The 142896-nt window shown below is 45.8% G+C and overlaps 4 protein-coding genes across 5 annotated transcripts in view; 2 read left to right on the forward strand and 2 right to left on the reverse strand.

The window, feature by feature from the left end:
* Positions 1–15540: 15540 nt before the first annotated feature.
* Positions 15541–75572, forward strand: STX18 (syntaxin 18). The gene is made up of 11 exons (XM_063310790.1): positions 15541–15725; positions 46307–46374; positions 54171–54286; positions 54372–54449; positions 56044–56110; positions 62230–62336; positions 68744–68832; positions 71758–71816; positions 72365–72434; positions 73519–73599; positions 75274–75572. The coding sequence occupies exons 1-11, from the start codon at positions 15555–15557 to the stop codon at positions 75367–75369; spliced, it is 1002 nt and encodes a 333-aa protein (XP_063166860.1). The 5' UTR covers positions 15541–15554; the 3' UTR covers positions 75370–75572.
* Positions 75573–76127: 555 nt separating this feature from the next.
* NSG1 (neuronal vesicle trafficking associated 1) lies at positions 76128–91619 on the reverse strand. The gene is made up of 4 exons (XM_063310792.1): positions 91473–91619; positions 87704–87820; positions 79771–79881; positions 76128–78203 (listed from the first exon to the last, which is right to left on the reverse strand). Exons 1-4 carry the CDS (start codon positions 91599–91601, stop codon positions 78003–78005), a joined length of 558 nt encoding a protein of 185 aa, XP_063166862.1. The 5' UTR covers positions 91602–91619; the 3' UTR covers positions 76128–78002.
* A 19471-nt stretch (positions 91620–111090) lies between these two features.
* ZBTB49 (zinc finger and BTB domain containing 49) lies at positions 111091–132337 on the reverse strand. The gene is made up of 8 exons (XM_063310781.1): positions 132165–132337; positions 126167–126339; positions 121238–122331; positions 120256–120302; positions 119050–119123; positions 117586–117668; positions 117048–117209; positions 111091–111829 (listed from the first exon to the last, which is right to left on the reverse strand). The coding sequence occupies exons 2-8, from the start codon at positions 126316–126318 to the stop codon at positions 111174–111176; spliced, it is 2268 nt and encodes a 755-aa protein (XP_063166851.1). The 5' UTR covers positions 126319–126339; positions 132165–132337; the 3' UTR covers positions 111091–111173.
* A 358-nt stretch (positions 132338–132695) lies between these two features.
* LYAR (Ly1 antibody reactive) overlaps positions 132696–142896 on the forward strand; it is a 16756-nt gene continuing 6555 nt past the window's right edge. Inside the window, exons 1-5 of one of the 2 annotated variants that reach the window (XM_063310788.1) lie at positions 132697–132992; positions 134475–134589; positions 134891–134998; positions 137272–137355; positions 142317–142680. In XM_063310788.1, the coding sequence (XP_063166858.1) occupies positions 132871–132992; positions 134475–134589; positions 134891–134998; positions 137272–137355; positions 142317–142680 (793 nt within the window). In that variant the 5' untranslated portion in view covers positions 132697–132870. Of the gene's footprint in view, positions 132993–134474; positions 134590–134890; positions 134999–137271; positions 137356–142316; positions 142681–142896 lie in introns of both variants that reach the window. The other variant, XM_063310789.1, reaches the window with a different exon arrangement.

Below are 142896 nucleotides of genomic sequence, written 5' to 3' on the forward strand. Positions count from 1 at the left end.
CTTTCGGGTTACTGTGGGTGCCTCCCCAGCCTCCTCTTCCAGGAATTCTTCTGGTCTCATTAATAGGAAAGCCGAAGGCCCCCCGCCCCACCCTTCTTGCGCCCGGCTCTTTTTCAGCTGTCAGATAATTACACAGTTGCCTCTCGAGTTTAAGTTGTCAAAGAAGTTTTCATTACTTTGTTCCTTTTGGGCAGCCTCCCCCATTGTGCTCCGCGAACACTCAACAGGACCTATATTAACTGTCAGTTAATTATACACCATTTTTCCTTTCAGCTTTGACCAATGCGAGGGGCAGGTAGGCCGCCGTCCTACCGGCTCCACCGCTGTCTCCCGGCGCAAAGGCATCAATAGAGATGCGTCACGTACTGTCACCGAGGGTCGGGCGCTCAAAGCCACCCATTCCTAATTGCCTTTGGAGAGGGGCGACAATGGGAGCTTTGAAGTGGTAATCAGGCTAACGAGTGCGCTTGCTGAGAGGGCCGGTCCAGGGTCAGCCGCTCCCCCAGAGACTTCCAGGCCCGCAAAGCCCCGCTCCTCCGCCCGGCGCGGCCTGGGCCTGGGCGAGCCGGGCGCCCAGAGGGAGCGCCGCGCAATGGCCGAGACTGGCCCGCAGCAGGACTCGGCGGCCCGCCGCTCTCCACCTCGCTCTTGGCCACCGGCCCGACATTTCGCTCGTTCCTCTTCGGCGGAGAAAGACGCCGGTTCGAGGGGGCAGCGGTTGGGAAGCCCGGCGAACCCGGCCGCCCTGAAATGCTGCCCCAGACGGGGGTGCCCCCGCCCCCCCCCCGAAGAAGCGGCAATGGAAGGTCGCTCAGGCAGCGGCGCAAACAAGGCGCCGCCGCAGAAACAAAGGCCGCGTTTGGTTTGCTTGTAAGAGGCTACGCGTGGAGGCTGCACCAGGTCGGCTGAATGTTTCTCGGGTTTATGACTGAAAGGGGGGGGGGAATTCTAATGGCTCGGAAGCTCTAATGCATAAATAAAACAAACATTAATGTGTTTTTATACACAGATTAGGAGTTCTTTTCCCTTCAGGTATTGTTACCTCCAGATGGTAAAAGGAAAATCTTGGCCCTGTTGGTTCAAGGGCAACCTCGAATTCCCTACTGGCATCATACCTTTCAGGAGTGAAAGGTGAAAGGTCCCCTGTGCCAGCACCGAGTCACATCTGACCCTCTGGGGGGATGCTGCTTTTGTGACGTTTTCTTGGCAGACTGTAGAGCGGGGAGGTTTGCCACTGCCTTCCCCAGCCGTCCCCTTCCCCAGCAAGCCGGGTGCTCCTTTTACCGACCTCGGAAGGATGGAGGGCTGAGTCAACCTGAGCCGGCCACCCGAGAGAGAATCCAGCTTCCGCTGGGATCGACTAGTCGTGGGGAGAGTTTCGGGTCCAATGCTGCCGCCTGCCACTCTGCGCCACACAACCAACCCCCAAATGCAACGTTCTCCAGGACATTTCATCAGGTTTAGCACCACAAAACAGTGGAAGTTAAGAAACGAGAAAGTCCAAAAGTCAGGCTAGCTGACGTGAGTCGGCTGCCTGCAATATCCAAACACAGGTGGTAGCCTGAAATGGGCAGCTCAGCCTGGCCGAGAGTGAAATAAGAAACATTACAGTTGGGGTTGATGCACTCAGGGTAAACTTAAACCATAGTGTTTCTTGAGGAGAATTAGATTGTCTTTGAGCAGACGGAGCAGGCCCTTGCAGCCTTTTGTTTTGGGAGCTGGGGAGGAACAAACATTAGCTTTGTCCCTGAAGATCTGGTATAATCTGATACCAACACAAACTAATATTTCCTCTGTATTCAGTCCATCATCTCTGTCTTGGAATTTTCTTTGAAGTGCAAATCTCATGGCTGTCCTATTGCTTAGAGTTTGCTGCTTTTTCCCCAGTACCTGTTTTTAGAACATTTTGACTGAGGCCTTCTAGACAAAGTGAAAGCTGGCATGGTTTCTTGTGCCATTTGGGTTGGTCCTAATCATAAAACCAGCAGTGGAGCTGAAGAAACGTCAGTACCGGATACCGAAGGAGAACTGGCCCACCACGAGAAGGATTCCTAGGTCCCATCAAGGGCAAGTAGACCCAATCCATGGACCCAAACCCATTCCGCTCTTGCAGAACCCATAGAGATTTAGACAGAATAAGGCCACCAGAGTTGATCTTCCCAAGCCCAGACCACCAGTAGATGGTGGTAATAAGATAGCGACGCCCCCCAAATTTTGCTTCCATCTAGTGGTGCTGTGAGCTTGGGAAAACTGGCTCTGGCAGTCCTAATTTAGAACTTATGCAGGGTAAGTTTCTAGGAGATCCCATTCCCAAGACTAATCAGGATCCACAATGTCAGTTAAAGTTCACTACTCATCTCTTACAGCAGGGCCTGACAACTCACGGGAGGGAATGGCATATATTATTTCTTAGGGTTTTCTGTACAGCCTTAAAGCTAATGACGCTGTAAGCACCACTGAATTTCCTCAGCTGTGGGTGATGAAACCAATGGTGTCATCGCCAGAAATCTGCTGGAAAAAGTCCACTTCAGTCATAATATCAATGTTAGACTGATGGGATTAATCAGTTCATGTTAACACGGAGATTATCCTAAAGCAAAGAAGGAACATTTCAAAAGAGTAATCCGGTCTGAGAAAGTCAGGCAAAACCATTTGGGCTTCCAGAGAGGTCATGGTTGAATTATCACAAAACTCTCTTTATTCAAAGCAGATGCTTATTATGATTAATTTAGTGTGAAAAGTGAACCAACATGCCTATAACCAAGACTGTCTCCTCAATTATGTAATAAGACACCTCCTCATTATATCCACCAAGGATGATTGTTATTTTCCTAGGGGCTGTATATCTACAGTTTGCCAAAATCCTCCTCGTCGTCTTCCAATATTTTAGATGGTATCATACTTCAGAGGGTGAGCCAAATGACCAGTAACAAAAGAATTCAAATAAACATCAATTTAAACGAAAAAAGACATTTCTTACTGTCTCTGTTATGCATACCACCTTCTCCTTCTCCTTCCTGTTCTCAAAAGAAACTGTAAGCTTATGCCCCATCTGCAGACATCTGTGTCTATCAGAAGCCACGAGTCTCAACGTTTCTCCTTACAAGCAATACTCTGCAAGCAAAAGCCTTGCGTTGGTACATATTTTACACAGGTGCTATGCAGGGCTAACAGCGCAATCTGCTTTTTGTGTAGGACTCCCAGGCCATTATGAGACGTCCGAAAGGGCACAGGGCTACCATGAAAATAGCACCTGTGGCTTAGGAAGGTGGAGCAGAAGACCTATGAGAGACAACTGCTCTGTGGGCTTCGTGGCCCCAGAGAGAGGGATCCAGGGCTCTGGAATGGGGGTGGTTCCCCTTATCCCGTTTGGCTGGGAAAGAAAGCAAGAGGAGGCTTCTCTCCGGGCCCAGGGGCAGGCAACGCACTTTTCCTGTACAGTAACATCAAGAGCCAGATTCCAGCAGCTATCCAAGTGGTAGAAAGTAAGGACCATCTTACGGTCCTCTGAGATGCACTTGGCTACGTTCATATTGCCATATCAGAGGACAAATGCTCAGGTTTTAGGGCTGGTACTAACTCTATCCAGGCTGTTACAAACATTCACTTTTTGGGGCTCACGTATTTTTTCTTTTAGCTCCCTCTAGTGACCTCGCAGACATACTGATTTTTTCCCAACTTTAATTCAAGGAAAAGCCGTTTGGAACACCCACCCTGCCATTAAAATTTGTGCCTGACTTGCAAACTTCTGAAGGAGTCCTGGGACTTTCATCTTTTATTTACAGAGGGTCAACGCCCAATCGAGCCCCAAATCCTGCTCCGGGAGGCGCAATCCCTGGCTGGGGGTTTCCCCTTCACAGGTAAGAGAGGGACCCTCTTCGGAGACAAGTCGTGGGGGGGGGGGAGGAGACGGTTCTTTGAGGCTTTAGGAGGGCCTGGAAGAATGGCTGCAGGGATGAACTTGCTGCTGCTGCTGCTGCTCTTCCACAAGGTAGACTTTCTTCCTATAAGTGACAACATTTGTATCATAATGATGCTGAGATTTCCAGGAAAGTCTGATAACATTAATTCTGATTGGATGTGTGTGTGTGTATGTATGTATGTATGTATATATTTCAATGAACTGAGTGTGTGTGTGTGTGTGAGAAAGACATAGATGATGGATGATCAAATTGATCAATAGACAGATAACTGAAGAAAGCTCCTGGTGATCACAGACCATAAATGCAAAATTTTTGAATGTATTGATTCATGAATACATGAAGCTTGGGAAAAACCTAAAGCAAAAGTTAAGGTTTTCCATATACTTGCATAACATTTATAACTGATTTATATAAATTATTTGATATTTGATTAGCAGGGAATTCAATGATTTCACCTGCTGAATCCAGCATAGGAACAAATATAAGACTTTGTGGCCTTAACTCAGGTCTGGGTTTTGTTTTTTTTTAATCGTATGGCACAGCAGTTTGGTGTTCATGCTGCTTTTTTTTCTTGTGAGCTCCAGCAGCCAGATGTGTAGAATATTTAGCCGTGACAAGTCATGTTGTCCGGGTTGCACCACGAGGAGGCTGGTCTACATTGCACCGAGTGGGGCTGAGAGAGACCGACTGGCCCAAGATCACCCAGTCGGCTTTCAGGCCTAAGGCGGGACTAGAACTCACAGACCCCTGGTCTCTAGCCCAGCACCTTAAGCACTACACCAAACAGGCACAGACCAAACTCAGGTCTGTGAAGTGCAGCCATATCCCCAATGATTCTACACAGATTTGGTGGCATTTACAGAACTGAGGAGCCTTATGATGAAGGTGAAAGAAGAAAGTGCAAAAGCTGGCTTGCAGCTAAACCTCAAAAAAACCAAGATTATGGCAACCAGCTTGATTGATAACTGGCAAATAGAGGGAGAAAATGTAGAAGCAGTGAAAAACTTTGTATTCCTAGGTGCAAAGATTACTGCAGATGCTGACTGCAGTCAGGAAATCAGAAGACGCTTAATCCTTGGGAGAAGAGCAATGACAAATCTTGATAAAATAGTTAAGAGCAGAGACATCACACTGACGACAAAGGTCCGCATAGTTAAAGCAATGGTGTTCCCTGTAGTAACATATGGCTGCGAGAGCTGGACCATAAGGAAGGCTGAGCGAAGGAAGATCGATGCTTTTGAACTGTGGTATTGGAGGAAAATTCTGAGAGTGCCTTGGACTGCAAGAAGATCCAACCAGTCCATCCTCCAGGAAATAAAGCCAGACTGCTCACTTGAGGGAACAATATTAAAGGCCAAACTGAAATACTTTGGCCACGTAATGAGAAGACAGGACACCCTGGAGAAGATGCTGATGCTGGGGAGAGTGGGGGGCAAAAGGAAGAGGGGCCGACCAAGGCCAAGGTGGATGGATGATATTCTAGAGGTGACGGACTCGTCCCTGGGGGAGCTGGGGGTGTTTACGACCGACAGGAAGCTCTGGCGTGGGCTGGTCCATGAAGTCACGAAGAGTCGGAAGCGACTAAACGAATAAACAACAACACAGAACTGAAAACAAAACTTGTCTAAAACCTAAAATGCTTGCCTCTTTTCCCCATTTCATTTTGCAAGTGGCAAAATGACTTCCAGGCTTCTTCTTCTCCATGAAAAATGTCTGTACTTAATCCTGGGATGTTTAACATATTTAAACATAGAGTAAACAGTTTTCTCTAGCTGCAGCTTTCCCTTCTTTCAACACCTTGTAGTTTTTCCCCCTTGGGTAAGCTAACTTTCCTCGGTCATATATGTGGAAATGCATCTCCCATAACTGGCCAAGTAAATTGGGAGGATGGGAGATGTAGTCCGACTAGAACCAGGGACGAACCCTATTGCGGAAGAGCCGGCTTGGCACTTCACAGAAACAGGATCTTCAGGCTACAGGAACGAAGAACATGTACCGCTACATCTGATCTTGAGTTTTCTGCCTGGAAGCACTGGTAAAGTCAGCAAAAGTTGCTTTCAGCTTCTTACACTTCAGAAAAATTTAGTATTCCAGCCTAGAAAAGTTCTTGATATGAGCCTTTCATTCTAGAAAATTGCACATTACCTAATGTGCTTTCTCCAGCTGAAAGCCCTCTTATACATTTAAAAGATGCAGAAGACCACAGAAGAGGCGAATTATGCTTCTGTCTAAGGGTCGAAAGTGCCAGTGCAAGTGATGGGGGAATCCTCCTCCCTTTTCTGCAGTGGCAGGGAAGTAAAGTGCCAGGTTTTTTTTTTGTGCACACAGTAATGCTCAACATCTACTGACTTAGGAGCATAAACATTTTCTTATGGAAATATTGCCTGCATTGCTCTGCGTGTGTACACATACACATGCATACACACATGGGCAATCTCACGGTTGAGTGGGAAACTATGAAAGCAGCCCCAAGAGGAGAACTGCCATGCCCCATATTGCTGCAAGGAAGAAGGTGGGAAAGCGAAGCCAGGTCATGCTTTGGGGCAGAACAGGGGATGGCTAAATGTTCAGCAGAATTTCTGCAAGTTTACCGCAAAGTAATTCCCAGAGTAATCACAGTTCTTACTTTCAGGAAAGGATGTGCAGGACTGCAACCCAAGAATCACCCTGTAAAATTTGTGGACAAGCAAGCGGAAGGAAGCCCATCATCCGCACACTACATTTTTGACCCAGTGCTTGGGTTGTCTTGTGCAGCTCCTGAGAGACAGATGGACAGGATTTGTCTGATCCAAATCCATGCATTGTGTATACAAATTCTACAAGCACAGCATTTTTTAAGTCATACTTTCCTTCAAAAATCTGTGCTTACTTAATTATACAGGACAGTACTATGCTCTAAAAGGAACTTGATTTTTTTGTCCTGTTTTCATTGGAGGAAATGATGCAAAATGTGTTAGCTCTGAATATTCCAGTTACCTTTTAGCCACATGATTAATCCCATTTTTGCCTGTCTTTTAATCTTTCCTTTCTGTTTCTTTCATCATCCTTTACAACGTAATGTGACGCGTGCACAGTTGGGCCCCTCCTCTCACGCAAAAGTCTCAGACAAAATATATGTTTTTGTTTTTTAGAAAGGGAAAGCACAACGAACCTGGCAATATACACACACACACACACACTTATCGTTAGAAATCATTTGGCAGACAACTCTTCCAATATTAAAGGAACCATAATTTTTCAAAAATCTCACATTTTCCCTCACCCAATGTGACTAAGGTTAGTAACACACCCCAAATGATAATACTGATAATTACATTTTTATTGAAGTTTAACCTATTACTTCAGATGCAAATTGTCATCTGTTTTTTTTCCCACCCAGAGATTTCTCTGAAGTCATTGAGATAACTGGCAAATAAATATTTGGCTTTTGTGCCCTTTTCTGCTTTAACATTGTTTATACTGGTACAGTTGATAACATGCTAGAGCAGAAGAGCAGGAATCACCTCCAGTGCAATGATAGGAAATAACCATTATTTCCTCTTTTAACCCAAAGCCAAGGGTATCACAACTTCTTCGCTCCCCACAGAATGTGCTCCAAGTTTCTGAAAAGAATTTTAAAAGTTATGAACTGAGTTATGTTCACACTTTTTCCCAAATGTTTTTCTACTGTAATTTTTTTCCTGTGATGGTGAGGAGGATGATGATATAATTTTATCATTACAGAATTTTAAGCCCTAAACAATGCATTTAATATCAGATGTTGTTATAGTTGGAAAAACTGAATGAATTTCAACAGCCCTAAAGCTTTCTTTGTTTCACACACCCTTGGGGTGTCTGCAGGGAGGGGACTCAAAAAAGTCAAGATGGCAGCCACAACCATGTGATCGAAGCCCCCACCCCTTTCTGACCCACTCCCTGCGGGCCCCAGCGCTGTCATTCTGGGAACTCAGCGGAGAAACCCAGCGGGGGTCTCCCCTCCCTCCATGGTGATCCACTGGCATCTGCTGCCGTCAGTGGGAGGAGAAAGGAGTCACGCCCTCCCTCCCTCCCTCCGGTGCAAATCTGGCTGTCCCCAGAGAAGGAAGCAAGGGGCCAATGAGGCCATCCAGTCCAGCCCTTGCTCAGCGCAGGAATCCAAATCTCAGCCTCTCCTTAGACACATCCTGCAAAGGGAAGCCCATCACCATTTTGGGTCACTAGTTTTTGAAGCATGGAGGGATTTTTTTTACTATTTATTGCTTTTAACCTTTCAGGGGTTGTCTGCATTTTCTATTTGTTGTTGTTGATCTTGGTTAGCCTCTGTGGGCCGGCACTGCCAGGAGATGGCAGTACACATTGTCCACATCTTATAATGTAACCTTCAACTGTACATTTTCTCTTTACTGAACACAGATTAAAAACAGTTTTGCCATCTGAAAGACCCAACATGAAAAGAAAAGGAAAAAAGAGGGCAGAAGGAAAAAGGAGACAAGCAAGCACATCCAGGCCTCTGTTTCTGCATGGCGCCTTCAAGGCTGGCATGCAGGGACAGTTTGGGTAGGAGGAGAAAACCCAAGAAATGTGAATGGAAGAGGCAGGTCTGGAAGCTATAAAGGCTGGCCTGGTCTTCATGCTGAGATGCCTGTATAAGACAGGATCTGGGCCTCCCCAATTTGCCTTAGTCTTTCAGGTCAGGTTTGGGTGGGGAAAGAAAAAGTCTAGGCAAGCATTCAACAGGCGCAGCTTCCCTCACCTACTTGATCAAATGCTCCTGAGGAACGTATGCATTTCTACAGCGGCAGCATCTCTACAAGGGCCAGGGAGGGCTCTCCCAAAATCCCAGCTGAGGCAGAGCTGCAAGGCAGCAAAACAGAGCGACACAGTCACTCGGCTGCCCCCTCAGAAATGGGGGGCCACGTTGCTTCCCTCCCCCTTTGGGGAAATGCTCTGCTCACGCCTCCATCGAAGCAGATTCCCACTCTGAAAGGCGCGCAGCCCTACTGACCAGCGGCCCGGCCCGGCCCTCCCCCCAGGTCACAGCCGAGGAGGGAGGGCCACGTCTCAGGCCCAGCGAGCCAGCGAATGAACCAGCAAGCAGCGGGTGCTTTTCGCCTACAAGTTTTGGAATGCAGGATTCTCCCCCGAGCCCCCTCATGGCTCCAGAAGGCGGCACAATGCTTTTGGCACAACAATTAACGTGACTTTCCCATGATGGTCTTTTAAGAAGTGCATTGCGTACCCGCCTAAGAGGAACCAGCCCTTTTTCTGCTGAGCAAATCACCCAGATTCTCTGCTGAGCAAACCCCCAACCCTCTCCTCCTCCTAAAAGCCACAATAGGCTAAAGGGGTGGTCCCCAGTGCCCTGTGGCAAGAAAAGTAGCTTTGCCACCACCACCAGCAGGCAGGCGGCCTCCCCTTCAGCCCCACCTGGGGGGTGTCTCTTGCCTCTGGGCAGCTTTTGGGGTTGCTGTGATGGGCGCTCCCACAAAAGGGAGGAACAAAGACAAGAGACTGCTCTATTTTTAACGCAGACCCCATTTTTAAATCGATTTATCTGAGCATCTAAATGCTTAAAACTTTATCCTGCCAATGGACAAAGGTAAAGCCTAAAAAAAAGGATACTCAGAGAGGCCCAGGCAGAATTACAAGTGCCCCCCCACCCTCTTTTTATGCCAATGGGAGGGCAAAGGGTTGCACGAGGGAACGTGAGGGTGCCTGTCTGTCAAACATCTGGCAAGCCTGCAAGACAGAAGGCAGGCCCGGGGCCGCGTCTGCCTGTCCAGGAACGAGTGCGCGTGCCCTGGGCTGCAGAGGACCCGAGGCTCTGGGCTGCTGCCTAGAGGGGAGGTCGAGGGCATTACGTCCTGAAGCCAATTTAGTGGCCTGCTAGAGCCACTGAAATGAAGCAGAGCTTATAACGCAGCTGAGAAGCTGGCACAGAGAAAGAAAATTATCTTAAAATAGCTTTAATGAGCACACCAGAGAAACACAGGTTGTTGATCTTACACACTCAGCCCTCCCAAGCGTAAAGAATCACACGCTTAGACATAGTAGGTTTAAAGGTAAGTAAAATAATTCTTACTGACATTATTCTTTGGTCCAGTTACATTCATCTTTGGTGGAAAATGAAGTTCCTTGTATCTTCTGTTCTTTCTAAATTTAATTCACCCTAAACTCTCAGCCCTACAGCTGCCAAGAGCTGCATGGAAGAAAGGGGCAGAATCCCTCATCAAGGCCCAGGCACATGGCCCTGACAAAGAGAGCAGCATCCATGCCATGCAAGATTGTGGGATGATGCCCGAAGGGATGATTACCACCCTGTAATGCACACCTTTCTCAGGGCCAGCCGGGCCTTTCCATGGTGATCGGCCACAGCACAGGCTGCTCCGTTAGGAAAACCACCAGCAGGAGCCTGGAAGGGCCTTTCCAGCAGCTTCCCTGGGCTGCAGCTCCCTTCCTCTGATGCGATGGGATGACTTGACAAAGGTAGGCTTTCAGCTAGAAGGAGGTGAGGCAGGATGGGATGGGATGGGATAGTTACTCAGGTGCAGGTTAATGCAGATAGATTATAAGCACTCCTAGCACTTCACAAGTCAAATGAGCTAAAACCGCACTGTGTTTGCTGACGCCTTTCAAGGCTGCTTGAAGTCTTGTGATGTAGGTGAGTTCAGCTGTCTCTTGCTCGACTGTGCTGGCAAAGTTTCCTTCTTCCAAGGTGGCGACTTCGAGGCCTGCGGTGGGATGTCCCAGAAGGTTGAAATGCTTTGGTACTGCTTCGTCCCTGTTTTGAGTCCTGATGTCAGACTGTGTCTATAATTTCTTTTGTGCAAAGTTTGGCCTGTTTGTCCTATGTGGAGTCCACAGGGGCATTTCTGGCAGATGTGGTGTCTGTCACAGTGGCGGACGAGCACACGAAGGGGCTTCTCATCCTGTGTGTGAAGTTGTTGTGGCCTGCAGCGGTGCCGTGGATGTAAATGTGGAGGCAGACGTCTGGGTTGGTTCCCGTTGGAGTGTGAGCACAGCATGGAAGCCTCACTGAAATGAATCTGAACTCTTGTGCTGCTCCCATCTATCTCAAGAAGAATCCATGGATTATGGCCCCAATGCTTACTCACAAAGCCACCAAAGGTCTTCTTGCATGCTCTGCACCTATTTCAGGGAGGTTGATTAGCAAAGTGTTTGCCAGCTTTCCTCAGAAGTAATTTGTTTTCACTTCCACAAAGTTAACTCAGCTTATTTTGAATGTAGGCCAACGATTAGGTCTGATATTACTAAGACAAGGAAAAAAAATCCTAACAATTTTCAAGTATTATTTCCTTTGCTGACATGCCCTGATTTCAAGGGAGCAGTGTAAGCTATCTGTCTCTAAAATAAAATTTAGCATTAAAATTAGGCACTGTGAGCTGCTGTTCTTCGCATGCCAGAAAACGTATGAAACAAGTCAAATGCAATTTTGTTACAGAATCAGGGAAAAATAACTTCATTCCAATAAGAAAGTGCAAAGGGAAACCTGCATCTGCTGATACAACTCCTGTCTGAACATTGGGGATCATCACTAAAAAAGTAGAGCATAATTTTCTGGGGTTACACAGGACAGTTGTACTTGAAAACTATGTAATTCTTTGTGCAAATTATACAGGCTAGAGAAATACAGTCCAAAGAGAAAACCTTAGCATTTTACAAAATCATTATAAAGAAGCTGTGGAGTATACTTCTTTTCTTAAAACTATGTGTCTCCAGTTGAAAACAAGTTTCCCGTGGAACACGTCTGTTGCAGGGAGGTCAAGAACCACAGAGTGGGAAGAGGCCCTCATGGCTTCCAGGCAGGAATCCAGCCCGAAGGTGCCCGGGCCGAAGGCCTTTGGCCTTGGCCTGAGCGCATCCGGGGGTGGGGGGCCACCCCCCATGGGTGCCCTGCTGCTTGGCCATGATCCGTCGGCACCAGGGGGCCCAGGGCCTGCAGCCAAAGGAGAGGTGGCAGCCAAAGCCCAGTGGAGTTTTTGCAGGGCTGCCTGTTCTTGGCCTTGAAGTCTTACTGGGGAGGGGATAAAAGTGGTTAATATGAAGACAAAAGAGATTGACTGGTTGACCTAACAGGGTCTGGACTTTTAGAAAAAAAATTAATAAATATCTGGAAGGAAAACGAACCACAAACAGTCGAGAAAGTTAATGTGTTTTCAAGCAATCAGCCAATGAGTGATTGATCTGAAAATATAAAAATGATACGTTTTGGCAAATCCTCCAGTTAATTCATTCAGATAAGATTGCCATCCCATGTTAATTCCTTCTCCTGATCAAAACCTAATCAAAAAAGGCAAATTCCAGTAAGGTTTAATAGAGAACATCAGGAACTACGTAAGGATCCCAAAAGTAGTAGGAGCAAATTAAACAGTGTTATAACGCTATTGGTTTACTGATCATAAAAGGGCTTTATTGATAGGTTTCAGTGAAAGAGAAACAGACTACTAAAATCACATACAAATTTTATTTTATTTATCAAACTTTATCACCACCCATCTCCGCCCCCCCACGGAGGGACTCTGGGCAGTTTACAAAAAGACAAAATTTAAAATTCAGTACGATTATAAAATAATAAATATATAAACAAACAATAAATATATAAAATGTGGTAAAATCCAGATGACTAAAAATTCTGTATCAGTCCGTGAGTATAAGGGCCATTCTAAGGTACTAGCCATCACCAAGAATGACTATTTCCCTTCCCGCTCCAGGCGAGCTGGCAAAACCAGGTTTTTAGTTTTTTACAGACGTCCAGGAGCGAGGGGGCCCGTCTCACCTCCGGGGGAAGAATGTTTTAGACGGCAGGTGCTGCTGCAGAGAAGGCCCGCCTCCTGGACCCTGCCAGACGGAATTCTCTGACAGGGCCCGCAGCATGCCGTCTCTGCTCGACCGGGTAGGATGGGTCGATGTTATGGGGATGAGGCGGTCCCTCAGGTAGCCTGGCCCCATGCCATGTAGGGCTTTAAAGATAATAACCAACACCTTGAATTGGACCTGGAAGCAGACCGGCACCCAGTGCAGCTTGCGCAGCAAAGGTGTTACATGTGCCGACCTTGGGGCACCTAAAATTGCCTGCGCGGCTGCATTTGGGACCAGGTGTAGCTTCTTAGAAAGTATATCACTGAGTGCTTATATAAAACAACTTTTAGGTACCTATACCTTCCCTTTTTTAATAAATGTAATTATTTCAAATAATATTAAAATTAATTAACAAGTACTAGCTGCAGAAAGAAAGATTCTATGCAGATTTTCTACACAGAGAGACAATGGGGGGCAAATGGGGCTCTGGAAGGAGGGTGGAGCCATGCGGGAGAAGACCCCCACCTACCCCCGTCCATCAGCATCTTCCGAAGGATTCTTCAGTCTCTTGCACAGGTTCATAAGGAATGGCAGACCTGCTGAGCCACTTGGGGTTCAAAGGGGAATGCCAAGACTCCGTTACAGATGTCCTTCAGCGATGGCATGATATGACATGGACCGAAGCCTGCACCTTCCTGGTTAGCAGCCTGCCTGCTGCTGTACTTTGCACCCGTTGCAACTTCCAGATGCTTTTCAAGGGTGGCCCTGGGTAGAAGGGATTGTGAGTCAGGATAGGCTATACCCAGGAACAGTTGTGGCTGGCATGTTGATGGCATTTATAGAAGCAAGCTAGCAAGCTCTTTGACCACCAGAGAGTACCCTTCCAGTGGTCTCAAACAACAGACCTGCTCTTTCAGGAGAAAGGCAATCCCCTTCAGGACAAGCTGCACCTCAATTCCCATGTCCAGTTTCCTACTGACCAATGGAAACTCTGCCTTGTTTTATTCTCATTTCAATAAGCTCATTGTTGACCCTAGGCAACATTTGAGGATGCCCAACTGCCTGCCTGCCTGGCACCGATAGAAGGCAAGGAGAGCCAAGTTCTACTCCCCATGCTGATTGAACCCCCACCCTCCAGTTTCAGGGTCCTTCTGATATGGGGAGCAGATGGAATCCGGGGGGGGGGGTCAGTCAACAACACTCCCACAGCCCCCCATCTTCTGGGTAGGGCCCATCAGGAAGGATCTAAGCCACTGCAAAACACTGCGCGTGCGCACACACACGCACACGCACACCAGTTGCCCCACAAAGAGCACATGGACCTCCTGGTTAATAGTACTGAAAGTAGCTACATGTCTATAGAAATACCCACAATGGAGGAATGGATCTTGAAGATGGCAAAGCTTGCAGAAATGGCTAAATTGACTTGTTTGACTAAGGGGGGAACCACAATCATAAAGTCCCTTTATGGACTTTTTGCTGAAAATGGATAAAAATGGATGATTTTGGAATTTATTGATTAAAAGGTTTGTTTATGGGAAGAATAGAACCATGATATGTAATTTGGGAGCGGGCAGAATTACTGTGTTTGTAACTGCTGGAAGTCACTTCTTTAGAGATCTTTTTTTCTCTTTTATTATGTTTCACCTTTTCTTTTATTCTTTTTTATTTCCTTCTTTTTTCTCCTTTTCCTTTTATGTTGCTATAGTTATTTAAGCTTATGTAAAATCTTCTTTTAATAAAAATTACATTAAGAAAGAAAGTCGCTGAAATATCCAGGAAAACTAGATGTAGTAGGGGGCCTTGAAGGACAGGATGAAGAGCTGCTACCTAGCCAGGCAATGGTCCGATGGAAGGGGCCTGAGCCGGGCCAGGAAAGAAAGCAATGTGAGTAGAAGTCTCAGACACTGATTTATTGGTTTATGAGATTTATCTACTGCCCCCACACAATTGGACCCTAGGCAGCTTACCGAGCTTCCATATAAAACCCACTACAAAATCAATGGAATAATTAATTCAAGTTAACAATTCCAAAAGAATTCTCAAGTAAACTAAGTACTAAAAACAATACGCTAAGACGTTTTACCGCAGTGCCTCCTGCTCCAGGTTATCCACCAAAGAGGGAGGCTCCAAGGTAATGTCCAAGCCCAAACCCCCACTGAAATGGGCCCCAGTAACCAGGCCCCTTAGAGGTGTCTGGGTCTTGCGGGGGGGGGGGGGAGAGAAGGGACCCCAAACCTTGCCCTGGGGGAGGGGGGACCGCCAGGAAGGCAGACGTTTGATACCGGAGGGGCATTTCAGAGTTAAAATTAAGCATCGTAATATTTACGGTGAACTGGAAGGGCTTTGGAGGGGCGCCCCGATCCGCAGCCGGGGCACGGATTCAAGGGCCGGCTCTGGCCTGGCCCGGGAGGCCCTTCACGGCGTGGGGCCGGGCCGTCGAGGGTCCCCTGACGGGCGCCGGCTGCGGGGCCTTTTGTGCCCGACCCCCCCCCGCCCCCCGCTCCCCGCTCCCCGTGCGGCGTCCTCCCCGCGGCCGAGGCGGCGGCGGCGGGCCCTGCGCCAGGCGGACGGGCGAGCCGGGCCAGGTTCCGCTCGGGGGGCGCGCGAGGCCTTCCCCGCGGGCGGCTCGCCCTGTCCGGCGTTTCCCGACCTTCGGGCTGCGCCGGGGGGCTTCCGGGCGTGGCGCCCCGCCCCAGCCGGGAGGATTCGCCGCCCGCCCGCCCGCTTTCCTGGGGGCGCCTGGCGAGGGACCCCGCTGCGCCCGCTCCTCCCGCGGGGCCGAGCCGGGCCGGCGCTCCTCCCTCGCTCGCTCCCTCCCTCCCTGCCGGCATGGCGGCGGCGGACATCACGGCGCTCTTCAAGGCCAGCGTCAAGACGGTCAAGACGCGCAACAAGGCGCTGGGCGTCCCGCCCGGAGGGGCCCCCGCCGAGCCCGCCGCCCTCTGGCCCCGGCGCGCCCCGCGGGGAAGGGGCGAGTTCTCCGGCCGGGCGCGCGAGGTGGTGAGTCGCGGGAGGGCCCGGGAGGGCGGCCGCCGCTTAGGCCGCGCCGCCGCCGCCGCCTCTCGCCCCTCGGAGCCCCGCCCGGGGGAGGGGCGGCCGGGCCGGAAGGGGGTCCCGTCGGGGTGCGGGCGCGGACCGAGCAGATCGGGACGGCGAGAGGAAGGCGGGCCCGCCCTCCTGGACTGGCGCCGGGCCTGCATGCGGGTCCCGCGGAGACACCTGCGGGGGGTGCTCTCCTCAGGGCCCCCCCTTCTTGAGCGGCTAGCTTTCTCCTTCGGGGGCGGTCGGCGTGGAAGGAAGAGCGGGAGTCCGCGGCGCCGAGCGGGGCGCGGCGGGGCTCCTGGTCTCCTGCGGCGCAGGGGCTGCGAGCCCTTCGGCGCTCGGGTCGGGCTTCGAGGGAGGCAGGCAGGCGAGCGCCGGGGCAGAGAAGCGGCGGGAGGCGCCGGCGGGGCCCGCGCTCTGCGGGGAGCGGCTCCCGGAGCGCAGTCGCGGACCGTGCAGGCCGGGGAGGGACGCGGGGGCGTGGAGGGAGCCGGCGCGGCCCCTCGGGACGGGGCTAAGACGGGGGCTGTGCAGAAAGCTGGGCGGCCCCGGGACGGCAGCGGAGGGGGCAGAAAGCTCCGTTGCGCGGCCTCTTTGCAGGGGTTGGGCTAGGAGTGGGAGACCCATGTTGTGCCGCCCCCAGCCCTGGGAGTTCCGGGGGGGTTGGGGTCGGTCAGTCGCCGCCCCCCCCGCTCGGAGGGTGCTGCCGATGCGAGCAAGAGGAAGGCAAGAAACAGGAGAGTCGGGATGGCAGCCTTGCCACGTGGCTGCTAGAAAAGACAAAGTCAGTTTTAAGCTGCTTCCTCAGAACAGTTTCCCCTCCCCAGGAAGCAGCAGAAGTTTCATTTTGTGAAGAAGATCTGGAGCAGTGTTTCTAAACCGTGGCCCCTTGCCGATGGGTGGACTTTCACTCCCAGAATTCGGCAGCCAGCATGGCTGGCTGGGGAATTCTGGGAGTTGAAATCTACCCATCTTCAAGGGGCCAGGGTTGAGAAACACTGATCTGGAGGCTAGAAACTGGAAAGATGCCACACAGGGCCTGTTCTCCATTGTTTCTGAGTGCTGGACACAAAATAATGGATTTCAGTTTCAGGAAAGCTCCAGTCAAATGGAGGACTGGGGAAAGAGAGACATTTCTAATAGCACAGTTTGACTGTGGGCTCCCATTCACTGGGGGTGTTCAGGCCTTCGCTGGGCATGCCTGGATTTGGATTTCTGCACTGAGCAAGGACCTCTAAGTCTCTTGCCTGTTTGAATTTGCACTCTAGGATCATACAGATGGCCGTGCTGCTTCCATCAGGCATTTGTAAATCTATGTTTAAAAGCTTGACCTTCTGTGTTTTGTACTGGAGACTAGCGATGTGCAGAATATTGCACGTTGAAGCTTTTTGAAATTCCAAACACTCTATTTTGTGTTCTTATAATTTTTGAAGTGTTTTGTGCTTGAACTAGCTGTTTCCAGCTCAGATGATGTCAGGGTTGTCACAAAGACAGTGGTTAACAAATTCAGAACATCTGTTTTGGACATGAAGCAGTTTGAATTGAAATGCTTTCCACATTCCTGTTAGAGAGATGCCTGTATAGTTTGCTGAATTAAAAGCATAATCATTGAGTCCCGTGTTCTATCCAGTAAATATGCATAGACTAAAAGAACAGTCCTTTATATAGTTTTTTTAATCCGTTCAATCGTGTCCAATTCTTGGAGATTGCCTGGACAAGTCGCTGCATTTTTCTTGGCAAGGTTTTTCAGAAGTGGTTGGCCATTGCCTCCTTCCTAGGGCTGAGAGAAAGTGACTGGCCCAAGGTCACCCAGCTGGCTTTGTGCCTAAGGCAGGACTAGAACTCATGGTCTCCCAGTTTATAGCCTGGTGCCTTCACCACCACACCAAACTGGCTCTCATGTGCATGTTAGCTTCCTTAAAAATCGTGATGGCTTTCAAGTAACTTCTTCCCCAAATCTTGGGGCCTCCTCTTCCAAATAAATACTGCATTTCTCCTTTTCTTGCCTCTGATGGCTGCATAATGTGTGGACTGTGACAGGCCTTGGATCAGGCGTCTTTGCTTCCCTGTACTTGATGCCGTATTCAGGGTTATTCTCCCTACCAGACCCCATTTTCTCAGGTTGCAGAAGGAGGGGAGCAGAAGTCTTGGGCTGCCCCCTAAATGGCGGCTCTTCCATCAGCCTGTCAAGGCTGTTCTCAACTCAGCTGGTTGTGACAAGGCAACGCTGGCAACCGGGACCCGGCTTCCTTTTCTTCTCCAGCCTCCTCCTCCCCCTTTTTTTCCCTTTGTGCATCAAGATTGGAATATTAAAAACCTGACTCATTACTGACATTGTAGGCTACCCTGGGAGGCTTTTTGGCTAAACAGCAGGGTGAAAATTTTGATAAATTTTGATAAATCTTAGGATATGCCATTCTGAAAAGGGTGAATTGCTAATACAGATTTAACACAACTCCCAGAAATATGATAAGTCTTATAAGAAGGGCAGATTGCAACTGATGTTTTGCTGTACTGAAATTATAATAGCACTTTATTTCCTTGGTTTCTGCTGAGGACTCATTTTGCCTTTCCAGGAGCCAATTTTCTTTGTCCAGATGAAGGCAGAATTGAATCTATTGTAGATACTATTTTCAAAATCACAATATGCTTTGTTTTACATTTACAAAGTCCATTTTAGTTGGCTTATGAGTGGGTGCATTCTGCAACATCTCCATTTCAATTTTACTCTCCCTTGGTCTTTGGCTACGTTCATGTCCCTGTTTGGCTGTGCTGAGTTCCTCGAAAAAGTTTTGGTTCAGGCGTTCATCCATTTACTTGATGGCTGAAGTCCCATTCATTTTTGTAGAGCAATGTAAATTATACAATACAATGGAATTGGTGTATCATACATATTTTTCACATGCATCTGTTATTTATTGGAATAATTGCTATATCACTCATTTATAGTGAATATTTTTTAAATCCAGTATAATTATTAGAAGGAAATGTGCTAAAATTATTTTTCTTTCTAAAGAAAAATGGCCAAAAAGCAATGTGGAAAGTTACTTTTACCTCAGAGATTATTTAAAAAATTAAGAGGCAGGCAGATTTGAGCAGTAAATTAAGTTTGCGACAACAATAAGTATGCAGTACAGAACCACTGTTTAGATGTGCTTGCTATTCAGTCTCATAGTTTTGGTGTTTTAAATAGTTTGGCTAGGAATATTATTGTTATGACCAGTTTGTCACATTCATATGAGATCTCTCTCAGGAACTGACGGAGTGAGGACAGCAATTGTACAGTACATACAACGTAGACAGAAATTTATTCCTGTAATTCTGTTTTGAGTATAAGAAAATGGCATATACTAGATGAATCCTGTTCAGCGATTTGAAGCAACAACCATTCTTATTTCATACGTTTAAAAAAGCTGACTGTATTTTTGTGTGTTTTGCAACAGTTTGCCAGAAACATTTAGCAGGTCTGTTTTTTTCTTCACATGGCTGTGAAAATGCCTCATTGGTGGATCTCCTCCAGGTGGCCCTGCCATCAAAGATAAGGCCATTGGCTATCAGAAAAGGTTGTACCCAACCTGTGGTCCTTCTTCCTGGCCTTGTAACCTGCTGCTTCGTATAACCTTGGTGAAGGTTAGGAGCAGGAGACCCAGACCAGCCTGCCTCACAGGGTGGTGGTTGCAGGGAAAAAATAGGAGGTAGGACACCAGACTGCCTGTTGGTCCTGTTCTTTTTCAGTTTTTAACAGTTGGTTTTATCAGCCTGATTTGTTTTTATCTGGCTGTTTCTTATTTTATACTTTCTCTAGAGGCTTTCACATGAAATCAGCTTGTCTGAGCCCTTGCTATGAAGAGGAAATTTATCTGTATGGATTGATTACAATGGACATCTCAAGCTTGTTTGGTCTCATGGTTAAGGTGCTGGGGTAGAAACCAGGAGTCTGTGAGTCCTAGTTCCACCTTAGGCATGAAAGTCGGCTGGGTGACCTTGGGCCAGTCACTCTCTCTCAGCCCAGCCCACCTCACAGGGTGGCTGTTGTGGGGAAAATAGGAGGAGGAAGGAGCATTAGGGATGTTCGCCGCCTTGAGTTATTTATAAAACAAAAATAATTAAGGCGGGATATAAAATAAAATTAAAATTAAAATAGTTTGAGGCCACCAAGGTTTTACTTAGGCATTGCAGAAAAATAGTTGAATCCAATAGTACCAAATATTAGTTATTATCTCTCTCTAATTTAAGTTTTGTGGATGCCATAGGTAAAGGTAAAGGTTTCCCTTGACATTAAGTCCAGTCGCGTCCGGCTCTAGGGGGCGGTGCTCATCTCCGTTTCAAAGCCGAAGAGCCGGCGTTTGTCAGTAGACAGTTCCGTGGTTATGTGGCTGGCATGACTACACGGAACACCGTTACCTGCCTGCCGAAGCGGTACCTATTAATATGCTCACATTTGCATGTTTTCAAACTGCTAGGTTGGCAGGAGCTGGGACTAGCAACGGGAGCTCACCCCCTCACGCGGATTCGAACCGCCGACCTTCCGATCGGCAAGCTCAGCAGCTCAGTGGTTTAACCTGCAGCGCCACTGCGTCCCTTAATATATAAATGGTGGGAAACAATTTTTGTAATGTGTGTCTGATACATCTTTGTAAGTTCAAAAAGACAGTATGAATGACCCAAAGGTATAACCATAATAAAATATACCAGTACAACATAACAGTTAAAAATAGACTAAATAAGGCAAGAAATAGCAGCAGCAGCAGTTAAATGGTGGATAACAAGAACATTATAATCAGTAATCTTGTTGAGCAAAGACTGAAGGATGTCTAATGATCATGTAAAGGTAAAGGTTTCCCCTACGCAGTCGTGTCCGACTCTAGGGGGCGGTGCTCATCTCCGTTTCTTAGCCGAAGAGCCAGCGCTGTCTGAAGACGCCTCTGTGGTCATGTGGCCAGCATGACAGGCAATCTGATTCTAATATATACGTCGTGGGAAACAATTTTTGTAATGTGTGCCTGATGTATCTTACATTTCTGTGGAAAGGAATTCATTCCCTTTCCGATATATTGAATTTTTGCAAATCTTTGCCACTGAATATTATCAGAGCATCACATGGGACCTCCTAATATTGAAAGGGAGTTGAGTGTGAGTAAATAAGTAGCCCCAATTTTTGGTGCTGCTTTCATGTAAATCATGAACAAAAGTCTTCCAACGTGCAATGTAAAAAAGAAATCCCATAGATTCAATAACTGATGCATCATCGCAGCTATAATAATTGCAGTCCAAACATTTCCTCTAATTAGTGATAAAGTCTCACATTGCTGTGTAGGAATTTTAGCCCATTCCTCCATTTCGGACTTCGTCAGTTCAATAGCATTTGGGGTTTTTGTAGCATGACTTTCTTATTTTAAGTCCCACCACAACATTTCTGTGTGATCTAGGTCTGGATTGTGATTTGGCTTTTCCAAAATACTGATTTGATTCTTCTTCTTCATCCTCTTGCAGACTTCTTTATATTTATGTGATCATTGTCTTGCTGCATAATTCACTTGTGCTTTTGCTGAAGAACAGATGGCCTGGCGCTCCTGTGTAGGAATCATGCTCCTTCAGAGATGGTAAACCATCCAGGTCTTGAGTCAGCAAAGCATCCCTGAACCAGATGCTGCCACCACCACGCACAAGGTGGTATAAAACTGTTGTGCAATTCAGTTTCGTTTCCACTGGACATTGGCATCTTTGTAGACCCAAACGTTTCATTGCTAACTTATCTGTGTCCATGGCATTTCTCCTGACATTTGAAGGGTTACTGATGTGCATTTTGGAAAACTAGAAACAAGCATTGGGGTTCTTCTGAGCGATAGCTTTTGCTTTACTACATTTTCAGGAACCCCATTTTTACTCCGTGCTTTTCCGATGATGGAGTCATGAGTGCTGGCAACAGGAAAGGTAAGAGAGGCTTATAGATCCCTGGATGTCATTCTGAGATTCTTCATGACGTCCAGAGCAATTTTAAAGGGCAGTTTTGGCATGATTTTGACAGGGTGGCCGCACATGAGATTTTTTGTTGTCCCAAATCTTTTCCATTTCAAGACTGGGCTGGTGATGCCCCAGAGCTTCAGAAGTGGGTCTGTAGCGTTTTCCACACTGATGGGCATCAGTGACTTTTTAGTGAAGATCTTCAAACAGGCCTCTAGAGCCCGCATGGCACGCACTTCAGGGTGATGAGAGGAGCCAAAGTCCTGAGATTCCTCTAGGGCAAGGCAGACCCAAATCAGCCCTGGTCATTCAATGAAGCACTCGCACAATTGTCCATCATTATCCCTTTAACTGAAGTGATTGAGGAGGTTTGATTGCTTTGCACATTGGCACATGGCATGCTGGATGACTTCGTTTATGAATAAATAAAACAGGCACCAAACTTGGGGGTATTTGCTGACCCCGACTCCCTTTATGTATCAGCAGGACCTGCAAGAGTCTGTGATAACTTTCAGTAGGAAAGAGGTGCAAAAAATCAGAAAGAGGGTGAATATTTTTTTCCACAGAACTGTACAGACCCCTGGTTTTCCCCTCCCTGTACCACGTCCTGTAAGTACTGTAAAATATAAGATCTGCTTTGTAAAGCCCAGAGACCACTTTCAACTGTACATTTGTCTTTAATGTCCCTGGGACTTTTAGTTTGCTAGTAAGAGATCCAGGCACGACTTCTCTGTTTGAAGACTGTCATGCTGCCCGCTCTTCTCCAGAGTCTGCAAGTGGGCTGGGCGCAGAGGACAGACCCTGGTCTTGACTTGCCCTTTGGAGATGAGCGGAGAGATGAAGGACCATCCTCTTCAGTTCTCTGTGTGCTGATACATTTGAGTAGATTCAGGACCTTTTAATATGCAAGGTGGAAATGTTTTCATTGTGAACCAGTACTACAAGGATGAAAGTTTGACTAGAAGAACTACATAAACGAGATCATTTGGATATGTCCTTCCTGGGAAGTTTGCATTCCCTGAGAATGTATGTTCCACAGAAAGACACCGAAGCAATTCAGCTTTTTTGCGTTATTCATGAACATGCCCTGTAGAAAAATGTGTGTGTGGGACCTCATTCCTTACCGTTTGCCAGTACCAGGACTTCTCACAATGTTGACCTGCTGGTTAGCTGTTTCTCTCAAGCACTGCCTTTGTTTAAATTTTAAAGCTCTATTCTAGGATCATCTAAGAAAAGCAGACTCCATTCTCTGTCCCTCCTTAAGATCTTCCACACCCACTTTATCTTGGTATATTTCTGTATTCTGTGAAGGACGAAGGACTGTAAGCTGTGGAAACAAAAAGAAATATCCCAGATTCTTTGCCAAGCAAAACTGTAATTTTCAAAAGTATAATCCCAAACGTGCTAGCCACTTTCCAGTATTTAATACTTTTTTTGGTAGTTACTTTAAATTTGGCTGTTTAAAAGGAATGAAATGAAAATTGTCGAAGTTGCAGTATTTAGAACTAGACCTTAAAGACACCATGATATTTGTCTGTCTATTCCGCCTTAAACTGAGGAAGAGTCCATAGTAGGAACAATACCTTCTGCTGCAAAACTCAACCCAGCATAGCATTCAGACTCAGTTATTTAACTAAATACAATATTTGCAGCTCTGGACTTTTGTTACGAATTTCTGGATGTGTTATTTGAGTGTTAATGATCTCTCAAATTTGTTTTTGTAAGGAACATAAAATGGTAACAAAGGAGTTGTAGATAAGAGATGGCTGTCAGACCTCTGGGAACTGGGGAGATTTTGTAGAAATCATGAAATTAAAGCAAGGATTGAAACTGCCTCTTTTTAAACATGAGAGCTAGGAACTTGATAAATGTACTAGGATTTTGTTGCTGGATGGCAAGCATTTCTTACATTTTTGCCCTGCAATTAGCAAATCAGAGGCAAAATGTGTCCCTAGATTTTCTTTGTGTTTGTTGTTTGGTAGCATGCTGGTATCCTATGTTGGACATAGGCTAAGATACCATGATTCCCAGTTTGATACAGTAGATCAAATTAGATCCCATTGTGTTAATTTTGTTTCTAGGGCTAAGTCACAAAATAATTAAAAGCTGTCATCTTACTGTGAGGTTTATGCATATTAAATGAGCTTGAAATTTCCGTATTGTTGTCTCTAAAGTTAATTTGTTTGAAAAGAAATTGTGGCAACAAAGTTAAGTGCTTAACTGCTACTTAATAGTTTTTCCTATGAACTTGTTGCAGTTTTTGTTCTTCAATTAAAGTATCTTGCCACGTTTGAACAAGTCTCTTTGCACTATTCCCACATTGCCTCCCTTGATTTTTTAGCTGTAGCAAACAGCTGAGGAGAAGAAAATAACATGAAAGGGAAGCATGAAAACAATCTAATGATTAGCACCAAAATGAACATTTAATTAAAAGAAAGGTCATGCTTAAAAGCCCTAACACTTACTTTTGGAAAGTAAACCATGTTGTGGTATTTGCAAAGCTCAGAATCCTGTGCAGCAGATACAGATATAGATGTAAAACTGGAGCTTACATTTGCAAGCTGGAATGTCGTGCATGTAATTAAGTTGTGGTCAGGCTTTAGAAAAATACAAAGTTCTCCAACTATGATTTTGTAAACATGCTGCAATAACATTTCTTTATATTTAACAGTTTCATATAGAAAGCTGATACTCTCACAAGGCAGTGATTAAAGGTAAAACATCAAGAAAGGAAAAATATTAAATTAGAACTTCAGTTAGGATGTTGACAGTTGGCTTGTAATATTAAACAGATGTGCATGTTCTTGGGATAATTCTGTTTCAAAACTTCATTGCTAAGATCTAAAAAAAAGAGCTACATGATTTTTTATTAATATTAAATTTCCTTTTACTTTGGACTCTCTTTTCTTCCTTTTTTCCCACCTCTTGATAAGGAGGTGTTAAAAAAGTTGTGCTTAAGGACAAAATTTACCAGGTAGAATGAAAATGATACCTGTCATCTAGTTTGTAATAAACAAAACTGGGGTGTTTGCTGCTAGGTTAAATGCCTGTTGTGTGATTGAGAGGGGCAAGGGAACAAGATTGACTGGATACTGCTCATAAGAAAACAATCAGTTTTCTGCAATGAATTGAAGTTTAGTACTGTGTTTCTTTGTTAACAAGAGAGGAATATTAGTAGACGGTTGTACAAGTTCTCCTGGGGCGACTGTCCTTTTTTTCCAGTTGATGTGCAGAGCTTTATAATCATTTACATGTTGTTTGTATGTCTTCTTTTGCATTAGTTTATGAGAAGGTACTGAAACATCCCTAAGTTATTTTCTTGGGATGAAGGTTGGAGCAGTATTTGTAAAACAAAATGACCAGCAATAAAGTTACTTTTCTTTTGTGCTTGTTTCAGCTTTTCAGCTTTCATTAAGAACTCAGATCTACAAATTATCCATCAAATCCTATGTATTCTCCTTATCTGCTTCAAGATAATACCATCTTATTTCTCCACTGATAAATAAGATTAGTAGATTTAGCTTTGTCATGCAATAACATATTTAAATTAAGAGTCTTAAGACTGGGGAAGTTGCACAAAGAGAATGTCCCATTTCTGCCATACCAATAAACTCCTGAAAAATAAACTTTTGCAACTCCTCATCATGCAGCCTTTTAAAAAGTTGACCGTGTAAAACCACAACTGAAACTCTAATGGGTTTGCAGAGCTGGTTTTAAAATCCTTGGTGTTGGTGGTGAATTGATAAATATAAACCATCATCTATTAGAGATTAACATGATTCCCAAGTAACCTTTTAATGGGAATTTTATATTTCCATTAAATGGGGGATCAGCCATTGTTCCTTCATAACAATATATCTTGCTATGAAGGGGTGACCTGAAACCATTCCAAGGAGCCTAACAAGACTGTCACATTTTCTCACCCCCCAGGTCTCTGGTTAAATATGGGACCCATGGCTTAGATTCAGAAGTTCTCATGCTATTTTGTGAACTTTTCCCAGCTTAATGCCCTATTACAGATTTTGGCATTTACCAGGTAGCAAGCTCCCACGTGCCCAGGTTTGTGTGTATGCTTTTTTTGTTTTTAGCGGTTAGTAGGCTGATTATCTGAATTAGCTTGCCAGGTGAGAAAGAGAAATTTGTTCTGTCTCAGAGATCCTGGATTGATGATTGGATACATGTTGTGCTAGAATTATCTTCAATAGTGGGCTGGCATTAGAATTGGTTGCCTTACATAGCTGCAGGTCATCGTTGTAGGACTTCACTTGATAAGCAGCCATCTGTGTTAATCACAGATAAATTCATGTGTGTTAAGAAGACTTTATTCATTTACCAAATAGCATGTGATTAACATTAATTTCTCATTTACTTCCTTTTCCATTTGTATCAGCTATCCAATTCAGCATAGAGCAGCCATATAAAATATTAATATACTATAAATAAAATTAATCTTTTGAATGTTCCCTTTTTTCATGTTTAAATGTGGATGGTCTGAATCCATTTTATTATGCTTATTAATGATGGTTAATAATGTTATAATACTTTCTTTAGCCTAGAAAGTATAGGAGTCTTTAGAACAAGTTTGTGAGTTCACCTGAAAACTGGGCTTAATATATTTATTCTAGAATGTAAATCAACATTTTGGATTTGGAGGAAAAAAATATGAAAAATGTGCAAATAATAATTTGATCCCTGTGAATTATATGGTACTATTTTCAGTTTAAACACGAAATAATTGTGATGGTGACATTTGAATTCTTGGGAGACACTTACATGGTTTTAGTTTGTTGATTATCCAAAATTGCTTTGTGCTTCTCTTTTTCTTGTTTTTTTTTTTCTGTCTGCTATGTCAGTACTGTTTTACTTGAGTGACAAAACTGTGTTAATGTGTGGTGCTTCAGAATAGAGGTTGGGCCGCTTGACCGAATTCTTTTCCATGTCAACTAAAGTCAAATAATTTTTTAAAAATTATTTAGTTTATTTGTATGGAAGATTCCCCCCTCCCCTGCCCAAGATGCAGAGGTGCCGATTCTTCAGCACATTTTCCTCTGCACAGTGGCCAGATGCAAAGGAGGGTGTGGATGTTGTATGGATATGCAAAAGGAAACTGAGGGGTGCTGTCTGCTCCCTTCAGCATCTGGCTATCTTAACATGGGGAAAGAGACCTCTTCCCCTTAGAGCATCGGAATGAAGGTTAATCTTTCTAAGTAGTTTCAGAGAAGAATGGGAACGGTCCCATTTTATATTTGCAACAACCTTTTCAGAGAGGCTAGGTTGGGAATCAGTCATCAGCACAGAGAAATCCTGTCCATTTCGAATTTAAGCAACGCTTTGAATCTAGCCCTCGCTCTCACCTAGTAACATCATGCTAGGTCACTTCTCTTGGAACTTCTGCAGATGTTCTTCAGAGCACGCTATTGGGACTGTTGGATTCATCATCTATTTTGCTTCTATTTATTTCTTGCAGTCTATTTCTATACCCCAGACTTTATGCATACAGTTGGTTGATCTGCCAATTGTTGTTCATAGGATGATTGTTGTTATAATTAGCTGAGCAACCATGTATTGTTGCAGTAATTATTAGGTGATGCTCCTGCTAAAATGAAAGAAAGACATTATTTCATCTAATTCCTATACCTATATAATAAAAATGTCTATTTTTAAAAAAAAGGCAATTTTGAAAAAATGCGGGATGTAGCAATTAACCTACATGTATGTATGTAATACTAGAAAATGAGCAACTTATTACATTCAAAGGGAGATCTGATAGGCTGAAATTGCTTAAAACATCAGTTATTGAAGATCTACCCTGGGGATTTTAAGAAACCATTTAACAGATGAAAGTGCGTTTTGAAAAGTCTGACCTTACAGCAATCATAAAATGAAGGCAAACAGGGCTTCTTCCCCTGAAATGCATAGAGGCCATCTGTGTCTAATCCTGTAATTACAGACTGAGTTCAATTACCTTTTCAAAGTTGGAGCGGACAGGAGACAAGGCGGCGAATGTGCAGAGGGTTTTGTCTAGACCTTAGTTGACCACAGTCTAAAAGAGGAATTTATGTCTAATTGTATTTAGTTTGTTCACTTTGGTGGGTTGTTTACTTATTTATTTGGTTGTTTTGTTTTTTACCACCATACTTCTAAAGAAATAAATGGCTGCAGTTCTTGAAAGATTCATTTTGCTACTACATTATTGGATCTTGGAAGCTTTTATTCTGGAGCACTCACTCATTTTTAAAAGAATGTGAAAGAAACAGCTTAAGTTGATAGAGTGGGACTTTAGGGTTTCTAAAAGGTTTCGATTTTTCAGTCCTTCATAGTTTTGTATCCCTATTTGCCAATACTGTGCCCCTAGTATATATTGTATAACAAGCTCATTAAAAATAATGGAAGGTGTCCAGAGGAGTTAGTTACTGTCAAGATGCTGATGCTCCTAGGCTCTGTTTCTCCTTTCTGGCAAGCTTGAGGTTGGCTGTATCTAGGATTGGAGGCAGAAAAATAAATTGAAGGAAAATTCAGACAAAATGGGGTTGTCACTGATTTGAGGGCTGAGGGTCAAGATTTGGAAGATAGAATTCTTCAGGATAGGATAGGATAGCTCTCACCTCTAAATCATAAGATTGCCATCTGGGGGCCTTGCTGGATCAAGTCTTGAAACTGGTTAGTCACCGAACATTAAACAGCATGGAGAGTTTGGCTGGTATGGCAAATGTTTCCCTGCCTGTGGAGGAGAGAGTTGGGGACTCAGGTGGTGGAAAAGTCAAGGCTGGACTCTTTCAATATGTCCCTCATGAGGTGGCCTTTGAAGACAATTTGCAGCTAGTTCAGAAGGTGGACCAGTGGGTGGGGAGTGTGGCTTTCATGAGGTCCTTCATTACCTCTGTGTTGAGGCAATTTTCTGATTGCCGTTTGAATAATGTATTAACACCTTACGTGGCTTAGGCCCAAGCTCCTTGCAAGATTGCTTACTGCTCCAGAGCCAGTCCTGCATTCTTGGGGTTTATCTGGCAGGACCCACTTAAATTGCCATGGAAGCAGACCCCTTCCTATTACAGTTTAGGGGAAATCACAGAATGCCCTGTTTTCCCAGGCCTTCGAATGCTACTGTATTCATTTCAGGTTTATATCTGTTATGCTTATATACATTTTAAAAATAGCAATTAACATGCTTTATTTTGAATTTGATGGCAGAAAGGTGTTTCGGAACACATGGGATGCCAACCTCACACCTGGTTGTGAGATGACCCTGAGATAAGACATAGCTGCTTTGAAGAGTTGGACACAGGTCCAGGTTTGTGCATGTGTGTAAGGGCTGGAGCTGGTGAGGCAAGAACCAGTGTTTCCCAAGCCAGAGATGGCTGTTAGTAGAGAATCACAACTCCAACTTCAGGGCTACCACACACTAGTATTTCAAGTATTTGGAAGTGCTGAAAAAAGAAGCTTGGCCTTTAAACCCTGGAGAACCCATGAAAGTTTGTAAGATCTTTCTGCCACAGTGGGCAATCAACTGTTGTGTGGGGTGTTATTCTGGCTTTCTGGAGAGGCCCTGATGTAGCCAAGTAGCCTCTGGCAGTTTGATGCGATGTCAAGCCAAGGAGTCGTGCTGAGCTGAGAGACTGCTCAGGAAGGCTGACCCCCAGGTGCTCATGTGGTTTGGTTCTGGCTTAAAGTAATGTGTGAAGCCAGCCACTGGCGATCATACAACAAATAGTGGTTAAACTCTGGTTTAATGGAGTGTGTGAACCAAGCATCTGCTAAGTCCACATACCATGCTAAGTAATAATGCTGTTTGGTTGATTTATGACAGTTGGTAGTTAACCAAACCATAGGATAGTGCAATGTGTGAATCCAGTCATTGCCTGGGGATGCGGACCATGGTTTCCTTTCTGAATTTGGATAATGCAAACCATTGTCTGTGGGATTGCATGGGATGGAATAGAGGAGAGATGTGCAAACCTGCATCAGCTTGCACGTTTTCCTTGTAACTTGTGCCCTGCGCTGTAGTAGGAATGATAACCTTGACTGTGTCTTTTGAAGTTGACGTGTGCTAGCCTTTTTCAGGTTCAGTGTCTAGCAGAACATGTGAAACTCTGGTTTCAAATTTAATTGTGAATATCCTACTACATTTACATATCTGATGGGATTAAGTATGTAAAACGATCCCAGTGTCTCCACCAGTATTCCTGAGCTTACTGAAATCAACTGGAGTCTTTCACTTCTCTGGGAGTAAAGAAGCTTAAAGGTGTTTGGGGAGGCACGTTTGTGTGGTTAAGCGTGTAAGCGAGAGAACATTTATTTAAAGTGTGCTTAGTTGTGAAGGCGCACGCATATGTGTCTGGCTAGTTATATGCATGTGAGTGAGTGAAACAAACATACCTGTCACATTCTGGATTCCTGTCTTTAGCTTTATGGGGAACAAGAAATCGGCACTTCCAAGTGGTATTGAAGAGTGGCCGTCCTTTAAATTCCTTCAGTGGAACAGCTTCTAGCTCTAGTAAAAATAAATTAATAAAAAATAATAAAAACACTTATTTTGGCACTTTATATCTAACCAGTGCTATCCTAAGCACTTTTACCTAGAAGTAATTTTTACTTAGTAAAGTAGATTTACTCTCAGACAGGGTTGTTTTGCTGACCTTGAATTTTTTTTTTTTCTAAATATTTGAAACTATTGTTTCAAGCAGTATAGCATTTCTTTTCCAAAGCATGATTTGTGCCTTTCCAATAGTCATTCTTTAAACTAAAATTATGCTTTATAGAAACCTTGACTTATTTAAAACAGAGATTGGCTGCCTAAATGGTATAATTAAGTTGTAAGAAGTGGCCCTCAACTAAAATCCTGTGACCGCATACAAAAGACTGTTTGATAAAAGAGCCTTCATATTCGGTAACTGTACTCTGAGTCTCGTTAAATAAATAGTACTTTTGACTATTTTGTCTAAGTGCGAGATTAACTTCCATGGTTTCGGAAACGTATTACTTTCTAGCCTTCTTTTCAAAAAGGCTGCGATTGTTCATAACACATTTGACTCTCTCCTCCTAAAGGAGCAGTTCCTTTACATTTCTTCTCTTTAAACATGCAGGGTTGAGTTATTCGCTTGAACACATCATAAAAATGTTGCTGTGAAGTTAAATCACACCAAAACCCATGAAAAATATACTGAGATTCATAGGTTCAGGCAAGAGAAAAAGGAAAGGAATGTGAGTTACAAAACAGTTAAGCATTCCTAAACTTAAGGGCTAAATTATACTTGATGCTAAGTATGTCAGCCATAAGAAAAGTGTAGAATGCAAATAAAGGCTGCGTTTTTATTATGCCAAGTGAAGGCATAGAATAGCAGTTAAGCTTTGGAATTCTAAGCGAAGTTGGGGAGGGGAGGGGAGGGAGGGAGGAAAGGAAGGAAGGAAGGAAGGAAGGAAGGAAGGAAGGAAGGAAGGAAGGAAGGAAGGAAGGGGCTGATGTTCAAACTAGAGGGACTGCATTGAGTTAATGTTCCTAGAAGGAATGCAGTGGGAGTATGTTGAAGACTTTCCAATTCAGTTTGCAGAAGTAGTCAGGAAGAGAAACGATCCAAAGAGCTTCAGACCCCCAAAGAGTTCAGTTTGGATTGAGCAGGCACAGCAGGCATGGGTGTTGGACCTCCGTGCGTGTGCGGGTGTGCATGTGTGTGCTGGGATGGCGGTACTGGAAAGGAAAGCAGATTGAACAGAACATCCTGGAAGAATGTGTAACTAATCACATGGAATGTGGGTATTATTCACACTGCTGCATTTTTTGCAGTTTGCTCTGTAACTTGAGGGCATACGTCTCGGAGTGTGTGTGGGTACAGACTTCACAGAGATGTTAATTTTTTCACAATTATGTGTCTTTATATTCCTTTGTTTTCTTGTGGGATAATAGATACACACGAGCAGTATTGGCACTCTGTCTGGAATGATTCAGATTATGAAGCACTAGAAAACATGCCTTGTGACAGGTTTGTAAGGATTCAGTGTATTAGAGAATTGGTTCTTTCTTGTAAACAATGTAAGAGCAGTTTAAATGTTTTGCTAAAAATTATCAGAAAAAAATGCAGGTTGAACCAGTGTAGAATTAAGTGTGCCCTGGCTGTTGGACTTCAGGGTGCTGAGAATTTAGCAGGATTGTGCTGGAGGCCTGCTCAGGGTCCTAACATTTCAAGTAAATTGCAAAATGGCAATTTTCAGCAGTTCATTCTTTGTTTCCACCCCCACACAGCCCACACGAGCTCCAAAATAGAGCCTTTGGAGGCCAAGTGCACCTATTTTGAGTATCAAGAACGCTTCAAGCATCCAGAACATTTTAACTTTACTTTAAAAAGTAAAATCCAGCTCCCAGCTAGACAAAAGTTGCTCTTCCCACCCTCCAATTGTAGGCTTATATACCTGAAAGTAATCCCATAATATGTGGATGGAACTTACTTCTAAGTAAGTATTCATAAACCATATACAATTGTTTTATAAAGATCTGTTCCAATCAGTCTTTCCCTTAATGAGTCTTTCATGTGGGCAGAGGGAAATTGTCAAAGGGCCTGTGAGCTCTGCTAAGGAAAAAGAGGTCAGCTTCACAAATTACCCTCATTTTGTTTACTTGATAGGATTTTAAATTTATTAAGAACAAATGGAAAGGGAAAAAGATAAATAGATATATAATTTATTGAGAGTAAAAAGAAAATAGAAGAGAATATATTTATGTAACAGCACAAATAAAATTTAATTTAGTAATTGAGAATTGTTGTAAATCAAGTGTATTTAATCAGTAAAAAGTCAATTTCAATAAACATGTATTTTGTCTATTTCTCACAGCTGCTTTTGTGTTGCATTTTGTGAGGTTTTGGATCATTGTGTGAAAATATAAATATTAACTAAAGTTCTGATTAGAGTTGGGCAATAAAACAAAAAAGGGGAATATTATTAAAATCAGATGTGTCTCATATTGAAATAGAAAATGTGTACAAACCAGCCTAACTATGTGTCAGGTTTACATGGCGCAGCTTTCATTTATTATTTCAACTCTGAAGGAAAGCCTGTCTTAGCAATAGCACACACCAACTTTCCTTAATTTGTGCAAGTAATAACCAATTAATAAAGCAATCCTGGATGTGCTTACTTGGAAGGAAGGGGGCCAACGATTGGACCCGGGCAACCAAAACCGGCTGGAAAGATGGCCACAGTTCATTTGCGGGTGTGAGGTGGATTGGAGGCTTTTTTGGAGCTGTCTTCAGTGAGTTGGAGATGAGCCAGGATGATCTGCAGTTCGTCTGATTCTGTGGTCCGGTCCTGCTCCGGAGGGATGTTGCACAAGGCTCTCCCGCCCCTTTGGTGGCCCCGGTGGGTTACCTCGTGAGAGGGTGGGGCAGCCGAACCACCTGATGGACACGGCCCTCGCACTGCCATGTTGGGATCACAGTATTGTGCAGTACGAGCTTGCTTCTGCCATTCCTTAAATAGGGTTCCTGTGGGAGTTGCTACATTAATCAGTCTTGTCCTTAGGCATTAATTCCCCATCTGTGGAATATGGTCATAGGATATGTATCGGGTGTGCCGTACTTCAGGTGCAGTTCTGATGAGGGGCCTTGGAGGGCAGGAGCAGCCCATATGCAGACCCTTAAAGCAGCCTGTGGGTAAAAGGCTCCTGCTGACCCTTGCCTGTCTTCGGGGCAAGGAAGGGGAGAGTCAGCTGGGACCAGCAGGAGAGTCTGGCCGTAGAAGATCCAGCAAGACCCAAACCACCCCTGAAGTCTGAACTGAGTGGAGAAATGAGAAAGTTGCTGGGGACAGTTCTTACACAGGCAAAATAAGCGTATCCTCTTCGTCCTCTCTCGTTATACAAACATGCAAAGGAAAGAAGCTGTTTAACAAGCTGCCAGTCTTGTAGGCGTTGCTTCCGCTAACACCACTCTCGGTGTGTGGGTGCAGCGGTCGGGGAGAAAAGGAAGAAAACGGAGATCAGCAACTGAGTTTTGAACCGCAGCCGTGGGAGTTTGTGTAAAGCTGCATGGCGTCTCTTCCATTCCAGGCTCTCATCCAAGTCCATGCTGAACAGATCCATACGTGGTGGTTTTAATTCTTAATATTTTTTTAATGCAGTTAGTTTCCCAGTGAATTAATTTATTGTCTTTTAAGGTAGTCAACAGAAGACAGCGGATTTCTTTTTATTCCAGCGAATTCACTTTGTCTTTTCAATCTGCTGACTTGTTATTCCATGCAGTCTCTGCAGGAGGGAAACCCATTTGCTTCAGTTGGTTTGCTATTGCACCAAAGTAGGTCAGAGTTCTCCAGGCTGAATTTTGATTTTTTTTTTTTAATTTATAAAGGATTTGTTTCCTTTAAACTGTTGGTTTAATTTCTGATTCAGTTTTTGTTTAAATTTCTAAAAGGATACCTGAACAGTAACAGTAGAGCAAGTGTCTCTAGATAAAGACTATGTCTGTTAAAAGTGAAGCCGGTCCTGAACCCTCTTCTACTTTTACATGTTTTTTCTCTTGTTGATATAAACCAGAAACCAAACAAAGTAGCCCCTTTCCTGAGATTAGAGGCAGCCAGACTGTCTCCCGCTTCTCTGCCCTCCCACCCCCCTTAAAGGAATTGAACCTTTTGTTTAAGGATCCCTGGCTGTGGAGCCTCACTTGAACTGGAGGAATTGATCTGAATGGCCTTTAAAAAAAAAACTTTAGCTGAAGCCAGGCAGGTCCTTAGGAGGTGCATCTTCAGAAGGACTGGTCCTCCTGGCACGCTCTGGGCTTCCGCTCTGTCTGCAGCCTTGCTGGGACGCTGCTGGAAGCCATCGGCTGCTTTAGGAGGTTGGCACGTTGCGTCTCCTTTCTGTCCAGGCAAACGGCAGCAGTCCAGGCCCCTCTGGAGCCTGCTGCTCCCTCCTGGACGGCGGTGGGCCCGGCAGCCGGTAAAAGAGGGGGCATCCTTCCCCTTTCGCTGGGCAGCCCGGGAGCCTGGGCGCAGGCCTTGTGGCAGAGGGGCATGAAGTGGGGCCCAGCCCGTTAACTGGATATACCTTCAAATTGTAACCCGAGCAGTATAAAAAAACAAGGGGTTTTCTGTCCTTGAGCATTTGTGATCTTTGTCGGTGCGTAAAGAACAGCAGTGTTAGCTGATGATTCTTCAGGACAACTTGCAGTTACCCAGCTTTGATCAGAGGAGGGAGCCGAGCGAAAGGAACTGCCCGAGCCAGAAAGCTCTTCCTTCGGACGGGTCTTCTGAATTGCGGGGTTCTGCCTGGGCTTGTTGAAAAGGCTGCCGCTTGTTGCGGGGGTGGGGGCCACCCGTCGGGCCAGAGGCAGGCCTTCTGTGGCGCAGGCTCGGGGCACTTCTGCGTTTCCCCCGGCAGCAGGACGGGTTTCCTTCTCTGCAGTTTTTCACAAAGGTGAGGAAGCCGCCGTGTCTTTACTCCGATAACCCCACACCCCAAAGGAGGGAGAAAAATAAAAAACAGTCTGTTGACATCTACCCTGGCCCTTGTCTCAAGACCAGCGGCAGGTGAGCTGACGCCTTGGTGTTCTGCCCAGCTTGAGGCCTCGGTGCCATTTCTGTTAGATGCTGGGATCCTCGTCTCCTGGGCTCAGAGGGTGACCTGGCGTGTTTGGAAAGAGAAACTATTTCTGTGTGGCAAATTAACTGGGATCAGATTAACTTACTATTTTAATTACATTTGCACATATGGCTGACATCAGCATGATTACTTCTTTTAGTAAAAAAAGGTTGAAAGCTTTATTTGAAAGTTATTTTATCAGGAGACTTTACATATTTTAATGCACATTTTCAGATACTTCCTAAAAAGTCATGTCAAACTAGTGGCATATAAAGAGGGCCCAACTCACTTCGCAATCCCGTCTCTGTCTCGGAAGGGGACTTGCCCCATGCTGAGAGAGCAGCTGAGCCTGGCTTGTTTGAGTTCTGGCCCATTAATTGGGGAAGGAGCGGAGCCCTGTGCTAGCATGGAGAAAAACATAAATAACAGCCAAAGACATTTTTTTCAGAATGGACTGCAGTTGGCAAAAAGTTTCAGAAAAGTAGGCATGGAGGAGGACTTTCAAATTTTATAAAAATGGGGGCATGGGTTTTTGAGCTGCTTGACTGTTGGATCCGTTTTCTAAACGTTACAATTTCTCCTTTTCACCAGTACATGGTGGAATTAAGAAGAAAGCTCGATTGCCATTAGTTGCCTGATTTCATAGAAGCTGGAGCTGAGATTTCAAACTTCTTGCCTAATAGAACAACAGTTATAAGAAGCACCTATAGCTTTTCTGCATTGAGGCAACATAGTTTTTGGTATTTGACTGTAAATTGAATGAGTAAAGTAAATGACACTTCCAGCTAGAAATGGATCCTAGAGAGAAGAAATATGCATAGCAAATTTGAAAGAAATAAGGGGATGCTGAGGATGATTTTCCATGCCCCCTTCCTCTTGGAGAAGATGGGCCTTTTGATTTTTGTTAAAAGGAAAGGTGTACGAAAGAATAACCATACCTCTTCCTGGATGGGTTGAAGCTAGCTGGAAAGTATGAAAGATTAACTCCATCCTTGCAGGAGAAGCAGGAAGGGGAGCAAATGGTTAAAAAGGGTGCTGTCCCGGATGCTCTCCACCGCACCTGAGATGCACGATGGGATGACATAGAGTAGCCTGATCTCAAGGAGCACTCAGACCTGTCAGTCGCAGAATCCTCTACGCCCCCCACCCACCCCCAAAGCAAGCAGAAGTGGTTTTTCTGTCCCTTTGGGGCATGTGCTGGAGTTCCAAGCTTCTGAAGGGTTTGCAGACAGGGACAGGGACGTCGTTCCACCCTACGTGAATTAAAAGTAACCTGAAGTGCCCCAATCTATCTAAACCAGTTGATGCTTAGTCTTTTAAAAATACAAGGTACTTTGCTACCGCTCCCAGGTCTGAAGAAACACTAGATGGCAGCAGAGAGTTCGAATTTTCTGTATCTCTTTGCTGCCCTCTAATGCATGTCAGATTTTCGCAGCCCAGATCGGAGACGGTGATCGTAGCCTGCTGAAGGAATTGGTACCCCCTTGCACCAAACATGCTTGCATGCTAGATAGAGAGTGTCATTGGCAAGTAAAAGTTTATTACAGCTTTAATTGTCCTGTTTGCCACTATTTGCTTCTTTTATTTGTTATAGTGTGTTCAGTGAAATCTTTAGCAGTAGAAAAAATTGGGGGAAAGTACTATTCCGGAAAAGTTGCTGTTTTGTATTGCTGTGTCCCAATTATGTTGGCAAGTGGGAATCTAGAGTCCACGTACAGATAACAGCAAAGAGAAAAAAGGTAGATTAATTCTGAGAAGCTGAGCAAATGGCAGGAGCTGCTGTGGAAACGAGAAGGCTAAATGCTGAAGACAATTTCCTTGGGGAAAACTTAAGAGCGGGAGGAAGAGAAAACCTTTACTCCTGTGGTGGCAGTAGAGACTCAGCGGTGCCCTCTGCTTTCCCTCAGGTCCTTGTTTAAGGTGCTCAGGGACAGCCTTGGCCAGCAGGAGGACCCCCTCAGGCCGTCACCATCCGTAGATACGCTGGAGCCACAGCAGTTGTGTTCAACACAGTTTCAGCGGTTGGCTTATTCGGTGCGCTTTATTAAAGAGTTGCCCTTCAGAACAAAGGTTTTCCCAACGTAGCTTACAGAATTATTTAGAATAACAATAGAAAAAAGTAGGTAACTAAAAATACAAACATGCAATAGTAGTAATTTATAAAGAGCCAAAAATACAGTAGCCAAAATGAAAAAAACGTAAATGGAGTTGTTATAGCATAACCATTTTTAATTAATTTTAAGAGTGTTTAAATACTGTAAAGGTGGTTTCACTGCTGGTTTGAACTGAGTTCAAAATCCCCAGGAACTCCAGTTTCTCTTGGAAACATCATACTCCTTCAGCTCAAAGATACATCATCATATAAAAGCCTGCCCCCCCCCAAAAAGCCACTCTTAAAAGAACTAAAACCAAGCCACACATGGATAGGAGCTTTATCAGATGTGAAAACTGGCAGCAGAAGGAGCATTCTGTTGGCAGACTGGAAAAGATGCCTGGGGTGGCCCAGTGGTAGTCTTAGCATTAGACAAATGTGGGACTTGGACAAGGATTATAAGGGGCTCTGATGCGCTGCTTGGGATGGATAGAACAAAAGGCACAGTTGTGAGTGGGGAGATTCTGTATTCTTTGATTGTTTTTTTATCTGGAGATTGTGGTGGACAACTTACCTGTTAATGGGATATCTAGTAAACATCACTGCTGTGTAAGTGAACACACCTACTGCTGTACAAATTCTGTGGCAAACTGCAAGAGGTGCTAGATGCAACACTGAGGACCTAGTACTACTAACTGGTATGCAAAAGTATGAAAGAGGACCTGAAGGAAAGCTTCCGAGGCTAAGCAGGAACAACAAGGAAAGCTCCCTCAGTCAGAAATGTCCACAAATAGAGAATACAACAAGAAAAATCAGATCATAGAAATCACCAGAGTATTTACAGCTAAAGTTGAAATATTCAAGGATAATCGCAGAAGAGTGTCAGAATGTCTTAACTCATATTTTAATCCCTTTAAAGGGAAATAAAGCCCGAACTGGCCATTGTTATGCCACTAATAGAAGGAGAAAGCTGCAACTCTAGATAAATAAGGAGAGGGTAAAAATGCTTAGTTAATTTAAAGGAACCACCACACAAAAATGAGGAAAAATTGTCGTTCCCAGTCAAAATGTGTGTCGTTCTGGGTGGTGGTCTCTCCTGCCCACTTCCTGGCCTGTGGGTGCTGTCTCTCAAGGGGGAAGAGATGGCAAGGAACGGGCTTAATACCTCTTTCTTTTAAAACATAGAAGGTTTTATCTGTAGATTTTGCTCCTGCTTGGCCAGTTCCATCTACTGCTTCTTCCCTTCCTCACCTCTGTTCACTTCTCTCCTCTTGGCCCCCTGCCCACTTGGTTCCATTGGAATGGTGCCGGGGACACACTCCCATCAGTGTGACAGGATGGGGTGGCATGAATGAGGAATGGGTGGAACATACGGACGCTCATTTCGAATGACTGATTCCGTATAACTTTGCTTTCCCATGCTGGGAGCTAGCACCCGCCTGATACAATGCAGTTGAGAAACCAGAGCATCTTGACTCATTTCATGCTTGAAAAGAAGTAGGAACATCACCTTAGACCACAGACAAGGAGAATTCTTAGCAGTACTTTGTGGTTTGGGGGTGTTTGTGGGGGGGGGGTGTCCATTAAAACTGGAAGGCTTGTAGCTCTCCATAGACTGCATTTAGGGAACCGTAGGCAGCAGTGTCCTTCGCGCATGCATCTGCAGGTTGCCGTCTCCTACAGTGAGTGGCCCTAATTCTCTGTCACATTTCCAGCAACCCAGAACAACGTGTTGCAAGGCCTGGCTTGGTGGTGCCAGCCGGATAGCCCACCTTGGCGCGGCCCAGGCAGTCTCCCGGAGACATTGGGGCTTGGTTGGCCAGGCAGCAAATTGGGGACACAAAGCCTCTCACTTTGAGCAGCTGCACCCGCTGGGGGGCCCGCCACCCTCCTGCTTGGTTGCCAGTGCCGCACCTGGAGGACTCTGCCGGCAAGCGGGGAAGGGAAGAGAAGCGAGGGAGAAAAAGGGTGAAGAAAAGAAAGATCTCTCTGCCCAGAAAGAAGAAAAAGAGCAGGATTTGGGCAGGTCATAGGATATGAATTTCCTAGATGATATCATTCTGAAAAGATACTACTTATCAACCCAAGTTATAAAACCAAATATTGGTGTTCTAGTTAATGAAAAATGCTGCCAGCTATGTGGCCAAATCTGTGTTTCATAATCAAGCTTTTCATTGATGCTTAATGGCATACTGTGATCCTCTTCGTTTTCTTCATTTTGGACTTACTACAGATTCTTAGTAAATCTTTTTACTAAAATTTTGCTCTTTCCTGAATAAGGTTTATTTGCTCACTAGCACAGAGAAAGGAAATAATGAAGAAAAGAAAGAAAAATCTGTAGAATGACAAAATGAAAGGGGAGATTAGTTAGCTGATAGAGGGAGAAGTAAAGGAAGGCAGAAAATGAATTGCAAACATTTTAAAAGGCAAAAAAATACTTTTTGCTCCATATTATGGACTTAACTGGCAGTAGCAAACGCACTGGCGTTCGTATTATGGCGTTCTGTAGAGCAGTCCAAATGTCATGCAGAACATTTTTCCCAAGTGGCAAAATAAAATGTTTTCCTCATGGTAGCTGCAGTCATGTAAGCTGGATTCTTTGCAATAATTATTCTGAATAGACCTGAGTTCCCTGTAACAGCATATTCTCAGTCAGATTAGTAACATCGGTCTCAAATTACCTGTGCTTTTCTGCTTCTGCTTCTGGAATTTTAAATGATGCCCATGGTTGGAATAATTTCTCATAAAATTCAGCTTGGCAAGAATTTCACGTTTCTCTCAAATGTAAACCTGGAAATGCCTGCTGGTTTCTCATATGGAACTACTTCAGGAGGCCGACTTAAATCTTGAGTTGTGCAGAACGTGAGAGGCCAGTCATATGCCAAGGCTGCAGCTCCCCTGGATGCTTTTGCAAGAGTAAGCAAGACTTCCTCCTGAGCATAGGGCTGTGGTTCAAAAGCATATTGCACCAGTATCTCTGCTGTTCCTTAAATATTAAATTATTTTAATATGACAAACATTCTTTCAGTATTCAGAATGCGCCAGTACTGTACAGTTAATGCTGATTATCAGGACTGAGCTGACTATAAAAGTTATATTCCTTTAGATGGAAAACTAAAAGAACAATAGACTTCTCTTGTTGAAATAATATTTTATTATTGTCATTTGCATTGTTTATTTGTTCAGTCGCTTCCGACTCTTCGTGACTTCATGGACCAGCCCACGCCAGAGCTTCCTGTCGGTCGTCAACACCCCCAGCTCCCCCAGGGACGAGTCCGTCACCTCTAGAATATCATCTATCCACCTTGCCCTTGGTCGGCCCCTCTTCCTTTTGCCCTCCACTCTCCCCAGCATCAGCATCTTCTCCAGGGTGTCCTGTCTTCCCATTATGTGGCCAAACCCTAACCCTTTTTGCCACAGTCATTAAGTGAATCACTTGGTTGTTAAGCAAATCTAGCTTCCCCTGTTGACTTTATTTGTCAGAAGCCAGCTCGAAAGGTCACAAATGGTGATAACATGACCCCAGGACACTGCTGTTGGCAGAGTGCTAGAAAGCCTTTGGCCCAGGAGAGATCAGAAAAGTCACACCCCAGGCATTTCTATAAAAATAATTTTATTTACAGAAAGCAAAACATATTTAAACGCTGTTTGCTGAGAGGAGAGATTTCTCTCAGCTGCATATTCTCTGCAAGCCTACACAGAAGGGAAACTGAAACTGAAAGAAGTTCAGGCAAGTTCCTCCCTTAGGCAATGCAACTATTAACACGTGAAAAGGGGACAATTAAATTCAACCTCTTCACCCGGCCAAAAATGATTAGTTACAATAGTAACCTTAATCTGTAGTAGAAAACATATTGACACTCCCCTTTTTATAGTACAGAATAAGATGCAAACCAATTTTCTTTGACAACTCTGTATGTCTTTCCATTCACAATATTTTAATATTATCTCCCCTTTGGTTTAACAGAAAGCTACCATCCTTCTCCCTGTGTATTTCCAAACCTAGGTTATTTGTTACAGTTCCAAGCCTTTTTAATGTGAAACGGCTTTTCATGCAGCCTTCAAAATCAAGCCTTTGTTTTTCTGTTGGTGTGAACAGCAGCAAATCATCAACATAAATGCACAGCCTTGTTTGTCTTTCTTCATATATACACATGGATCTGCTTTTCCAAAACCAAAATTCTGCAGTTTTTCATCTAATTTTTGGTTCCAGGATCTAGCAGCTTGTTTTAATCCATAGATTGACTTCTGCAGTTCACAGACTAGATTCTCCCCTTTTTCGTAGCCAGGGGGTTGCTGCATATATAATTTGTGGTCTAAATCACCATAGAGAAATGCAGTTTGTGTCATGAGTAAGGATGGCGAGCAGGGGGCTCCCATCCAGGCTGTAAAGCGCATGCGTAGTACTGAGGAATTAGGTAGCCATTCAAAGAGACACAGATCGGGCCCGCCTTAGCCTTTGGGGTTTATATGTCTGGGTTTTTCCCACGCTTCTTCAGTTTGTTAGGATTTTCTGTTATGTAGCAGTAATAAAACACTAGAGACCTATTCCTTGTCTCAGCGTGGTTCCTGGCTGTTAGGACAGTTTGAATGTCATAGTGGTGAACTGACATTCCTTTGAGTGCAGCAATTTTTAACCGTAATCTAATTGATTCACCTTTAGTAACTGGTGCAAAAGTCTTGTCAAAGTCTAAATCTTTCCTTTGAGTGAACCCTTTTGCAACTAACCTTGCTTTATATTTTTGGATTTTGCCATCAGCATCCCTTTTCAGTTTGAAAACCCACCTACAACCTAGACAGCGTTCATTGGGAGGTAGATTTACCAGTTTCCATGTTTATTTTCTTTCAAGGATGCTAACTCCTGTTGCATGGCAGAATGCCAATTTTGTGCAATCTCGGGTGGTAAAGCATTCATTTGTTCTAAAGACTCAGGTTCTGTGAATATGTGAAAAGCCTTTACTGTTTCAGCCTGAAAATGTGATGGAGGAACGCCTTTATTACTTCTCTGAGATCTGCGCGGTAATACAGGGCTTAAATTTTGACTCCTATCACTTTCCTGAGAAGCATCTGTCTCATCAGACAGATCTTCAGTTTGCTTTTCTGGTTTAATGTCCTCATCAGGCAAAAGATCACCATCAGCAAGTCCTTGCTGTTCTCTTGTGGTCAGATCAACTGGAGAGCTAGAATTTGATCTCCCCCAGTTTTGCTCAGGAAAAGAAGCGCTTTTGCTAATTATCAATTTCTCTCCCACTATGAACCTGTAGCTCCTCTGGCTTTGTTCATAGCCAACAAAGATGGCTTTCTTTGTTGTGGGGCCTCCTTTCCTTCTCTGTTGTTTTGGAATATGAACCCATGCAGTGCTACCAAACACTCTAAGATGGTTTACCTTTGGTTTCACATCATAAAACAAACGGAATGGAGTGTCCTGAATCACAGAGTTATACAATCTGTTTTGTACATAACAGGCAGTAGATATTGCCTCTCCCCAATACTTAAAAGATAAATGTGAATCTTTCAGCATGCATTCCATCACATTTTGCAAGGTTCTGCCCTTTCTTTCAGCAACACCATTTTGCTGAGGGGTGTAAGGGTTAGAAAGAATTTGTTCTATCCCCTTTTCCACTAGGAACCTTTTGAATTTGTGAGAAAGGTACTCTCCTCCTCTATCACATTGGAGTGCAGATACAGGCCTAGGGAATTTTCCATTTGCCCATGTCACAAAACTTCTCAATTTTTCAAATGCCTCATCTTTATGTTTTAAGATGTAGATAAATGTGTATCTTGAGAAATCAATGATGGTCATTGCATACCTTGCTTGTCCAAGACTTGGAGCAAAAGGACCAATAATGTCAGAGTGTACAATTTCCAAAGGTCTAGTTGTAACTCTGTCACTGTGCTTACTCACAGGAGCTTTTAGTGTTTTGCATTCTTTGCAAACTACATAATCTAAGTATTTGTCACAGGGTTTTATCTTTAGGTCAGCACACAGCTGTGGCATTTGTGCTATATACTTGAAATTAGCATGACCAAATCTCCTGTGCATCAGGTGTACACATTGGTCATGATATGGCGTGTTGCCAACTGCAGCCTTGCAGCTTGGCTTCCTTGCATTTTGCACAATGCACAAGGAGTCTTTTAATATACCAGTAGCACACAATTTCCCAGTTTTACGTATCTCACAACCATTTTTCTTAAATGTTATGATATACCTTGTTGCAGCCAATTGTGCCACAGATAAAAGGTTTGATTGTAAATTTGGCACATACAAAACACCTTTTACAGTTTCTCCCAAGCAGGATAAATACAAATCACCTTGTCCCATAATTTTGGTCACAGACCCATCAGCCAAAGATACATTTCGTCTTTCAGTTTTAGACAGTGACACAAAAGAGCTTTTACAATTACATAAATGACAATTGGCCCCAGAATCTAACACCCATACATCAGAATTACCCTTCTCAGCAACCTGTGCAATTTGGGTTGTCTGAAGAGCCTTCTTCTGTGTTGCCCTTGTGTTCTTCTTCTCTGTCTTTCTATTCTTGGGTCTCAAGGCACAGTCTTTCTGCAAATGTCCAGCTGAACCACAGGTGAAGCATCGCTGGCTGGCTAGCGCTGTGGCCTCAGCTTCCTTTCCCTTCTTTTCCCTTTTCTGGTATTGCAGCTTTCCAGAAGAGATGGGGGGGGGGGGAATCTTTCCTCTCTCTTCTCCCATTCAGCGAGTAAGCACTGTGTAACATACGATGGGGTGAGGTCTGCTTCAGGCATAGCCTCCAGGGTACAAATCAGTGTGTCCCACATTTCATTTAGTGAGGACAGGAGGATATATGATTTTGTGAGAGGTGTAAATTCCATTCCTCTCTCCTGCAACTCAACAAACAGCTGCTGAATATAATGCAGCTGCTTAGGAAGGCTATCTCCTTCTGCAAGGTAGGCTTTGTACAGCTTTTTTGTCAGGGTAACTTTACTCCCTGCTGTTGCCTTTACATACAAGTCTCTCAAAGCGTCCCAAAGTTGCTTTGCAGACTGCATACCTTGCACGTGGACTAGCTGATTGTCCTCAACTCCCAGGATAATGGTGGCTCTAGCCTGCTCATCCTGTCTCAGCCATTCAGCACTGGGATTTTGGGGGGTTTGCTCACCAATTGGCAGCCAAAGATTCTCTCTGCGAAGATACATCTCCATCTTTAGGGCCCAATTCAAATAGTTTGTCTCTGATAGGCGCTCCAGAGGCATCGCTGAGGGCTGGGAGGTAGCCATGGCTTCTTCCTTCTTTTGCAAGTCACCTCAGCTGGCTTCTTTGTCCTGTAGACCGGCAGTTGCTGGAAAATCTCCAGGCGGCTCCAAAGAAAATCTTCACAGGTCTTTTCTACCTGCCTTTAAATTGTGCATGAGGTGTGGAGCTGATCTCTCTATTCTCTCTGGGTTTTACTGGGGTTACTGGGCTGCTTACTGGGCCCATAACCTGTTGGCAGAGTGCTAGAAAGGATTTGGCCCAGGAGAGATCAGAAAAGTCACACACCAGGCATTTCTATAAAAATTTTATTTACAGAAAGCAAACGTATTTAAAGGCTGTTTGCTGAGAGGAGAGATTTCTCTCAGCTGCATATTCTCTGCAAGCCTACACAGAAGGAAAACTGAAACTAAAACAAGTTCAGGCAAGTTCCTCCCTTAGGCAATGCAACCATTAACACGTGAAAAGGAGACAAATTCAACCTCTTCACCCGGCCAAAAATGATTAGTTACCATAGTAACCTTAATCTGTAGTAGAAAACATATTAAGAACTGCAACCGTCATAAATACATGCCAGTTGTCAAGTGCCTGAATATTGATCATGTGACCGTAGGGATGCTGTGGTGTCCGTAAGTGCAAGGACTGGTCACAAGTCACTTTTTCTGGGGCTGTCATAACTTCAAACAGTCACTGAATGAATGGTGATAAGTGGAGGACTACCTGTATTTTAAAATGTCCTGCTGGGTAGCAGTGGTTCAAATTCAGCTATCCTGGGCTTCCTTCTTTAAATGGACACATGGCTTGTGACTAGCAGCTAATAGAAATTTCAGCTCGCCTGGCTAATCTGGAACATGAAACATTCTTTTAATATGACACGATAAAGTCCTCAAGTGATGCTGACATGAGATGAAACTGCTGAAAGCAAATAATTAGTAGGATCCCACAGGTTAAATAGATGTCAAAGTAAAGGGAACCAGGAAACCAGTGCACCTGCCTAACATTGAATTGAATATTGAAATCTCTGTTGCCATCTAGTGGTAGGTGTGAATTAGCCAGCAATACTGTAGTCTTTAGCTCCGCGATTCTCAACTAGCAACTTTAAGATGTGTGGACTTCAACTCCCAGAATTCCATGCTGGCTGGGGAACTTTAGAACACTGAATGCAGTGTCACGGAGGGGAGAGGAGGGGGAGGCCCAGTCTCCTTTAGTAAGATGCTGTCCTCTTCCTACTGTCCAGGCTCCTAGAAGGTGGCAGTCTTTATTAAAACACAGAGTGCCTCCTTCCCTTCCCTTCGGGGTCTTTTCAGAACTCTGCTGAAGTTCAGAGGCAGCTTCTCCAGAGCAACAAACGGGGCCCCTGAAAAGTGAGGGCGACTTAATCAGAGTTCTGCATGATCCACCTGCCTCGATGGTTCTGTCCCGCCAGGTGGCCCTGCTGCTCCTGGGTTCTGCTGAGCCAGCAGGAGCTGCCTTCTCTCTCAGTCCCAGCTCAGGTCTTCCCCTTTCCCCAAACCTGATTCAGAGGCAAAGTAGGAACAAACTGCCTTTGGTGGAAAAGTGTGCAGGCGACGGAAGCCACACTTTGTGGGGCTTTGGATGTCTAGCGAGTTAACTTAGGCACACAGGAGAGCTGTATTTTATGCATATCTGATTAAGTGTAATTTTTACCATTTATTCATTCATTTTAGGTTAATAACATTGGGAAGCTCAAAGATTTCCTTCTGCAGCACAGGAAAGACTATATCAACACCTATAGGTGAGTGTCACAATTGAAAAAGTGGAAACTTGTGACTGTTGTTGTGAGGAAAAAATGTATGAATAGACTAATGCCATTTTTAAAATGCTCATGTGCCAGTTTCCCAGTCTGATTACTGAATTTAGAGGTCCTCTGCTCATGGTACAAAGACACTCAGTCACTCATGCCCTGGTCATCTCCCGCATAGACTATTGCAACGCAGTCTACATGGGGCTACCCTTGAAGAGCATCCAGAAGCTACAGCTGGTTTAGAATGTGGCCGCGCAGGCAGTCTTGGGTGCCCCAAGCATGTAACACCTTTGCTGCATGAGCTGCACTGGGTGCCGGTCTGCTTCTGGGTCCAATTCAAGGTGTTGGTTATTACCTTTAAAGTCCTACATGGCATGGGGCCAGGTTAGCTGAGGGACCGCCTCACCCCCATCACATTGACCTGTCCCACCTGGTCAGGCAGAGAGGGCATGCTACAGATCCTGTCCATGAGAGATTATCAATTGGCAGGGCCCAGGAGGAGGGCATTCTTTGCTGTGGCCCCTGCCCTTTGGAACAAGTTACCCCCAGAGGTGAGGTGGGTCCCCACTCTCCCGGCTGTCATGATCACCGTTGCGATGCTTGTGACATCACAACGGCTCGCATGACAATGCAGGGAAATGGGTACCGGGCGGATTAAGGGAAAAGGCAACTAGCTAACAAAACAGAGCAACAGGTGCTGGCAACAAAGTATCAACTCTAGCCGGAGGCGCGGAAGAGAGATACAATGTTGCAAAGAAGGTAATTGACAAGACCAGACCACGAGGCGCGCCCGAGCTGTCAAAGAGATTACGAACCTGATCGCCCGGCAATGAACCATCACCGGCCAGGGAAGCAATTAAGGAAACGCCCAGAGCACAGGGGGGGCTCCACGACCCCTCACCTACCGGCAACGGAACCGACGGGGCTCGGGGTGCACCCGAAGTAAGAAGGGGTGGAGCGCTGACCGGCGCGGGCTATTTAAATCCCATTCCGGCGTGCTCCACTCACTCTCAGCTTTTCTAAAAGGCATGCACTCTGTTCTATCAATAAAGCCAGAACCTAAGCCCACGCTAGTGTCTGTGTCTTTACTGGTTAGCAGGCAGAGCCTGACATAAAGCTGAGAGTCACCAAACCAAAGTCGCCAAGCTCCACCAGATGAAAATTTTTCCGCGGGAGAGACCAACTGGCGAAAAACGGAACCGGGGACAGCGATGGAGCCAGCACTTCACACCAGAGGCATGAAGGACGGCCCACAAGAGGCAGAGGTGACCCGACAGCTGCGGGAGGCGGCGCACCCGAAAGAGGACATGGACACCCTCCCTGCCCACACCGCACCCCAGTTCCAGATCTGGAGCTCCAACCCAGATGGGAGAACCCCGACGGAAGACGAAGTCGGGGACCAGCAACTCCTCACTTGGGCCGGTGGAGCAGGACGGGAACACCCTACTCCACCTGGAGGCTCCGCTATCCCCAAACGCCTGAGCAGGAAGGCGCAAGACTACAGACCGGACAGCATCTGGCAGCAACAACGTTGGACGACCAGGGCATGCCAGATGGTCACGGCCCTGGAAGCCAGGATACGATACCTTGAACACCTGCTCCTGTCCCCGACATCGGCAGACCGGGGCACGCCAGACAAGGACACGGCCCTGGAAGCCAAGGTACGAGACCTGGAACATATGCTCCAGTCCCTGGCAACGATCGTAGGCGAGCGCTCCAAGACTGAGGCGGCACAGGGGGCAAGAGGGGATCGGGGCACCATACCCACCCCGCCAACAACCCCGAGCGGAAGGGGCCAAGCACAAGACTCTGTCGCAGGGCTTCATGGCCCCAGGCCAGTGGGAGCCATCCCTCGCCACCCACAGGTAGGGGTCCCGCAAATTGGGAGGTTCGCTAAAGACTTCCCCGTACAATTCGACGGGAACCCTACGAAACTGTCCTTCTTTCTAACAAATGCGAAGGACTACATGGCGCAATACGGCCATTGCTTCAGCACAGAAGCCGCTAAAATCTCGGCAGTGGCCACCAAGCTCCAAGACAGGGCTGCGGACTGGTACGTGCAGATGTCCAAGTCCAGAGCCCCAGCCTTGGCCAATTTCCATGACTTCCTAGCCGAGCTGAAGCATTACTTTGAGGACCCCCTGGCGAAGGAAAGGGCCAAGCGCACACTTCAAGTGCTGCGCCAGGGAAGAAAAACAGTGGCCGACTACGCCCTTGAGTTCAAGGTCCTTGCAGGCAAAATCACGGAATGGTCTGAGGCCACCCTGATCGACATGTTCAAGCATGGCCTCAACCGGGAGGTGCTACAATGGGCACTCTACAGGGACGACCTAGCCTCCCTTCACGGGTGGATTTGCCTAGCCGGAAAAGTGGAGCACGCTCAGCGCACGTTCCTGCTCGCAACTGCAGATGACAAAATCCCTCCCAGCACCAGAGGACCAGTCCCACAGTCGGACCCGACCTGGCACGCAGACCAACAACGGAGGCTTGCCCGCGGGCAGTGTACCAGGTGTGGGAAGATGGGCCACCGAGCGGCGGACTGTTCCAAAAACAGGACAACGGATTGCCCACCCAGACCCACACCGAAGACGCCGCACAAGCCATCCAACCCCCCCAGACACCTGACAGGAGCGTTAGCAACCTGGGTCGAGGACGCGGACGCCTACCTCGCAGGGGACACGATCAACGCCCAAGAACAGCCGGAGGAAAACGCTCCCCACCTGCTCTAAGTAGCTCCGCTGGGCAGGTGGTGAAGAAGGGGCGCAACAACCCCAGGGTGACTGACAATTGCTCCATCCTGGTAGGGACAATTAAACTCTCTTATGGCCCTAGAGCCATTGCGGTCGAAGCTCTGGTGGATTCTGGGTGCTCCAGAAATCTGATCCACCCGGACATTGTCGCCGCACTAAAACTGCCCTGTTCCCCCCTCCCTAAACCACTGGCATTCCAACAACTAGACGGCTCTACAGCGGGGGGGGGGGGGGGACCGGCCACCCAGAGGACTGGAAAGGTCACCCTGACAATGGGCACCCACAAGGAATCCATAAATTTTGTGGTAACCCAGATAGGGAAACCCATAGTAGTGCTGGGGATCCCCTGGCTAGCACGCCACAACCCACACATAGACTGGAGGACACGCTCCATCAAGTTCAAAGACGGGGTCTACCAGGCACCGACACCGGAAAAACCATCTGCTCCGACGGTGGGGAGGGCAGAAGTCATTGACCATACCCACGAACGGCCTTTTGTGGTGCAGGTGGACGCCTCTGACTTCTCAATAGGCACCATCCTGCTGCAAAAGGATTCCGCTGGAATCCTGAAGCCATGCGCCTATCTCTCGAAATTCTCGGAGACAGAGAGGCGCTGGCACGTGTGGGAAAAGGAAGCATTTGCGGTTAAAGCAGCGCTGGAGGCTTGGCGTCACCTTTTGGAAGGGACGACTTGCCTGTTTGAGGTCTGGACAGACCACCGCAACCTCGAGGCGCTCCGTACGCCCCGGCGCCTCAGTCCCAAGCAAATACGCTGGGCTCAGTTCTTCAGCCGGTTCAACTTCCAGCTGAAGTTCATACCAGGCAAAAAGAACTTCCTGGCAGACGCACTCTCCTGACTGCCTCAGGATGCGGAGCCTATCTCCGACATCGTAGGGACGGTGCTTTCCGATTCCCAGCTGGGTATGGCAGCGGTCACCCGGGGTCGCGCTCGGGGACAGCCTGCCCCCCCCCCTCGCAAACAACTACGATGCAACCCGCCCCTAGACGCAGGCAACCTCAAATGCCAGGTGGGCTATGGGCAGATTTTATAACGGCATTAAAATCTGACCCCTGGCTCCTCGCCAACCCCAACAAGGTCACTATGGACCAGGACCTCGCATGGGCGGAGGGAAGGTTATATGTACCCGACTCACAACAGCAGGCGATCCTCAACAGATCGCATGACAGAAAACAGGCTGGTCACTTCGGGTTCTTGAAAACCCTACACCTGACTCGGAGACAGTTTTGGTGGCCCTCGCTGAGGAAGGACGTCAAGACGTATGTAACGTCCTGCCCAGTGTGCGCTATGGCCAAGCGACCGGCTGGCAAACCCCAGGGGCTGCTGCAACCCGTGGCTGAACCCTCCCGCCCTTGGGATGAAATTTCAATGGACTTCATAGTCGACTTACCGCCCAGCCAAAAGAAAACGGTCACTTGGGTGGTAAAAGACTACTTTTCAAAACAAGCACATTTTATCCCCTGCGCCTCGATCCCATCAGCCCAACAGCTGGCGAAACTGTTCCTAGTCCACGTGTACCGTCTACACGGCTGCCCCTCCCGCTTGGTGACCGATAGGGGCACACAATTTACCTTAAGGTTTTGGCGGGCTTTTTTGAAACTGATAGGTACCCAGCAAGCCCTGTCAACCTCCTGTCATCCCGAGACAGACAGATCCACAGAGATTCTTAATGCCACACTGGAGCAATTCCTCCGCTCCTACATAAACTATCACCAAGACGACTGGGTGGACCTCCTCCCGTTTGCAGAGGTCGCATACAACAACGCGATACACCAAAGCACGGGAAAAAAACCCTTTGGGGTAGTGTTGGGTCGGGAGTTCGTCCCCATCCCTGAACTACCTCAGCCTCCGTCCCCAACAGTGGCCGCCTGTGATTGGGGTGAGAAACTCGCAGATTCCTGGCCGGTCATCAAAGACACGCTTAAAGAAGCACAAACGGCGTACAAATTACAAGCGGACAAACACCGGCGCCAGCAACCAACATTTCAGGTGGGGGACATGGTCTGTCTATCCACCAGATTCATAAAATCGCCACAACCGTCGAAGAAGCTGGCCCCCAAGTTTATTGGACCATTCCAGGTGACACAAATCGTGAACCCAGTCACGGTGCGCTTGGACCTGCCCCATAATTTAAAGAGACTGCACCCGGTATTTCACTGCAGCTTACTCAAGCTGGCAAGTGATCCCTCCCGGTGGCACCCACGCACGCCCCCCCTCCACCAGTGATGATAGACGGGCAGCAACACTTCGAAGTGAAGGAGGTACTTGACTCCTGCAAGCGGCAGGGCTCCCTCCAATACCTAGTAAAGTGGAAACACTTTCCACACCCTGAGTGGGTCGCTGCCCATGACGTCCAGGCCCCCGACCTGATCCGCACCTCCCATACCGCCTACCCCTCCAAACCCGCGGCTTAACCTTCTCAAAGGGGGGGCAGTATGTCATGATCACCGTTACGATGCTTGTGACATCACAACGGCTCGCATGACAATGCAGGGAAATGGGTACCGGGCGGATTAAGGGAAAAGGCAACTAGCTAACAAAACAGAGCAACAGGTGCTGGCAACAAAGTATCAACTCTAGCCGGAGGCGCGGAAGAGAGATACAATGTTGCAAAGAAGGTAATTGACAAGACCAGACCACGAGGCGCGCCCGAGCTGTCAAAGAGATTACGAACCTGATCGCCCGGCAATGAACCATCAATTAAGGAAACGCCCAGAGCACGGGGAGGCTCCACAACCCCTCACCTACTGGCAACGGAACTGATGGGGCTCGGGGTGCACCCGAAGTAAGAAGGGGTGGAGCGCTGACCGGCGCGGGCTATTTAAATCCCGTTCCGGCGCGCTCTACTCACTCTCAGCTTTTCTAAAAGGCATGCACTCTGTTCTATCAATAAAGCCAGAACCTAAGCCCACGCTAGCGTCTGTGTCTTTACTGGTTAGCAGGCAGAGCCTGACACCGGCCTTCTGAAAGAGGGTTAAGACTTGGTTGTGCCACCTCACTTGGGGTGGGAGGAGGGATAGTCAATCATGGGGGTGGTTGGTACCTTGATGGGGCCAGTGATGAGATCGTTATTCATCATTTTGAATTTTATATTTTTATATTTATGTGTATTTATATTTATATTGTATTTATTTTAACAATATTTTAATCTCTTCTTGATTGTTTGTAAACCACCAGAGTCGTTGCAGTACAAGATGGGCGTTGAAGAAATATGATAAATAAAATAAATAAATAAATAAATATTGGCCTAATTATCCCTGGACCAGGAAAAAGAATGCTTATGGGACCAAGAGAAGTTGCAGTGAGCTACTGAAGGGCTGTCCTGAAGGGCTGTGTCCAGCTGATGCTTGGGGGCATTGCAGTGTGTCAGCAGTTCACCGCTGCCATTTCTGCATGAGACTTCTGGAATGGCAATAAGGACACAAGACATGTTCTGGGCGGGGAGTTGGAAGTGCCCCCCTCCGCCTGCTTGCCACCCTCAGCTGCCGCTTCCTCTCTTTCCGTTCCCCACCGTGGGGTTGCTGCCAGTGACTTCTACTGCTCTCTGCCAGATCGTGTGCAGCCTTTTAACATTCCCAGGCTTAGAACTGGACTGTTTTAGGCTGGAGCACTTCAGGGATATTGAAACCGTCCATTCTGCAAATGAGACAGCTGTTTCAAGTTCAGAATGGGATATTTTGGGGTCAGAATATTTGCACATCTAAGAGGTGGTAAAGCCGGTTCAGATAAGAGTTCCTGGTGGTAGTCAGCCATGCATTCTCAACTGAATTCCTGTATCGGTATAAAATGTTTGCTTGTTTATCCAATTTGTCCCCGCCCATCTCCCATCGGGGGATTCTGGGCGGTTTACAATAGTCAATTAAAACAACAATCATACAATAAATAAAATATACAGTATAAAATTACAGTAATAAATAATATAAATAAGAGTAAAAAATAAAAAAGTCCAAGCGGCTAAAGAATCTAAAACAGTCCAAGTTTGGGAGGAGTGGTGTATAGCAGCCATGCCCATGTAGATCTATTCCCCTCTCTGCCCCAATGTTCCTCTACCCATCTAGGATTTTGTGGGCAAACTTTCTATTACCCTGGATAGATAGATAGATAGATAGATAGATAGATAGATAGATAGATAGATAGATAGATAGATAGATAGATAGAGAAAGAAAAAGAAAGGAAGAAAGAAAGAAAGAAAGAAAAAAAGAAAGAAAAAACGAACAACATAGGGCTTATGCTGACCATGGCAGATGGAAACCCGGGCTATGATTTCCTTTCCCAGAGTCCGTTCTTCATTCTTTTTATGAGGCTCTGGAACTCTTAAAGCAAATCATTACTGTAGGTGACTTTATTTGTTAGGAATTAATGGTGGTATTTAAGTGGTCAGTACAGTGATGTGGGATTTGTTTCTTCAGTGCTTGGCTTGATTGGGTTTAAATGTTAAAACTTTATTTAAAATCTCAGGCACTTGGGTCAGGATGTGAGTTTCCATCAGGGGAATATAACAAACGTGAGTCTTTGGTTGCCAGGGGATTGTTCTACTTGTCTTAGTTGTATCTGCTTGCTTTTTTTCTTGGCACTTTTGCTTACTGTTTTTTCTACACTGTCCAGAGTCACGTTGTTTGAGATATGTGGCCGTATAAGTGCTTTAAATACATAAATAAATAAATATGCCAGTAGCTTATGGGAATTCTGCTAATTCTAATTATTTAATAGGCCCTTATTGTGACAGGCAAGAAAGTATGGTCACAAAAATGGTAAAGGAGCAGAAATGTGAGAATTGATTTAGCACATGGAATCTTAGATTGCTGTCCCCCCATTCTTCTGTAGAACTCAAATGACCTCACGAGTGAGGAAAAGGTTTCTTATTTTGAGTTGGAAGTTACATTGAAAGTAGTGCTGAGGCAGATACTCGGTTTTCATAATCAAAATCCACTACGATTTTCTAAAAATTGTGAAAATTACTATACTGTCGTGAGCTTTCCTTCAGAAAATATAATTGACATATTGAGTGTCTTTTCCAGCCATCTCATGTCTGAGTATGTGCGAATGTCAGACACTGACCGAGATCAGATTGACCAAGATGCCCAAATCTTCATGAGAACGTGTGCTGATGCAATTGAGCAACTCAGAGCAGAAGGTAATGTGTGTGAAATATGTGGATTTAGCCAGATGGGTGAAGAGTTCATTTTGGAAAAATAACACTCTGTATCTTTTCCTTTTAGCACGCAAGGACATCCATTCCCCACAAGTGAAGCAGCACCGAGAAACTGTCTTGGATTTCATTGCAGACTATTTAAAAAGTATCAGTTTTTCTTGAAATAATAAAACTTGTGTTTATGTGTTTTGTCAAAATTAGTTTCTGCTGTTATGACCACGTTAATTAGGATAATTTTCAGAAATTATTTTCTGTTCCACATGTGGGCCAATTGAAGAGCAAGTTCTCCTTGTGTCCAGTAATAAAGAAAGAGCGAGCCTTAGTCCCTTTGGTTAATTTGCTGGAAGAATTCTGCAGGCCGCTGTGTGAACTGAAGGCAGTGGCCTAATTCAGCCTGGCAAAACATAGTTTCTAGAAACGGTGGACCTGGGACTTAATGATAGAAAACTGAGTAGTTGTTTTTAAAAAAAAAAAGCTTTCCAACTGGTTGGAAAGATGCAAAGGATTCTCAACAAGTCCACTGGAAATAATGAGCCAGTGAAAAACCCATGACAGTGTTTAAAACAGGAGAAAACATTTCATTTCATTAGTACCCATTTTTAAAAATACCTCCATTTTATTCTGAAACAATTTTCTATCTCCTAATTCTTGAAATCTATCTATGTGGTCACTAGGAGTTGAACATGACTAGGTGGCACATAATCAGTTCTTGAAATAATGTATCCTCTTTTCTCCAGATAAGGTATAAAGTTGACATACAGCTAATAAGAGAGTCAGATACTTTATTTTCCATAATTTAATTGATGATATTTCCTTTTTTTCACCAATATTGGACTAGCAATTATCTTGCTGCTGTTAAAGGAAACTGGAAAACAAATTTTAGATCCATTTTTGGGTCAAGTTCTTTTAAGCAACCTAAAATTGTTTATTAATTTTAGAAGTAGACAATGCAATTTTTAAAAAGCTCAATCTATTTCCTATTGTATATGATTGCAGTAACCCTTGCCGTACAAGGTACTCCTTCAACATTCAAAATGTTGCAGGTCAGAAATACCTGTGTAAGGTATTTTTAGCTTAAAAGTTTAGCCACTACATTATCCCAAATAGATTTGGAAAAGATAGCAAATTGTAAGTTTAAATGGAGATTTTTGTAACAAAGAGAAGTAAATGATCGGGTCTGGGAGGTTTCTTTGTGGTTATGTTTAAAATGAGAAATTATAGAAAAGAATAATTTAAATGATCAAGCTAAGTTCATCTTCTTATACAGAAAGAGAGTTGGTTTATTAAATTATAAAAATTGCCAACGAAAGAGAAATGTAGCCATGATTTATAAAATAGGAATAGTGGGGTGGGAACTACTATTCTGTATGAACCATTCTTCAAAAAAAGAGGGAAGGGCATGTAATAAAATAGAGTTGACAATAACTTTGAGAATACAAGATTGTGCCCTAAGCACAGAGAACTCATAACCACAGGCATATTGACGGCTGTTGGTTTAAACCAGTCTTTCTCAACCTTGGCCACTTTAAGATGTGTGGACTTCAACTCCCAGAATTCCCCAGCCAGCCTTTGCTCTACTGCTTAAAAAGCAGTCTAGATCCCCATCACGTCTAGCTTTGTGAACTTTTCCAGAGTATCTGGGTTGTGCCGATTAAATCAGGATTCAGAATGCAAGGCTAGAGTCAATCCATGGTTATATATACTTTACTCTTTCCTTATGTTGCTTTGCTCTCTAACAGGAGTGTGTAAGCTGTATTCAGAACAAAGAGCAATACGGGTCAAGCGAGTAGTTGATAAAAAGAGATTGTAAGTAATATTTGTTTTATGTCAAAGACTTGTGTTGGAAGCTCTCATCACATTTCTATGCAAAGTTCTTGCTCTTTCAGAAGAGAGATTTAATTTGTTTCCATTATTGATTCTGATGCTGTTTAGTAATGTCACGTAAAGCCTAACAAGCGCTGTAACGGTTTCTTTTTAAACTTACATAGAATTTTATATAGAATTTTCCCTTTGCTTTCATATTTGTTTTGCAGTGGGATATGTCTAAGGATAACTCATTGTGTTCTCACTGAATTCAGTGGGATTTCCTTTTTAAATAATTACATGTAAGGTTATACCATTTTGCTAATTCAGCACTGAAGGTAACCGTCTGCAATAACAGGGGGAAATGATACAATCCACCAGCGGCTGAGACTTTTCAGTTCGCAGAGGGGAAGGGACTGAGTCAGAGAGAAGCAATATGTGTCTGGGGGAAAACCAGCTTTGGGGCTCTCCTGAACTTTCCTCGGTGCTGTAAGTGGTTACTACAGCATAATTAACCAGATGGAATAATAAACGTACTGCACAGGTTAGTATGTATTATTTAATCAGGATAGGTGAATGAAAAACCACATATACTAGATCCCTAGGTAGGCGAATCTACCTTAAGGAAAGAGAAAAGAAACTGCTTTACCCTCTCAAGGAATTATGAATTTTCATCCTGCCAAGAGTGAGAACCTCCCAAAGCTGCTGTTCCTAGAAGTCTTGGGACCTGGGGTTGCTGGGAGCTGCAGTTCTACAGAATTGGGGGTGGGGTGGGGCGAGTTCTACAGGTTTTCCATTTCTGAAATAAACTTCTGAGTCAAAATAATCAAATATTCAGATAATTTTAAAGAATCCTTCACTGCAATAATCAACTAATCATCTGACTCTTATATAAATTGTTTATTTGAATTACTTCTGCCTTGCTTTCATTTTTGCAAACTTATTAAGTTAGGAAAAATGAATTGCTCAGCAGCCTAATTCTGTATGGCAAAGTGACTAAATCACCTTTTATGCCCTGTGGAAGATCTTGAGGGATCATTTACTCGTTTCAGTTTATCAAAAGCATCCTCTCCTGCACTGTTGCTGCTGATAATGGTAATGACTAGGGCGAGGATTTCTATGACCTAAAAATGTTAGAAATATGCAAGCATTTATGACCTTAAAACCATTTAAATATGACCAATTAAACCAAAAATATTACTTTTAAAGCAAAAATATGACTTTACAATTTTTCTGAAATTAGCACCCAATTTTTAAAAATCTGTGCCTACACACACACACACACACACACACACACACGAATTAAAAGGTTTAGTCTTCTTCACTTCCAGTGCAGAAGTGCTAGTATTGAAGGAATCAAATGAACATTTTGAGAGTAAAATGGTCATCCCTGGATTAGTCTTCATTAACGGCAGAATCGCATTGGATGACCACGTGCACCTTGAGGTTACCAAACTCAGAACCCCTTCTGTTGTCCACCAGCGTGTTCTTGTGTCTGGAGAAACTCTGTTCAACATCACAAGAGTTTATAGGAACAAATGTGAAAAAAGCAAACGCATCTGGAGAGAATTCAGCTCGAAGTCTTCAAATTTTGCTTCAAGTCCGTCACTTATTTTGCAAAGTGTTGAATAACCCAGATTAGATTGCAGCACTCTTTGCAGTTTATCACTACTTTTTTCGGCCACTTTCCCCTTTGCTTGCTTTAAATCACTCTCAGTTTGTTTTACAATCTTCAGTGCGTCACTAAGTTCCATTCCTACGGTTTCAAGGCGGGTGATTGCTCTTGATAATCCCCTGAAGTTAGGTCCTATATATGCTAAGTTTTCAGCCACGGTTTCAGAAAAGGAATCTTGCACAATCTTGATGGAGGAAGATTCACAACAGTCAACTTCTTTAACTATCTGCTGCAAGGAAGCATAATTTGTGAAATAATACATAGCCACATCCAGCCAAGTCCCCCAACGTGTCATGACAGGTTGGGGAGGGAGAGCCAAAGTAGGAGCAATTTCTTTGAATTTTTGTACTTGACGTGGAGCTTTAATTAACATTTTTTCCCATTCAAATTATCTACATCAGGAGAGTTGCTTCGAATCTCTTCAGCCACTCTGTGTAAACCAGGTGCAAAGCATGTGATATGGATCATTTTTGGGTAAAGAAGTTTAAGTCCCTTGGCTGCTTTAGTCATGTATGGAGCAGCATCTGTTACAAAGAGAAGGATATTTCCCCTTTGTACACCATCCGGCCAGAGTAGTTTCATAGAATCGTCAAAGAGCATAGCAATAGTGGCGTCCTGTTCAGACTATGAGGCGGCCAGGCAGGTTTACTATAAGAAACTCTTTATTAAAAGCAACTATTTACAGTAATGAAATCCAGGTAATTAATAAGGCAAGACTGTTTAATCAAGACCACCCAGGCAATGACAGACGAACAGGCAAGGCTGCAGGATCAGACTGTGGCAGATCAGCAGGGCAGAATCCATCTATCTTGCTGGATGAGGCTGTTGGACTGGATGAAGCTGCAGTGCATGGCAAGGCAGGAACTGGAGGCAAAAGTCTATGGACTGGTGCACCGACAGGGCTGGGCTGACATGTGGAGGCTAGGCGAGGCCAAACTGGAACCACTGGGCAAGGCTTGACTCTAGAGGCTGGGCTAGACTGGACTGGATATTCGAGGCAAGACTGGGAACTGGGAGCAAGGCTGGACTGAAGACTCTAGGCGAGGCTGAGAGCTCGAAGCAAGAGTGGACTGGACTGGAGATCCTGAACAAGGCTGAAGGCTTGAAACACGACTGGACTGGACTGGAACTCCTAGGCAAGGCTGAGGACTCAAAGCACTACTAGACTGGACTGAAGGTTTCAGGCAAGGCTGAGAGCTGGAAGCAAGGCTGAACTGGACTGGAGGTCCTGGGCAAGGCTGAGAGCTTGGAGCATGATGAGACTGGACTGAAGATCCTAGGCAAGGCTGAGGACTTGAAACACGACTGGGCTGGACTGGAGATTCTGGGCAAGGCTGAGAGCTAGGAGCAAGGCTGGGTGCGTGTCTGGATCACTCTGAAACGTGGCAGTGAGGTCCGGAGCTGAACGCGAGGCTGTGCTCACCAGGAATGGCACGGCAAGGATCCTCAGAAGCAGCTTGTGCAGAAGGCAGGTCTTTGAAAGTAGGAAACGCTGGCTCTGATTCCACTCTGGCTAAAGGCGAAGCTTCTGATGCAGGTAAGGACTCTTCCGCAAAGGCTGTGAACTCGAAGGATCGATTGTCTCCAGCAGCTTGCTCTTCGTGCATCTGCCTTTTATGCCGATCCTTTGTGTGCCTGTTTCCTTCTGCAGCCAGTCGGGCTGCCTTTTCCCTTGCACGCTTTCCTGCACGCCTTTCCTGCATGCTGATTGGCAGATTCAAAGTCTCCAAAGATTGACCAATCAGCATCTTGAGCTTTTCCTGCTCTGCTGAGTCACTTCTGGGTTTTGTTTTCCCAAGTTCTGCCTGGTAAGTTTCAGTTTCCCCTTCTGACTCAGAATAGGTTTTGTTTTCTGAGTCAGAAGCCGGCTGAAACCTCACAAGTGGAATTGTTTGCTTTTTGTACAGTTTCATGTGTTAGAAGAAATACTTTACCAGGCTTGTCACATTTCAGAGTGCCAATAATAATATTGGTTACATATCTTCTGTTTACATCACTTTTCATCTATTGAAACCCATATCTTATTGTTGTCAACAGCAGGTCTTATCTTTTGTAACACATCGTCATAGCAGGCAGAGATGTAATTTTTCCTTACAGTTGATTCATTTGGAATCGGGTGACTGGTGTACTTCTCCAAAAAATGCCTGAGGCTACCACTACCTAATTTCCTTGAGGGAATAATTTGGAGTAATCACCATTGTACAGAGATCCTTACAAAATTCTGACTCGTTATTTGATGAACCTGCAGTTAAAGAAGAAGCTTTCTCGAAAAGGAGACGTTGCCTGTTCTCAGTGAAGATAAATCTTGCTAAACAACGCTTGTTACAATGTTGTTGAATGTTAAAATGCTTTTGGGCCGATACCTTAACTTCACACAGTTTATAAAACAAAATATCACCATCGCTACTGAAAATCTGCTCCCCAAATTCTTGAACAAGACGCCGTAATTTCACACTCGCTGAACATCTACTTTTAGGCATGTTGAAATCAGACTGCAGCTCTCACGTGACTCCACCACCTCAAACACACACACCTGAGTTGGGGAGCAAATGAGAAAAAGGGGGGAAAAGGCAAATTCTCACCATTTTTTCAGGCCTGGTCTGGGGAGAAACCTTTGTTTTATTTATTTGTTTGTTCATTTGTTTTTCAAATTTATATCACCACCCATCTCTCCCAAAAAGGGAACTCTGAGCAGTTCCCACCTCTCTCTCTGTCTCTCTCTCACACACACACACACCTCCCTGAGTTGGGGAGTGAAAAAGAAAAAAAGGCAAATTCTCACTTTCTTTGCTGGCTCGAACTTGCTGGCTTATCAGGAGGGTTGCCAATGACCAAAATATGACCAAAATACAACATTTGCTACAAAATTAAGCAGAAATATGACATAACACCTTTAAAAAATCAAAATATGACTTTTCAGGCAAAATAAAAAGCATCTAATTCTCACCAGATTACTCTAAAACATGTTTTAACTTACTTATAAATTCAAATAAAGGTTCCAGAAAAAATATGTCATAGAAATCCTCGCCCTAGTGATGACAATGAGCAATTGTATTTCTAATCCACTCATAACTGAAGTTGCCTGCATAATTAAAACCTTACTTAAAACAGTAAAAGCAAGAGGATAAGTAGCATGGGAAGAATTAAAAACAAAAGATAGTCCAGGGTAATGCAGGCCATTACAGTGACCAACTGGCCAGAAAATGTCCAGCAGAAGAGGGGTGCCTTCTCCTGGCCCTGAAAAGGCCACACATGAGGGAAGATTTGCTTCCCTGGGAGGAAACCCCACACCCAGGGCTGACGGTGGAGAAGTTCCTTTCCCACATAGGGCCTCTGGAGAGGGGAGCCGGAGGAGTGCTGCCAAGCATGATCCAAGTTACAGGACAAGAAAAGCCCTTCAAAATCCAGAATCCTAAGGACCCAGCCTGGGATTTTAAATGCAATAATTAATTTCTCTCTGATCTTTAATTTTTCTTATGAACAATTCCCATGTGCATGCATATTGCTTAGGAGTAAAATCGCCTTTGAGTTGAGCTCGACTCTGGTGACTACATGGATGCATCCATGTTTGTTTATTGGCAGCTGGACATGAGAGGGTTACTCTAGCCTTCTTCCAAGGTGTATTTCAGTTTCTCAATCTGGTATTCCTTGGCAGCCTCCAATCCAAAGGCCAGCCAGTCCTGTCTGAGTGTAGCTTTGAGCCCAGGCAAGGTCAACCAGAATTATTCCATCCAAAGTAGTCTTAAAACTGTTATTAATGATTTGGCTCATTACTCATTATATGAATATTTAGATAGAACAGAGGAAGATGCAGCTGTTCTACTACTCTCTCTCTCTCTCTCTCTCTCTCTCTCTCTCTCTCTCTCTCTCTCTCTCTCTCTCTCTCTCTCTCTCTCTCTCTCTCCCTCTCTCTCTCCCTCTCTCTCCCTCTCCCTCCCTCTCCCTCTCCCTCTCCCTCTCCCTCTCCCTCTCCCTCTCCCTCTCCCTCTCCCTCTCCCTCTCCCTCTCCCTCTCCCTCTCCCTCTCTCTCTCTCTCTCTCTCTCTCTCTCGTTATTTGCCTTTTGTTTTGTTTTTTGTGGACGTTTTGACCAAATTTAGAGATTACTTGTTGCAGTGTTGTTCGATTGCTTCCCAACAGGCACATAAGTATAAGCCCCTAGAGAATACCAGTGTCACTTTTAGGGAGTTGATTGTTTGACTGCATAGACTGCTGCTGAAACAGTAAATAAGCAGGCCGTGTGCACCTTGCATTTTTGGTGGCATAAGAGTATCTGACCTATCCTAGAGAGGGCAGAGAAAAAGAATGGCCCTGAAACAACCTTTATAGACACTGTTCCCCAAGAACAGGGGAGAGGGGCGGACTTACCAGGTTGATTGGTAGGAATGAGCAGAGCTGCAATAATGCAGCACTGTGTTTACTCTTAATTTAATATTTTGTTCCTTTAGATCCAGGCTTGAGCCTGAGCAAAGCAATAAAGCTACTTCTCCTGGAAAAACACTTGAGACATCTTCTGAAGAATTGGAAGAAAAACCTACTTGTGAAGGCAACCAAGGTGGTAATTCATTCCCGTAACATCACAACTTCGATGCTTTAAACGTTGTATAATATTGAGGCTCATATGGCTTCCCGTTGGATAATTTCCTAGTTACTTATTCAAGAAAAATAGTCTTCAATTATTTATCAGTATGTTGCATTTACAATGTGTTGCCTGAAAGTGAAATGGCATATTTCAGTGGTTTAATGATCCAGTATCAATGTTTGTTTGTTTATTGTGGTGCCCTTGAGTCAGTCTTCATTCTGTGCAGTTTTCTTGCGAGGTTTTTCAGAAGTGGTTTGCCCTGGCCTGCTGCTCCCTGGGGCTGAGAGAGGGACTGGCCCAAGATCTCCCAGCTGGCTTTGTGCCTAAGACAGGATTAGAATCCTGGTCTCCCGATTTCTAGCCTTTAACCACAACACCAGATTGGCTCTCCATATCAAGACTGATACTGCCTTAACTTCCAACTGCTCTTATAGTTAGGAATGTGTCTTCTAACATTCATTAGTCATAATTTAAGGCCATTATTCCATATTCTGCGTTCTAGAATAATACAGAACAGATCCTGACCTTCTGCATGACATCCTTTCAAATGTTTGAAGAGGGCTATCATATCCAGTCCCGGGTCACCTTTTCACAAGGCTAAACATGCCCCATTCCATGTATTTCTCTTTGTGGGGTTTAGTTTCTTGTCAAGAGCAGGGCTCCTTGTTGGACCCAGTGCTCACAGCGGGGCCTGGTCAGGGCAGGATGAAGAAGTGGAGTGATGGCCCCGTGTGATACGGATACTTCCACTGAGGCAGCCCAAAATTGTATTCGGCTTTTGCAGACACATCGCACCGCCAGTTCATACTCATTTTGCAGTCGAATGGCATTCCAGTGAAAGAACTATTACCAGATCAGGTATTTTGCATTCGGCACCTGTTTTCTGTTTTATGAGTGAGGAACTTTGTGTTCCAGCTAACATTCTTTCACCATGAATCTCCTGCAACGAATTTTCCAAATTTGCTCCCACCAGCATCTGTGCCAGATTTCTTTTTAATTCCTTCCAGTCCCTTTTACCAGATAAAAGTAAACTGCTCTAATTTACCCAGTTCGTAATAGATGGTATTTCACCTGCCAGTCACAGGCATATAATTTTGATTGCTGCTTTGTTTTTTAAGGGTGGGCGCACCCCAAAGCAGGAAGAAAAATTGGCAGAGCCAAATCATCCAGCGCAAAAAGTCCCTTTATTTCTACACTTAGCCTTATAAAAATACATGTTTGCTGGTCGTAAGAAAGTTAAAGGACAGAGAAGACATTCCCTCTGGTGCCCTGGGTGCCATTACAGATTCCTTCCTGCCATTGGGGGTCCCACCTTCCCCTTCGGAGGGGGGAATCGGGGGAGGGCAGGAGATGAAATAACTGAGGCCAAAGGAAGATGAGGCACGGGAGGCCGCCAGAACAGCGGTCTCCTGCGTCTTTCATCCAGAACCGCTCAGTTAAGAACGGTTCGTAAAGAGTTAATGGAGTGACTTCTGTGAAGTTCCAGAGGAAACATTTTTTAAAAACTGTATTTTGTTCCCTCACATTGTGAAAATAGGAATTTTTTTTTATTTCATGAAAAGGCAAAATAAATATAAATACCTTTAAGGTTAATATCTGTATTTAATTACTTTAATTATATACCCATGCTTAATATATTTTTATTAAATTCATTAGAATTGTTTTGGCTGGCCACGGACGTTGGGTGGCAGCCATTTTGTGAACCGCCAGGTTTCCATGGCAGCCATTTTATAGTAGCCTCCCCAAATCCGGAGGAGTCTGGTAGCATCCTTTCAGGCTTCGTGCATCGGGAAAGGGGCTCCCCGATTGGGGGCTGCCATAGACCAACATGGCTCTCCTCCCGCAGAGCACCTGCCTCTCTGAAAAACGGAAACCTTGTGACAAAAACTGAAAGCCAGTTGTAAGGATGACATCATGCAAATGTTTTTTTTATTGTTGTAAACTAGGAACATTTTACGTAAATCTGCGATTTAAATTGGCCCTTTTCCTCCCTGACTGAAATCTTGGTTTGTATTGCCTCCACTTAGATGAATCTGCCCTCTGGAGAGTGGAGCCGCAGCTAAGCGCTCTCGGTTCTCCTGGGCTGCCCCCTCTTTCTCCCTTCTCATTGCCTGGAATCTGCCCTCCGCTGCTTTAGCGAGCGCGAAACTATGAGCCAAATTTCCCTTCTCTCGTCGTGCACCTTCTGCAGAGTGCTGTTGATGGCCGTTAAGGAAGGGACTGCCTTGGTTTCTCCCTTAGGGCGGCTCCCCTGCCCCCCAGCTGTAGTGGAGACCGAGAAGAGCAGCCTGCCGGCCGGGGGGCATCACCTCGCCTCTGCCCGTTCTTCCTTTCCGTGGGGCAGGAGGCGAGGCTGCCTGGCTCGGCCCTCCCTGCGGGACGGGGGTGGGGGGGTGCCGTCTGCAGGGCGATGCGGGGGCTGTTCCTGGGCGGGGCTGTGCAGAGCGGAGCTCCGCCTCGGCCTGGAGCGGACTCGCCGGTTCTTAGCCGGGATGCCTCTGTCTCTGCGGAGCCGGACCCGGAATGCCTCTGTGATTATTGCCAACCTCGGCGACTCAGCCCTCCCTACAGATTCAAACAGCGCTTCATCGGCGTGCCAGGCCCAGCACTAGCAAAACCTTCCTGGGATTAAGGGAACTGTGAGGAGATCATCTCTCTCCCGTTTTTGCACTAGATAGTTGTCCTGGATGCATTTGTCTATTTCTCAGAATGCCGAAATGCCACTTTTTGATAGCCCTGACTGACCCTAAGAGAGATTCATTCTCGTGGGATAGTAAAAAAAAATGTTATATTGGTTTTGGTGCTATAACCAATTGCTCTCCTGTGGTATTGTAGATGAAATCTTGCACGTCTAAAATTGAAACCAGATAAGGCTCCGCGTATGTGGCTACATTTAAAGCAAAGAATAATACAGCCTACAAGGAACAAAACAACCTGATTATTGTGTTACTCCCTGTTAAAGCCTGCAGTGTAGTTTGCTGTAATTCATCTTTTTACAACAACAACACTGATTTGTATCACTGTCATTGCAGACAGACTATTCATATCAAATGAGAAGCAGATTTATGTTCCCAAGGATGGAATTCCCTCTGCTGGCGAGGGTCTGATCTTGCCAATGTCCTGATTCCTGGAAAATTCCAAGATTAGTTTTTGAAGATTTTTAAAGGTGTCTTCTTAATTTGACTGATAGGGCATAGTTGAGAATGCTCAGATACTTCTAAAAATTTGGAAAGCAAAGGAACTACTAAGATTTCATTGATCCCATGTGTGGCTTCAACTCCAGGATAACTCTTGCCCTTCCATGTACCTGATTAAGAAAAAATAATAATGTGAAATAAAAGGAATTACTGAAATGTTAATAACTGGCATGATTATATAGGCTGCAGAATTCAGCTTTTCATACACAGAGTCTGGGTTATGCTATTTGTGGGCTGGTGGTGGTGGTGGGATGGGTTTAGTTTTGGTTAACTTAAAATCCTAAAGGTAACTATTCCAAAGAAGTGCAGCTCAGTTTGAATGTGGTGTATATTTGGTGCATTTTAGGAATAATTCCTTGTCTTCAGCATTTATGAATAGAGGGGGATAGTGTCATGAGTACTGGTGGCAAGCAGGAGGGGGCCCCTATCCAGGGGGGAAAACGCATGCGTAGTAGTGAGGAGTTGAGCAGCCGTTCAAAGAGACACAGAACAGACCTGCCTCGACTTTTGGGGTTTATCTGTCTGGGTTTCCCCACGCTTCTTCAGTTTGTTAGGATTTTCTGTTTATGTAGCAGTAATAAAACACTAGAGACCTATTCCTTGTCTCAGCGTGGTTCCTGCCTGTTAGGACAGATTTCTGAATAAAACCTGAGAGGTTACTTTGCAGTATGTCATCCAGAATTATTTTTAAACAGAAGCACTCTGAATGGTTTCCCAAGAGAGCTAACTTCTGATTTTACGTAGCAACTTTCCCGTCTAATTGAAAGCAGTTCTGCAACAAAAATAAATACAAACGAAGCAATACAGTTACTCAAGTATCTTAGAAAGTAGTCACAACTCAGTGGGATAATTTTCATACTCTTAGGGTATTCTGCGAAGTGAGTAGAAGGTCATCAACAAGGAGGCAAGTACCACGGTGACCTGCAAGGGATGTGCAATATTTCTGTTCCTGCCTCAGAAGGATTTCAACCTCACCTGCACTAGCTGCAGACTCACTGCGTTGCAGATTCTGGAGGCACATCTAACAACACTGAAGCTCGTTAGGGGAGATGAGGAGTTTCTGGACAAGGCATAAAGATGTCTGCAAAACGAACACAGGAAGAAAGAGACTACAAAGAAGCAGGACACTGAGAGCAGGAGCACTTGGCAGAACCAGGAGAACAAAAAACACTTACTTCAACTGCACAGTCAGCTACAGGTCCTCCCCTGGAGGGTGACTATCAGGATGGGATATCCTGCCAGTATGTTATGGGTAATATAGTAATTAGTTTAGTATACCTGCAGGGTTGTTAGGAATGCTTTGAAGTAGTAATGTGGCATGCCTGCAGGGCAGTTAGGAATGTTGACTAGGATTGTTTTGCCGAATGGCCTGACACCAAGGCCAGCTCGAATAGCTTTATCAGCTTGGTACTGAAAGATTTGTAGCTGGGAAGGAGAGAAACTGTGAGAACGTAGGAGGGGTTGTCATGAAGAGAATTCCTCGCTGGGAGGGGGACTGGTGTGAAAGTGGAGGATGTAATTGCCATTTTGTGCAGGCTTGTCTCAGTCTAGTCTTTGCATTGGAGATGATCACTTGTATTAGTAAAGAACTCTTTCATATCCTTTGATGGCTTGTAGTGAGAGTCTTTGAATTAATAGCAAAAAGGATCAGGACCATCACAGTGACCCTCAGACTTCCGAAGAAGAGTTTGCACCCAATGTTCCAGGGATGGAAAGGAGAGAAGCTTGGGCTTCCTCCAAGGTGAGGAATCCAACTCCTGTCCCAAAGAGGATGCGCATGGTGATGGGGGATGGGTGACTCAGTGCTGAGAGGAATAGAATCGGTGATCCACATGGTAGACATGAAAGCAACGGGAGTATATTATCTACCAGATGCAGAGATCCTGGATGTGATGCTGAGGCTGATTTGACTAATCAAACTTGCTGACCACTATTCTTTTCTTCGGTTTCATATCAGAACAAGTGACATCCCCCAAAGAGCCTGGAAAGAATATGGAAGGATTACGAGCTGCTAGGTAGGAAGGCAAAAGAGTTGAGCACAGGTGTCCATACTTCCAATTGAAGGTCAAGGCCAAGGAAGGAATGTAGGATTCTGGAGGTGAACCACTGACTCAAGATGGTGTTGTTGAGAACATTTGGGATTCCTACAGCATGGTGTACAGTTTACACCTTCAGACTTGCAAGATTCTGTTAATGTAACCTTACAATAAGGATAGAGTTAGTACTCATGGGTGTTTTTCTTGTCTTGACTACCTCACAAGGCTAACATCACTCTTGCAAATCTGAAAGTACCCCTCCCATCCCTCACTTTTACTCTCCCGAAAACTAAGGAGGGCCCCTTCTGAGACTCTCTTGCCAGCCCTCCTCCTTCGGACTCAAATTTCATTAGACTGTTGTCTAGGCTGTGGCTCTTCCTCTTGTCTCCCACGGTCATTTCCACATACCCTTATACACCACTAGATTGTGCCTCTGGCACCTTGAGCAGACTTGACTAGCTGGAGTCCAACTTGACGCAGATCTGAGCAACTTTATCTGCCAATTAGCCAGAATATTCCTCACACCAGCCCCATGGATGATCCAGTGGTCTGTCCCTACGTAACAAGGACTGACTCACCCCAAAATGGGATGGCTGGATGGCTATTGACAAACACAACGGGGCAGACAAATGCTGACATTTTGCCACCCGTATTACCATGAGGTGATCCATACTATAGGCCCTTACCCATGTTTGATCAGATTCGCCCTAAGTCTTCTGATGGTGCTCCAGACATCTGCTGGGACGCTTCAGTAAACTAAGGTGTGCCCTGAGAGCAGCACACAGGGAGAGCCCTCGTAGGGACAATACACTGAACATCATTTTTTGCTCCTCATAATACGGCATTCATACTAGTTTTGCTGGATATGTATTGGGATCTTTGAGCATGAATAACCAACACTGACTCCTCTAGGCCAAAGCCAGAAGGGACACAGACACCAAACCCTGGAGAATATACGTGCATCTCAGATTCCTAACTAGCAGGATAAAGTAGGGCAAGAGTTAAAAGCTTAAAAGGATGATGATCCTTTAATTTAAGAGAAACAGAGCTGTATTGCTTCTTGCTTTCCCACGAATCACATTGAATTGGTCTAGCAAGTCTGGACTACCTTCATGTTGATCATGGTTTTGTTTGGCTTTTTTTACAGAGAGAAGTCTAATAGATGAGCATGCTAATTTTGGACTTGGTCAAGATAGCAAAGGAGAAGATGAGCTTTCCCCTGAAGAAATCCAAGTGGTAATTACTCTTTCTCCTTGAGCAGCGCCATCTGCCAGGGAAACTGTTGTAAAGGCTTTCTGAAATTGCCACCTCATCACATGGCCTCCATGTCCAAGCAGTTTGGGAGACAACTTAGGTCAATGGTTTGGGTGGTGGGTGTGTGGTGCGCTCTCTCTGCCTTCTCCATATCTTTGGCTATTTTGGGAGAGGAACAGCATGGTGTTCTGACAGAAAATTATTAGAGGAAGCAAACAGGGAGAACCAAGGGTTTGCCAAGGGACTTGGAAGAGGCTGAAGAGAGGACAACCAAGGAAGGGGGGAGAGATTGATTGAGTGCTACCTGAGTGCTGTGGATGGATTGCAGATAGTTTCCTGAGAGTCACTGACTGCCCCTTGTGCCCAGTTGGGGCATTGCTGGCCTTGCTGAGGAGTTCAGAGGGTCATATAAGGAACCCCATTTCCAAAAAGCAAACTTGCTGAGCAAGCAAACAGGGCAAATGGGGGGTCTCCCCTCTTCCTCCCACTCTAGGCTAGTTCTCATCCAGAAAAGTGGCAACTAGTGTAGGCAAATGGGGCAGACGGCATGGAAGTTGGTCTAGGAGAGTTGGCAAGGAAGGCTCCAAGTGGTACAGACAGCAAGAGAAGCAAAGAAGAAGGCCCAAAGTGGACCTAGTGCAAGGGCAAGCTTGTGAGGAGAAAGGAAAGGGGCTTGAGGAGGGAAGGCTGACATAAGTGTGGCAGGAAGTGAGGCTGGGCAAAGTGGCGGCAGAGGTGTCGACCCACAAAGCTGGGGAGAGAACACTCTTTTGTGGGGAAAGGCCTCGGGACTAAACCCCGGGCCGGAGTCCTGAGCCCTGCTGTGCATATCTGGCTTCTTGCCTAGCTGCGTCAAGTCCTTGAAGCTCCAGAGGGTGCAGTCGTTTCTCAAGGAAGGGGATTCATTGCTGGGAGTGGGGTGAAATTAAACAACCTGGAAGGTGAAAAGTGTCCCTAGAGATGGCCACAGCAATCCACTTCCCTACTGAATTTCCAGCAGTTTCCAGCCAGCCCCCAACGCCTATCTTTTTTAATGTTCCTGCTCCTTGGGAGAGCGATGGGTGCTGGAACCAGCCCTGTGATGTGCTCCTTTGGCGTCTCTTTCCCAAGGGCCTTATTCTGAAGATGCTGGTGGGAGCATTTATTGGGAGGAGGAGCTAAAGCTGCTGTCACAAGGTGGCCCCCCCTTCTCTTCCTCTTCCCCCCCCCCAGCTTTCCTGGCATGGAGAGTTTGAGAGGAAGCATATTGTTTTGATTTGCCCCCTGGCTACATCTCTCTCTCATTCCAAATTCCAAATCACTACTGTCATCAGATAGAGATTTAATTCAGGCTGCTTTAGAGGAATTTGAGCTTGATCTGGGCATCTCTCAGATCAGTCCACTTACAGTTTATGAAGAGTGTAGAAGAGTCAGGTTTTACCTTGAGTAATATTAGTCTTATTATTTAAAATATTTCATTTAGCTCTCTGTCACTTTGTTTCTCCAATGATGGTAATTGGGACTGGCAACTCCATCGCTAAGCAATGCAGTCATAAGGCATGACATCACAGGAATGTGCAGACTTACAATGGTAGTTGCTGCACCTCTGGTTGTCATCATTAAGTGAATCCCATGCAGTTGCAATTCGAGTGCTTGGCAACCGGCTCGCAATTATGACGGTTGCAGCATCCCCCGCCTCCTGCTGGCTTCCCTACTGACTTTGCTTGTCAGAAGCCAGCAGGGAAGGCCGCAAATGTCACAAATGTTGAATTGCAATCACATGACTGTGGGGACACTGTGACGGCCACAACAATGAGGACCGGTCATAAGTCTCCTTGTTCAGCGCTGTCATAATTTTGAATGGCCACTGAACGAATGGTCTCTAAACAAGGACTACCTGTAATTAGATTTCAGCAGGTGTCAATCAGTAGACTGAGAAAACTTGTTTTGCCCCCAGTCTGTGTCCATGTTAGGCTTGGATGGAGCTTGGAGTGAGCTCAGACAGAGAATTTTAGACTTTGGTTTACAAAGAGACAGAAGTGACACTTCTCACCTGTGCTGAATGAACTTAGACGCTCTCCTTTCACAATTCCCCAGGACCTGTATCACTTATTAGTCCCATCTCACAGGAGGGCCTTCACGCTGGCACGCCCAGACTCTGTCCCCTCAGCGTTACTGCTGGGCAGGTACGACAGCCTGCCTGCCTTCCCAGGAGCCACGGGGCATCTGCTCGGAGTTTGAGGCTGAGGCGGGGGCACATGGGCTTCTGGCACCCCTGTCTGTCCCTTGGTCTCCCCTCTGCTCGCAGGTCCTGCAGCCCACACTCCCTGGCAGCAGCTGTGCGCCACCAGGACCAGGACGCCCCCCGGATTGTAGCCAAGCGTTCTCAGTGAGAAGTGCTGGGATCTGGTGGTCTTTCTAGCTGTAGCTTGTGCAGGCATGGGTAGGGTTTTCTTCTTTTTTAATTAGGCGCAGTGTAGTACATTTTTTACCTTCTGTATGTTTGGTCTATGACTGCATATTTTAATGAACTAAACTGTTTTGCAAAGCTGTTCAGAGACGTTTCCATTGCATTAGTAGCAGTTTTACATTGAATGTACAGGTAATTCTCATTTTTTCCCCCAATAACTCAGTTAAAGTATACTGGCTCTGACTGGTGGGAAAAGGACACATATTTTTAATCTTAAGAGAAGGCACATTTCTTTTAAGAAGACCTAATGTTAAATTTGGAGAGGAGAGACCTGAATTCAAATCTCTGTTCAACAATTCTTAGATGATCAGGTCTTCCCCAGGACCTTCCTTATTGGATACCGATAGCAATAAGCCAAGAAAAAACTGAATTCCCAGAAAGAAAGCTTTACCCGAGACTTACTTTTTCCATAGACAGTCATTGGAGCCAGTGCAGTAATAATCGCTTTTCTCCCCCAGTTTGAGCAGGAAAACCAACGCCTTGTGGGTGAAATGAACAGCCTGTTTGATGAAGTGAGGTACAGTTCTCTTCCTTCCTATTTGCTGTTTTCTCCCCCCCCCCCCCCATTTTGACCAAGGTTCCAGGCCCACATAATTTGCTGTAGATGCGACTGCATAGGGAGCACGGCTGGGATGGGCACACACCACGCTGCCCGCTCAGCAGGGGCGGATGAGGCATTCTACTGATTGGTTCTTCTGCAATATAATATTTGCAGCATTCTTACATTTTCTAACTCCAACAGTACAAATACCTGACTAATGTTGTTTTATACTGCACAGATAGTGTCCAATTTGTTCTGTCTAGAAGTCTGCATTTTTACACATCTAGAATCTATTTCTGATTATATGAATTCTGTTTTTCCAATGCTGCTGTAAACAACTGATCTACTTTATATTAAGTATCTTACTGAAAATCTGCTTCAGCCAGTAATGCCTCACCATCTTAGGAATGTAAGATATTACATACAGTTCATTCTATAAAAATGGGAAATGTTTATTCTTACCTGTGTTTGTGTATAATGAAGTCTTTTTTTATTTTCCTTTGTTTTATTTCTATCATTTTTAGGCAGATTGAAGGGAAAGTAGTTGAAATATCTAGACTTCAAGAAATATTTACAGAAAAAGTATTACAACAGGTAAGAAGAAAACCACAGTTGCTCTTTCACTAAAGAGCTTTGAACTCTGTACAAAAATTCACAGCACCTTCCAGGATGGAGGCAAAATGTCTCTAGCGATAGAGCCCAGAAAGACGTAGAGGGCAAAACACAGATTGTATGAGGACTGGGAGTACAGCCTCCAAAAAGAGTGTGCGTAGCACAAATTTGCTTCCGAAATACGCTCCGGTGGAGAACATCGTGGGGGAGTGAACACAGTGGTCAGGTTGTGCTGCTGGGGTGGGGGGGGCAGCTAAAGGGAGAGGAGCTGCTCTGCTCCTGCACATCACATGGGAACTGGGGAAATTTGGCTTTTGGCTTTTCCTGGTTTGAGGTGAAAATTCTCTACTGAAAATTTTTCTGCTCAGGGCAAACCTTAAAAAGTGGCCCGGAGACCAGTTGTTTTATTAGGGCTTTAAAGGAGTCCCATAATTAGCATTAACACTAAAACTTCAGGTTGCCGCTCCTTTTTCTTTTTTTCAGGCAATGCAAAAACACGAAAGAAGCCAGGTTGCTTTTCTGAAAGCAGAGAGGTGCCAGGTCTGAATAATTTGTGAAGCGCACAGAAATCCCAGGGCCAATGACCGTGGACCAAAACTTTCCCCCTCCCCAGGAATCTCCTTCCTTTTGCCCAACATCTGCGCCACTTTGTGGGCAGCCTTGTGCAGAGGCAAAGAAAACCTGGTGCAAACGGTCAGCAGCATCCCATGGCCATTCTTTCCTTAAATCCTTTGTACCGAAGGTAGCTGCTCTAGGTAGACAATCACCGGGTTCTCACTGGCTCCATGATAAAAATTTCCTGAAGCAAGCTCAACTTTTTGTCACTACGTGGACGCATCCATGCAGTTTTCTTGACCATAGAACAGGAGCGGTAGTCATGGCCTTCTTCCTGGATAATCTTCAACTTCCCAGTCTAGCCTACAGTCTTGGGATTTGGTGGTGGTCTCCCATCCAACTGCTAACCGTCTCAAAAGTCCCGCTGGCCTTTTTCAGAGGGGTTCAGCCAAGGTCATCTAGGTGCTGCCATTGCTGAGAGTCATCAGATATATGTTACCTTAATTCCTAGGAAGCTGAAATTGACAATATTCACCAGATAGTTGTGGGTGCAACTGAGAACATCAAGGAAGGCAATGAAGACATAAGAGAGGTAATCGTAACCAAGTCTTTTTTGCTTTGTATTGAAGTTTTCTTGACTAACACATGGCAGGTTTTACTCCAGTAGCCTGGCTCTGTTGAGCTTGCTCTGTGTTGTGTGAAGATGTGCACTTTGCTTTGATCAGCTGGGATTACAGGTGTGGCTTCCTCATAGAACCTGCACAGTTCTCTCTCAGTGACGCTGCTTCTAAGAGCGATGTTAAGAAACATAAATCTTAGCTGGGGCAAGGAAAGACCGCACTTTTTTAATTGGTACATTCTCTTTGAGATTTGCATTTCCTGCAACAATGCAAAATGGAGTGTCTTGTTTCTACCTGAAAACTAAGGTGGAAATGAGCTTAAAACAATAATCAGGTTCTTATGGTCTACTGCATAGATTTCCCTGCTTAGTGAAAAGGGAGCAGTTCTAGCTTGAGCACTTTGTAGGGGTGGCCAAAAGAGGGAACGGAGTGCAGGTAAAAGGTGCGTGCCCGGGTGTCGCTAAAGATTTACACTTTGTCTTGCAAACCATGCAAGCAAGTCAGGCGCTGAGTCAGTCTTCATGGTGGTTCAGTCGTGAAGAAAAATAAACGTCTTTCACTGTCCTTGTTTTGAAAAGTCACCAGTATTTTAAAACGTTAAAGAAGTAGTGACTGAAGGTTGCCCCTCATCACCAGTCTGCCTCCCCTCCCTGTGCCGAATAGATGAATAATAGCGTAACCAGTCAAAGCCGCACTTCGGGAAAAAGGCTGTCATGTGCGCTGGCTGAGGGGCCTAGAGAGCCAGGGCAGCCCAGGAAAGAACAGAAACGAGAACTGGAAGAACCAAGGTTAGTTGGCATCCCGGCCGAGAAGGGAGGGCAGCGCAACCAGCCACACTTGCAGCGAATCAGTGCTAATTTGAGGAGCAGCTTTTTCATTTTATGAATAAATATCCCATAAGGACAGGCACAGAACATCACATAGCAGCAGGAATTCTGGACTTCCCTGTACTGCCCTGTAAGCGGCTGGAAGGGTTCTGGGGATCAGAAAGGAGCGCATTTTACATTCCTGAAGTGCCAAGAAAGGAAGCTTAAATCCTTCCTTCCGATGCTCTTCCAGCTTCCCTGGGACCTTTGGGTGTCCTCCCATGCTGGGCTGTGCCACCTGGCCAGGAGCATGCAGGGGTGGGGGCTGGACCTCTGCTCACTGACCACCTGGCCCATGGTCTCCCCCCTCTGGCTGCCGAAGAAGAGGGCCTGGCTGTGGACCTGTCCCCCCGACGCCCGAGGAATGCAGGCTCAGACCCTTGGTGCCAGTGACACCCTCGCCCTAAGCCTTCGGGGCACCGTTCCTTGGTCAGGAAAGCTTATCTTTCATGGCGAGTAAGCAAGGGGGCCATTTCACAACTGTTAAAATGCACCTTCATTCTGAGATTCCAGGTATTCAACTAAACAAGTTGTATAAAATAAAGTGGGGGGGCATAAATTAAATCAGTACGTGAACACAGTCAGTTGTAATTTGCTTGGTCTTTCCCCACTAGTTTGTGTTCTACTCTTAAAGGCTGTCATGTGAAACAAAAGATCCGAAGATACAAACTTCCATTTATTTTAAATCATGTCTGAGGCATAAGCTGAGAACAATTTTGCATATTCCTGAATTGCCTATTGCAATTTCTATCTTCTAAAAGAAGTATTTTTTCCCCATAGGCAATCAAGAATAATGCTGGATTTCGAGTATGGATCCTCTTCTTCCTTGTAATGTGCTCCTTTTCTTTACTGTTTTTGGACTGGTACGGAAGCTGATCCTGGCCTCTACATCCTAAAACCTGTAGAACCACCTTCAGTAAGGTTTTCCTTGCCAAGTGATACTGTGTTCCATGCATCGTTGTTGCAGAAATATGTATATATCATATAAATGTGCCTCTGTAAATTCTTAACACTCAGGAATATCCCAGAACTCAATAAAGCTTTAGGCAGCAGAATGAAACTGGGCAGCTGCCAGGAAATGCTCAATAAAAGTGTTAACGTTCATTATTGCAGCAAGCAGTTGCCAGACATTTCCGTGTGATGAAATGCAAAGCACCTGGGTCCCCTTTGAGGGGGGGGAGGCAACCTTTTTCAGTCTGGGGGTGCCACTTCCCTTCCCTACTGGCTGAAGTCGTGGATGGGGTCAGAACAGGCCATCTTACTGAGGTGAATTTCAAGGTGGGAATGGGACCTCTGCACTTCCCAGAGACCACGCGCTCCAACTCCCTTCCCTAATTTTCTCTCCCCTTTCAAGGCGCCCCCCACCCTCTTCAGCGCTGGGGGCATGAGCGGAGGGTGCTCTGGGTCTACCAGTGGGGGGCAGAGGGGTCCAGGCAGCCCGGAGTCATGAGATGCCCACCCTCTCCTGGAAAATCCTGCATATCCTGGCAGGCGAGCGCTTACATGCATTTCAAGGGATATTGAATAACGGAAAGGAACACGTCAGCTTAAAATTAAATGATTCAGTGCATTTCAGTTTACAGCAAGCAGTGATGGTTCAGACATAGTCATGGAAATAATGGTTATTAGAAAGGTGATTTAGAAGAGGGTTTTATTGCAAGTAGAATGATTGGAATCCTTCATTTCTTTTCCTCTTCATTGCAGAAAACAGCTATTTAAACATACTGAGTTTGAGAACTGAGCGTACTATTTTATTTTACACAGAGTGAAAACGTCAAAAGTTACATGTGAATTTACATTCAGTGAAGTACTGACTACTAGGAAATACAAACATAGTATAATGTCTACAGGAGAGAACTCCTTGATGCAAAAGAAAAATTTGGCACATAATTTATTGCTTTTTATGCATTCCACACAGCAGTGATTACATACCAAAAAAATTGTACAATACATAACTATATTCAGTATTAAAATTTCCAGTGAAACCATAAATGGCATTTTCTAAGTAGACTGATGCAAAAAAGTTCTGGAAGGAAATATAGCCTAGAACCATGTTTGTTTTACTACTGGTGCAGAAAAAAGAGATATGTTGATGATTTTAAAGTGTCTCGGTAAAAGTAATGAAACTTCTGACATTCCACAGGGAAATAACACATTCAGAAGAACAAAAATGACAGCAATTATGAGCTAAAGCCTGTAATTGGGAACAGTGGACAAGTCAAGGCCAGAGTTTGATGGAGTGTCTTCCTAGTGTTTTTAGTCCAGTGTTTTTCCACCCATCTAATATCCTATGAAGCAACATAAAAGTAAAAAGCACCGCTGTCCTATTGTTACAGAGCTTAGCAGTAGAGGAGCAGGTCACGTTGATGCCATTCCCTTGTTTGAGTCCAAATGGGCCGCAACCATTGACTGCTTATGCTGCAGGGGTTCAAGAAGCTTTCCCAACCTTTCTGGGAATGAATCAATAGTGAATTTGGGGGAGGATTTTAACATCATAAATCTCATAATTTAGGAATCAGTCAAAATAACAAGTTTGTGTACCTGCCATTGTGAGTGCTCAGCTTACCTCAAGATAGCCGTCTTACCCTCCCCACCCACCCCCACGTGCCTTTTCAACATCAGAATAGTCTGGGTATTGCTGTCATTTGATGCACTTTATTCCTCAGCTGGTTGAGATGAAAATTCCACTGAGCTCAGCGGAACCAGTTTTCCAGCACAGCAGCCCTAGAGTTAAATATTGAAAAATGCCAGGATGGTGCTGACAAAGGGCACTTTACATTAAAGTTTACAAAAAACACAATTCTAATAAAATACATCCTTTCCAGTTGCACAGATTACATTGTGGACTACATCTAATTTAAAGAGTTTCTGTCTTGTTTATTCCCTTAAGTCTCCACTACCCCTCAGAATATTTGTTCTTTATACTCTTATCCTTTACTTAAAATGCCTAATCTATCATTAAAACTGTATAGCTCTTGAATGTCTAATTTGTATTTTGTTTGCACAGGAGTCTTTAATGTAGTGGCAACAGTGAATTTCATGATGCAACAGAAACAATTAACCCTGAAAGTAATGGATATAGTGAGCAAGATCAGGCCAGTTTTATTTCTTGGTATTCATTTTGGCATTGCAAGCCGGTATCAATTACATAACCATGACTGTTCAGATTGCAAAGCTGGTTTAAAAGGAAACAAAACACCAGGACACACAGTGAGATGCACATGATCCCATGTCAACAAGCCCCGCCTGAAAGGCTCTGTCAGATTTCTAAATTACAAGAGAGTGCCTATGTTCAACACCACCACAAGAGAAGTTGGTGTTAAAGCTCTAAAGCAATGCTGATATGCAGCACTTGACCATTAATGGCCAACGTTCGTTTTCATTGCTCCATTTTACAGTTATCAGCAACCAAAGCAATTATACCATAAATTATGAGCAACCTCTAAGTTATCCTAACAATGAGACATTCCATGAAAACCACCCGGAGACCCTTTCCCAGACTCATCATCCTAACCAGATTTCTCAGCCGCTTCAGTCTCCTGCTCAGAAAGTTTCTCTTCTGAAAGCACCGTCATCCATGGAGAAACTGACCGTGTGATGGTTTGCTTGGCCAGGTTGTAGTGGTTGATCACCGTATAAAACTTTCCTCGATCACTAGAGTCTTGTTCAGAATAGTAGTTCTCTAATCCAGCCGGAATGCACTGATTCTTCTGAAAGATACATGCACCACACACACACACACACACACACAAATTGAAAACCAAAGAGGAAGCAGGAAGCCACTGTGTGGCATGAGGAAGACAAATGTGCTGTGCATTAACAAAAAGCTGGGCAGCTTCTAGTCCCCACAGGGCCCCAAAGTGCCCAGCCAAGTGTTCCCCTTGTAGCCCAGCTCCTTCTCATTGTCCCCCGGCCTTTAACCTTTGCTCCTCCAGGCAGATACTTACTAAGGACCTTCAGCGGCCTTAACTCTACCTGCTTCCAGGATTCCCTCAGCTTCCTTGCCAAGGGAATACCAGAGCCTTTTCTTGCCCTGCAGCTCTGGGCCCCTTAATTTCTAAAGACTTTGTCTTTGAATGGTCTTTGATAATGCCCTGCGTCATTCTAGTCCTCCGAGAAGATGTTTCTCTTTTCTGAGGCTAGGCAAAGCGCATGGCAGGTCTGGTCCAGTGAGACCAGGGCTTAGCCTGGAGATTTTGGTGGAACCATCTCCAGCCACGGGCCGGAGGCCAGACGCAGAAATGCGGCCTCCAAGCCCCCAGGTCTGTTTGGAAGAGCAGCTCCGAAGCTGTGGTCTGAAGTGGTTATTCCCAGACGGGCCCCTTTTTGCAGATGCTCTGAAGTTCAGACTGAAGGGAGCAGCTACATAGGTCTCTGCTTGAGAGTTTCAAATGCCAAAATGGGTTGTTACAGGCAAAAAAATGGAATGCATAGAAAATACTGATAAACAGGAACCAGGTACATGAACTATCCCTCACATATTCATGCCGCTCTCTTTTTCCCCATCTCCGGACTTCAAAATATAACAAAATGCAGTGTTCTCATCTCCACATCAACATTTACTGCTGCTAAAAACCTCTAGAGGTCCAAGTACTGTGTACACCACCTTGAGCTCCTGAACAAAAGGTGGGATATAAATCTGATTGACTGATCGATAAATAAATACATCTGGCTAATGTGCAAGATTTGACAGCATTTTTTTCTCCCATTCATAACGTCAAAACAGACATTTTTTGCACTAATATGCTCTTGTATGGATTATAGTATCATTAAATCATGCTTGCATTTTAGATAAAACTTTGAGTGCCTGTATGTCCCAAAACTCTGAAGGTGATGAACCGTTCCCACCCCCACTATGCCTATACTGGAAAGACTGAACAGATGCCCAATTAGGAAAAAAGCATTAAATGTCTTAACACCAGGCTTCATCAATACCCTATTATGTATCACCACCCCCAAATAAACCTCCAGAGTTTGTTTCTGGTCTGGGGGCCAAGGAAAGTACTTGACCCAAGGCCCAACTGGGGTCTGTGGGCTATGAGAGCTTTTCCCCTTGTAATGAAGTCACCGCTGACAAGGCCCTGGGGAAATGGCTGCAGAAAAGCAGGCGGCCAGGAGGTCGTCCCACCTGTGCCCTCAGTCCTGTCTCCTTAGGTTTTTTTGCTGCTCTTTCATGATACTCCTCCTCACTGAGCCTGCTGGAGACCCTGCTGATTAAGCATCTGTGGAGCAGCCACCCTCTCCATTTTCTTTTGGCTTTCAGTCCATCTTCCTTACCTTGAAGATGAAACCTTCTGGACAGGCTTGGTCATACTTATAGACCTTGTAGACAACCAGAAATCCAATGCATGTAAGGAATGCAAGGGCAAACAGGATCAGAACAGTCACCTGCAAACAAATAGACCATTTCTGCTCTAAAAAAAATAACACTTCTAATTATTTATCTGATTGTACTCGACATCACAGTTAGAACTTCACCACCTGACACTGAGGTTTACGTGGGGAAGAAGAAAATGCCCCTCCCCATAACAGGTGGAACTATGTTCCATTCCTGCTGTGGCTAAATCTTTAGAAATCCTAAATCCCCCAAAGAAAGGGGGCTGCGTTTGCTAAATGGGGGCCTCGAGTGCTCTGCTTACCGCACTTGGCTCACCAATTATTGGAGGTGTCTCATGAATTGCCAATGTTTGTGCCTGTATTTTAGCCTCCGTGTTACGGCTCCCTCTGAGCCAGAGGCTGAAGGAACGGGGCCGAGAAGCTTTCAAGAGCTGAAGCAGGTCGGGGGGTGGGCAGGAACAGGAGCAAGTGAGAGCAGACTCCAATCGTGAGAGGCCAGATCCAGAGGACAAAGTCACGAAGGTGATCTGCTGGACTATATGGGAAGCAAGGACAACAACGCCCCTCGTTGACTGCCAGGACCTTGCTCTCCATTGGAAACAGTTCTCCAGCGTCACACCGCCTTCCCGTATCCTCGCTCTGCTCTCAGTTCCGGCCTTTACAGTTGGACTGGGATTGAATCCTGGACTGACATGGACCATTCATTTCTCCGCTGGCACCTTGCCCCCTTGCCCAGACCTAGACAGTGCTGGCTATCCACCTTCTGGAGCTGCGTTGCCCCTTACAGCTATGATGTTGGACTGGATTCCGTGGACATCTGGCTCTGGATCCCTAACTCTTAGCTTTAACCCACACTGGCGCTGCCAGCACTGCACCCTGGCCACCAGGCAGGGTCGCACCTTCCCCGTATTACTCAGCTGAGCATTCTACCTGCCTGCTAAGTTATCTAAATTACCATCTCGTCTTTAAATCAGTTGCATCTTACTACGTGTGATGGCTCAGTCTAGAAGAGAACACTCTACTACTTTCAAGTCTGCTCAATTCCCACTTCCATTCCTCAGTATTTCACAGAATCATGGATTCGGAAGTGATATTGGAAGGCGTCTAGTCCAACCTTCTGCTCAGTCCAAGATCCACTAGCATATCGCTGTCAGATGACCAGCCACTATTTGAAGATCTCCAGCGAAGAACTCACTGCTACATGTGGCAGTCCATTTCACTGACTCATAAAGTCAAAACTTTCTTCCTGATGTCTAGCAGGTTCTGGTCTTGCCCTCTAGGGCAACAGAGAATAAGTCTACTCCTCCTTCTGTGTGAGAACCATTCAGATATTTGAGGACCATTATAACTCCCCCAGGCATCTTTTCTGTTGGATGCTCTAACCACTCCTGATATGGCTTTGTTGCGAGACCCTTCACCATCCAAGTAACATTTGTAACTGTCTTATTTATTGATTGGCTTGTTCTGATTTTGTATTTTAAAAAGGGGAAGAGAAAGAATAGTAATAAAGGAAAACAGGATATTCACAAATAAAATAAGAAATATCCAATTTAATCCTAACAGGGGCACCAATCATGTAGGGGAGATGCTTTCCACTCCTGTGTCTGCCAGAGTGTCAACAAGGAATCTCGCTTTAGGTAAATAACTTGTTCGCGGTTTGCAGTCCTCAAGAGGTCTTTCACTCTTTGATCAACATCAAGGCATCAGGTGGATTTCCATCTCTACGGTACAAAACACTGGGCAATAGTAATTTTCAAATTCAGTCTTTAGATCAAAATCCAGACCTCCACCTCATTTTATGTTGAATAAAGAACATTAAACAAAACTAAAATAATCTTCCCACTCCAGTCCTGATATGCTGCCCCATCATGGCAGGAGGTGGTGGTGGTGGTGGACTGGGAGGTTTGAGTGAAGCATACTGAGGATGCACACCAAGAGTGTATGCTCCTAGCAGGGCCACCCAAGGCACAAAAGTTATCCCAGCTGCCCAGCTAGAGCAAGCAGGTACCTGTGATGGGCAGAAGCAACACAGGAGGAGACAGGCAGCCACTCTAGTGACAACAGCAAAGCCGTAGTTTCATAGTGCGGGGGGGATGGCTGTTCCTATATTTTACCAAGAAAACCGCATGGATAGTCAATATAAAATGACTGATGACATGGTGCTGGATGACAGGGCCCTTGCGTTGGGTGGTAGCAACGTGTTACTGAGCAAGAGCTGAGGATCTTTTGGAATGCCTATGCCTAAACGCCTGTGGCATTTAGGAATTTCAGTGGGCTGTCAGAAGAGACAAGAAGAGTATTACAGTGATATCTGTAAAGACATCAGAGATGATAACAGACAAGGAAAACCAAGGAAAGTATTCCAGAAGTTCTCCAAACTCATAAGGTTCCAATCTCAAATTGGTATGCTAAAGATCATACCAGTGGACGGACAGACAGAACTAATTTCAAGAAAATCAAAGGTAAGAGTAAATTGAAATTGTATACGGTAGAGATGTCAGCTTCTAAGAGATTTTAGAAGGTATTATTTCCTATTTAAAAAAAGTACCAGAACATGAAGTTAGATCAACATTCTGGTCATTATCAAGTTACAAGGCTAGAGGAACTGATGGACTACCTGTGAGAATATGGCAAGCAACAGCAACACCACCAGAAAAGGATCAGTAAAGGTTCTAACCAAACTATGTCAGTAAATCTGGAAAATGACACAGTGGTGAATAAATCAGAAGAGGTCAAGAAAGGAGATTTAGCAGACTGTACCCACTATTGTACAATATTCTTAATTTCCCATGCTAGCAAAATAATATTTATGATCATCCAACACAGATTAGAGTCCTACATGAAAAAGGAGATGCCAGATGTTCAAGCTGGTTTCAGAAAAGACCAAGGAATAAAAAACATCGCTGATGTGTGCTGGATAATTGAGGAAGCCAGACTACAAAACAGAAGTCAAAGCAAGTTTCAATGATTATGGAAAGGCCTTTGTGTTGACCACAACAAGCTATGGAATATCCTTAGGGAAATCAGAATCCCAGAACACCTCACTGTCCTCATGCAAAACCTATAGACAGGGCCAGAAGGCACAGTCTGGACAGAGCATGCTGAAACAGGGTGGTTCCAGGATGGCAAAGGAGTGGAGCAAGGCTGGGAAAATGACGAGCAGGTTTTAGAATTGGAGGAAAAAACATCAATAACCTGTGCTATGTTGACGTTACTACTCTGATAATAAAAAAATGCAAATATTTGTAAACTCTAGTAATGAAAGTTGAGCACAGTGAAAAAAATGGGACTAAGGTTAAATATAAAGAAAACTAAACTAAGGACAACAGGTAGAGCAACCAGTTTTAGAAGTGACAGTGAAGATACTGAAGTGGTGGAGAGCTTCTGCCTTTTAGGATCAACCATCAACAGTAAAGGAGCAAGCAGTCAAGAAGTAACAGCACAGATTAGCACTTGGTAGGACAGCCATGAAAACCTTGGAAAAGACATTCAAATGCTGTGCTGTGCTGTATACTTACAAAAATCAGAATCATGCAAGCCATGGTACTCCACGTGACACTCTATGGAAGCGAAAGTTGGACTTTAAAGAAGCAGGATAGGAAGAGTATTGACGCCTTTGAACTCTGGTGTTGGAGAAGTCTCCTGAGAATATTGTGGACAGCCAAGAAAACAAACTGATGAATCATCGAACAAATCAACCCAGGGTGAGGCACAAATGACCAGGCTCAAATTATCTTACTTCAGACACATTATGTGAAGACCTAACTCTCTGGAGAAGACTCAAATGCTGGGAAAGGTGGAAGGAAAGAGAAGAGGATGACTAGCTGCAATGTGGATGGACTCAGTTACAGTGGTGATGAGTGCACTGTTGGGAGACATGAAAGAACAGGTTAGGGATAGATTGTCATGGAGAAAATTTATCTATGTGGTCACTAGAAGTAGAAAACAATTTGATGGCACATAATCAAGGGCAACAATGAAGACCTTGGAATAACCATGCCATGATGTCTCTATACTTACAAAAATCAGAATTGTTCAGGCAATGGTTTTCCTCATGACACTCTATAGAAGCAGAAGCTGAACTTTGAAGAAACAGAATAGAAACAGTATTGATGCTTTTGAAGGTTGGTGTTGGAATAGATTCCCAAGAATACCATGGATAGTCAAGAAAACAAACCGATGCATCATAGAAAAATTAACTCTGAGTTCTCACTCAAGGCATGACAAGGCTCAAATTATCCTAATTTGAACAGATCATGTGAAGAGCCAGCTCTCTGGAGAAGGCCCTAATGCTAGAAAAGATGAAAGGACTGAAGAGCAGAGAACACATGGCAAACTGAACAGGAAGGCCCCAGGCTGAAGATGCCATGCCAGGCTTTGACCCTCTAGCAGCCCCCTCTATTGGGCTTGGAAAGGCCCCCAGCAACCTGTGCAGCTGTTTGAACATGGCAGTTCAATTTGTTCCCCTCACTGTTTACTAACAGATGTTGGAAGACTTTCCTAAAATGCTACCAACAAGTTAACTGATACTTCTGGGTAACTGGGAGGATTTTGCAAGTGTTTTACAGTGAACCCATCTTTTCTCTTCCTGTTTGGCCCTGAACTGACGGTTGCACCAACGTTCCTGCCAGTGTCAAGAGACACCAACTCCCTCCCAAGGTCTCTCCAGGGCCGCCGTTACATAGCAGCAGAGCTCAACAACCCAACGCCTGAAAATAATCCCAGAGCAATCCATGCGAAGTAATATCTGAATGGAACTTTGTTTTTCTACTGACTTCTAATGATCTAGGCAGGGCAAGTATCTGATCAGTCCTCCCAGTTACATACTTCATGGTAAGTGAAGTATGAAATGAGGATTCCTGTTTTTTTCTGTTTTTCACAGTAGAACTGGGAAGTTTCATCTATGAGTAAGTCTCAGGCTCTATTTTGCATATGAAAAATAGTCAATGTCTCAGCATTTATACAGCTTACTGTAATGCCCAGTAACAACCAGTACAACAAAGTTCGTAAGTAGACCCAGGCTCATTCATTCAGTCATTCCTTCATTCAGGTATTTGGCTAAACTACATTCTGAATTTTTAAACATTTAACAGGCCAGCTGAGTGTAACTTTTGCCCTTGTGCTGGGTGACTCTCCCTGCTTCCTGGCTCAGCCCTGGGTCCCTGGAGGCTTCCCCAGGCTGCCCTGCTGTGCCTCATAGGCAGGGGAGCAAAGGGTTTGCCCGTGGACCCTTCTTCCCCATCTGGTAGTTTGGCCTTGAGCGAGAACTCTGGGTCGATTTGTTCAACCAAATTTCCTTAGCAAGCATTGTTACCCTTGTGGTATATAGCAAACGTTTTTAACTTCTCGCTACATCCATTTATTATCCTTTACAGAAACAGCCAAATAAATTCCATTTGACATTGTCTTAATGATGAGAAAGCTACATTATTTATAAAATAAACAAATATGGCAGTATAGCACTATATTTATGCTTGTTTCAATTACAAAGGGTCTCAAATCCTTCACTGCCCTGCAATTAGCCAAATACCTTGATAAAGTTTTTAATAATTTAGAAATCTAGTTCTACTGTCAGAATCTTGTATTCTCCCAAAAGCTCTGATATAAATGAGAGAGAGACCACATAAACAGTTGCACTCATGCCTAGTGACACCCTGATTTGCTCCTGCGACAGGGCTGTCTCTGAACATTTTACATCATGGCTGTGCTTTAAGAGGCACCTATCAAATATCAACAGGGTACTGTCATTGTTGGCCACAACACTATTCTTCCCCTATTAATTATCCATTAATTAATTCTATTCTTGCACAAGTTTCTCTTTTATATGGATTTCCTCATAGGGTTGCCAGCTTTTAAGCAAACTACATGTCTCTTCTGTGGTTAATTTTGTATTTTAGCAAATGCTCTGAAAGGAGGGTAGGGTGTGATTATTTTCCCACTGACCAGCATTCCCCCTCTGCCCCATCCCTGCACAAAACAGTGTTCCTATTGATTAGGTATTCTCAATCCCACTTTTCCTTCAGGTCAATGGACTTCTCAGAGCCTTCTTAGAAAACGTGGGCAGAGTCAAGAAAAAATGTGTATTTCATGTAATTTAATATCATTAGCCACCTTGTAGTTAGTACTTGTTTTCTTTTTTGACACATTAAATCTTACAGTTTAGCGACCACTTTAGAGGCTCTGGAGATCTGTACTCAAGGCTCTGAGAGGCTCCAGTTGATGCCCTTCTAGGCCCATGCATCATAAGGCCATTTGGAAACAAATCAGCAAGCCTCACCTTGCTCTGTGCACAACCAGGGCCACCTGGCACTGGCTAGGTGAAGGCTATTCCTTCTTGGAGGCCCCTCCCCCAGGCTCCACCTGAGTGCCCCCCCAGAGAGAGAAGGGGCTGGACTGGAGGCAGCGGTCCAGAAAAGTCAGTTCCTCCTGAACATTAAAAAAGGGGGACTGCAGAATGAGGTCAAGCAGCATATGAAGAATATCTACCAAAATGTGGAGTAAAATGCATTACTTTATTTTTCCTTCCTTGATCCTCACCAAGTATATCCAGTCTTTGATTAAGGTAAATGACTTTATGCCAGCCTTTCCACCTGCAGAAACCTATTAATAAAATTATTTGCAACTTACTGATGGACACCAATACAAAGGAGAATGTGCAGTTGGGCTGCTTGGACAGAATGTTTCTTTCCAGAATTTGGCCAGTGACTACAGTCTTGCAGGGTCAGAGGGCAACATTTTTGTGCACCATGGGTTGCATTAAGCAACCAAACTCTAATTCCATGTTTGCACACTTTGCATATTCTCTAAACTAGTGAACATGCAAGAAAGTTTCTCACAATCATACATTTCTCAGTGACCTGCTAAACAGAAAAATCTTCTTCCCTGGCCTAAAGCCGCAGGGCACTTCCCAAATGTTGTTCGCTGTTCCCTCCCACATTCTTCCAATCAATCAGAATTCAGCCAAGCATCTTCCTGGCAAAACTAACCAACTAATCTCCCTGCAGCCTTTGCATTCCCTGTTTTTATAGCACAGCAGCAGCAGCATTCTTCCAGTTGCCAGACACAGGCTTCCTACAGGTCGAGCGAGTGGCACAGCCACTCCATAAGCAAACCACACCCACAGTTCCATGGTCATTCTTCTTCCAAGTCACCACCTCCCATACACCATGGTCATCCTCCCCTGAGCCCTTCAGGACCTTGGACAGCAGAGCCTTTACAGAATGCTTTCTGGCGAGACGGAGAAGGAGTAGGCCGCTCCTTTTCAGTCTTAGTCACGTGGCTGTCACGGATGGCATTCCTTGCTAACGGTCAGGACGGCACTGGTCAGTTTTGACCACAAGTGAAACCAAAGCCCAATTTTACCCCAAGGATTTTCACCCTCTTCTATGCAAGTTAAAACCACTGATCTAATCTCACCTAATTTAAATTTATGATTCTTAACACTAAATTTTTAAGACTGCCATTTAGAATATACAATCACTGGAAAAGGGTAGATAAAGTAAGGAAATTAAAGTTAATATGGAAATGATGGATCAGAGATTTGGAAAGTTGTACCTCTATGCTTTAGCTCTAGCATAAATTTAGTACAGGTGAAACAGTTTCCATACAAATACAGTTTTAACAGTTCCCATCAATTTCATTGAGGTTCAAGAAATTTCCTGCTGGATGGAAGCCCCAACAGGTTAACTCTGGGGGGTGTAGTACATTAAACTTCAGCCATTTAAGGCTTAAAAGACTGTCTAAGGAAGCACTGCATACCTTTCACCTTAATTAATTCTCCAATTTTGCTGTGGCAGTTATTTAATTAACATCTGTTATTATTTTGAAGTGAAATAAATCTGACAACCATTTTTTTATCCTTGATGTAGCTTACCTTAAAACGTTCTGAGATGCCTTGAGTGATACTGACTGTGAATTCTGCAATTTTAGGAGAACGAAATTTCCCTTTCTTTCGATCAGGTTCATATTCTGTTTTTGTCTTGACCACCACCTTTTTCAAAGAACACCAACAAGAGAGCAATTACTAGTATGGTAGCTGCACCAAAATCTTTACGCGTGCATCAGCCTGTTCTTTTGGTTGCAATTCAACTCATTATATGCAGCTTTTGGCCATGGGCCACAGAACAAAGAAGGCAGGAATGACAATCCTCTTCTATACTGTTGCCGAGAGAACAGCCCAAATGTGTCCACAGAGCCACCAAGTGAGCCTGATTCAAAGGAGACTTTCCTCTACTTATCTTACGTTGTACTTTCAGGCATACAACAAAATATTCAAACCATGATTTGAATCATTCCCTGTGATTTTTTCCCTAGGGACACAAATGCCAGAAGCAGAGTCTGCCAGGAGATGCTTTTCCATAAGCTTTGCTGAAAGAAAAAGCCTAAGGCTGTGGCTTCTCTCCAGTTGAGTAGGCTTACGTTGGTGAACTTCCCATGCTGAAGGTGAGCTCCTCTCTTTGACTTTTCCAATGTGTCAATCAGGGGAGGTGGGTGCTGATAGACACTGTACAGTTACGCTTTCAAAAAACCTTTAACAAAGTCCTTCACCAAAAGCTCCTTATGAAGCTTGGCCAGACCCAACCTGGGATGTGGAAATGGTGAACTAGACCTCTCTGAAAGAGCAGAGATGATGATACGGAGATGCCTGGTAGGCGGCAGGCTTGGTCCAACGGAACACCTCTGGATAAAGTAGAGGATAAGCGGTTGCCCGCTTGGCTCCAGACGACTGCTTCCCGTAAGGAGACTGCAGAATAGTGGTCATCCCGTGGGTCTGAGTGTTCGGAGATGGGAAGCCATCAAGCTCTCAACTGTGGCAAAGCCTTTAAAGACACTGGATTCAACCACATTTCCTAACCACCTTTGGATTTATAATTATTTTACAGTTAAAGGAGGTCTTCCAAACGCCAAGTTTGAAAAGCTACCTGGTGAATAAAACTTCATCCCAACGTAGAAGTTAACTAGCAGTTTAAAGAACTTAAAGGATATAAAATAAATGGCAAAAAGCTGAATAAGAATTTAAGGAAGTTTTAAATGGATTAAGCGACCAGACAAATTTCGAATATTAGGACTTCTGCTAAGATTTTTGAAACACTGAGTAAACAAAACAATATTTCTGTCGGAATACAAATTGTTTACCAGGAAAAAGACTATTGGTTGAAAGTTGAAAACAAAGTAATAATGAAACCTGAGACTTTGTGAATATAGAAATGGGCCACTAAGGGGACTAAAACTCAAGGCAGGAAAAAGAAAAGTGAAGTTTGCAAAATGACAAATAAAGGTATGACGAGACATTTGAAAAGATTTTTGAAGAACTGGGAGAGAAACTTGTAACAAATCTCATAGCAATAATCTCTGAACCTGTAAATGTATTTCTTCAAGAAGATTATAAAGAAGTGACAGACAAAAATATGGAATAATTTAGGAATAGACAGGATGAAGAGGGGATGCAAATCCTAGCTGAGGAGTAATATTGGAAAATAAAGAAATGGAGGATTATAAGACAGAGATGACAGTGGAATCACAAACAACAAATCAAGAGATGAAAAAGGACCTGGGCAAGGACTTATTTCTGGATTTACAAAAGAAGGTTTCTAAAACCTTGAAAAAAATCTTTGAGATGGGAAAAAGAAAGTCTGCATGGAGATTCAATCCTGCGACAGGAGCTTGATGAACTAAAGATTAAGATTGTTGGAAGCAAAAGAAAGGAATTTAAAGTTGACTTGTTTCATCAGGGTTAAAATATGGAATATTTTTATAAAATTCTGGAAATCCTTTATGGATTTTTCCCCGACATTTGGACAGAAAAGACAACAATTTTTGGATCTCTAAAGAGATAGGGGGGCTATGGGAAGAAGTGAACCATGTATGCAATCTCATAGGGAGTGGGGAACTATTAATTTGCCTGTACTTGTTGTAAGGAAGATTGGGAGTCGCTTCTTTAAATATTCCTTTTTTCTATCTCCTTTTCTCTTTCCCTTTTGCGCTTTGTATTTCTTTTCTTCTTTTCTCTTTTTTTCTGATTTCAGTTTGTATTCACTTTTAGCATTGTAAAATACTGTAATAAAAGGTATTTTTAAAAAAAGAAGCAGTAGCAGCAGCTTGGCCATGTCCTTTCATGGACTGGAATAAAAATAAAGCAGCGTTCCAGTATTGATGGCCTACCTCAAAGGGCTGACATTAATACTGAAAATGAAATATAGACTTCCAACAAACGAAGTGTTTGCTCATTTGTAGTCTCCAGCTAAAAACTTATCTGTGGAAAAAAAGAGACTATAGCAAATTTAAAAAAGAAGTATTTTTATTTACTACAGCCTTCCAATCTCTGAATGCGCTCATTCCCAGACTAAATAGCCACCGGTTGGGGTTCTCTTGCTTGAGCAGGGAGTTGGATTCTGTGTCCTAAATGCCCCTTCAAGCACTACAATACTAGGATCCTAAGATATGAAGAAGCACCATGAGCTATAATATAGTCACTGGATATTCTTGATGCCCACGTGACAATTAAATTATTCAGTAGTTTCTCATCAGAAAGGGAGACCAGCACCTATGCAAAAGCCTTGAGAAGTTACTTAAACTCAATAAAGTTTCTAGGAGACAAAGCATATATCCAGATTTATTTCTGTAACTTCTACTATTCTTATCATCTTGTTTATCTGATGGAGAAATTGATGGGGATTGGGAGCCTTTATCAACAGCCAAGCACACCCTGTGCAGCCAGTTACTGGCAGGCAGAGGCCACGCCCATCCGCCATCAAAAGCATCCGGAGCAGCTGCAACAAAGAGCTGCTCCCTTCTCCTCCAGCAGCCAATCTCCACCATGGATTTAGATTTGGGCCCCCACATTTCTTTTTCCATACACTCCGCCGGTTTCCTTTATAAGCGGAATAAAATGGCCCTCTGCCAATTCTAAATTTTCTCTCCAATGGTACTGATTTTACACGTGTAGATGTCATTCCTTTGACAGGTTTGCTTGACAATTCATGTCGACACAAGAACACTAAAACAACTGAAAATACAAATGTCAAAATATTCAACCATATAGTAAAAAAGAATAGCAGGTTTTTTTTTAAAGAAAGCCTGCCTTGCAGGGAACACTGAACACTCTCAGACTGTTCCACCGACTAGCTATTAGAGAACAGGTTTAGGGTTCGATAGGCTTATGAGTCCAGGTTTCCCTGTGAAATCCCAGGACCTGTAATTTGGGGAGGGGGCGCAGAATTCTCTGCTATCGTTTAATCCCACCCGCCGCCCTCTTGTTTCTGCCAGTAACTGCAATTCCCAGGGGCAGCCCAAAGCAGGGATGCCAATCGCCCCGAGAGCGCGTTTCCGGCCCTGGAAGGGCCCTGCGGGGCTCTCCGGCATGTTCCGCGCAGCCTTTTCATCCCGACAGCGGCCTCGAGCAGCTCGACGTGGGAGTGGGCGAGTGGGCGGGCGGGCGAGCCGAAGCCCTTGCCGGGGCCGCCCTTCGCGGTGCGCCATCTCGGGGAAGCTCGGCGGGGATGCTCCGGCCGCCGCCGCCGCCGCCTCCCCCCGCCCAGGAAGGGCTGCCACGGGCGCTCCCGCCATCCAGAGGCCGCCCGGCCGCGCCCCGTCACCCCGCAGCTGCCCCCCGGGAGAGGCTCCCATCCTGGGCGCGACGGTACCTTCTCCGGCGGGGGGAACTGCAGCTGGCCGACGTCCAGGGGCGTGATCAGGGGGATGGTGTCGAAGCCATCCTCCGCCGGGGGCTGCTTGCCGCTCTTCTCGCCGAAAGGGCCGCCCAGCTTCACCATCCTTCCCGAGCGGAGGGGCTCCTGCAAAAGGCCGCGCGGCGGTCAGGTCAGGCGAGCCCCTCGGCGCGGGGCCGGGCAGGCGGGCAGGCAGCGGAGCCCGGCCCCCGCCCGGCCCCCGCCTCTGCCTCGGGGAAGCGCCGCTCCAGCGCCAGCCGCGCCCGGGGCGGGGGAGGCCTACCTGTCCTGGGCTGCTGCTCCTCGTCCTGCCGCGGCCGCTCGCCTCCCCGTCTCTCCCTGCCGGCCCCGAGACCCTCGCCCCGTCGGAGATGGCGGCGCCCGGCGGCGCGCGAGCAGCAGCAGCAGCAGCGGCAGCAGCAGCAGCTCCTCCGGAGTGACGCAGCCTCGCGCCGCCGCCGCCGCCTCTCCCGCCCAGCCGGGAGCACAAGGCGGGCGCGCCCCCCCTCGGCTGCGGCAGGTCGGGGGGCGCGCGTGGCCCGGAGCGGCGGGGCCCCGGCCGGAGGGGCCCCGCCCGCGAGGCGAGCGCGGCCCGCCCACCGGCGCGGAGATGCTCGCTGTCTGCGGGGCGGCGCAGGAGCCTTCCCGCGGGGCGACCCCACTGATCGGGTGTGGGAGCCCGCCCTGCTTCGGGCCGAGGCCCGGCTCTCCGGCCGGCCCTTGCGATTAGGCCACTCCCGGTGGAACAGAAAGCCGGGCAAGACACGCCACGGCCGCCATCGCGACGCCGCCGGCCCCCAGGCCCCCGGCAGCTGCCCGCCGAGGGTCTTTCCCGGCGAGCAGCCCCTCTGCCAGCGCCGCCTCTCTCCCGCGCCGCCCGGCCGCAGCTTCAAGGGGTCCGGCCCCTCAGCTGCGCCCCCGCGCCCCCTCGCGCGCTGCGAGGCCTCTCCTCGTCCGCGCTTCGGCAGCCCTCGCGCCCTTTTCCCCACCACCACCTGAGAGGCAGGTGGGGCTGAGAGCGACCGGCTCCACGTCTTGGGGGAGCCGGGCCTTCCTTGAACAGCTTCAGTGCTCCTGGGCATCTCCAAAGCCTGTGAGCACCGCTCGGGACTCCGGTCACCATCTTGGTCACTTGGATGGGCTCCCTTCGTGGGCCAAAGTGTTATCCTTACAGTCACAGCCCTAACGGTTGGTTCTTGTCCTAATAGTCCACCTCTCCTTAAAACACTCAAACTTCTCATCAGAGGAGCCCAAGGGAACGGAACAGGCGGGAAAGGCAGGGCCAAACTTCTACAGAGCTCGGCACTCATTTTTGAATTCCATGAGAATAAGATTTCTTAGGATTGCCCCAAACTGGTAGAGTGGTTGGCTTTGGTGTGAGAATTTTTCTAAGCACACTGCATCTCACAATTACTTCTGCAAGTAGAAAAGAATGATGCCTTATGGCCTGACTCCATCCTGGTTGCCAATACAGGGATGACTCCTCACCAGGCCAACTTACCTTCTTCGCACCTCACCATCCTGGCTTCTAGAAAGGTGCAGGCACTCTGGCAACCATTGAGGGAAAGCGACCCTTAGCAAATGAAAAAAGAAGTGGTATACTCGGATTAAGGCGTGGACGGAAAGGCAGTGTGGTTAGAAGGGCTGGAATGAGGGCTGGCAAGGCAACAGCATCTTGCACTATCTGAGAAGACCAAGGAACCTCAGTGGAATGCGCCATCTGAACCAGTTGTTCACTGAAGGAACTGAGGTTTTCTGAATGGGAGCTCAGCACTTGATTCGCAATCTAAGAACCTGTAAGGAGAGGTTTGCCAGAGGGAGGAAGTGACAGAGGCACCGTGGAGCAATCACAGTACAGGGCAGGTCCTGTGGCTCAGTGGTATTGGGCAAAACCCAACAGCCCTAACTGATCAAGGAGAACAGCATTCTTTGGGTAAGGAGCCACGCCAGGCGAAAACTCAGCTGGGAAGTCTATCTCGAAGGAACAGGAGGAGGAGAGGAGAAGCTCGAGGTCGTAAGAGTTAAATTGGTAAACACTATCATATGGTCATTCCAAGGCATGATTTGGCAGCAATTTTTTAAAAGAATATGGAATAGAAGGCCAATCTCATTCATTTCATCTCACTATACCTTCAGCCTGTTCCAGGGAGTACAACTCCACTGATCAGGACCAAGAGATTTGGCCCTGAGAGAATCAGTGAGCTGTCTTAGAAGAGCGGGATAGTGTGGAACTGACTGAAATCAGAGAGGATGCCCTTTGGAAGCAGAGCGGGTATTCTGCTCGGGTCCCCCAAGTGGGGGAGACGGGTGGTAGTAAAAATATGATTGATTGGTTGATTGATTGATAAATAAATAAATATTGTATGTGAATTATAGGGACCACAATGAAGAACTATAAATTAATTAAACTGTAATGTGCTCTACATGGGGCAGCCCTTGAAGACCACCTGGGAGCTGCAGCTGGTCCAGAACCCAGTGGCACAGGTAATTAGGGGCATACCTCATTAGGGCCATGTGACACATTTGCTCTGGCTTTTATACGCTTCAACGTGCTGTTATTCCTAGGAAGCCTTTCATGGCATAGGGCCTGATTATCTAAAAGGCCATTTGTCTTCTGTGGTTTCTGCATGGCCTGTATCATTGGGCAGAGTTGGATGATTCCTGCTCCAGGTCCCATCCATCAGGCACTGCCACCTGATGGGGCCCAGGAAGCGGGCCTTCTGTGCTGCCACACCTGCCCTCTGGCACACCATCTCCTGAGAGAGGCAAGGCCCCCAGCCTGGCCGTGTTCAAAAGAGCTGTGAAAACCTGGCTTTTCCCCATGAGTAGGTGGCAGGCTCTGCAAGTTTGATAGTCGGTTAGCCATGGTTTTCCTTCTGGCCTTTGGATGTGGTGTTTGCTTGCTTATTTAATTGTGCTGTATGATTGTTTTTACTGTGTATCGCCCAGAGTCATTTTAGAGTTGGGTAGCCTTATAAATTTCTACAATCAATCAGCCAGTCCCACTGACATCTGATGGAATGTCAGGAAATTGTTGACTTGTTTTGTTGACAACCTTGATCCTCAGAGAGTGGAAGAGGCTCAAGAGGATGGCCTGTATCCTCCAATATTAACCAACTTGGAGGACTTAGTCAAGCGTGGGGATACTGGGGGAAAGTCATCACATAATGATGGTGCCCTTAAGTGCTTCGGTGGGTACCTTGGATTTTAAAAGCCTATTTTAGTGAACAAGATTAATGATAAGGAGTATTTTGTCACAAGGAAGTGCTGGGAAAAGGGACTCAAGCAGGGAGAGTTCCTAGAAAAGCCCATTTGGAAAGGAGGAAAAAAGCAAGACCCCGTGAGTGGGACTCTTGAGAGAGGCTCTAGGAACTGATGCTTGAAGGCCCAACAGCTTTCCTTTGCCCCAAGGAGTTAAGGTGGAGCCAGTTTGAGTTTCTTTCTAAAGTTTTGCTTTCTGGGTGTAAAACGTGTTTCTCTGCATAGTTGCTCCAAGGTCATTTCTGCGGCTCTCCACACTGATATTGTTGCGCTATTTGGGATAGTGGCAAAATGCAAGGAAAGGATAAGCCTGGGGCTTTTGGGGACCATCTCTCGGCCCCTTTTTGGCCAGTGACGTGGACTCTAGTGGCCCAGGGCTCGGCAAGCCTCAGCACGGCGGAGGGGTTTCAGGCTGCGACGGAAGTTTGGTGGCGCAGCGAACTAGCGGCATGGCCGATAGGCAGACCGGCCTAGGGGGACCAGGCTATCGATACTACAGGCCTGGAAATTGGCCCCCAGTAAAGTGGACTGGCCGTTGGCCTCGGTGTGGCGGACCTTGCTGGTGAGGAGTGGAGGGCCTGGGAGTAGGAACTTGTCCATCCCCTCCCAACTGCCCCTGAGACGGCAAGGAGCTGTTCGGGTCCCTCCAGAGCGAATGAAGGACTCTTTCCCCAGGGTGAGAGACGAGGGGGAGAGTCCGGGAGTGTGTGATTGTATAAAAGAGCACTCACCTCCTGAGTGAGAGATGGGGGGTGGGTGAGGAATGAATGAGTAGCCCCCCCTGTCGAGCAGTGAGAGAGGTCAAGGGGGGGCATAGTGAATGGGGGGGGAGGTGATAGTTGGGCTCTGACGGCGCAGAGAGTGAGAGCTGGTGTACTGGAGGGCCTACCATTGCCCTGTGGGTGATTTACTGTGGGTAAGGATGTATGAATGGATGGAGGGAGCTCTATTTTGAGCCAGAGACTCCAGAGGTCCAGCAGGGGTGGATTAGGAGTCACTGGGGGCTGTAGGGTGGGGCACATTATTGAGGTGGTGATGGGCAGGGGACATTAGGGTAGGAGGCAGAGGGCGGGCCATCTTTGGGGAAGACACACCCGGTGTTTGTTACCAGTGGTGTGTTCTGGCCCTCTGTGCCCAGACCCAGGCCCTGGTTAGCAGACCCATAGGGGCCCTGGTCTCCAGCTGTTGCTTCTCAATGCCAGGTCAATTAATAACAAAACCCCCCTCATATGTGATTTGATCACCAAGGAGGGGGCAGACCTGGCATGTATTACCGAGACCTGGCTGGCCCCCGAAGGGGGGGTGCCCCTTTCAGAAATGTGCCCAGCCAGGTTTACTGTATGGCACCAACCAAGTCCCCAGGGCAGGGGAGGAGGGGTGGCAGATGTCATCCAGGAATCTCTGGTGGCCTTCAGGGGTGCTGCTCCACAAGTGGCCGGTTGTGAGACCCTGTTCTTCAGGTTGAGTTCCCGAGAACAGTTGGGAGTGTTGCTACTGTACCAGCCTCCCTGCTGCATAGCAACCTCCCTGCCTGAGCTGCTCGAGGCCATCTCAGGGCTGGCAGTGGAGTTCCCCAGGCTTATGGTTCTGGGGGACTTCAACTTGCCATCCCTGGGGCGGGCCTCGGAGGCACCTTGGGAGTTCATGGCTACCATGGCAGCCATGGGCTTGTCCCAGATAATTCGGGACCCAACTCGAGACAGTGGCCTCACCCTGGACTTGGTTTTCTTGTTGGAGCAGTGGCAATGTGATCTGAGGGTAGTTACAGCTGTCCCCATTGTCATAGTCAGATCATGCCCTGGTGGCCCTGAGATTCTCTTATGCCACCCCCCTCTGCAGGGAGGCAGGACCCATTTGATTGGTCCGCCTCTGGCGACTGATGGACCCAGCAGGGTTTCAGAGGGAGCTGGGGGTTATACCTGAGGATCTGCTGCACTGTCCAGCGGAGGCCCTGGCTGTGGCCTGGAATAGGGAGGCAGCCGGGGCCTTGGACAGGATCGCACCTGTGTGGCCTCTCTTGTCCCATCAAACCCAGCACTGCCCGTGGTTTACAGAGGAGTTGAGGGTTCTAAAGAGGGTTAAGAGATGCCTAGAGCACCGCTGGAGGAAGACAAAGACCGAATTCGACCAAACACAGGTTAGAGCCACTATTAAGGCCTACCTTGTGGCGATAAAAGCGGCGATGCATTAATACTTCTCTGCTCTTACTGCGTCTGCAGAATGCCACCCAACGGCCTTGTTTAAGATCACTCGATCCCTTCTGGGGAAGGTGGGCCCAGTGACCTACCTACAGGGCCATGCAGAGGAATTTGCTAAGCATCTGCAGGACAAAATCGCTCAGATCTGCTCCAAGTTAGACTCTAGGTGTGAGGCACAGTCTGAAGTGATACCAGGGGAACGTGCTTACCCAGTTATCTGGGAACAATTTCATCTAGACCCATGCCCCTCCTGGCTGGTAAAAGCAGCCCGGGGGGTGATATGGTTGGGTCCAGGCGATGGTTAATACATCCCTGGGAGAGGGGGTGTTCCCGGCTGCCTTTAAGGAGGCATTGATTCACCCCCTCCTCAAGAAGCCATCGCTGGACCCTACTGTTCTGGTCAATTTTCGTCCAGTCTCCCACCTCCCCTTTTTGGGGAAAGTGGTTGAGAAAGTGGTGGCTTTATAGCTCCAGAGGGTCCTGGAGGAAGCAGATTATCTAGACCCCTTTCAGTCAGGTTTCAGGCCCAGTTATAGGACAGAAACGGCATTGGTCGCACTTATGGATGATCTATGGCAGGAGCAGGATTGTGGCAGTGCATCCATCCTCGCTCTTCTTGATCTCTCAGTGGCTTTTGATGCCATCAACTATGGTACCCTTTTGGGGTGGCTCAGGGAGTTGGGTGTGGGTGGCGTGGTTTTACGCTGGTTCACCTCCTTCCTTCAGGGCCGGTCCCAGTCGGTGTTAATAGGGAGCGAGAGATTCGACCCTCAGCCCCTTCTTTGTGGGGTGCCGCAGGGTTCGGTACTCTCTCCGCTCCTTTTCAACATCTACATGAGACCATTGTCAGAACTAAGCCTGCCTCTGACTCAGAAAGTGAAACTCTTTCAGAGTCAGAGGAGGAATTGGAAACTTATCAGCCCAAAATCGGGAAAACAAAGTTCCAGGCTTGAACCAGCCACACTGGAAGACTCCACAGCGCTGATTGGGCAAGATTCGGAGGAGGATTTGAATACACCAATCAGTGCACACCAATGATGTGCCAAAAAGCACGCACAGGAGAAAGCGGCCCAACTGGCTACAGGGGACTCCAAGCATGCCAAAGAACATAGTAAAAAGCAGCCACGCAGAGAGTGGGTTGCCGGAGACAACTAATCCTCTAAGCCTTCAGCTTCAGAAGAATAGTTCTTACTGGTGTCGGAGGCAGCGTCTGTTGCCGAAGAGGAATTAGTGCTCGAGCTCCACTCCGAAGAGGAATTGAATCTTGCGTCTGCTGCAGCCGAGGAATCAGCATCAGCTGAGCCCAGCAGCCTTCACCTTGCCTCCAGCCTGGAAACTCTACAATCTCCTCAGCAGCGTAGTCAAGCCGAGAGGTTCCCACGCGGCCATTAGTCTGCAGTCCTGCGCAACTGCGCTTCACAGACTCAACTGTGTTTGGGACTTTCACAACTATCTTGTTCAGGATCTGGGTCCCTGGTAACTTCGGGGGTTCCAACCAAGTCCAGCTTTGATCCGGGTTCCAAGCCTTGCTCCAAGACTCCAGTTCGCAGAATTCAGCCTAGTCCGGGGCTTCAGCCGAGTCCAGCCTTGCATCGTTTCCAGCCTTGCTCTAAGTACCGAGTCCTACTCCAAGATTCCAGTCCTGAGAAATTCACCTACTCCAAGTCCTTTAGCCGAGCTTAGCCTTGTTCTGAGTTTGAGTCCTGATCCAAGCTCCAGTTGCTGTATCTAGTTCCAGTCCAGTCCCAGATTGCCAGTGATTCAGTGCCAGAATAGCTCCAGCACTCTGTTCCAGTACGAGATCTGTTTGTTCGTTTGTTTATTTATTTATCGTATTTTTATCACCACCCATCTCCCTCATACAGGGGACTCTGGGCAGTTCACAATAAAACAGTTTAAAATTCAATACAATCATAAATAATATTAATCCATAAATATCAATATCAATAAATAAATATAAAATGTAATGAGGTCCAAGCAATGGCAGATTTAATACCACCCAAAGGGGAACAAGACTGGCCTCAGCAGGACTAGGGAGCCAACCAACCCCAAGAGTGGCTCTTCCTCTCCCCACTCCAGGCATAGTGACAAAGCCAGGTCTTCAATTGTTTCCTGAAGTCGAAAAGAGAGGCTAGACTCACTTCTGGGGGAAGGACATACCAAAGGGCGGGAGCTGCTGCAGAGAAGGCCTGCCTCCTGGACCCCGCCAGATGGAGTTCTCTTGTAGACGGGGTCCGCAGCATGCCCTCTCTGCATGACCGGGTGGCAGGGGTTGATGTAATGGGGATGAGACGGTCCCTCAGGTAACCTGGACCCATGCCATTTAGGGCTTTAAAGGTGATAACCAACACCTTGAATTGGACCCAGAAGCAAACTGGCACCAGTGCAGCTTGCGCAACAATGGGATAATATGTGCTGATCTTGAAGCACCCAAAATCACCCGCGCAGCTGCATTTTGGACCAGCTGTAGCTTCTGGATACTCTTCAAGGGTAGCCCCATGTAGAGTGCATTACAGTAGTCTATATGGGAGATGACCAGGGCATGAGTGACCGTTGGAAGGGCCTCTCGCTCCAGGAAGGGGTGTAACTGGTGCACAACACAAAGTTATGCAAAGGCCCTCCTGGCCATCACTGCAAGCTGCTCTTTGAGCAGGAGTTGTGAGTCCAAGAGGGCCCCCAAGTTATGCACTGGGTCCATCTGGGGCAGTGCAACCCCATCCAGAACTAAAGATGGAAAATTCCTAGGAGCAGAGGAGCCATTAACCCACAGCCACTCCATCTTACCAGGGTTCAGCTGAAGCCTGTTGTTCCCCATCCAGACCACCACAGCCCCCAGGCACCTGGAGAGGGCAGTCACAGCATCACTTACTTCACCTGGGATGGAGATATATAATTGAGTATCGTCAGCATATTGATGATACCTCATCCTGTGGAGACAGATGATCTCGCCCAGCGGTTTCATATAGATGTTAAAAAGGAGAAGGGAGAGTACTGAACCCTGCGGAACCCCACAAAGTAGGGGCCATGGGCCCGATCTCTCCTCTCCTATTAACACCGACTGGGATCAGCCCTGGAGAAAGGAGGTGAAGCAGTGCAAAACTACGCCACCCACCCCCAGCTCCCTGAGCCGACCCAAAAGGATATCATGGTCGATGGTATCGAAAGCCGCTGAGAGGTCAAGGAGAGCCAGGATGGATATACTGCCTCCATCCCGCTCCCACCAGAGATCCTCCATAAGTGCAACCAATGCTGTTTCTGTCCCATATCCGGGCCTGAAACCTGACTGAAAGGGGTCTAGATAATCCATTTCATCCAGAACCCTCTGGAGCTGCAGTGCCACCACCTTCTCAACCACCTTCCCCATAAAGGGGAGATGGGAGACTGGACGAAAATTATCCAGCACGGTAGGGTCCAGCGATGGTTTCTTGAGGAGGGGGCATACCAACACCTCCTTAAAGGCTGCCAGAAACACCCCCTCCCACAAGGATGTATTTACCATCGACTGGGCCCAACCGCATGTCACCTCCCGAGCTGCCTTCACCAGCCAGGAGGGACATGGGTCTAATTCACAGGTGGTGGCATTTACAGTCCGGAGGATCTTGTCCACTTCCTCAGGTCCAACAGGATCAAACTGTTCCCAGATAACTGGGTAAGTACGCTCCCCAGGCATCTCCCCAGACTCCGTCCGACACTTGGAGTCCAACTTAGAGAGAATCTGAGCTATTTTATCCTGCAGATGCTTCGAAAACTCAGCACGGCCCTGTAGATGATTTTCTGGGTCCCCTTTCCCCAACAGGGATCAGGTGATCCTAAACAGGGCCGCTGGGCGGCATTCTGCAGATGCAATAAGAGCGGAGAAATACGTTTTGCCGCTCTTACCGCCACAAGGTAGGCCTTAATCATGGTTCTAGCTTGTGTCCGGTCGGGTTCAGTCTTTGTCTTCCTCCAGTGGTGCTCTAGGCGTCTCTTAATCCTCTTCAGAGCCCTCAGCTCCTCCGTGAACCACAGGGAGTGTCGGGTTTGATTGGATAAGAGAGGCCGCACAGGTGCAATCCTATCCAAGGCCCTGGCTGTCTCCCTATTCCAGGCAGCAGCTAGGACCTCCGCTGGACTGTGCAGCGGATCCTTGGGTATAACCCCCAGCTCCCTCTGAAACTGCATAGGGTCCATCAGTCACTGGGGGTGGACCGATTGAATAGGTCCTGCCTCCCTGCGGAGGGGGGTGGCATATGAGAATCCCAAGGTCACCAGGGCGTGATGTGACCATGACAACAGGGAAAGATGTAACTCTCCCCTCAGATCACATTGCCACTGATCTGACAAGAAAACTAAGTCTGGTGTGAGGCCACTGTCTCGAGTTGGGTCCCAAATAATCTGAGTCAGGCCCATGGCCGCCAGGGTGGCCATGAATTCCCAAGCTGCCTCCGAGGTCCACCCCAGGGATGGCAAATTGAAGTCCCCCAGAACCATAAGCCTGGGGAACTCCACCGCCAACCCTGAGACGGCCTCCAGCAGCTCAGGCAGAGAGGTTGCTACGCAGCAACACTCCCAACTGCTCTCGGGCACCCAACTTGAAAAACAGGATCTCACAACCAGCTACTTGTGGAGCTGGGCCCCTGAAGGCCACTTGTCCTAACAGCCAGGAACCACACTGAGACAAGGAATAGGTCTCTAGTGTTTTATTACTGCTACATAACAGAAAATCCTAACAAACTGAAGAAGTGTGGGAAAAACCCAGACATATAAACCCCAAAGGCTAAGGCGGGCCTGATCTGTGTCTCTTTGAACGGCTACCTAATTCCTCAGTACTACGCATGCGCTTTACAGCCTGAATGGGAGCCCCCTGCTCGCCATCCTTACTCATGACATCACCCTCCCTTCCAGATTCACATTCCATTTCAGCCCCCTCCCTTCCAGAGGCTTGATAAGATTCAACGTCTTCTTCTAAGCTCCCATGGGAACTGGGCAACGATGGAAAGTCTTCAAAGGAAAACTCCTCCAAGGACGAATCAGTGCTGCTCTCCAGGTCTGATAACGCTTCTGGCCCAGGTGGCCGCTGCTGGAAAATAGCTAGATAATTAGAAGAGTTGTCCCCCCTCCCCCCTGGGAAATGCACGCCTGAGGTGGAGGGCTGCGCCCCCCCCCCTCCTCTGTAACTGGAGTCAAGGCTTCAGGGAGGGGTGGAAGGTGCAAACTTACGAATTCCTCGGCCTGCTCATCCAAGTGAGGAATCTCTGGTAGAGTGCGAGGCTTGGGTTTGTGAGGGAAAAGCTGATGGAATCGATGAACCATTGCTGATGTCATGAGTAAGGATGGCGAGCAGGGGGCTCCCATCCAGACTGTCAAGCATATGCGTAGCACTGATGAATTGTTCAGCCATTCAAAGAGACACAGATCGGGACCGCCTTAACCCTTGGGGGTTATATGTCTGGGTTTTCCCCACGCTTCTTCAGTTTGTTAGGATTCCTGTTAAGTACTAGCAATAAATATTAGAGACCAGTTCCTTGTCTCAGTGTGTTTCCTGGTTGTTAGGACAGCTGGAGCATGTACATCTCTGGCATTCTCCCACGTGTGCTCTTCCTCAGGGTACCCTTTCCAGTGTATGAAATATTGGATGCCCCTTCCCTTCCTCCTGGAGTCCAGAATTTCCTCGACTTCGTATTCCTCCTCCCCCTCCACAATTACTGGAGGTGGGGGGGGGGCAGTTGCGATCGTAAGGCACTTGGGGGAGGGTCCTTGGCTAGGAATGATCTGTGAAACACTGGATGGACTTTCATGGATGCTGGTAGCTGTAAACGATAAGCCACTGGATTTGTCTGCTGCACCACAGTGAAAGGGCCCACAAACATAGAGTCCAACTTCTTGGAGGGCCTGGTAGAGGTCAAAAACTTGGTAGAGAGCCACACTCTGTCTCCTACTGCAATCGCTGGCCCCTCTTGTCTGTGAGCATCTGCAGCTCTCTTGTAAGGACTCTTTGCCCTGTTCAGCTGCTCCTTTAACAACTCCTGTGCGGCTTGTTGCTCTTTAAGAAAATCAGCCGCAGCTGGAACAGTTCCCTGCTGGGAGGAGGTGGGCAACACCCGAGGGTTAACCCCGTAGAGTGCCTGGAAAGGGGACATCTTGGTCGAGGATTGGACAGAGTTGTTATAAGTAAATTCTGCCATGGGCAGCAGGGCTGGCCAATTGTCTTGCTGATAAGTGGTGTAACACCTGAGATACTGCTGTAACCATTGGTTAATTTTCTCGGCTTGCCCGTTACTAGCAGGATGATGCGATGATGACAGGTGGATCTGGACCCCTAATGACTGGAAAAGGGCCCTCCAGAACCTGGAAGTGAACTGTGGGCCTCTGTCACTCACCAAGTGATTCACCATGCCTCTATACCTAAAAACGTGGTCCATGAACAACTGCGCTGTGGCTGGTGCAGATGGGAGGCCCTTGCAAGGAATAAAATGCGCCATTTTTGTGAAAAGGTCCACCACCACTAGTATGGAAGTCAGCCCCTGGACTGGGGGTAAATCAGGGATGAAATCCATGGAGATTGTATCCCAAGGCCTACTGGGGTTGGGTAGGGGTTGCAAGAGTCCTGTGGGTTTCCCTGGGAGAGGCTTGGCTCGTCTACAGGTATGACAAGAAGCAATGTAGCCCTTTATGTCTGCAGTCATCTTAGGCCACCAGTAGTCTCTCAGAGCTCTATGGAGAGTTTTGAAAACACCTCCATGGCCTGCCATTTGGTGGTCATGGCAAAGTCCCAGTACTTCTTCCCTCAATGAAGGGGGAATATACAATCGCCCACTATGCCAAAGGATTCCTGCCTCCACATTGAATGGGGGGGCAGTGTCTTGCGGGCCCCTCTGGAGGTCATCCATCCTGGCCCTGGTATACGGGTCCTGTTGCTGCTGAGCTCTGACTCTTGTAAATAGGTCCTCTGCTTGTCTGCCTGCTGCTAAAATCTCTGTTTGGTTCCCCCTCATAGACTGATCAAAGTTGTGAGGTTGTAATATAGTAGCCTGTACCTCCTGGTGAGTGGAGGGGGTTGCCTGAAAGGATCGAGACAGGGCATCTGCCAAGCAGTTTTGCGCCTGGGGCACATAAGAAATAACAAAATTGAAACGGGAGAAAAACTGGCTCCATCTGATTTGGCGTGGGGTGAGGGATCTGGTGTTTTGTAGAAGCTGTAAATTCTTGTGATCGGTGCAAACTTTCACAGGAAAGGTTGCACCTTCCAGCCAGTGCCTCCACTCTTGGGATGCTGCTTTAATTGCCAACAACTCCTTGTTAAAAACATCATAGTTTCTCTCTGCTGGTGAGAGCATGCGTGAAAAAAAGGGACGCGGAAGCAATGTATTCTCGGTTTTGTTTGTATATTGCAATAACACCACCCCAATGGTAATATCGGAAGCATCTGAATGCATTATGAATTGCTTCGTGGGATCAGGGTGTCTTAACAGCGGCTGGGATGCAAAGCGTTGCTTAAATTCTTGGAAGGCTGCTTGCTCTCTCTCCCCCCAAATGAATTTTGATCCTTTCTTCAAAAGCTGTGTGAGGGGTCTAGCCCTGTCACTACAGTTTTTTATGAACCGCCTGTAGAAATTGCAAAATCCTAGATATCTTTGTACTTCTTTAACATTTCGGGGAGGTGGCCAAGAGAGAATTGCCTGGACCTTAGAAGGATCCATGGATATGCCTTCTGTTGATACCTTATAACCCAGGAAATGTAATTCAGTTAAATCAAAGGCACACTTCTCTAGCTTGGCGAACAGCTTGTTCTCTCTCAGTCTTTGTAAGACATTACGTACATGGGTTACATGAGTTGTAGCATCCTCAGAGAAAATTAATATGTCATCTAGATAAATGACCAGATACTTATCTAGTAAATCAGAAAAAATTTGATTCATAAATCAGGAAAATACGGCTCCTGCATTAGACAAGCCAAAGGGCAAAACAAGGTACTCAAATTTACCAAACCTGGTGTCGAAGGCAGGTACCCCTCTTTCATCCGGATCAGATTGTACGCATTCCTGAGATCCAACCTGGTAAAAATGCGTGCTTTCTGTGAGCGATCCAGCAGATCAGATATTAGTGGGAGGGGATAAGTTTCTTTTTTTTGTGAGTTTATTTAAAAAACTGAAATCGTGGACCACTCTCATGGGTGTCTCCTGGTTTGCCAGTGCCAACGGGTCAGGCTTCTTTGGTACGAAGAAGGTAGGAGCAGACGCTGGGGAAGTAGATGGTCGGATGAACCCCTTTTGGAGATTAGAGTCCAAGTAATCCTTTAAGGTGGCTAGTTCCTTGGGAGACATGGGATATTGTTTCCTTGCTGGAACCCTGGCTCCTGGTATCAACTCAATGGTGCAATCACAGTCCCTATGGGGGGGTAGTGCTGTGGCCTCTTGCTCGCTGAAAACGTCTGCGAAATCTGCATACTTGGCTGGCAACTGGACCCCCCCTGCTTCTGTGACTGCGTTGGTTGCTGGAGAGAGGAGAGCGGCTTGAATCTTGCGGTGCTGGCATTCCTTAGCTGGGAAGGAGATTGCTCCCGTAGTCCAGTTCAGCAATGGGTTGTGGATCCTCAGCCAAGGCGTGCCTAGGATTACTGGCACATTAAGCGATGCAGTAACATAAAGCTGGATCCACTGTGTGGTCTCCCGTTGTCAGTTGCACCGGTTCTGTGAACCTTCTAATCGGCCCTGCCTTGAGGGGCTGGCCGTCAATGGTCTCCACTTCTATGGGACATGGCAATTCTATGGTTGGGATGTTGAAGTCTTGTACGGTCTGCACATCAATAAAATTGGTTGAAGCTCTGGAATCCACGATGGCCTCTAGCTTGACCTGGTGCTCTGGGTTGACGTGCATTATTACTGGTAAGTAGTAAAAGGATTGCCTGGAATCCTCGGAATGAGCCCTCCTTAATTGATTGATGGCCTCCCTGCTGTGCTCTGCGGAGGGAGACCGACGGAGTTTCCCTGGTTGGAAGCAGAGGCGGAGATGGCTCTTGTTTCAGCTGCTTGCCCTGGGGGTCTTATTGAAGTTGCTTGGCTTCTCGCTGGGCAAGCTCTCACCATGTGCCCCTGGACTCCGCAGTAGAAACAGAGGGCTCTCTCTCTCCTTCTCTGCCTCTCAGCCTCGGAAGTAAGCCTCCTGCTCACCCCGATCTGCATCGGCTCCTCTGGTCCTGAGTGAGTAGATGCTACGGAGAGAGCTGGAAATCCTGGAAGCGCTCTGAGGGCCCCGTTTCTCCCCGGCTGCATCTGTCTGAGCTCTTCTAGCCTGGCATCTATGACCACAGACAACTGATATAAGGCTTCTAGGTTAGCTGGTGTTCCCTGGCGCACTAATTCATTCTTAATTTCTTCATCCAGCCCCTGTTTGAATTGGTCTTTTAATGCACTCTCATTCCAGTCCAGATCTCCTGCTAACAACTTGAAATCAGCAATGTAGATTCCCACCCTCTTGTTACCTTGCTTGAGCTTCCGAATTTCCCGGCTGGCAGTGACCTCTCTGATTGGGTCGTCAAAGTGTGCTCGGAACCCTGCCAAAAAGTTCTGGTAGTCGTTGAGAATCGGGTCATTGTTCTCCACCATGGGGATAGCCCATTTGGCTGCTGGTCCCTTTAACAGACTTAGGATGAAGGTGACTCTGGTTCTGTCTGTGGGAAACTCTGCCGGTCTGCTGTCGAAAACATTGTGCACTGTGTGAGAAAGGTTCTCAACTGTCCTGCTTCTCCTCCAAACTTCTCTGGTAGACTGCCCTGGGATCTCAAGACTACTGGCGGAGCTGCTGCTGCTGCTGCTGGCGCCGGTTGTGGGTTAATCGGAGCTGGTTGTTGTAACTGCTGTAGCATGGCAGCTTGTAATGTGTTGACCTGTAGATCTACCTGTTGTTGGTGTTGTTGCAGGGCTGCTGCCAATTGTTGGATGGCGAGCCAAATTTCTTGGTTTTCTGAAGACATTTCCAAATGTCTCCCCTTTAAATTCTTTGTTCCTCCCTCTTTCAATGGGAGTAGGAGTTTGTTAGGATTGATGTCCTAACAGCCAGGAACCACGCTGAGACAAGGAATAGGTCTCTAGTGTTTTATTACTGCTACATAACAGAAAATCCTAACAAACTGAAGAAGCGTGGGAAAAACCCAGACATATAAACCCCAAAGGCTAAGGCGGGCCCGATCTGTGAATGGCTGCCCAATTCCTCAGTGCTACGCATGCGCTTTACAGCCTGGATGGGAGCCCCCTGCTCGCCATCCTTACTCATGACACCACTAGAGACTCTCTGATGACAACTGCCATCCCTCCTCCCCTGCATCTTGGCAGGTGCCACACCCGAAACCCAACCGGGCACATCTCTGACAAAGCTGCTACTCCTCCAGGGCCCAGCCAGGTTTCGGTGATACACGCCAGGTCTGTCCCCTCCTCTGTGATCAAGTCACGTATGAGGGGGGCCTTGTTGTTTACTGATCTGGTGTTAAGAAGCAGCAGCTGGAGGCCAGGGCCCCTACAAGTCTGCTGTCCAGGGCCTAGGTTTAAGCCCGGAGGGTTGGAACACGCTACAGGTAATAAACACCTGGGGCGTCTTCCTCTATGATGACTCACCCTCCGGCTTCCATCATGACATCCCCTGCCCGTCACCACCTTGATGAAATGTCCTGCCCTATATCCCCCAGGCTCCACCAGTCCAGCTGCCTCCAGTTCTGGACCTCCAGAATTCCTGGCTTGAGGTAGGGGCCCCTCCAATCATACAACCATACACACTTCCCACAACCGTGAGGGGACGGTGGGCCCACCAGCACACCAGCTCTCACTCTTGGCACTGATAGGCCCAACCATCACCCAGATACTCACTATGCCCCCAAAGCTTCTCTCACTAGGCAACAGGGGGCATCACATCCACTACCCCTCCCCCCCATCTCTCACTCAGGATGGGAGTGCTCTAACACACCAGCACATTCACACTCGGACTCCCCCCTCATCTCTCACATGCAGGGAAGGAGCCCCCATTCACATTGGAGGGACCTTATTAATCTGTACCACACCCCGTTGTTGGGGGGATAAGGAGATTGGGAGGGGATAGCCAAACTCTAGAGGTTTTACAGTCTAGAGGTCAAAGGCCCCAGGCAGTTCCCCCCAGCATTGTCTGTGATGTAGCCAACAGAGACTTCAAAAAGTCCCTCTATGCAGCCAGCTGACCAGGAAATCCAGGGTATTGACAAGGTCGAGGCCAGAGTCCATCCCTCCAAGGCACCAATATGTCCACCACACCCAGCCAAATTGCTGTCACAGGGCTCGTCTGGTGGCCAAGACCGGTCTGGTCCGCCGCTCCATCTCTACCAGGACTGACCATTCATCGTGCTGTTCGTCGCGCTGCCCCTACCAGCCCTCCTCATGCTGCGCTGGTGGGATCGATCTTCCACCCTGGGGTGGGGGCTCACCGGGGCTCACTCCTGTGCCACACAGCTACTCAAAAGTAGCTCCAGCAGGACCGGCCCGCTGCCCTGCTGCTTGTCTGCTGCTCGTTGCACCACCAGGCTGGAGAGGAGGAAAAAACTACAGCAAAGGCAGGGAGCTCCAGCCTCCAACATTAGAGGTAGCAGCTACCAAGCTGCAGTCGAAAGGAACCAACTAGGGTTCCTTGCCGCCTGCTGCCTACCGCTGCTTGCTGACACCACTCTGTCCAGGAGGGCTCCCCCACTCTCACCACCCACACATCAGGTATGGGGGTCAAGCTCTTCCGACCTCCCCCAGTACCCTAGCCTAAGGCCAAAGTTGGGGGTAAAGGTCTAAAAAACTTTAAAATATCAGGAGCTTCCCACCCTAGAGCGGGTCTGGTGTCCAGTCGCCATCTTGGATTTGTTGTTTCCAGAGCACTGCGTTCCGGTCTTATCCAGCCTGCCTGTCCAGTAAGAGTCCTATTTCACTGCCTGTTCTGCCCAGTTGGGCTTTTTGATTTGAGCCTTCATTTTCCAGGACTTCATTATTGTAAATAGTTATTTAATAAAGTGTGTTTTTAAGAAATTGCTTGGCTGCATAGTCTGAACAGGACAACCGCTGGGTGAGATCATCCATCACCACGGGGTGAGGTATCATCAATATGCTGATGATACTCAATTGTACATCTCCGTACCGGATGAGTTAAGTGATGCTGTGACTGCCCTCTCTCGGTGCCCGGGGGCTGTGGGGGTCTGGATGGGGAACAACAGGCTTCGGCTGAACCCTGGTAAGAGGGAGTGGCTGTGGGTTAATGGCTCTTCCGTATCTGGGACATTGCCATCTTTAGTTGCAATGGGGCCGCATTGCCCCAGACAGACCCGGTGCGTAACTTGGGGGTCCTCCTGGACTCACGGCTCCTGCTCAAAGAGCAGGTGGCAGCTGTGGCCAGGAGAGCCTTTGACAGCTATGTGCTGTGCACCAATTACACCCTTTCTGTATCAGGAGGCCCTTCAAACAGTCACTTAAGCCCTTGTTCTCTCTCATATAGACAGACTATTGCAACATGCTGTACGTGGGGCTACCCTTGAAAAGTATCGGGAAGCTTCAGCTGGTCCAGAATGCAGCTGCGCAAGCTGTTTTTGGTGCTCCCAGAAGGGCACATGTAAAAACACTGCTGTGTGAGCTGCAGTGGGTACCAGTTTGCTTCCGGGTCCAATTCAAGGTGTTGGTGCTCACCTTTAAAGCCCTACATGGCATGGGGCCAGGCTACCTGAGACTCCGCCTCTTCCCCATTCCATCAGCATGCAGAGAGGTCATGCCGTGGACCCCGTAAGAGAACATTGTTTGGCAGGGTCCAAGAAGCAGGCCTTCTCCGCAGTAGTGCCCGCCCTGTGGAACACGCTGTCCCTGGAGGTGAGATTGGCCCCATCACTCCCGGCCTTCCAGAGGAGTCTGAAGACCTGGCTCTGCCACCTGGCTTGGAGCGCAAAGGCGTATAGTTCTACATGGGGATGGCAGGTATCTTAGACCGCTCCTCCCACGTATGTGCGGCATCAGATTCTCTGCCACTTGGGACTTTTTTTACCTTTATTTTTATATTTATTTATTAAGAGTAATTTTATGTTTATATATTGTATTTATATTGCATGGTGGTTGTTTTAATCATTTTATTGTAGACCGCCCAGAGTCCCCCAATGGGAGCAGATGGGCAGGGACAAAATAGATAGATAGATAGATCCGATCCGATCCGATCTGCATGTGGGTACTTCGCATGGCCACGTTTTGCTTTGGCGATCGATCCCGTGTCAGTTGGTCAGCCTGTGCCCTAAAGCCCTTCCTGGTGGTTCTCCCACCTTTCCTGCTATTCTGACCACCTGAAGGGTCCAGGGAGTACTAAGTTTTCAAAGCCCGTCAATATTCTTTGGAAGTTCAAAAACAGTCCATGCAGTTAACCTATGCTGGCTTACCAGGTCTGCAGAAGTGGATTCAAATGCAAAGTTCCTGGAATTATCTTTGCTTTGTCAATGTCTTCATCTATCAGTGTCTGAGCTTCCTTCAGAGCAGTTTCTTTAACCCAAAGAACTAGGGAGGATCTTCCAATGTCCTGGCTCAAACAGGAATCAACTGTCAACCTTTCCCATTTTATTTGGGAGGTTTCTTAGGGCTTGTCTGTCCCAGGTTGGTTCTTGATCCTTCATTCTTCCTCCTCCACATTTCAGGTATTTGGGCCAGCAATATGAAGTGGCAATGAGGGTAAAGAAACTTACACAATAAAGAAACTACCACAACTAATTAGCACAGATACAATTTTTTAAAACAATCGTTCTCAAGGAGCCATCAAACACAAATAAAAGGAACGAAGGCACGAAACTAATGTTAAGTAAAATAAGACATGGCACAGCACTGTGTTGGTGAAAGCCGCCCCCCGGCTGCTCCCCTCGGGGCAGCCACAATCGGTCATCTGAGAATAATCCCAAAGTTCTCATTTTCGCTTTCACCTCCACCATGGTCTGAGCTGCCCAGTGTGACTGCCAGATATCAGAAGAATGTTTCCTCAACACATGAGGATTGCTCATTGTTAGTACTGGTGGTTTGTAGTGTTTTAACCCTGATTATAGAAATGGAGTTTATGCGGTTTGAATTCAGATACGACTGAAGCAGCCTATAGTATTAAAGAAAGAAATATGAGTCTTTAGGAACAATTTGGTCCAGTACAACTTAGTTACAATTTTATTTTATTTAGTTACAAATATATAGGCTGTTCTTCTGAACACACAAAGCACACACACAGTTCCTCACTGGCCCAGCTCGCTCTCATTCTGCAAAGTCTTCATAGCTAAGCCCCAGAGGGTCACGCTGGAGAAGAAGACCCCCTCGTTGTTTCTGTGCTCAGCAGAAGACCCGCGGCTGCTCAGGTCGCCATTCCAGCTGCTGCCCAGGGCACCTGCGGAGGAGCGAACCAGGGGCACAGCGTCGGGCTGCAGCGGTTCTTCCTCGGAGGGGGGGCTAATCTCTTTAAAAGAACAAGACTGATCTGGTCCTTCTGGAGATTTGCAGAGTTTGGCGGGATCCGAGCTCAGTTTCTGACGGCCTTTTATCATTCCAGGCCTTGTCTTGCCAAATGGTGCCCCAGGACGGTCAAATTCATCTGGCGAATTCTCCGCCGGGTGGAGTGGACATTTCTCTGATGCTGGCAAGAAAGACGCTGAGATTTCCTGGGTAAAGAAATCTGAACTTTGGGACTTCTCAAGGTCAGGAATTTCCATTACATGAGAAAACTCGTCTACAATATTTGAACGTTCACTGCTAGCTTTACAGTGGGTTTTTTTGTGTCGACGTAAGACAGCAGAGCGACTGAAACATTTATTGCAGGTCTCACAGCGATATGGCTTTTCCCCAGTATGCGTCCTGATATGTCTTCGCAAATCTCCAGATCCCGCAAAGCATTTTCCTATAAAATAAGATATTTAAGTATGTTTCTTTCAGCAAAGATCAACATTTTAACTGATACTTCAAAAATTATAGTTACTAGGTTTTAATTAATGTGGCATAAGATTAATCAGTACAGCCTGGATTCATTTTTGTAAGAAAGACTAACATTTGACGCAATAATCTCTGAGATGCCACACAGTGAGATGTGAGCTACTCTTTCCTCTGCGCCAGAGCCACGAGGTTTTAGGCATTTCTCACACCGACTTTTTAAAAACCTTGTCAAAGCATATCAAAAGGTACGAACGCCAACTCTCCTGGGCCTTGCTCATCTGGAGCGGCGAGGAACCACAAAATCTTACTGTTATCATTTTTGTCCTTCCCCAGCCAAAACTCTTTTTTCAGAACCAACATCAAACTCTGAACCAACCAGAAACATCAAAGTCACAAGAGCTAATTAAGCTAATTACGTTTTGTTTTAATTTACAATCTGGTTCTAACTAGACTGGAAAGTATCAAGCAGGGTGAGGGGGGCAATTCCTTCAGGAGAAAAAAACAACTCTAACCAAAATTTTAAAAGTAATGAGTAAAATAATTAGCATCTGGGAAGGAAAAATGAAAGGCACAAATGTAGGATGGGGGAGGGCTGGTTTGGCAGCAATAGAGGTGAAAGGTATTGATTTCCTCATCAACCAGAAGTTAAACAAGAGCCAGTAGTGTGAAGCAGCAGCTAAAAAAGCAAATATGATCTTGGGGTACCATACATAAATAGTAGAATAAATTGTGGAAGTAAGTGTTCCACTCTATTCTGCCTTGGTCAGAGATGTTCTTACTTTGGTTAGACCCCAACTGGGGTTCTTTGTCCAGTTCTGGTCACCTGTCGGGCTCAGCCCAAGAACGACATAGAAACAATCCAGCCAAGTCCAGTTCTTTATTTGCTTACACCGTATAGACAGAATCTTGCCAGACTAAACCTGCATTACTCTAACCTAGTGGATATACCCTGGGAGATTCTAGGGAGTGGCTATCCTAAACCATTCCCTCTTCCCAGAATCCAACTCAGGACTGTGTTGTCTCTTGTCTCGCCCCACCGCCCCCAAATGTGCTCCCTCCTTCCTGACAACCTGCTGTGTCACCACAGTTCAACAAGGATAGGACAAACTGGAGCTTGTTCAAAAGAGGGCTACCAAAATGGTAAACAATCTGGAAATCGAGGTCTATCGAGAATGTTTAAAGAATCTGGGTATGTTATCCAAGAGAACAGATGACCAGGAGGGGAGATATGATGGCAGTCTTCAAGTATCTGAATAGCTATCACAGAGAAGAAGCAGAATTGTTCTCTATTGTCCTGGAGGATAGGTCAGAACCAGTGGGTTAAAACTGCAAGGAAGGCTACGTATCAGGAGGAGCTGCTTGACTGTACAAGCTATCAGCCAGTGGACAGACTGCCATGTGAAGTGGCGAGTCCTCCTTCACCAGAATTCTTTCAAGAGCCTGGCTGGTCCTCTTCCAGAGTTCCTAATGGCTCCTTCACAGCAGGGGCTTAAAAGGTGACCTGTAACGACCCTTCCTACTCTTACAATCTATGCTTCTACCAGGACTTCCCAATGGGCATGCAGCCAGCTGCATTTTGAACCAAGAGATTCCAAGTAGTCTTTGGGGGCAACCCCAGGAAAGCAAATTATAGTAATCCAACCAAGGGACAAGGGCACGAGGACACCTTCAGCACACATTCTGTTACAACTATCGTATCAGCCAGAGCTGGGAAGATGTCCTCCTTGTCACAGCTTCCCCCCACTTTCCATGCAGGAACTGAGAGTCCAGAGGCATCCCCACAATGCAAGCCATTTCTCTTCGAGGGAACACAACCCACAGACAAAGTTGGAATTATCCTGGCATCAGTGGGTCTTGCCTGGGTGAAATCTGAGCCTGCTTCTCCCCATCCAGGCCCTTGTAGCCTCCAGACCCAGGCCAGACCTGGGCTGCCTCTCCCTTTTGCCCTGGGTGGAAATATAGAGCTGGGCCTCATCCACATACCAATGACAGATAACCAGCAGCCTTGAACAGATAACCAAACCCCGGGACACCCTACAGTGGAGCACATGGAGATCCAAGCTCTCCTTCCTTGCCACCCTGGTTGGACACTCCTACTCAGGAGGAAGCAGAACCACCACAAAATGGTGCTCCCAACACCCACCCCTCAAAGCAATCCAGGAGGATAATGTCTAGCAACATGAAAATGAATGTCTGGATTCCCTTGCCCTGCACCACAGATTACCCCCAAGAGCAGCCAATGTATTCTCTGCCTTACGTCCAGGTCTGAATTCATTCTGCCGTAGGTCCAGACAATCCTGTTTTCCAGAGCTCTCAATAATTGTCACATCACCCCAAACCCACCCTCATGTTCTACAAGTTTTACAGCACTGTTTCAGGTCAGCCACTGCAGGGGGGAGCTGGCAGGGAAGGTGGCAAATGGCAATCACATGATCGCAGGGCACTTGGCAACCAGCTGTAAGCGCGTAAGGGTTAGGTAACTGCCGAATGGTCATTGGTCAAGGACTACCTCTGGTTTTATATACTGAGCTCTTCTGGTGTGGAAAGTGGTACTACTGCTATTACATTTCTTCAGTCTGCCTACCTGAACCTTGAAAATCACCCTCCATCACAGAAGGGAGACAGTTTGGTGTCATGGTGAAAGTGCTGGCCTAGAAAACTGGAGACAGAGAGTTCTAGTCCCGCCTTGGGCATGAAAGCCGGCTGGGTGACCTTGGGACAGTCCCTTCCTCTCAGCCCAGCCCATCTCACAGGGTGGCTGTTGTGGGGAAAACTGGCGGCCGGAGAATTAGGGATGTTTGCCACCTTGAGTTATATGTAACAAAAGTGGGATAAAAATCTAATAACAACAACATCCCTCAATGTTCCAAATTGGGTTCTTAGGTGTTGGTTCCCTGCTAATTAACTTGCAAGAACTTCCCTCTGCACAAGCAGCCGATGATCACAACAGATGAGGCTCTGCTTAGCTTAATGGTTAATTATAATAAAATCCCGCACCAGGCACATGCAGCAGCCCTGCGAGAGGCTTATTGGGGAAGTCTCTCTCTCTCACTCCATTCAATGGCCTGCTCTGACTCTAAAGCAAAATAAGAATAAATTGATGTTTGTCTAGTGATGAAGCCTTACCTTGGCTTCACAGTTTCCCCCTTAAACTAACAAACATGAAGAACGTTCATCTGGTTTGCTTTTAAAGATTTGGATTTACTGTTTTGAATTGTCTTTGTTTTTTGGTTTATTAGGATTGGGATTATTAAAACTGTTGTATTTTTAAGTATAATAGCAGACAATTTATGTGCTTTTTAATTTGATTATTATAGAAGACAAAAATGTATAGAATAGTGGTAGGAAGGGAATAATTAAATATGGGTTACCTTTTGGAGGGGAGAAAGATGTTTAGGAGGTTTCTATGATTTTTAAAATTTATTTATTTTAATATAAGGGGGAGGAGTAACTGTGCTTAGTGATTTTTATTATGTGTTAAAGTGGAATGATTTATAGAAATAATGTGGAGTTTTGGTTTAATATAGAGCAGGTATTGATTAAGGAAATTTTTGTATATCCTTGCTGTTAAAATTCGGAAGCTTTTTGTAAATTTGAAAAAAAAATCTGTTTTTGCACCTTTTTAGTTTTTTTTTTCTTTGTAGTTTCTTGGGGTTTTTTTGTAGTTTTTATTCTTCTCTTGAAACTTAATAAAATTTACTATAAAAAAACCAATTTAAAGAATGTAAAGAACACAAAGTAAATGGCAAAAAGCTAGGTGAGAATTTAATTCAAGAATGTTTGAAATGAACCAAGGGACCAGACAAATTGGAAATATTTGATTTAATATTTAAATATTATAACTTTTGCTTTAAGACTTCTGAAATAATTAAAAGCAAAACATTATCATCGTGGGAACATAAATTGTTAGTCTTTCAGAAAAGAGATGATTGGCTGATTTTTTAAAATGCAAAAGAAATTTGAAACAGACCATGTGATTACAGAAAGGAGACACTTGAGGGGACTAAAGATTCCAAGCAGAGGGGGAAAACATGCCTGTTTTCTGCTTTTGAATTTGATGACCAGCAGTGAAACTTGCAAAAATGACAGATAAATGTATTACACTGGAGACATTTCAAAGGATTTTTGAAGAAATAGGAAAGAAACTCACAGCTACAATGACAGCAACAATATCTGCTCACGTGAAAGCACTATTTAACAGAGATTTTAAAGAAGAAATGAACGATGTGAAGGAGAATAATTTGGAAGAATTTATAGACTGATAAACCCCAGCTTATGCAGAAATACCGGAAAACAAAATAGAGTTGTCCAAAATGTTGTGGACTACAAGACAAGACATGAAAACTAAGGTGGAAATACAAATTATAAGCCAAGAGATTAAAAATGACCTGGGTAATGACTCATTATTGGATTTACAAGAGGGCTGTTAAAGCCATGAAGAAACTCCTGAAATGGGAGAAAGAAAATTTGGACTGAGATCATATCCTACAACAGCATCTTAAGGATGCAAAGATTAAAAACGTCAGGAGCAAAGGAAAGGAATGTAACATTGACCTGTCGGATCAGAGTTAAAACAAAAGAAATACTTTTATAAAGTTCTGGGAACCCTTTATGGGCTTTTTGCTGATACTGGACAGAAACAATGATTTGTGGATGGATAAGGGCTGAGATATGGGAAGAAGTGATTTATATAATGTAATATTAAAGGGGGTAGAAAGTTTGCTTGTACTTGTAAAGAAGATCAGAAGTCACTTTTCTGTTTTTTTTCTTTCTTTTCTTTGATTTCAGCTTGTATTATCTTTTACTATTGTTAAAGTTGTTAATAAAAAGTATTTTTTTTAAAAAAAGAGAAAACGGATGTTGTGATTTTATCAAATCATTAATGAATGATTTCCATGAATCATTATGGGTTATGAATGATGGGTTCCAGTTAATGACACACGAGACAGACTTCTTGGAGTCTTCTTATGACTGCAATAAAACATGGCCTGTTAATTGTACACTTGAGGAGGAGATATAATTTGCCATCATTATCTTGTTTGAGTGATCAACAGCATACCTGCTACGTACAGAAATTCCATTATCTCAATATGTGTTTGGAACATACAAGCGAATGATGAAAGGGTTAGCGCCTTAAATGGAACTTTCCAAAACGGAACAGTTAGTTAAAAGAAACTCTGACTTACCACAAACTGAACAACTATATGGCTTTTCTCCTGTGTGTCTGATCCTGTGTTTTACCAATTTCCGTGGTAAGTTAAATGACTTTCCACACTCGTCACACGTGAACACTTTTTCTACGGCATGGTTCTTCTTGTGTTCCTTTAAATTACTGAAGTTACTAAATCCTAAATGTAAGAGAATTTGGATCAAAATGATCTTTTTGTAAAAAAAATTACAAAAAGACCCACTGCTCTTTCCCCACCCCATCCCAGATACCGCAGCCTAGGCCAGAGTTACAACACGGGGGCATGAAAGAAAACATGGATGGAACGGCCTGCGACTAACCCTAACATACAAGGTACAAGCGGGGGATAAGGGTGTGCCACCTTGTAACACGCTGTCTTGGGTTGATGCTCCTGTTGTTTCCAGCCACAGCCACCTTGCCGCTTTTGGAGTGCCGGCAGGGCCAAGCCGCCACCCAAATTAAGCTATGGCCGGGGAGGGGCACGTGCTGCAATTACAGCTTTGCTTGTTAACCTGGGGAAATTTCACCTGACCTACCTCGACCACAAGTATCACACAGATGTGGTTTTTCTCCAGAGTGAATAATAATGTGGCGCTGGACATCTCCAGATGCAGCAAACCTGTAACACCATTATGAGAGCCGTGGTAAACGTTCTAATAAACGGTTTCTCTACTGAGCTTTAATTCTTACATTTAAAGCACTCTATGCGACCACTTGAACATATATTCCTGGCATTTGGACCTCTCATGGCCTTGTGGCATCAGTTTCTTCCAAATCCTGCCTGGAAGATGCCCACCTGCCCGTCGCGGCAAGAGTCTCTCTGATTCCATGAATCACAAATGTAATTCCAGCTGTATAAACACAAGCGATGCCTACGATGCTACGCCTAGTTTAGCAACCGTCTAAACCTGAGCACATGCTTAAACGGAGGAGTTAGACATACTTCTTGCAGTACGAGATAATTATAACAAAGCATTTTAAAAGGCAAGATGGCTGAAATACCAACCCAGTCTAATGCTTTTTGTTGACAGAAGTGTCCTTTATTCGTAAAAACTCAGGAATCTGTTTCACGTCCACATTAAAATGTTTAGTTTATCTACATCTAAATCAATTTTTTTTATGTTATACATCTCTCTTGTTTCCTATTCCGCCTGAACATAATGCACACAGTTAACCTAACTAGACAGCAGGAAGCCATGCTTACCGTAAGGAAAGGGCTGAAAGGAAACAAGGAAAAAATAATGGAACCAGCCTGAAGGTTTACAATATGCAAAATAATTAAATTCAACTGATAACTGGTTAAAAATAGATTAACTGAAGATTTATGACTCTTCGGTCACTGGGTAGCTTTAAAATTAAAAGGCTTTCTGCTCTGGGATAAATCTTATTTTACGACCAAAGCCTATTAAAAACAGTTGCAATAAGCTGAAGGAGGAAGGGTGACCTGCAAATCGGGTCTCACGCTGCCTTTTCACTTGCTGGTCATTTCTCACTTAGTACAGCTGTTCTGGCCACTGTTTCATTTGCCCTTGGACTACTGTGGTGGTGCTGATTCGGCCGCTGATACACCACCCAAGCCTCGCTAGAACTTAGGCAGGCAGACTGGCAATCCTTCAGGGATCAGTGTGCGTATACTACCCAGAACAGTTTTGCCCAGTATGAGACACAGTTTAGATGTACACCACCAGTCCTCCAACACACAGCTTGCAGGTGCTCCTCCTCCCTTCTCTTGTTTCAACGGACTTCTTGGTTTCCTTAAGCCATAGCTTGTTATAACCAGGTAAATATGGTTTGTGCAATCCTTCTAAAACGAATTGGATCCTAGTTTGCATTCTTGCATTCTCAATTGAGTTTGAGGAAATTCAGAGACCTAGAACCCTTATATCTAGGTACGTTAGCAAACAGATGTTCTGCATCATGTTGTCCTAGAGGACCACAAATAGGATATCTGCATATGGCTCATATGACATATATGCACATAACATGTATGAGATACTAACCTTTTCCCACAGATTTCACAAATGTAAGGTTTTTCACCCGAATGCCGACGCAAATGAGTCTGAAGATTACCTGCCTACAAAGATAAGGAAATGTTTTTAACAAAATTAAATTAACCGGAGAAGTTTTGTTTACAGTTGGAAATGAAGATCTGCAAGTAGTTCCTTACATTAATAATACTTGAAAAATAAGAACACTGTCCCCATGTGCACAACTGCAGTATCTAGAAATGGGGAGCGGGATCCTTTGTGCACCGCTGTACATGCGGAGAATTCAGCATAAGCCCTTTTTCAGTTCGGGGACTCTTGTTCGTGTAAAGACCTGCCTCTCTGGGCCTAGGGAGACCTCACTCCCTCTCAGCAGCTGGGCTGAACAGAAAGGCCCCCAAAGGCAGGTGCCTCCTTCTGGAGGCAAGACCCTTCCCCCAAGGTATGAGGGGCTTCCTCTACCAAGATCAGACTGTTCAGACTAGGAGAGGGTGGTTTCAGTTGTGCAGAAAGATCTACTACAATGTCCTGTTTGCTTCGGATTCTGCTCCGAAGAGGCTTCTCAGGCAAAGGACTTCCTGTAGGTCCTTTCACCACGGCTTTGGGGGAGGAACAGGTAACACCAGAGAAAGGGGGCAAGGGTGCTGTTGTATCAGGGCTCAGAGCTCTGCATCCAAGCCTACATTTCTGTCCAAGGCAGAACAGGCTTCGAGATATGTAAACCTAACGCTGCAGTCCTCAAAGCAAAAGCTCTGTGAGGAGGCCACCCTCCTTACTCAGCTGCCTTCCTTGCAGACCTTTAATGAAAAATACAGTTCAATGTGATTATTCATTTAAGTAAGCACCATGTAGTATACGTGTTGTTTAAGATATACCCAATCAAAGATACGGAAAAAAATCAATGGCAGGACAAATAATTAGGGATTAGGATACTTCTAATACTTCTAGAATTTAGGACTTTTTCCGTATCTGAAAACGGTAAATGACCATAAGAAATTCTAAAACTAACTTCAAGGAAGATAGGATTCCTTAGCAGCACCAATGGTGAAAAACATTTCCTAAAATTATTTATCTCATGCTGCAATTCTTGCAGAATTGCAATAAAATGATTCTGCATCTGGCCTATTGCCTGTTCAACAGAAAGGGCATGGGCAGCATATGCTGTAAACAAAAGTAGACTTAAATACAAATGGATATTATATAAAATATTGAAATTCCTACCTGCGAGAAACATTTCCCACAAATGTTACATTCAAATGGCTTCTCACCTAAAAGAAGAGGAAACTATGTTTGCACTTCTGACAGCTACAACCACGCAACCCTGAAATTTGCATAAAAAAGTGAACAACTCGAACGTTGTGTACAAGTTGGGCAGCAAAGAAATTTGATAAATAAAATAAATAAATGAATAAACAAACAAGGCAGTTGCCTTCGAGTTAATCTGAATCTTGTTTGCAAAGGAAAAACATAGCCCCATGTTTTATTGTTATTAATAAAATACTCAAGATGACATTTATATTCTACTAATTTATATTCACAATTCTCCTCAATACACACAGATCAATACTATTTTGTTTTAATAAGACTTCATAAGAAATTAGATTAATTGCACATTATCCTATTATGTTTACTCAGAAGCAAGTCGCACAGTTTATGCAGAGCCTGTTCATGAACAAGGGAATACAAAATTGCTATTTTGAAATTTTACACCACTAAGCTGCAATTTGCAAATAAGTTGCAAAGACCCTAAACAACCTTCTAGCCAGATTCTATAAACATTTCAACATTGCTATGACACAGTAAGATCATAACGTCAAAGAAAAAAAACATAATACTTTACAAACCATTTTCTTTTCCCTTCCCTATAAATGGTAGTGTATAAACTACGTATCGACCATGGCAAAGAATAACTTTTTCATGCAAAAAGTTCTACCAGGGAAACTAGACTGTAATTTTTTAGAAATCGTTTGACTGGCCCTTACCAGGAAAACTATTTGCATACCTTTACTGGAGAAAAAATGAATGTTTAAGCACATTCACATGGATGAAGGTTACCTGACGCGGGTCATGAAATCTGATTACCACAGGATGGACTGGCACTACAGCCGCCGCACCGAGCGCCTCTCTGTGCCATTAATGTCTTCTCTAGCTGTTTTTCCACCTTGGCCTTACAGAGCTGGCCTGCAGGGTTAATGGATTGTACCTGTGTGAGACCGTATGTGGAGCTCCAGATTGCTGGGATGTTTAAAAGCCTTTCCACACAACGCACAAGGATACTGCCTCTCTGAGAGGAAAACCTGCCACTGGCTATCGGGCTCAGAAGGCTCCTGAGACGGCTCCAACGCAGCAGGCTCCCCTGCGCCTGCTGAGCTCGCTACACATTCAGCCTCTTTCCCATCAGAAGCACCTGCCTTTGTCCTTCTTGTGCCACTCGGTCTCTCTAACTCGGTCTCCCTCGCGATGCTGCTATCAGCATCAGGTGCAGAGGACGGCTCAGGAGTCTTCTGGGACCGCAGCAAATTCAGTCTCTGAAGGTGCAGGGCTTTTTTAAGCCTCAACGGTTTGGCTGGCTGTGCAGACGTGCTCCCTGTGACTTGATCCTCAGGACAGTCGTCCAAGGGCTGGACAAGAAAGGCTGGCGGCAGCTGATCAGACGGTTCCAAAGTGCATTCAGGGCGACTGATGTGACACGAAGCACTCTGAACCGGGTTCTGCGCTGGAGATACAATGAAATCAGAGGGCAGTTCTGGGGATTTCTCGTTCCTGGGACAAACTGTTTGTTTGCAGAATGGTTTGCTATAAAAGTTACGGAGCTTATAATGGCAAGTTGGCTGTTTAAATGAGAGATCCGCCCCACCAGAACCCACGGAGTCCTCTTTCCGTTTGTTAGTGTCAGCTGCTAAGCGGTGAAGTACACAAGGCTGCGACTCAGGCAGGTGGCCGTCCAAGGCTTTACAAGACTGCCCAGCAGTGGAACAAACATGGAGGAAATTAGTATCATACGGTTCACAGTTGGTATTAGCAGCCAAAGTATTGTGCAATGAAAATGTACTGCTACAGGCCAGACCGGCCGACTGCTCTACAGATCTGGAGGTTTTTAAAAAGGAGTGACACATGTTCAAAATATTCTGCACCTGCAGACACTGTGCAATATCCAGCAAGGCTTGCACATTGTCCCGGGTGAGGTCGAGGTGTGAAGTGTACATGTAATCCAAGATCTGGCCTATGCCACCAACATTCTTAATGTCCAAATGAAAAACATCATTCTTCTGGCTTGGAGAATTTTGAAACAGGGTCCTAGAAAAGGAAAGCAGAATTATGCAGAAGGTGCAAATCTGCTTATCTTCAAACCCCATTAACATAAAATTGTACATATTCATCAATATATTCTTTAAAATCCTGCTGACAAAATTTGGCTACACAGTGCAAACACTGCACAACAATACTGTTGAAAGCAGCAGTATTTTTTACAGTGAAAATATATACTGGAAATTGCAGTTTCAGCCTATGGCACAATTTCATATTAACTGGTGAAAAAACATTTAAAGGTCATCTTTTAATCCTCCCATATAATTTCCATTTTCAGAGAACACATTCAACAAAAGATTGCAGGGTACCTTCAACTGAGTTGTGGTACTGCTGCTCAGCGCTGTGTTGTAGCACCACTGGTTAGAAACCACTGGATCTGAATATTTTATTTATTTATTTATTTATTTATTTTCTATCCCACCTTTATTATTTTTATGAATAACTCAAGGCGGGGACCATACCTCATGCTCCTTCCTCCTCTTTCTTCACAACAAACACCCTGTGAGGTGAGTTGGACTGAGGGAGAGGGACTGGCTCTCTAACCTAAGCATCCATAACTTCTGCTGTGAACAAGACTTTTGTGTTTGACATTTTGCATTTTAACTATGTTTTTTGTCTATGATTATACATAAATTAATAGTATACTTCATCTGAGAGAACTTACAGAATTACACTGCTAAAAATGAGTTTGTAACCCTTCAAGTTACTCCCTAAATTGGAGCAAATCAAACTTGATGCCACTAGATCTCAGAAAGAAGTTTGATGCATACAGGGACTGGGGTTTTAGATTCCCTTGCTTATTCAATATAAACATTTCTAGAAAGCTTTCTCTAATAATGCTTATTAATCCTGTGGCTTCACAGCTGAGTACAAACTTGCGCTGCCTACGTTCGGCAACAGTATTTTTCTGCAATACAATTTTATCTTTTTTTAACACGTGCATGAAATCAGATTCCTTACTTTTGAAATGGAAGAACTCATTTATATATAATCAAAGCTTTTATTTAATTTTTTGTCATGCTCCCAGATCAAACGTTCCCAGAACACCTGATCCAACTCGCATGCATGAACGGAATCAACATGGATTTAAACTTGCGAGTCGGTAGAAGTGGGAGTGGGGCAAGCCAGGAGTGTGAAAGCATCTTGTTTGGACTGTCTCTGGCAACCAAGGTCACCTGGCAGAGACGTCTGCACAGAACTGAACGGACTGGCACGGAAAGGGGGGCTGCATACTGAAGAAGGGGGAGGGGGTTGAATTCATTGGACTGTTTGACTTGGGGGAAGCGCGGGAACTTCTATTCGCAACTTTTTCTCTGTACTGCACACTACAATCCATTAAAGAGATTTCTACTTAACCACATATGAATCGGATTTAATGGTAAACTGAATGGCAGTCATCACTTAAAGTTGTGAATCATTACCCTGACTCTACCTGGAGACTTATGTACCCAGAAGAGTTCAGATTTTGCAACTATGTCAAAATCAACACCGGGAGAGCTAACTACTCTGGTGGAGGAAGAAGAGACCATGATGCAGCTGATTGAGCCAGAGGCAGTGGCTGGATCACTGGCTGGATCTGATGGAGATTCGATAACAGAAGGTGCTGTAGGAATCTCGTTGCCACCACAGAGTCACACGGTGGAGCTGGATATCGAATTGATCACTTTAGACGTCACTTGAGGTACCAAGGCAACGGCATCCTGTCTCAAGCCACCAAGCCACCCAGATCTTCAGGGAGTAGAGTGGACACCACCCCGAGATCAGCAACAAAGTGGTCCAAGTTGGGAAGATGGGGCAGGAGGAGAAGTCACGCAGACCAAAAACCAAGGGTCCCAGTTCCAAGGACTCTGAATTCGACCCAGGAGTTACCCTGGACCGTATGCAGAATTTAGAAGCCCGGGTAGCCTCCATGGAGACTATCCTCCAAAGCATCTTGTTGTCCTTGGATCAGGTGTTGAACCAACCGGAGGCGGGATCCATCGTGTCATCAAAGAGATCCACACCTGAGCCAGCTCCAGGGTCCAGACAACTATCTCCGGTGTCAGAGACCCAGAAAAGCAGCAGACCTTTGGTGACCTGGGGAGAGCCACTAGTTGGACACATAAATCTCCCTCTTCCCAAAAGCGGACCTCGCGAGCTGCAGGTGAAGTTTAAAGGGGACCCTCAGCAACTGTCCTTCTTCATGACTAATGTAGCAACGTATATGGAAGAGTTTGGGGACACTTTCCCCACAGAAGAGTCTAAGGAGAATCTGATAGGGTCCAGATTGAAGGACCAGCGGCAGACTGGCTAGTGCAATTGCACGATGCGGCAGCCCCAGAACTGCATTGTTTAGATGACTTCATGAGAGCCTTAAGAGAACATTTTGAAGATCTACTGCAGGCCAAAACAGCCCTCCAGCAACTCTGACAGGGGTACAAAATTGTATCTGAATATGCGATGGAATTGAAAGCTTTGGTGGGAAAGGTGACTGATTCGTCAGAATCTACTAAAGTGGATTATTTCAAAGGCGGGCTGCAGCTGGAGTTGCTACACTGGACACTGGGACAATGAGACCCCACCATGGTGAGACAATGGATCTGTTTGGCCGGAGAAGTGGAGAACACCCAATTCCAAGTTAGACGCCAGGTATGAGCTCAAGTGATGAGGAAAAACATTGGAGCCCCAACCAATGGATTGGCAGGACCAAGAAAGCCAAGTCGGCCATGGGAGGAGGAGAGAGAGCGGCGAGCAAAAAAGGGGCTTTGTTTTAAATGTGGGAAGGACAGACATGGAGCTTCAGATTGCCCTTGAGCGGGATTGACCACCACCACAAAGCCTGGGACCAAGATGGCGAAATCTCCACCTGTCAAGCGCAAGAGCACTGAGGCTGCCACTGAAAGCAAAGAGGAATTGGCAGCAGTTTCGGGGGATTCTGAAAGAGATTCCAAAGACGAAGCCCCCCAGCTGGTGGGAAATGGGGCACGCCTGCTCTGAAACACGCCAACAGGCAGGCAGTGGATGATGGGTGTGAGGACCTGCTGGTAAGCGATGATTGCCCAACATTGATGATAGGAGTCCAAGAATTTAAGAACTAATCACCCAGCCGAATTAATGGCCATGTTGGACTCGGGGTGCATCAGATGTTTAATTCACCCTGCTGTAGTAAAAGGGCTAGATTTGAATGAGGAAGCTAACACGACCCATAGTCTTTACATAATTGGACGGGTCAGGAGCCCAAGAGGGTCCAGGAGAAGATTACACAGAGACTGTAGCCACGCTAATAGGTAGCCTTGCAGAGACTTTACAGTTCATTGTGGCACCTGTCGCCAATTGTGCCATGATTTTAGGGTTACCATGGCTACGGAGTCACAAACCCCAAGTAGATTGGGAAGTGGGGAGTTTGAAATTTCAAGACAGATTTTACCTGAGGTTACCCCAAGGGACTCAACTCACGAAACCCGAATCAGCAGGCATCACGATAAAAGCAAGAGCCTCTCCTCCCACTGATTCCCATCGGCAATTCCGAGTCAATATAAAGAGTTCGCAGATGTGTTTGAGGAAAGAGGGTTCATTAGAGAGATTTCTGCTTAACACACATGAATTGGACTTAATGGTAAACTGAGTGGCAGTCGTCACATTTTTGCCCCACATTAACCATTAATTTTAACCATTTTAGGAACGGGGTTACATTATGTTTTCCTTATTTTGCTTTCTACGCACTGTCCAGAATCCTGGTGATTGGGGAGGCACATAAGAGCTGTAAATATATAACTCTCATTAATGAGATTTCTGTCTCCCACGCACTACTTACTATCCATTAAAATAACTTTTACTAACATACCTGAAATATTGGCTGAAAGCAGCCAACACATTTTTATGTGCTTTGAAGGAAACGCCTTTGACCACCAACATACAATCGCAGAGAAGGCCTTGAATCCGTTGATCATGGAGCTGCTGAAGGAGGTGACAGCTGTGATTTGCAAAAGCATCCATGCTAGAACATGTCTTTGCTACCTACAAAGAAGAGACAAAACATTTCAGAGATGCAGATGTAAGCATATACTAAATTGTATAATCATACGCATCACAGCTATTATACGCAGAAGGATTAAATGTAAAGTAGCTTTCTAATTATGGGGTACTTCGGGGAGGCTTTAAGAAAATCAAGATCCATTGTGTCTACTATATGCCTTTATCAAGGAAGCTACCTGGTCAAAAAATGAAATAAGGCTTTTCTGGCAAACTTGGCACTGCACTTTGATTCTGGCTGCATTTTAAAACTTCGTAACATAACGAAGTGGTTATGACCACTTGTTCAGTGACCATTCAAAGTTATGATGGCGCTGAATGCGGGGGACTTACAACTGGTCCTTGGGGTTCTAGCCGTCAGGATGCTCGGGTGCCCAGTTTGCAATTATGATGGTGCAGCGAGCCGTGATCACATGACTGCAATTTCCAACATTCCCTGCTGGCTTCTCACAAGCAAAGTCAATGGGGAAGCTGGCGGGAAGTCAGAAGTCACTCCTGCTTCTTTTTCACCCATCCATGCAGTGTAGCGCCTGCCCGCAGTACCACCCCTGTGGGGAGCCTCTGCACTCACCCATGCTCTGTAGCGACTGCCTGTGGCACATCCACCTGCCCTCTGTAGCACTGGCCCGCGGCAACCCCACACCCCCAGCACACCTGACCGCACTCTGTAGCCCCTGCCCACAGCACCCCCCTGCAGCACCTGCTCGCTCACCCTTTAGTCTGGTTGCCTGGGACTCCAGCCTCTTCCTGCTTAACGACCTGTACAGCCCTGGGGTTACAGTAGCAACCGGGACTGCCGGGATTCCTGTCACTAAACGATGCGGTCACATGAAGTTGTGCTTTATGACCGCATCACTTAGCAACCGCACGTTTGGTCCCAATTACCAGCATAACCCGAAGAGTACCCAAGTAGTCCTCAGCTAACAAGCACTTGTTCAGCAACTGAAGTTACAATGGCGCTGAATGAGTGGTACTTATAACCAGTCCGCAAAGTTCCAGCCATCCCAGCAACCCCGCAGTCATGTGATCACGATCTGGGCACTTGGCAACCAGCTCACACTTACGATGGTTGCAGCATCCCACGGTGATCAGCATTTGCGACTTTCCCTGCTGGCTTCCCCCGAGCAAAGTCAATGGGGAAGCCAGTGTGAGGTTTCAGCCAGCCTCTGACTCAGAAAATGAAACTCTTTCTGAGTCAGAAGGGGAGACAGAAACTTACCAGGCAGAAACAGGGAAAGCAAAACCCAGAAATGACTCAGCAGCATGGGAGAAGTTACAGACACTGATTGGTCAGTCTTCGGAGGAGGATTTGAATCCTCCAATCAGCACATGCGAAAGATGTGCTAAAAAGCACGCGAAGGAGAAAGCAGCCCGATTGGCTCCAGAAGAGAATAGGAGTGCAAGAGGTCAGCATAAAATGCAGGAGCGCAAAGAGCAAGCTGCCGGAGACAACCAATCCTTTGAGCTCGCAGTCCCAGTGGAAGAGTCCTTACGTGCATCAGAAACCTTGTTTGTAGCCGGAGGGGAATCAGCATCAGTGTTTCCTATTGGAGAGGACCTGTATCCTGCAACTGCCACAGAGGATCTTCTCCCTGCCGAACCCAGCAACCTCAGCCTCACGTCCAGCTTCGGACCTCACCGTCGCCATTCTGTGCATTCCAGGTGCACTTCCAGTCTTGCTTCTAGCTTCTAGATTCTAGCCGTGTCCAGAATCTTCAGCTTCGTCGTGCTCCAAGTCCTCAGCCTTGCCCAGGATCTCCAGTTCAGCCTTGTCGTGCTTCCAGCTCCCAGCCTAGTCCAGAGTTTCCAATACAGCTTCATCATGTTTCCAACCTCCAGTCTTGCCCGGGATCTGCACTACAGCCTAGCCGTGTCTTGGTCGCCCAACATTGTTCAGGAACTTTAGACCTTTCTTGTTGTGAACCGAGTTGTCAGACTTGTCTAGAACCTGTGGTCCAGTCCAGTCGTGTTTCAAGCTCTCCGCCTAGTCAAGAATCCCAGTCCAGCCTGGTCATGTGCCAAGCTTCGAGCCTAGCCCGGAATCTTCAGCCAAGTCCAGCATTGCTTCAAGTTATCAGCCTTGTTCTGAGTCTTCACTCCAGAGTACCCAGTCCAGCCTGGGTCACCTAGTTCAGTCCAGTCCTGCCTCTAGAGTTAAGCCTTGCCCAGTGGTTCCAGTTTGGTCTCCCCCAGCTTCCAGGTCCCAGCCTAGTTCGAGTGGTGTTCCAGATTGCGGACAACTGTCTTCAGTTCCAGTTGTGCCACGTGCTCTAGCTTCTTCCATTTCCACAGCTCCCACCAGCGAATTCCGCTCAGCTGCTTTACCACAGTCTCCTCCTGCAACCTTGCCGATTCTTTAATTGTTGCCCTGTTGGTCTTGACTGGAACCACCCTCTTGACCGTAAAGACTTATTTATTGTAAATAGTTACTTAATAAAGAGTGGTTTTGATAATAAACCTGCCTGGCCGCCTCAAAGTCTGAACAGGACAGCCAGCAGGGAAGGTGGTAAGTCTCTCCAGTAAGCCGCCCCACCCAGCAGCAGCCACTCCCCACCCCACCACACTTATGTCATGCTGGCCACCTGCTCACCCTCACACACCCTCCCCACCCGGCAGCAACAGCTTATCTGCCCGCTGGCCTGCTTGCAAGCTGCTTGCAAGACTTGTCACTTCCTGCCAGATTCCCCACTGACTTTGGTTGTTGGAAGTTGGCAGGAAGTTGTGAGGAAGTCCTCACTTAATGATCCATCATCCGAGCTTAATGATGGCAATGGGGACTACCAGGATTGTTGTCACTAAGTGATGTTGTCAAGTGATATCACGCTTTATGACCACATTGCTTAGCAATGGAAATTTTGGTCCCAATTACACTGTTAACTGAGGACTACCTGTACCATAATCAAGTAGATTACAAACCCTACACTGAATTGCAAAACACTGCCAGGTGCTGACTAGGCAACAGATCATCAGTTGCTAATCACAGAAATATGCATCAGACTGGAAAAAAAACCTAGAAAAGATCCAATACCAATGCTATATAACCTAGAACCTATTCCAGAAAATTTAAGATTGAGGTTAGAAACAGATTCAAAGATCTGGACCTACTGGACAGAGAGCCTGAGGAATAGTGGGAAGAAATTAAAATGATTGCAAAAGAGGAAGCCAGAAGGAAACAAAGAATGCACTGGTTATCAAATAAGGCCATTGAAATAGTTAAGAAAAGAAGGCTGGCAAAAGCCAGCAGTGATATAGGGACAACTAAAGAACTTCATGAAAACTTCCTACAACAAGGCAAGAAAAGACAAAGAGGGATATCTGAACTCACAATGTAAACAAATAGAAGAAAAAAACAGAATGGGAAGAATAAGGGTCCTATTTAAGAAAATCAAAGAAATCATGGGGACATTCCAACCTTGTGTCAATAATGTAAGGAGTTACTGATGGAACATAATGTCAAAAAAGTTGGAAAGAATACATGGACAATCTATACAAGAAGACCAACTCAGATGACACTGAATTTGAGAGACAAGAATATGAGGAGGAGGCAATGGTACTTGAGGAGGAAGTCAGATGGGCTATAAAACAACTGGCAAATAGGAAAGCCCCAGGGGTGGATGAAATCCCCATAGAGCTCCTAAAAGAGGCTAGCATGGAAAACATAAAGATCATGACAACCCTCTGCCCACAAATGTGGAAAAAAGCAACACGCCAAAGACTGGAAAATGTTTATCTATATCACAATCCTTAACAAGGGATATTTAAAGGAATATTCTAATTACAGAACAATAGCCCTAATATCACATGCCAACAAGATAATGTTGAAAATTCTGCTGAAGAAGTTACCATATGGATAGAGAAGTGGCAATTCAACAGGTAGCCTTTGGAAAGAACAGAACATAAGACCATATATGTAGTTAATATTAGGTGGATGATGGAAACAACTATCGCAAAGAGCTCTACTTCTGTTTTCACAGACTACTCCAGTTTTTGACAGTGTTGATCATTCAAGACCCAGCATGTGACTGTTCCCTTAAGAAATCTCTACCGTGTTCAGGAAGCTATAGTGAGAAAGAATGTGGTAACCTCAAATGGTTTATCATAGGAAAAGGAATCACTGTACCTGTTCAATCTATGCACATCATATGGGCCACAGGTCTGGAAGAACTAAAGGGTGAAGTCTAAGTGAAAGGAATGTCAATAACCTGAGAAACTGTCCATATACACATCAGAGGCTAAAGCCAGACACTGTACTTGGAGACAAGAACAGAGAGAAGAAATTCAGATGCTACTTCCTATTACCATATACGACTTCATAAAAAGTAGGTAGCAGGATATATTGAGGACCCAGCTTTGTTTATTCCTTTTTTCTTTGGGTGAACAAGGGAAAGGATCAACCCACCACTCTACTCTAACCTGAAATATTAAATCCAAATTGCCATAAACCACTTTCTCCTTCTTTCAAGTCTTCACACAGTTATACGAGGGAGATGTTCTAATCTGTCTCCCAACCAGTAGTTTTAACTAGGTCCCATTCATTAAAAGCATTTTGGACACATAATGCAAAGGCCAGTCCCCAGTGCTTAGAAAACCAAGGCAATCAAAAAAGGGGCTAACAGAAGACCAAGTGGCTAACACTGCCACCAATGACGCAAGTCTGAGCAAACAAGCACCAAAGGCAGCAGACACGACAGACAATCCTGCCCAAGTGATATGCATTAGGTTGCAAAGAGCTGGAAGTGACTGAATAACTTTCTTGGTCTCCCTGGAGTTTGTACTGGCAGTGTTACTTTTAAACAGACAGAAAATGATATTTGGGAAGGAACTGAACTGCCTATTCAGCTACACAAACCGCTTAGTGCTCTCTAATGTTTGTGGGTGGGCCTGCAACTTTTTTTTTCCATAGAAAAGTTAATAACGCCTTCTCTGTTTTGTATTCATAACAATGTACTTCATTCTGTTTTCAGAACTTGTACACTGATGAGCAGGTGAGCTTGAATTGCAGAAAGCAACGATAAGCTTGGCAGAAAGTTGGATCTACTGATAGAACTACTGTGCAACAATAAGCAGCAGCCACAAGAACACGATAGGCGCCATCAAAGGGGGAAGGCAGAGGCGGCAACACACAGCTTAGGCTCCTGTTCCTCTTTTGCCTGCCAGTGAGTTTCACGCACAAGTTGATCATGTCTCCTTCTTTCGGCTGTCTTCGGCCTTTTCCCCCACCAAATGGGTAAGAGTTATGGGTCGAGGGTTGAGGGTTACCTCTGGGAATTCACGCACCCCTGCTGTATCCACAACAAGGGCATCTTACGTCCGCGCCAGGCAAAACCTTTTAAGACATGAGATTTTAAGACTAGTGGTGTCAAAAACAGAGTAAGAGCCAGAGCTTAAATGAAGATAAAACGGTGGAGACCATCTCACCACGCGAGCCAACCCTTTGCTGAGCAGCCATCTAAAACGCGTTTCAGTCTGTCGCTAAACAAATCCGCCAAGGAAAGAAGAGTGGCGGGGGGGGGGAGGCGGGGCCTCGTGGCCGGATGCAGCTGATGAGAGAAAGAGCGTCCGGAGACGCCGAAGGGTCGCACCGGAGGGCGTGGAGGGGGGCCCGGGGGCAGCAGGGGCGCGGGCCAGGAGGCAGAGGGTCCGCTCGGCTTTCCTTCCTCCCTCCCTGCCTTGAATTCCGACTGCCGCTGCTTCCTCTCCGCTCGGAAGGAGGGCCGGCTTGGCGGGATGCCCTAGACCGCCACCGCCGCCTCATGCAGCCACGGCGCATCGCCCTCGCCCGACCGTTCCCCAGCCAGAAGGCCGGCTACCTGCGGCCGAGGGTTGCGCAGCAGCGAGCAGGGGATCCGGCAGCCACTCAGGCGGCCTCCTCGGCCCGGGGCCCGCCTCTCTTTCCATCCGCCGCGGCGGCGGGCATCGGCCGCCGCTGTCCGCGCCAAGAACCGCAGCGCGCGGCCCGGCGCGCCTCGCCCCCGCGCCCTGGCAAGATGGCGAGCACTTCTGGACGGAAGTCGGCCGGCGCGACCATAGAGAGGCGACAGAGCGGCCGGAGCGCCGCGCGAGCGCCGCCGGAACGGGCCGCGTTTCCCAAGCACCGCCGGCGCCGTCTTGGAGTGCGCCTCGCGGGCGGGTTCCGTTCGCAGCTTGGCCGAGTCGGTCTGGTCGCCCGCGGAAGGCGCGGCTCCCCGCCAAGCGGTTTGTCGCTCCGTGAGGCGGGCTTTCCCCCGGGGCTTCCTGCCTGGCTGGGGGCGGCGCGGTCCTCTCGGGGGTCTCGGCGAATTGCGGCCGGTGGGGAGTTAGGGCAGGCGGGCGGGCGGGCGGACGGGCGGCTGGATAAGGCAAGGTGGTAATTTCCTATCTTGTTGTGCTTCGGTAATTTTGTTCTTTGAAACAGAATTTAGAATCATATATTAATGCAACACCAGACTTGTTAATTCTGTTTTAAATTTATTTCTAGAATTATTGAAGAGCGTTTAATCAGACTTTGGAGAAACAGATCTAATTAGTTTGCCAGAAATGGTGTTTTTTACGTGTAACGCATGTGGGGAATCTCTGAAGAAGGGACAGGTGGAAAAGCACGTGAATATGTGCCGAAACTGTCAATGTCTGTCTTGTATGGATTGCGGCAAAGATTTCTGGTAGGTTGAAATCAGACCGTTTCGTTGTCACGAGGTCTCTGACTTTCTCTGAAGCTTTTTCAAAGGCTTCAGCGGTTGCAGCACCCGGCAGATCTTTCTGAGCTTGGAAGTCAAGCGGTAGGCTGGCCGCCAGTAAGTGCTTGGCTGGTAGGCTGCCTGGGAGTTCCAGAGCTGCAGGCTGGACTGGGAAGTCAAAAAAAAAAGGTCCACCTTGTTGCCAAGAGATGTCCATGGAATTCTCAGGCATCAAGGTTGACCTGAAGGGGACATTATTTTTCCAGTAGAAGTTTTGGAATTGTAGCTTACCATTCGCTGTATAACCAAATCAGGAGCAACTAAACTAAGCTAGCAATAAACAGGCTGTGTGTAATCCCACATTATAGGAAAAAAATCTTTAGGAACATCCTCTAAGGTAACAAAAAGTTTGGTAGAGCCCAGTGTAGGCAGGTTGTGGAAAATTGACACAGAAAGAGGGAGAGACAGGAAATATGAGAGTTAATATAATGGAATATCTTGAGAAAAGGTAAAACTGAGAGGGGCAGGGGGAAGAATTTAAAACTTCCTAAGGTCAGCCTGGATAAGCCAGTTATTTATTATCTATTTGAAAAATCCTGAATTTCAGCACATGTTCATAGTCTGTTTCTTCAGTTATTGCACTTATATACTGCTGGATTTAACAAAAATGACTCCTGGGGGCTTACAACAGAAAAACAAATAACAGAAAAAATAGCAAACGCACAAGCAATCATAAAGCAGTAAGTGTAATGGTGACCACTTATTCTCAAAAACCCTCTGGAACCACTCTGTCTTCAACAGTTTCCTGAAGGCCAACAATGAGGGTGCCAATATAATCTCATGGGGAGAGTGTTCTGTGACATAAAGACTACTGCAGAGAAACATGGCTTGCCAGCCCTGTCCTTCACCTCCTTGGCATGGGGGTGGCATTAAAAGATGTTGGCAGGTGGTCCACAGTGGAGGAGTATTCTATAAGGAGGAGGTGGTCCTCTAAATGCCTCGGTGCCAAGCAAGTTCTTTGCCTAGATCAGCCTTTCTCGACCTTTTTACCCTGGAGAAAACCGTGACATAATTTTCAGGTCTCGAGGAACCCCTGCATAAAAATCACAAAAAATAAGAAAACTTTACAATACAACTCACTTCTAATCTACAAAATCCACATTTTAATAAATAAATTTTGCAACGTTTACAGCGAAGCAGCAGCCCGGCAGCTGAGCAATGGCATGTAAAACTTCCCACCGCTATGAGTACTAGCATTGCATGGCTTAAGAAGTTAAAAAACAATGTTTTTTTTTCCAGCCATATACTCTCATGGAAACCCAGCTGAAAAAAGCTAGCTTAAACCTACCAATGTCTTCTCTGGAATTTATAATGCTGCTTTAATATGTTTCAGCACAGTGTATGTTTGGGAAGAGCTCTACTAAATGCCTTCTATATGGTTTATTTATATCTACTTTTACTATACAGGGGTGATGATTATAAACACCATGTGAAGTGCCTAAGTGAAGATCAGAAGTATGGTGGCAAGAATTATGAAGCCAAAATGCACAAAGGAGATGTCAAACAGCAGGAGTGGATTCAGGTGAAGTAGCAAAGCACACCACAGTTGCATTTAATATGAGAAAAATGTGTACATTGTTTGTTGTATCCCACCCTTTCTATAATGGTACCCAAGGCCCAGTAAAAATAAATAAAACTCAGTAATAAACTTTAATGCCATGTGTTGAATTATATTAATTTATGCTGTGAATTGCTTCAGTATTTTAACCTCTATGTTTAACCCTGGAGCAACTGACAGTATAAATTCCATGAGACAATAGCAATCATATAAAATGTTCTATTAATGTATTATCCAGCCACATTAGTCTATTTTTCATTTGCAGAAGATTCATGAAGTAATAAAGGAAACTAACATTAACTTCAAAGTTCGAGATATTTTACAACAGATGTATGCCTATGACAATATTCCAAGAAAGAAGCGCAAATTTCAGGTATGTTCATGAGTTAAGTATTTAGCTTCAAACCTGTCTTAGCGCTGTAGAGATTTTCTTTACTATGATTCCTTAAAGAAAAAGTACATAATTACAATTCTCCTAAAGAATTCACATATTTCAGCTTTTCTTAAATTACACTGTTTCCCAAAAAAATTCATTTCTTAAATTACACATGTTTCCCAAATAATCTGAAAGTCCTGAGATCCTAAAGAAGCATATTTTGCTTGTTTCAGCTCATTTAATTACACTGGCCAAACAGATGCCATATCCATGAATGAATAACACAGATCTCTTCAAATACTGAAATAGTTAAAAAAGAACGATTAGGAGACTTTAGGATGAAAATTCCGAGAATATAAGCTCCTACTATTCCTTTCCCAATTGTTCATGAAAGTGGATTTTCTGATATTCAGTGCAACCAAGACCAAACACCAACATAGGCTGGATGTTATACCAACTCTGAACACTTTTTTAAAACCCCATTGATGAAGTAAGTTCTTAGATTCCATTAAGGTTTAGAATTCTGATGGGGAAAATGAAATTATTCAAAAATGATCTAATTTAATTTTCCATATTTTAAAGGAATAGTTGCATTTTCACACCCACCCACATATATATAGGGGGTATTCCCTGTTCATGGAAGGTTTAAGAAAGATGGACATAGGCATCAAATTGTTCTTGAATGGATCTCTGCATCTTCCTCCCAGGTAGCATAATGTGAGAGATTGTGGGAAGGCTGGGAAAGGGGTGGAAGAGAAGACCTAAAAAATCAAGAGACAGAAGGAGGCCCATTGGCAGCTCTTCTCATAAAAGGCAACTTAGCCTGGGCAACAGGATGCATGGGAGAAGCATTTAAAAAGCTATCTTAATTAAATCAGGGTGGGATATTCCTCTTGCAGTTTCCAGGACTCTGTATTTACCCAGGCGAGCATTAAGGCAATGGGTTAGAAACCAGGAGACTGAGAGTTCTAGTCCCGCCTTAGGCCTGAAAGCTGGCTGGGTGACCTTGGGCCAGTCAGTCTCTCTCAGCCCAACTCACCTCACAGGGTGGCTGTTGTGGGGAAAATAGGAGGAGGAAGGAGTATTAGGGATGTTCCCCGCCTTGAGTTATTTATAAAAATAAGAAAGGCGGGATAGAAAATAAATAAATAATAGAGTTCTTGCTTTCTTGATCTTGCCCAGTTGTTTGGGCTTGACATGTCATATGGCTCGTGCTCTGCCAGAAATGTTAATAGTAACGATACCCTCAAACTGAGCTTGACCGCTGGTGACTGTACCCATGCTGTTTTCTTGGCAACCATCTGGACATGAAGTACTATTGCCTTCTTTTAAGATTTTTATTTACTTCGTAGAGTAGCCAGCTGCCATGGAATTTCCAAGTCTTAACATCAGCTAGGTCCTGTCATCGCCTGAGTTACAAGAAAATAACTTATTTAAAATATTTCCACCTGCAGAGAAGTTGGCCTATCAAGGTTCAGCTGCCTTTCAAGTGTGTCCCCTTATGCTCTAGGTAAAAAGCAGCCCCTGAATTGGGTTCCTCCAGCCCTTCCCTGCAGTGATTAATAGCCAAACTCTTTGAAGTGCTGAGCGAATGGGAGGGGCCCTTGCAACACTACTCGGACCTGAGCAGTGGTGTGAGGCAGTGAAGGGGCAAAGGTCAAAAGTTCTGGTCAGCTGAGTGGTGATTGGCAAATATTTATGCCAAAGCTGCTTAAATACCAGGATTTCCAAAGAAAGGCACTTTGCAGCTTGGGACTGAGGGGGGAAAAAAGCAGGTTCATTGAGACCTTTCTAGCAGTTTGTATTTTTTGTATCTGTCCATATTGTAATCCATGTGCCCTTCCAACATGATGGATTAATACCCATAGAGAGGGAGGATAGGGCTGTGACCCATGGCTCCCTTGGACACATTTGTGTCTGCAGGGGGTCCCAGTGCTTGGACAGGCGTCATGGCCTCATCAGCAACATGTAAGTCATGGAAGAGCAGAGACTCCACTGCAGGCAACCTCAGGATGGGCAGAGAGACATACAGTTCCACTTTGGCCACAGATCATGAGTGCTGTACCTTGAAGGGCTAATGCCCACAGCAAAAGTACAGCAGCTTTGCCTGCCGTATATTTGGAGAATTCTGCACATTTGGTTGTTAACAGATTCTGGAGGAAGGAATTTAAGAACAGGTAGTTGTGGCCTTCTGCTGATTTACTAGTTTTATCAGAAAACGTGTTTGTGTTCTGGTGAAATGAAAGGTTTTTTTTTCTCCTGCCTAATAGAATTGGATGACCAACAGTTTGAAAATACACAATACTACTCTACAGGATCAAGTATGGGATATTTTTTCAGAAGCTACGAGAAAGGTAAGCCAGTTACTGCTACTTTTGGAACAAATTGTGCTGGGGTGTAACTAGGGTTAATATTCTAGCTGGGATCTGCAAAATTCTACCAAAACACAGCAGTACTTAAATTTATGGCCTTAAAAGGACTTACTAATTGTATTTAATGGTTAAATTAAATACTGCTTTTGTAGCTGAATGGATAGTTCGGTAGTAAAATATTCCATGATGCCCCTGTGAACTTGAACCAAACCAAGAGAGAAAATTTGGACCAAACAAAATTTGGATGGGGCAAACAGTGCAAGACTGGTGCATGCTGCCCCCTTTCTGTCCTCAGCAGCTGCAGCAAGGCACATCTCACCAGTTTACCTGCCCCCCCACCCTTCCCAGAGCTCCCTTCCCTCCTTCCTACATGGGTACAGGAGACAGGTGGCACTCCAGGCAGAAAGATGACTCAACAGGCTTGGCCTGCATCCCACATAAGCTGAGAGCATATTCTAGGCCAGCCACACGCATATTAGTACCATCCAGGTGTGATGGGCTGCAGGTTCCATCATTCTCAGCTAGCATGGCCCTCCTTTCATGTTCCTAGTTATACATACCTTGAGGGCTCCAGGTTGGGGAATACTGCTGCAGAAGAGCTCCTTGGGATTTTCTGCAGTGCTCAGAGTTCCCAGTCAGTCAGGGCAATAGTGGAAAGTTGTCACTTCCAAAGGAGAATAGAAATATGAAAGCTGCCACAGATTGTGCTTGTGATTTTGATTTAATAGACCATCTGCAGAGGAGGAGTATCCATTAAATCTGAAGGTGGAAAAGATAGGGAGTATCGAGGGCTGGGGGAGAGACAAAAGGAGAGGATCGTTACTTATTCCGGCTTGAGATGAGCCAGAAGGGCAAAGAGAAAAGGTGTCCTCTTGCACATATTGGAGGCTTCCCCAATGCCCCATGCCAAGAAGTGGGGTGCCCCAGCACAGGGAAGGCAGCAGGCAGAGGAGCAGCAGGCAGTGCTTGAGGAGCCTGGCAGCAAAGACAAGAGTGTGCCTTTGGAAAGTGAGGCGGAGGGAGTGGCGAGCGGGCACCTCTGGAAACCCAGATGGGCTGCTCTGGTCAGGGCCTCCCCTCTCCTCCTCCTCCCAGGGGAGGGAGGCAAGCAGCGGTCCAAACTCTTTCTCCTCTCCCACTTGGACAGGGAGTGAGATGGTGGGGCATGTTTTGGTGGTGGTGGTGGCATCTTTCATTCCTCTGACCCATGGGGCAAAGCAGGAAGTGGGACAAAGCTCTGGCAACTCGAACCCCCTTAAAGCCACCAGAGAAACTATATTTCGACTGCTTTCTTAAACTACATATTTTTCTGTCATTTGGAAGCAAAGTTCAAGTGAATTTCTTTTCCATTGTATCTAATAATTTTGTCCCTCTCAGGGGGCCATAAAATCATAGTTTTCCTGTAGAAACAAAACTCTCATAGGAAGAAAAAGCTTTTTTCTAGCTGATAGTTTCAGTTCGTACATGTGAAGGTCCCACCCCATTATGTACAGAGAGAGCATTCCAAAAACCAAATATGATACAGGAGTTGAACTGGCAACCCCACCAGTCAGTGATGGCTGGAATAAAGCTGGCCAACAGTTAATATGTACATTACCAACTTACATACGTTTGGCTTATATGCTAATCTAATCATAGCTAATTTTACGGACCTATAACCAGTAATAAGAGTTCTGTTGTGAGGTGCCCAGAATTACGTTTTAACATGGGCGGCTATACAAACTTTTTAATTAATTAAACTATGTGCAACAATATCCATAGCAATAATAGCAATAAAGTTCTCAAGGCCACACATCATGAGGGTCAGTAGGGCTGTTGGCTGGGGCCCTGAAGATGTGATAAGGCTGAAAACACGGGTAGCCCTTGGCTTACAACAGCAATTGGGACTGGAATTGTGTTGCTAAGTGTCATAAAGTGCAGCGTCTGACCACGCCACTTAGCAGCAATTCTTGCAGTCCTCGTTGCCATCACTAGGTGAGGACCTCACGTGACCACAACTTCCAACTTTCTGCCAGCTTCCGCATTGACTTTGCTTGTGAGAAGTGGCAGGGAATGTCAGGAATCACAATCACGTGACCACAGCTCACTGTGATGACATCACGAGCTGGGTGCCAGGTGCCTGGATTGAGATCGCGTAACCGTGGGGACACTGTGACAGTCAGAACTCCAAGGACTGGTCGTAAGTCCCTCTCTTTCAGCCCCATCATAACTTTGAACAGTCGCTGAACAGATGGTCATAAGCCAAGGGCTAACTATATTGCTATTTGCCACTCACACCACCAAGGCTGAGCTCTTACCTTTGTTCAATTGGATTCACTCTTCATTTTTCACAAGCAATGCTCTAAGCATGTATTCTGTCACTCCATCCCCCAAAGTCCTTGGTTTACAAAGGAGCTCTTCTGGATAGGTGAAAGAGAAGCCACTTCATGTTTAGTTTAAGTGACAAAAGTCCCTAGAAAATGTAAAGTTGGGAAGAAAAAGTATTGAGAGAAACAACTGCACTTCTTCATAAAATGCACAAAAACAAACTCCCCCGCCGTCCTGTGCAAGCCCCAATTCAGTTGCAACTGTAATTTGCAAAATTAAAGCACAGAAAACAAAGTATAAATTAATACCGACCTGTCCCATTTTCTCTCTAGTGACACTCTTAATATAAACCTCTCTCACCCGGTCATTTCTCAGCCAGTGTTGATAGGTTGATTTTCCTGTCAAAAAGGCAGCCTTGAATCCCCTCAGTTTAGAAATAATTATTTTTTTCTTGTTGTGGTATTCAGATCCCTGTCATTCCATGTTGTGATATTCTGAGACCATTCAAGAAAATACAGATAGGCATTTAGTTGTGAAAAAGCAATATTCAAAACATCAAGCAAAACAATTTAAAAAACTATTTGTGACTGCTAAATGACCCTATCATTTGCAAATTCAACACAAACTGGTATGAATTGACAGAATGTATATTTATCTTCCAAAAAACCTCTAAAAATAAATTGAAATTTAAAAAAGGACTTATCTAGTCCCACAATAATAAACAACAATAATTTTTTTTAAAAAAAAGCTGTGATGATTAAACAAAGCAAAAAATTAATATCCTTTTATTCTAGTCATGCAACTGAGCACAATCTTCCCACTTGTAGTCTTTTACATAATACTTTATAGGTAGTTTGAAACTACGGCAGCGCTGAACAAATGGCACTTACACCTGGTCCCCAAAGTCATGGCTGTTGCAGCGCCCCCTCGGTCATGGGATCAAAATCCGGGTGCTTGGCAGCCTGCTGCTCTTATGGCCACAGGGGCGCTTCACCTCCCCAATTCTCCCCATCTCTGTCTTTTGGCCGCCCTGCACAACTTCTCCAGATTGCGCACTGCCTTCTCAAGATGCTCCGAAGGGTTCTGAGAAGCTTGCGAGAAGGCCGTACCCGTCCCTCTCCAAATCGCGCACCCGCTTCTCCAAAGCGCCTTCCGAAGCATCGTGAGACATCGGTATGTGATTTGGAGGGGGCATGCGTGGCCTCAGGAAGAAGGCCTGGCACAGCCAGCAGCTGACTCACATAGGGCCAGGCCGGGCACACCTCATCAGTGGCGGGAGGAAGACAACAAAGGTCAGCAGGGTGGGAGCAGCCGGGGGTCGGCGCTGGGGTGCTGGGGTGCCTGGCCATGGCGTGGGGCTTGAGGTGGAGCATGGCAGTGGCAGTATTGGCAGCACTGAGGCTGAATTAGAGGCCTGAGGGGGTGGCAGCCGGCTGAGACCGCTGAAGGCCTGGCCCTCTACTTCAGCCCACCACCACTGCTGCTGAGGAACACTGCTGTGCAGAGGGGCCAAAAGGGCAGAGATGGGGGGAGTTCAAGAGGGGCAGTCCCTTATCTTACCTATGGTCAGGGCTGGGAGGGACGAAGCCCGGAATGGCTTTGATTGGGATGGGTCCTCAGCTAACGACCGGTGTGATTCGGTTAACAATGGCAATGGGAAGTGCTGGGATTGCTGTAGCTAAGCAATGTGGTCACGTGATGTCATGCTTTATGACCACATCGCTTAGCGACAGAAATTCCGGTCCCAATTACCACCATTAACTGAGGACTACCTGTATATCTAATTGGAAAAATGGAAGGCTGAGTTTAATAGTGAAAAAGATAAAAGGAAATACCGTACACTTGCAATTTGAGATGGACCCAAGCCAGATAAAAATGGTTCTATTTGGCCTTGGGAAATGTATTGAAAATCTCCTGATAAGAAACACAGAATGTAAGTGGATGCTGAAGATTTTTTCTCTAGGAAGATCTTTGAAAAGCATGCATCCTGCCTCTCTAGCTTCCTTTATTCAGTCAGGGAAGATTTTCATTGGCTTCTTACTGAAGCCCCTCATTATTCTCTCCTTTTTGAGGAAGCCAAAAAATTAGTCTTGTATATCTCAGAAAACCGACCCTAAGTGGATTAGGAGAATATCTTCTACTGCTCCCACACAGGGAGCACAGCTGGGAATTGATGAACTATCTCTAGTTGAAAGTTTCTCATGTAGAAACCCTTATGAGTAAGATGTTCTTTTTCAGTATCCTCGAAGACCGTCATGTGATTCTTGCAAAACTCTGTTTTCAGATGCATAAAGTTGGTTGAAATATTTGTCTTTCTTTCTGTGAAACAGTTATTTCTTTTAAGCATTTTTGCTGTGTTGTTACCAGTTTGATTCTAAGTGCCTGTTCCATGTTGGGATAGTAGACTTTATATTGTTATATAAACTTACATTGTTCCTGTGTCTGCATCTTATTCCTTTTGCTATTCTTCTCCTTTGTAATGTTTTTAATTGTGATTCATTCAGAGATCTTCAACTGTTGACACAAGAGAAGTGTAGTAGGAGTAATAATAATAATAAGAAGAAATAGACTTCAAATATACTGATAAAATACTGGACTTGTCATGGTGATATATAATCCCCTCATCTCTCCAACAGGAAACACTTGAAACCCAATCTGTAAAAAATGAAATTATGCCTGCAGTATCAGAAGACAATACCATAAAGACAGAGAAACAAAGAGAGGAGAAAAGCAAAAAGGAATCAAAAGAGAAGAAAAGTATCAGAAATTCAAAAGAAATAAAATTAAAAGCTCAGCAAGAAAGCTTAGAATGTCTAAAAAGTGAAAAATCTAGGAGTGACATTCTTGAGGAGGACAGCATGAAAATGCCCCAGAGCTATTGTCTGAAGATGGCGAAGCAGCGAGAAGCAGTTGGTCCGGCTAAACTGCAAGTGAATGGAAACGGTCCAGAAACAGGGGCTAAGGCACGCGTGAGGAAGCGCAAGAACAGCTTCACAAAAGGTCAGAATGTAATTTTCATGTTGCTCCTAATTCTAAAAGCTGTTTTAGAGTCCTGCAGTGAGATCCATTTATCTTCCTTCATTAATCATTTATCAGGGGGAGAAAATGAAACGGGGGCTCTTTAACGGTAGGCGTGAGAACAGGAGGGATGTTCACGTGGGGAATCAAAGCTAGTGAACTCGACAGCCTTGGGAACATGCCCTTTTCTATTCACCT

Source organism: Candoia aspera, chromosome 8, assembly GCF_035149785.1.
Source record: "Candoia aspera isolate rCanAsp1 chromosome 8, rCanAsp1.hap2, whole genome shotgun sequence".
Taxonomy (NCBI): Eukaryota; Metazoa; Chordata; class Lepidosauria; order Squamata; family Boidae; genus Candoia; species Candoia aspera.

Coding starts and splice junctions, on each gene's coding strand:
- STX18 (XM_063310790.1), top strand. CDS start 15,555: ATGGCGGCGGCGGACATCACGGCGCTCTTCAAGGCCAGCGTCAAGACG. Junction 54,450..56,043: donor CATTGCAGACTATTTAAAAA/GTATCAGTTTTT, acceptor GCTCTCTAACAG/GAGTGTGTAAGCTGTATTCA. Junction 56,111..62,229: donor GTAGTTGATAAAAAGAGATT/GTAAGTAATATT, acceptor TTGTTCCTTTAG/ATCCAGGCTTGAGCCTGAGC.
- NSG1 (XM_063310792.1), bottom strand. CDS start 91,601: ATGGTGAAGCTGGGCGGCCCTTTCGGCGAGAAGAGCGGCAAGCAGCCC. Junction 87,821..91,472: donor AGTTCCCCCCGCCGGAGAAG/GTACCGTCGCGC, acceptor TCTTTGAAAAAG/GTGGTGGTCAAGACAAAAAC. Junction 79,882..87,703: donor GCATCTCAGAACGTTTTAAG/GTAAGCTACATC, acceptor ATTTGTTTGCAG/GTGACTGTTCTGATCCTGTT.
- ZBTB49 (XM_063310781.1), bottom strand. CDS start 126,318: ATGGATGCTTTTGCAAATCACAGCTGTCACCTCCTTCAGCAGCTCCAT. Junction 119,124..120,255: donor GTGGGAAATGTTTCTCGCAG/GTAGGAATTTCA, acceptor TTATCTTTGTAG/GCAGGTAATCTTCAGACTCA. Junction 111,830..117,047: donor ATATAGTTGTTCAGTTTGTG/GTAAGTCAGAGT, acceptor CTTATTTTATAG/GAAAATGCTTTGCGGGATCT.